Source organism: Cricetulus griseus, chromosome 2 (assembly GCF_003668045.3).
Source record: "Cricetulus griseus strain 17A/GY chromosome 2, alternate assembly CriGri-PICRH-1.0, whole genome shotgun sequence".
Classification (NCBI taxonomy): domain Eukaryota; kingdom Metazoa; phylum Chordata; class Mammalia; order Rodentia; family Cricetidae; genus Cricetulus; species Cricetulus griseus.
The window spans coordinates 235,000,247-235,142,620 of NC_048595.1; the positions used below are offsets into that span (position 1 = coordinate 235,000,247).

The window sequence follows — 142,374 nt, forward strand, 5'->3', positions numbered from 1 at the left end:
AGGCATACTGACACATTCTTGTAATCCCAGAGCTGGGAAGGCAGAGACAAGCAGATCTCTGGGGCTTGTTGGCCAGCTAGTACAGCCAACTTGTTTTCTCCCTCATACACTCACACAGGTGCGTGCACACACAAACACACACTTAGCTTTGTTTGCCTGGGTATCCTTAGCAGGAAAGGATACCTTAGCAGGAAATAATACCTTAGCAGGAAAGTCTTTACATCCTTAAATGGTTGAAGCCTAAGCTTAGACCAAAGTTAGCCTCAGAGACTCCTCTTTGGAGTGCTGCAGCTTGGTGTGACAGGTCCTCTGACACCTGCCTACCCCAGGCTCAATCACTCCTGGTATGATTATTTTCAGAGTCATTCACTCCATGATACTGAGCGAGTTCTGGCCCTTGGCACCATAACACGTTGTGTTGGGTACTGTTTATATCCATGTTTGGAGTGACAAATGTGGATCAACTTCCTTGACTATCACTTGGTGTGAGAAACACTTCTACAGTGACAAACTGAAATGTCTATGGAAGTCTCCATGTGTCCTCTGGTCTGGAGACCACTTGGGTTATCTACCTAGCAGGAACTCATTAGTTCAAGGGGAATACTTGCCTTTGGTTCTCCTCCAGCTCTGACATTGCTTGTTATGGGATATTTGGTTGCACTGTGATTCTCCCAGAATGTCAATAAAGTTAAACATTGAATCAAGGGGCAGAGTCCATGACTGGCTGATCAGAATTTACCATAGAGATTTTGGAGGGCCCAGATAGAGAGGCACAGGAAGAGATAGAGAGGTGCTTTGAAAGGTTTGCAGACTTTTCGATCTGGGAAAGCAGAGAAAGGGTCAGATAGTCGTTCTTCCACTGCTTTCTTGATCTATCAGATTTGTGCATCAATATCTGACTCCCACGTTTTTTATTAATAACAAAACTGTGTAGGTAAAGGCTTCAGCTGCTCACTTGCGTCATTCCTCCCATCCCTCATTGCTTTAGTAGTTCTCACAGCCCAGGTGTCATTCCAGCCTTACAGAGAGGCTGGCACCTGTGCCTGGTCCCTCATGTCCAGGGCACCCCCTCCCCAGGATACTTCCTGAGCTCTGGAGTCTATGTTGGGTAGAGTGTCAGTCTGTGGCGTGTGGGGGAGGGGGAGCCCACGCTCACCCATCTATGCTACAGAGTTCACCCTAGTTGCAGCCTCCGCTCCCCTGACCTCCCTCCTCCCACTGTAGTGTCATGCACACATCTGTGCACACACAGAGGCTTGCACCCAGACACATGGAAGCAAAACCTGTTAGCCACCTAACCCATGCCCCTCCCCCACCTCGGCAAGCCCATTGTCATCCAGCCCCTCCTGAAGGCAATTTGGGTTTGTATGAGGTTGATTTGTTCTAATCCTTTGCTATTTGATAGAGCTCTCAATAAAATCATTTGATGATTTTAGAGGAAAAGTAGATATTTAATTACTGTTTTCATTGTTTTCAGTGATTGTAGATGCATTAGGGGTTTCTATTTCTTTGTTCCTGTATGAAGTGCACTGTGACCCTGCTGCCCAGGCTGGTCTCGAACGCCTGGGCTTGATGGATCCTCCACCTCAGCTACTGTGCCCCGCCACACCCAGGTTTCTGTTTCTGCAGTCTATTTTAGTACTGTGTGTTTTTGTTTTGAGATACTTCTTTCTTTCCTTTTATCCCTCTAGGAGCATAGAGCCATCATTGTATTTCTTCGTGGTGTGTTGGTCCCTGCTGGACCTGTGGCCATGTCTCTTTTTTAGGCCCAGCTTCTCATTTCTCTTCTTCATTAACCCTCCAGTTTTGACTTTTTCCATCTGGATAAGAACTAGAGCTTAACTTTGCTTTCTTACTTTTTCTTTGGCTTTATAATGAATTTTTTAAACATATTTTGTGATTAGTTTTCTCCTCAGTGTTGTTAAGCTTAAAACCTTTGTCATACACATTGCTTTTCTCTTGAAGTTTTATCGTTGTTGTTGGTACTTGTGGTGGTAGTGTGGTGTATGAGAGAGATGTGTTTCTATATGTATGTGTGTATATGGTACATGGTAAGTGTGTGTGTGGTGGTTTGAATGAGAATGACCCCATAGGCTCATATATTTGAATGCTTGGTCTCCAGTTAGTGGAACTGTTGGGGAAAGATTAGGAGATGTGGCCTTGTTGGAGGAAGTATGGCACTGGGAGTGGGTCTTGAAGTTTTAAAACCAATTGCCAGGCCCAATGTTTCTCTTTCTTTCTGCTGGCTGGCTGCAGATTAAGTTGTAAAGCTCTCTGCTACTGCTTCAGGACCATGCCTGTCTGCTTCCCATCACAATGATCATGGTATAACCCTGGTATAACATCTGATTAAATGCTTTCTTTTGTAAGTATTGCCTTGGTCATGGTGTTTCTTCACAGCAATAGAACAGAAACTAAAACATTTTATATATATATATATATATATATATATATATATATATATATGTGTGTGTGTGTGTGTGTGTGTGTGTGTGTGTGTGTGTGTGTGTGTTATACATACTCATCAGTATATGATTGTGTGTGTGTGTGTATGTGTCTGTGTGTGTGTGTGTGTGTGTGGTTGTGACAGAGCATCTTTCTCAATCGATCTCTATTTTTTGAGACAAAGTCTTTTTTTTCCAACTTTTTTATTTGAATTAGGAACAGGATTGTTTTACATGACAATCCCATTTCCCTTCTCCCACCTGTCCTCCCCTACCCACCCACCCCCACACTTAAACCTTATCTGTCACATATCTTCTCTGCTCCCCCTGGATGGTGAGGCCTTCCATAGGGTGTCATCAGAGTCTTATGTTTCCTTTGCGGTAGGGCCTAGGCCCACCCCCGTGTGTCTTGGCTCAGGGAGTATTCCTCTATATGGACTGAGCTCCCAAAGTCCACACCTATGCTAGGGATAAATACTGGACTTCTACAGGAGTTCCTATAGATTTCTGAGGTTTCCTCGCAGAAACCCATGTTCCTTGGGTCTGGATCAGTCCCATGCTGGTATTCCAGCTATCTGCATCTGGGTTCCAGTTCAGATCGGTGATTAGTTATGGGTGAGACAAAGTCTTTCATGAATCTGAAGCTCATTGATTTGACTAGACTGGATGACCAGTGAATTCAAGGGATCTGCCAGTCACCTGGTTCTTTTTGTTTGTTCTAGGGGCTCTAACGTTCGCTTCCCATGCTTTGCACCAGGCACCTTACTGAATAAACCATCTCCTCAGTGCCCACTCTGAATTTAATGTCAGAAGCCAAGAGAGACAGTACTTAGAAGGAATTCCAGCAGACTCTTGGCAAGGCAAAGTTCAGTACACTGAGGCATAGATGGAGCCAGTTCTACTCCCAACATCATGGAGCATAGGTCTTAGGACCAAGACACACACTAGACCAACAGTCTGTTTTAGGCATTGGCCTAGAAGGCTGAGAAGCAGCCCAAGGGCTTTGTGGTGTGTGTGTGTGTTTATGTGTGTCTGTGTGTGTCTGTGTGTGTTTATGTGTGTCTGTGTGTGGGGGGGGGTGTGTTTATGTGTGTCTGTGTGTGTCTATGTGTGTCTATGTGTGTCTGTGTGTGTCTGTGTGTGTCTGTGTGTGTCTGTGTGTGTTTATGTGTGTCTGTGTGTGTGTGTGTGTGTCTGTGTCTGTGTCTGTGTGTCTGTGTGTGTTTGTGTGTGTCTGTGTGTGTTTATGTGTGTCTGTGTGTGTCTGTGTGTGTTTATGTGTGTCTGTGTGTGTTTATGTGTGTCTGTGTGTGTTTATGTGTGTCTGTGTGTGTACGTGTTAGTTTGAAAGAAAATGGCCCCCAAAGGGAGGGGCACTAATGAGAGGTGTGGCTTTGTTGGGGTAGGCGTGGCCTTGCTGGAGGAAGTGTGTTACCATGGAGGTGGGCTTTGAGGTCTCATATATGCTCAAGCCACATCTCAGACCACTTCCTGTTGCCTGTAAGTCAAGATGTAAGAACTCTCAGCTCCTTGTCTAGTACCACATCTGCCTGCATGATGCCTTGTTTCCCACCATGGTGATAATGGACTAAACCTCTGAACTGTAAGTGAGCCACCCCAATTAAATGTTTTCCTTTATAAGAGTTGCTATGGTCGTGGAGTCTCTTTCACAGCAATAGAAACCCTAATAAGACAGTGTGTGTGTGAGTGTGTGTGTGTGTGTGTGAGTGTGTGTGTGTGTGTGAATGTGTGTGTGTGAGAGTGTGTGTGTGAGTGTGTGTGAATGTGTGTGTGTGTGAGTGTGTGTGTGTGAATGTGTGTGTATGTGTGAGTGTGTGTGTGTGTGAATGTGTGTGTGTATGTGTGAGTGTGTGTGTGAATGTGTGTGTGTGTGAGTGTGTGTGTGAGTGTGAGTGTGTGTGTGTGTGTGAATGTGTGTGTGTGAATGTGTGTGTGTGAATGTGTGTGTGTGAATGTGTGTGTATGTGTGTGTGTGAATGAGTGTGTGTATGTGTGAGTGTGTGTGTGTGTGAATGTGTGTGTGTGAGTGTGTGTGTGAATTTGTGTGTGTGTGAATGTGTGAATGTGTGTGTGTGAATGTGTGTGAATGTGTGAGTGTGTGTGTGTGAATGTGTGTGTGTGAATGTGTGTGTGTATGTGTGAGTGTGTGTGTGTGTGAATGTGTGTGTATGTGTGAGTGTGTGTGTGAGTGTGTGTGTGTATATGTGTGTGTGAATGTGTGTGTGAGTGTGTGAGTGTGTGTGTGTGTGAATGTGTGTGTGAGTGTGTGAGTGTGTGTGAATGTGTGTGTGTGTGTGAATGTGTGTGTGTGTGAATGTGTGTGTGTGAATGTACACATACTGTCGGATAGGAAAAGGTGTGCTTCCAGAGTGCTCTCAACAGTGTCTTTAATCTTCACAATTGCCTTAAGATATGAGCGAGCTTGTCACTATGACAAAATATCTGACAGATATAGATTAAGAGAGGAAAACATTTTGCTCATGATTTCACAGGTTTCAGTCCCTCACGATGAAAGAGAGCTGCTCACATCATGGTGGCCAGGAAACAAAAACTACAGGAAAGAACCAGAGTGAGAGATAGCTCCCAAGTGCAGTCTCCCAGTGCCATGCTTCTTCCAGCCCAGTCCCACCTTCCAGCAATGCCATCTTCTTATAGATCCATCAGGAGTTAGTCCACTAATTAGTTCAGCACCTTCATGATCTAACTGTCTCTAGAAAAGCCTTTTAGACACACACAGATGTACTTCTTAAGCCAACCAGTGACAGTCAAAACCAACCACCACCCTTTGTAAAACAGGTATGATTGTACAAGTGGTCCCCAAGAGACAGTCAAAACCAGTCACCATGCCTTGTAAGACAGGTACAATTATACAAGTGGCCCCCAAGTGATGATGGTTTGACTTTTGACATTTCAAATCTGCAGTGGCATGAATGCCACAAGCTCTCAGTGGAGATTGCATTGAATATTAACTGTTTAGTCACCCTTACAACTATAGTTCTTCGTTTTCAGTACAGTATCACTAAATTAGCTGGAGTACTCAGGTTTTACACTAAAGTAGCCTTTGTTTTGGATGACTAAGCTCTGCTAGAGCTGGTTCCAGGTCTCCGAGCACTCTAAGGTGGGTGGGGCTAAACTGTCTGTGGTGCTTGGTGCCCTACATGCACTTTCAGCTGTCAGTCTGCAATGAGCCCATCTGTAGCCCTGTGAGTACAGGAGCACCCACACCACCTTTATCCTGCTCTCTGGACGTGGCAAGGAGAAGTCATTATTAGAAGGTCATGAGGCAAATAAGCTGAGATGACCAGACTTTACTCACCTTTAACTAGATTTTGAAATGTCCCAAGACGCCTTGGGTTGCAGCTAGCATTGTGGGGACTCAAAGTCACCATGGTCTACATAAGTAATGTTTAATTACCACCCATGAGCTATGTTCGCTCCCAATGGCCTCCTTTCAGGAAAGCTCTCTCTGTTTTCCTAAGTGCCATCCCAAGGGAGAAGATAATGTCAGCATTGATGCTTCTGATAATGTGCCATTAATCTCCAGCAGTGGGAAGAGAGATACTCAGCTCCACCCAGAACATTCTGTATCCAACTGGACCTTTGCTTTATGTCTGTGTAACAAACCCACCTAAAGAGCCCAAGGCTGTCACAATGTATCCATGGCAGATTTAGACCCCAACAAACAAAGGAAGAGCTACCCATAACAGGCCCACACCCAGGGATCAGACTACACTGCTGGGGAGAAGTTTAGGTCCAATCTTTTGTCCTTGAGAGAGCCAGGGACCTACCTACTCCTTTTAGGGTTTGATGTCCTTGACTGTCCCTGGTACCTGCTTGTTTTTGCCATATAAGTGATGGTATCATTCCTCACACAATTGCTGATATCCATGGATTGCAGCATATCACATCTGGTGTTCTCAAGTCAAGGGTGACACTAAAGAAAGCCAGAGCTGGACTCTTAACATGTTGACAGGGAAATTAAAATGAGCAGAGGCCCATGGCTGTCCAGCCAGAGACAGAGAGAGCTGCCAGGGTTCATTATCTCAGTTTAGGATCTTCTCTGCTTCCAACAGTGCAGGGACTCCATGTTTTCCCTGTAGGATTCATATTGTTTTTTTCTGACCCGATTTCCCTCTCTGGACACCATCAAGAGCCGCAGCAGGGCTGGATATGCCAAGCCAGCTTCCATCCTACTGACACCTCTTTTGGTTCCTGCTCCTAAATGCTACTATGCCCACCATGGCCATCATACCCAACTCCAGATCTAACCAAGCATCCTGAGACAGTGTTGTGGAGATACCTCTAATGATGAATTTCCCATCTACCTCAGGGAAGTCACCAGTCACAGCAGCCTTCTTCACACGGTCACCAAGTAGCTTTGAATTTCACGGGTAGAATTCCAACTCCACACATCAGCTTGAGCTCTGGAACTTACAACTTTATTTTTTATTTTTTATTAACCTAGAACTAGAGAGAGAAATCACATGACCTCCTTTATTGGATAGATTTTCTTGCAGATGTTCTTTTTGCCACTGCTGAGGCTGCAAATGTCACCTCTAGCTCTTTACTTCATTCTGTGAGTGGAGAGCAATCTGCCTTTTATAACCTAACCATGGCCCTGTGGAATTTGGCTTGTGGATCTGTCTCACCATGGTGCCTTCCGGGTACTGCTTGGTTTTGCTACAGTGTAGGGCACCGAGTGTTTTTTTTATCCATCAGGAGGCTTCTTGGCCTTGAGTGGACAGTGGATGGAGTTGCCTATTTTTTCTATAGAGCTGTCAGGCTCCCACCCTGATCACAGAACCTGTGGCTTTCCACTGTGCTCCATAGGAAGGGTGGGAAGAACGTCAGAGCTTTCAACTTTGCAATCTTAATTCAAAAACACTTATAACATTGTATAATTACAGTTCATGTTTCCAGATGTGTATTCTATGGGAAGAAAACTCAGCCAGTAGAAGTTTCTCAGCAATTGTCCAGAGATGCTCATCACTACTCATCCTTCCCTAGGAACCCTCGGACTTGCCTGTGGTGACAGAAGGAGCCAGGCCATCCAGCCCCAGCAGAAGAAGACATGGGGGTGGGAGCATGGGGACAGGAAGGCAGGCAGTGGCAGGACCTCTCTCTAAATGTGATGTCCCCATGGAACAGACAGGCATCTCCTCTCTTTCTCAGGTAGACCTTGGACTAGTACTAACTTTGGCAGTAGGAGACAATGAACTGCACTCTGCAGGGCCTTGCAAACCCAAGCCCCACAGGATTTGGCAGAAGAGCTCAGCAATACCTCTGAGGTTGCTCTTTAATTCCAGGAGTCTGAATTCCAGAAATGCTTCTGCTTTTGGCTCAGCAGAGAGGGTGAGACACTGATGCACATTTGCCAGAGGAGTGTGGCCAGGGCATTAGGAAGATGGGTGTGATACTTTCAGGGAGCCCTATCTGCAACCTAGGACAAATTACATCTGCAAGGACATGGCAGGTGGGCAGGACTACATACAAACCAGGGTTCTAGGTTCAGATGATGCCCTCTGGACAATCGGGACAGCTGCCATTCATCTCCTGATCCATATCTTCCTGTTCACTGATCCACTTTGTCTGCAAACTGACTCCCTGCTTCATGTCTCCACAGCAGATGGCTATTGAGTCTATCAGGACCACCCAAGCCCTAATACTTCCAGGGTCCTCAATGCTGTGGTCCACTGCCCTACTCTGGGAAGCCTCCCAGCTATGCTCTACCTCTCTGGAACACCATCCTTGCCATGTAAGACAAGCCGGTATAAGATCTTTGACATCTCATGGCTGGCACAGGGAGGTAAAAATGAATATGTCCTGGGCCAGGGACTTGGTGTTGGTCTTGAGTGCCCCAACGACTGAGCTCTTGGAGGTTGCAGCACACTCAGCACAGACTGTTGGAAGTCTTCCTCCCTTCTCCCCACACAGTCACACTAAAGTGACTTCTCACGTTCAGAAGGAGCTTCCCAATTCCTCACTGGCACATAGAACTTACTGGCAAGTGTGGGCACATTATTTATTTACTTATTTTGCTGTGACAAACTTAAGAGGGAACAATTTAGTCTGGCTCACAGTTTGAGGGCACAGCATGTTGTGTCAGGGAAGGAGTAGTAGCAGGAGTATGAATTCTGGTGACATGATGTCTTAGTTTGGGTTTCTATTGTTGTGAAGAGACACCATGACCACTGCCCTCTTATACTGGAATAAGTAGGGAACTCTTATATTGGAATAATGTTTAAGTAGGGCTTCTTACACTTTCAGAGGTTTAGTCCATTCATTGTCATCATGGACAGGACTGGATTTCACCTGAACCTATTTGCTCCGAATTTTTTCAAACTGAGATAAAGTCATTTAATCATTTTGAAGTATATGGTTTGGTGGATTTATAAAACACATTAACAATGTTATAGAATCATTACCACTGTCTTGTTTCAGCCGGAACCCCTTGTTTCAGGCCATTGTCATCATGCCAGCAGGAACCCCTCACCTACTAAATGCTTGTGCTCCATTCCCCTGCTGCACTGTTAATTCAGGTCTCAGTGAATGAACTAACCCATGTCATATCAGTGGGTTCACTCTGTCTGACCTCTTACATGTGGCATAGCATGTTCCAGTTTTGTCCATGTGGTAGTAGTACTACTTCATGGCTTTTGTCTCAGTAATATTTCAGTGCACAGAGGTGCCAGCTTCTGTTTCTGCACTCAGCAGTTGATGGAATTTGGGATATATTCATTCTACTTTGAAGGCTTCTATAAGCATGTTTGTATACCTTTTTGTTTGGATGCATGTTTTCTTTCCTCTCGGGTACTTATGTAGGAGGTGATCGCTGAGTCATGAGGAGAGGTGATTGTCTAATCTTGGGGACACTGCCAACTGTTTGCTATGGGCTGTGCTGTGTAGCTTTCCCACCACGTATGACATTCTAGTGTTTCTACATCTTCTCTAACATTTGTTTTTACCATCTGTTTGGTGTGTAAGTGTGTGTGTGTGTTTGAGCATGTGCACATATGTACACATATGTGTGGAGGCCAGAGGTCAACGTCAGGTGTCATTCTTTAAGAGCTGTCCACCTTGTTTTTTGAGATAAGGTCTCTTGCTGGGACCTGAGGCTCACCAGTTCATCTAGACTGGTTCCAGTGAACCCCAAAGACCAGCCTGTCTCTGCCTTCCCAGATCTGGGGTTAAAAGCAATCATCACCCTCTGGCTTCTTCCAGGAATGCTGGGGACTAAACTCAGACTCTCCGTTGTATGTGCAAATGCACCTGCACAGTACTGGATTTCACCCAGATCTCCTTGCTTGGAATGAGTTCCAGTTGAAATAAAAATCACATAGAATTATACTTAACATTTTAATTGTTTTAAAGTATGCAGGTCAGCTTTTTTTAAAAATACATTAACAGTGCCTTGCAATGATCACAGTATAGCTTTTACACTGAGCTATTTCCACAGCTCCCTTTGTTTGGCTATAACTAAACCAAGTGGCATCTCTCTGTGTGAGGTGTGCCCTCACTCCACCTGCTGGCCTCAAGGTGGGACACTGACAGTTTCCCCTAGTGAAGATCCCTTGGATGAATAACAAGTAGCCTCTCTCACTGCTTTCAAAATACTCTTGTATCCTGTCTTTAGACAGTTAATGTGAGCTATGCCACTATGGATCTCTGAATTTATCTGGCTTGGAGTTTCTTGAGACACAGAATAATGGCTTTCATCAAATATGGGGATAATTTTATAGTTTGAGAAATTCATAAACATAAATGCTTTGATCAAGTCCATCATCTCCCAACCCCTCCCCTCCAATTCCTCCTCTATCCCAACCCCACCCCAGTCCCTACCAAGTTTCATGTGTTCTTTTTTTTCTTAAACCCAGCATGTCCACTTAGTTCTGCCTGTATGCACTTGGGTGTAGGCCATCTACTGGATCATGGGTGGTCTCTTAGGGGGCTCATCCTATAAGATAGCTAGCTGACTCTCAGATTTAGGGATTTTTAAAGGCATTTTTTCAAGCGTTGTCTTCACCTTTTCCCCCTTTCCTCTCCCTTTGGGATGCGTCTTACCCAAGGCAGTTGGCTTCTTCCTGCCCACAGCTCTGCTTCCCATTCTTGTTTCCCCTCTGAGCCTTAAGGCTCTCACGGGACTTGTTTTCTTCCTGTGATGCAATTGGACTTTCCTTTGGGTCACCAACTCACAAATAACAACACCAAGACTTATTATGAATTATGAAAGCTTGGTCTTAGCTTAGGCTTGTCCCACTAGTTCTTACAACTTAAATTAACCCATATTTTTATTAATCTATACCCTACCACATGGCTTTTACCTCTCTCATGTTTCATGTGTCCAACTTGTTCTGCATCTAGATGGCACCTTGCACACCTTGATTCATCTCCGACTTCCTCTCTCTGCCCGGAAGTCCTGCCTATACCTCCTGCCTAGCTATTGGCCATCCCTCTCTTTATTAAACCAATCACAGCAATACCAGTGTACAAATGTCCCACAACACTGTGACACTACCTGAGGCCTGCTCACTTCTACAGCTTCTGATCTTAGTATACTTTTCAGCTCCAGTATTCTCCTGCTTCCTTTTTTATAATTTCTGTCTCCTTATTGGTACTGCTTATGGAGTCATTCTCATGATTCCTTTAGGGCATGACCTCCTTTAACTTTTTTGTTTGCTGATTTTTGTTTTTGAAGCAGGGTCTCACACTGCAGACCAAGAGGACCTGAAACTTACTTTGTAGCCCAGGCTAACCTCAAACTCATTACTCAAACTCAGTTTCCCAAGTGCTAGGATTACAGGCATGCATCATTACCGTAGGCTATCTCTTGAACATATTTAATTTAGTTTATTTAATCATATCTGGTGAATCTGCTGTACAGGTTTCCTTAGGGACAGTTCATTTTAGTTGCTCTCTGCCTTCGTGGTGGTCATTCTTCTTTATTCTTCATAGTCTGTAATTGATGCTGTTGAAGACTGGGCATTTTGAATAGTGTAAGCAGCAGATCTGGAAACCAGATCCCTACTCACTGATTTGTCATAGTCAGTGGTGTTTGTTTGCACAGCCCATAGTTTAAAGCATCGATTTTTGTAAATTCTGTATGCCTTGCCTTGTCAGACCTGGCCATAATGTCTCTGTTCCATTAGATTCACAGAGGAAAAGCAAACCCAGTCTTGGCAGCACTCAGCCAGGTGGCCTGTACCGTGCTTCTGCTCACCTGCTTTCATGCTTAAAGGTCAGCACCAAAAAGCACTGGATGCTTCTTTGAGATGCACTGAGTTAACATGCAGCCCTGGCATATGTATGGCATCTTCCAATTCCTTATTCCCCAAGCACCTCATGTCCGGCCTGTCCTCAGAAGCTCTTGCTTGTTCCAATTGCAATCCATTGCCTTAGGCAATAACAGCTAAACCATCCTCCCATGGATGGCTTTGACAGACAGTCTTAAGCTGGCTGTATTGGCACCAGGAAGGTTTCTGGTGTGGGAGATAATGGCAAAGCCTTGGGTCAGTCTTCCTGGAGCTTGGAGGGTGACCCCTGGTGAGGTGTGTTCTTCCACTGCCAGCACTGGTGTCAGTAATACAGGCTGTGTTTTTCAAAGGCACCACTGAGCTGGGAGCATGGAGTGGACAAAGTGAGTTCTCTGAACTAGGTGCAGGACATCGACAAGATGAATCCCCAAGCTGAGACAGGAGAGTGGCTGTGGGGGAGTCCCCCAAGCTGAGATCAGAGGGTGGCTGTGGGGTGAGTTCCTTAAGCTCAGGGGTTGCTGTAAGGGAAGTTCCTTGAACTGGAATAGGGCAGACACAGGGTTAGTCCAGTTGCTGCAAAAGCTCATTAAAATTCAGTTGCTTTCTCTTAAGGTCCTCATGGTCACTGACAGTTTTTAGTCACAAAGTTTTACCTGTTTTTTATTACCTTAAGGATGGATTTTGGAGTGCTTTGTTGTGCAATGTATTTGTCACATAGGATACTATGGTTGGTGCTAGGAAAATTCTTTCCTAGTATATGGACTGATGATTATCATTTGTCTGTCTGTCACTTTGAGAACATGGGGAGAAATGTCCCCCAACAGACACTCATGGTGTCCCCAATGGCTGGTTGCTCCAACCTGAACCAACTGGGACTTGCCGGCTCCATACTCTTGCTGCTGTTACCTCAGCTCTACATGCCTCTGCTGGACCTCTGTCCCTCTATTCCAGGGAGCAAAGAAGTGCTGTAAACAGTAAATTGGAGGGGGTGGGGAGTCCTCTGGGAAAAAGAGCAGAATCCTCTGTGCAGTCCAAATTTTGGATGTTAATAATGTTATCCCACCCCTTATATAGAATCCTCCAGGAAAAGTGAGCCCAGTGGAGGAAAAAAAAAGTGTATGCCAAACAGTTGGCATAGAAACCTAGAAGGCTCACAGACCATCTGAAGAATTTCTGTGGGTACCAAACAGTTCCTCTGACTTAGAAATCAAGGCTGGCTGAAAAATCAAGCGCTGTGGGTTTCTGCCTTTCTTGATTGATTGGTGTTTCTAAACCCCAGCTGTGCAGCAAAATTACCTGGAAGCTTTGTTCCAAGCAGAGTGGACCACTGCCATCATGGAGATGTCAAAGATGCATGAAGCATAGCAAGGCCTGTTGTGATGCAAACCGCTGTGAGACGTAGGCAGTTTCCTCTGCGACCACCAGTGTCTGCGAATATGCAGGCAGGACCTCTAAGAAAAACTGCCCTGGTTTTTCATATACAATTATCATAGCTTTACATTTTCTTTTCCTTCCTACATTGTGCTCAGTGTTTCTCATTTGGCTTTAAATGTCTTTTTTATAATTGGTTCCTTTAAATCCGGTCCAGAGCAGTGTACACACCGTGCATTTTCTGGAATTTCATAAGTCTGTTTCTAATTTATGGCAAACCCCACCCCACCTCTATTTTCTTCCTTTGTTAAAGGGTGGGGTAGATGCTCACTTTTTAAACACTGACCAGCCCAGGGCTGACCAGACATGGGTTTGTAAAAAGCCTTATTATGCTACATAACAAGAACTGTTCACGTCTAAGGTTTCTTAAACCATTTCCACCCATGACTCCTCCTTGCCTGAGAAATTTTTATATGTCCCTGCTCTCTAGGAGATGAAGTAAGGTAAAATGTCCCCTGGAAAGTTTGGGAGAATCCCATGTCTGGACAAGGTGGAGCCTGCAAGTGTGCCAGAGTTGGACCTGGGGACTGGACGCTCCTGGTCCCCGGAAGCCTGGACACTTGACTAGGCAGGCCTTCTCAGCCCTCAGACTTAACATTCGGATTCCTCTTGCAGGCCCAGTCTCCTGATCGCAGCTGGCATATGGGGCCATGGCCCGGCTCCCGGGGCACCCGGAGGTCCCCGGCCCAGAGCTTGGCAGCACAGGCCGGGGAGGCAGAGGCGGTCGAGCGGCCCGGGCGCGACATGTCATTATCAACGTCGGGGGCTGCAGGGTGCGGCTGGCCTGGGCCGCGCTGGCCCGCTGTCCCCTGGCTCGCCTCGAGCGCTTGCGAGCCTGCCGCGGCCACGACGAGCTGCTGCGTGTGTGTGACGACTACGATGTAAGCCGCGACGAGTTCTTCTTCGACCGCAGCCCGTGCGCTTTCCGCGCCATCGTGGCGCTGCTGCGTGCTGGCAAGCTGCGGCTGCTGAGGGGCCCGTGCGCCCTGGCCTTCCGCGACGAGCTAGCCTACTGGGGCATCGACGAGGCGCGGCTGGAACGCTGCTGCCTTCGTCGCCTGCGCCGCGAGGAAGAGGCCGCCGAGGCGTGCTCAGGGCCACCCAGCTGCGGACCACAGGGGAGCCCAGCGCATGCCCTGGGGACAGGGCGGCTAGAGCGGGGCCGACGGCGCCTGCGCGATGTGGTGGAGAACCCGCATTCCGGGCTGGCAGGCAAGCTCTTCGCCTATATCTCGGTGGCCTTCGTGGCTGTCACAGCCGTCGGCCTGTGTCTGAGCACTATGCCTGACATCAGAGCAGAAGAGGAACGGGTAAGTGTGGGCTTTGGGGCAAGGGCAGGACAGAGGGGAGGCCAGGATCGTGGAGGTGTGGACCCAGGTGGCATGTAGCCATTCATGCCGAGTGCATGCCGATTGCTTGTCATGGTTGTCCACTATAGCCCCTGCCCTGGCTACAGACTGCACAGCCCTTTCCCTCCCATGCCATGGAGTGGCCAGGAGGGAGGGTCCAATGAGCTGATGCATGGGGCTCCAAACTACATTAAGTTTCAAGACAAGGACCCACAGCCTTTATCTTGGGGCCCCTCTCTGTATCCCTAATAACTCAGCAGGCAGTACCTACAAAGTCTGGACAAGGTAGAGCTAAAAAATACCCAGTATCTTAAGTGTCTAGAACAGCCATTCTCAACATGCCTGCTGGTCCCAGAGTTAAATATGCACCTGTTGACACGGTTCTAGCACCCACAAAAGGGCTGTGTAACATGGCTTTGCACTGTTGGCCCGGAGAAGCAGCACTTGCTGCAGGTACTGGAAGGATCATGTGTTTACATATAGTCTTTCTGTTAGAATCACACCTTCTACTTTTCTACAAGCTTTCAGCTCTTCAAATCTGTTTATAAACTGCTATTCTCATGGGATACAGTTCTTTCTCATAATTCTTGTGTTGTGTTCATAACCCCCCACTAAGTGGAGACCTTTCCCTATGGGATTGTGTGCCTCTGCTGCACCTGGGATGCAGCCTTCCATCTGTAACTCCCATTCCAGGGGATTGGACACCTTCTTCTGGCCTCTGAAGACAGTGCATGCATGTGTTACACACACATATGGTGCAAGCAAAACACCCATAAATAAAAATAAAGGGAAACATTTATAGGTAGCTTAAACAATCAGAGAATCTCCTCTCCCAAGTAACCACTAATCTTACATAACTTTGGGAAGGAATTTAGTGAGTCCTGTAAATTTCAGGAGCTTCTTGAGCCTTGTAAGTAAACTACTTCCTGAATCCCACTAGCCTGCCTCCCCACTCTAGAAGAGAATATTTCAATTAGGAGGAAATAGCTACACAACATCAGAGTCCCTAGAGATCCCCAGGACAGTGGTGCTAAAAGAACCTATAACAAACACAGGCCCTGACCATGACTGGCCCTGATTACTATGGAATCATTTGGAAGTAGATGCTGTCTGCGAACTATATCCACAAGGCAAAAGGTAACAGTGGAAGAAATGTGCTCTTTTCTGATTTTGAAGGTGCTCTTATTGGTAGGAAATGCACGGGGGTCAGGCTTTGGGCCAGGAAGGTACGTTGTGTGTCTGTTCTGAGTGATTCACATGTGTGGAGAGACAGTGCACAGACAATTTTATTCCAGCAGCGAGCTCCAAAGTTCCTTCTATGCGGTGGTGGCTGCTGTGTTGCCTGGAGACAGAGCTAAGCACTTGTCTGGGCCCTGGCTCGCAGCAGGGACGGTCTGTGCTTGCCAGCCTGCCTGAGAACAGCGTGTGGCTGTTGAAGGCCCATGGGGTGCATGGTGCTTTGCAAAATCCAGCATTTCCTTTTTTGTTGCGCTGTGTGACTGTGCCAGCCAGTGTTTCCTTTCGGTCACATGATTAAATTAAGGCTAGTGTAATGTGAGCTATGGATTTCATGCCTGGGATCTCAGCTTCGAATTCACAGCAGCCTGGAAAGCTGGTGACAAAGTTTCTGCTGCTCAGACACCCTCCAGCAAACACAAAGCTCTGCCACCTTCTGGCAGAGCGAGGGCTTAGCTGTCTCTGGGCCAGTTAGTCAGGGTTCCCAGAGACAGAAATGAAAGATGTGCACACAGGGTTTCTCTGTAAGGACTCAATGTATACAGCCTCTGGCTGAACTGTCCTAGATCTGCAGCTTCTGTGAGAGACCCAGAGGGCCTAGGTACAGGCTCAGAGCAGAGGAGGCCAAGACCCCGGCCCCACAGTCATGCAGGACTCTCTGTCACCCAGGACAGAGGCTGGGCAAGGCCAGTTACAGGGGAGGAACATCTGTGTTGCACCATTTTATCTAGACACCCTGGCAAGCACATCTGGAGTTATGTCTGACCAACACCCGGCACCCCAGAGTCCACCCAGTGCACCCAAAGTTCCCCATCACCTGAGCTCTGGCCTTTGGCCCAAGTCCACCCTGGTGTGTGTAGCTGGAGGTCCTCCATTCACAGGTACCCCACGAGAGCCCTGGCAGATGACAAACTGCACTTCCAGCACTGATTCGGACATACTGGGCATTTGTTGTTCTTAACTCTGGATCATGTCTGGGGAAAGCTCTGACTGGTTTCACCAAGAGATTTTAATGCTGGAATATTCTCACCTTTCTACTGTTTCTCTTTCCTTCCTTCTTCCTTCCTTCCTTCCTTCCTTCCTTCCTTTCTTTCTTTCTTTTTTTTTGGTTTTTTGAGACAGGGTTTCTCTGTGGCTTTGGAGGCTATGCTGGAACTAGCTCTTGTAGACCAGGCTGGTCTCGAATTCACAGAGATCCACCTGCCTCTGCCTCCCAAGTGCTAGGATTAAAGGTGTGCGCCACCACCGCCCATCCCAGCTCTGACTGGTTTCAAGGGATATGAAGTCTGAGGCTTGAGGGGGTTCATCTCCAGGGAATGACCAGAGGAATTTCAGTGTTGGGCTTCCTATCCACATTGGTATGGAAATGGCCCTTTTACATGTGACACGGAGCCCTACTCTGTAATCTCAACGTCAAGGCTCCTTCCATTGCCCAGCAGCACGGCCAGCAGCATGTTTTTTTTTTTTTTCTACATTCCCCAAAATGCTCTAAGACCGTCCTTTCCTGCACAACAAGGGCAAAAGAATGTAAGACAGATGGCTTTGAGTGGGGCTTGAGTCAAGGGGCTGGATCTCTTGTGTGGGGCAGCAAGAAATCTGCCATGCACTATGCTTAGGGAGCCAGGTGGGAATTGTCTTAGCCAGGTAGTTATGAACCCAGGAAAGAAAAGCCTCAGTTGCTCTTTGCTGAGACAAAAGACATAACCACTGCAGGAGTCTTTACCATTGCTGACAATGACAATGACTGCCCTGTACCTCTGCATGGACATGTCACCAGGTCCTTTCACATTTAGAACCACAGGATAGAAGGTAGAGATTTGGCCTTACCTAAGACCCAAGCACTGCAGAAACACTGTGTGGTCAGGTCGGTTAGCTCTAGACTCCATGTCCCCTGTCCAGCCAGTAGTGTGTCTTTATTGGTTTATCTGCCTCTTTGCAAATCTACCTGTCAGCAAACCAGCAGGGGCATTACAAAGTGAGTCAGTGAAGTGTTGAGCTGCAGCCAGCGATCTGAGCAGGTCTGTATGCATTTCTCTTCTATAAAAACAATGTGGATTGTTCTTCAGAGTGCTGGGACTGTGGAGCAAGCATGATGTGTGGCTTTGTGCCCTGTTCGGTGCAGCCTCCTTCCCTCCTTCTTATGACCAACCCTACTGCTCAGATTTGGTGTGGGAGCTCATGGCCAAGATTGCTGCCCATTTCCATGTTGGGTCCTGTGGGTGCTTCTAGAGGTGTGAGAACAGCGGGGCCTGGTTAGTTTGCTGGACACTGGCTAAAGATAAAGTAAGGGCATTTGTTTTTCTCAGCTTCCTGCACAAATTTAGCAGAGAAAAAAATCTAGATTTATGTTTTGGATGTTTGCCTTAGTTTGAAAAATATATGTTAAAGATGTATCTAAATGCCTAGGGGAGAAGCTACAAGATTCCTTCAGTATCTACCCAAGGTCTTTCGTCTCTCCCATTATAAGAGTCAAAAGTGGATACTGGTTAAATCTTTACACTAAATGCCTAATCTTTTTTTATTATTAATTTCAAGTGTGTGTGTGTGTGTGTGTGAGAGAGAGAGAGAGAGAGAGAGAGAGAGAGAGAGAGAGAGAGAGACAGACAGACAGACAGGCAGACAGACAGACAGACAGACAGACAGACAGACAGACAGACAGAGACAGGGAGAGGGAGGTGGGGGCAGAGACTGCATGAGGAAGCCAGAGGTGTCTGATCCCCCGGAGCTGGAGTTTCAGATAGTTACAAGCTGCATGATGTGGATGCTAGGAACTGAACTGGGCTCTTCTAGAAGAGCATCAGGTGCTCTTAGCCACCCAGCCCCTAAATGCCTCTTCTGACTGTCGTGGGACCATTAAACATGTATTTCTCCTCTAGGACTCACATTCTCTGCAGGTTCTTCAGAGATAAGTCAGTGATTCATGGTAATTAGGGGACTTGCCATCCTTTTGCCCACAAGAATACAAACAAACATCAAAGGGCCATGGTAGCACTGTAAGCGGGGCTTTGTTTGGTACAGGTGGACCCCAGCCCTGTGAAGTGGGCAACACCACCCACCCCCAGACTCTAGAAGGTTCTGATAACAAACAAGGGCTGTGGTCTGCAGATACAGCAAAGTTGGGTGAGAGTGGCAGGCCAGAAAACCTCTGCCTCCACTGGTGATGTGCTCAGCACACGAAGGCCATTGGTTCTGCCCCCACACCCCCTTTTTTGCTAACCATCTCTGTATACAGGGTTATTCTGCTGCACTGTCCTCCACATCGGCCAGTGAGCACAGCTGAGATGCTAAGAACTCACCGGAACTGAGAAGAAATGGAAGATTTTCCTGAGTGTGTGTGATTCCATTGCCTCCCAGCAGTTCCCTAAATAGGATTGAATTATTTTGACAGACAAGCTGTATTTTTAAGGGAACTTAGTTCACCCAAGCATGAATTCATCAGGCACCACCCAGTTAGGAGAACATAGTTGAAAAGTTGGAATTGAGATGATTTTTTTTTTAACTCTAGCAAAACCTGAAATATTGAAGGGTAGCATAAAGGAGAAGTTGTCAAAGTTCACCAAGTTAGTCATGGTTGGCTTACGTGGTTCAACCAAAACTGTTTGCCATGAGGCATCATGGAAGCTCTGTTGTGGTTTGGAGTGGAACTCTATAGCAAAGAGCCAGGTGAACCTGTGTCCTCTGGGTTCCCTGTCTGCTAGGGGAAGCCTGCACTTCCACAGCAAACAGTTCTGAAAGTATTTAACCTGGGAGTCAGAGTTGTCTCTCTTGAATATGGACTTGGGCATCTTGAAAAATAACCCTGCCACCTCCGTGGGAGCATTTGTTACGAGCTCAGAAGAAGCAGTCGAACCTCAGGTCCTGATACTTAAACTCTCTGTCCACTAGTCAGGGGTCTCCATGCCTCCTCCCTGTAGCCTGATGAACATGGGGACTCTCAGAGTATTTGTTGTTGTTGTTACTATTGTTGTTGTTGTTATGGACGATTGCAGAATGCAGAGCCATTCCCAGAACAGAAGAAGATTTAACTGAGAGGGCCGACTAGGCCGATGGGCTTCTCTTAGCCACTTCCTCCTCATACCTTCCCTTTCCTGCCAGAATGGAGGCCCACCCCCAGCCCCACAGCCAGCTGGTCTCCAGCAGCACCGTGGCCAGAGCCCCTCCCTACCCCACCCCTGCATCTATCTGCACAGCATGGGGATGCGATGTTAAATGCTCCCTTGTGGCTGCTCTTCCCCAGCTCTTTGCTGTTGTGACTGACTCTGGGGTGATCCTTCTTGTCCACAGATAACACTGAGGCATTTCATCGCATGGAGTGTCACTACTTGTGACTGGGCCTTGTGTTGGCTCCACAGGCTGCTCCTCAGAGGTTGGATCAATGATCTTGGGTCCACTCATCTGTATGTCCATTCAGGTTGCTGGGCCATACCAGCGAAGGACCTTTCTCCAGATTCACCCCACCCTGTCTCAAACAATATCTCACAACCATTTAAGTTTTCTAAATCGCCAGGTGGTAGACGGGCTTTTGCATACATAGTGGCTAATTTCTCCTCTGAAAATTGCCATCTCTTCTTTGCCAACGGCCCTTAGGTAGTTGTCATGGTTGTTGCTTCTTGATCCCATGCATACCCTGCAGTGCTTTCCCATTGGTCACGTGTGTCTCCGCCTGGGCCTCTGCTTGCTATGGCCACAGTTTCCCCATCTTGCTTCTCCTCCTACTTAGACCCCTATCTCAGCATGACACTCAACAGGCAGTGTCCTCCTCCTCCTGGGCACCTCCTTGACAATCCCAGACTGACTCAGTTCAGTGAACAACCAAGAAAGAGCTTTGTCTGTGCCTTTTAAAACCAGGTGAGGGTCAGCTTGGCCCTGGGTGCCTTCCAATTTACAACCCTGCCTAAGATGCTCCGGATCTTGCTAGCCTTGGATCCACAGTGAGCCTGACCATCAGTGGATATCTGTTGAATCTTCACTTGGTAATGTAGAGAGAGTCTGAGAGAGAGTGGTGTGTGCTTCTGCCTCCCATCAGAGGCTGAAAGAGGCACTCTGCCCATAACTGCTGGTCAGCAGGCTGAACAAGGACAACCAGAGCAAGGTCGTTACGCCTCAGATGTGCACTTCCTAACAGTTAGCATTGTTTCTAATAGTCCTAACAGACTGCCATAAATAGGTTCTTTATTTTAACATGGTATGGTAAAAATATGGATGGTTAAATAAATGTAAATGCTACTTTTTACTCTTGAGACTTTGGTTCTATGTGTACATGATCCAGCACAAGCATTGACCATACATTGGCAAAGTTACTGCCTCTGAGTCCATCAGTTTGGAGCAGGTCCTTCTGCTCTTGGGACACACCCTGAGCAGGAAGTTTGGGTTTTTTTTAAGATTTATTTATTTAATGTTCTCTGTCTGCAAGTATGTCTTCATGCCAGAAGGTATTAGATCCCACTATACATGGTTGTGAGCCACCATGTGGTTGCTGGGATTTGAACTCTGGAAGAGCAGACAGTGCTCTTAACCTCTGAGCCATCTCTCCAGCCCAGTGTTTTATCAGTTCCTTTCTGCTTTCTGCTTCCTGGGTCTGTGATTGCATTCCAATGACAATGGTCAGGGGCTTTTTCCTCACAGGCTGTGGCCACCTTTTATGTGGATTTTGCTGCAACTCCAAGTAAAATAGCTGAAAATGTATTCAAAACAAGTGAAATTTGTCAAGGTGTTTAAAAATAAACAGAAAAAAATCAGTCACTTCTCTGCACACCAAAGTGGTAAAAAAAAAAAAAAAAATGGTAAACCAGTATTAGAATAAAAACATGAAGTGCCTTGCAATAGACTTATCAAAAAAGGCTCTGTGTTCAAAAGAGAAGCCAACATGAGACCAGGTGAGGCATAGAAAGGGAGTGAGTGTAGCATCTTGTGTGCTTAGATGGTTGAAGTGGCTCCCCAAGTTAATACATAGACACGATGCTGTCTGTCACAAGTGTTCCAGGCACTTTCAGAGCCTCCTTAAGGACTTAGAGAAATGTGTATTTCCAACTAGTTGTGAGTTGCAAAGAATAAGGAAATGAGATGAGTAGGAAGCCGGTCATGTTGGTGTCTAACAGCTTCCTAGACTCTGAGTGTGGGAGCGATGGTTACATGCTTACTAGTGGCTGTGGTTAATATTCAGCTGAAGTCAGCGCTGTCCCCATATCATCTATTTGGTCTCATTTCCCAGGTAGCTAGCCAGAAAAAAAAAGTGCCCCAACCTATGCAGAACACAATCTTCTCCACAGTTTTGTTGGGGACACACATATCTAACACCAGCATTGACACAGGAAGGAAGACAGGGATCCTTGGGGACATCATCATTAATATTGCACAGTTCCTATATTTACCAGATATAGGAACATAGTATAAACAAAATTAAACAGTCACATACTTAGTAACAGCTCTTAGAAATACTATATGCAAAATTAAATATGTTCTTAGTAAGACATACATTGGAAAGTGCAATAAGTAAAATTAAACAGACATATATACTTAGCAGCAACAGCATACTTGCCCTGGCAATTTGGAGATGATCACACACAGAAATAGAACAAATCTGTGTGGCAACTTAGTGTGCATGGTGAAGCCTTCTGGCATCTGTGCGTGGTTGTCTGAATAGATGCTGCCTGAAAGGTGTTGTGGTTGTTTTTGGTGTTGGTTGGTTGGTTGGTTGGTTGGTTTCAAGACAGGGTTTCTCTGTGTAACAGCTCTGGCTGTCCTGGAACTCACTCTGTAGACCAGGCTGGCCTCCACCTGCCTCTGCTTCCTGAGTACTGGGATCAAAGGCACACGCCACCACCAGCAGCCTGAAAGATATTTAATAAATTCCAAGTATGTTGGACACCATGGAAAAAAAAATCCATGTAATTAGAAAAAAAAGTAAGTTAATATACTGTGTCTCATGGATGTGGGGAAAACCATTTTAGCCTCCACAAGAAAGTCAGACACCATAAAGGCAATAAAACTACAGTGTACTTGACAATAGGTTAATAATCTTCATATAGAAGCAGCTCAAATACATTAATAAGAACAAATGGCACCTCAGGGAGGTAAATCGGCTCTGAAGGTTAGCAACGTTCTCTATAGTAAAAAGAATAGTATATCCCATTCAATGATGTATAGTGTTTTCTTTCTGTGTGGGCGGAGACTCCAATTCTTGTCCACACCAGTGTGTGAGGTCTTTAGAGATGGGCCTTTCACAAACAGTGAATGAAGCCAAAGAGGAGGCTGTCCCAGGTGAGCCTACCCAGAGGAGGAAAGAGTGAGTCTCCAGTAGGAAGACCACTTCTGGGGCTAGGGAATCTATCTAGTTCAGTGTTAGTGTCTGCCTAGCATGGGTGAAGCCCTGGATTCAGTACAAAAAAAAAAGAAAAAAAAAAAAAAAGAACAAAACAGAAAGCCCATTTCTGGGAACTCTGCCTAAGAAGCCATGGGCTTTCATTGCTTAGCATGTTCCCTGGTGCATTGTTTGTAGTAGGTAAAAATTTAATGAGAGAGAACGTAGTTTCTAGTAATAATGGCAGTTGGGTTAATTCAAACCAACCCACCTGCCTCAAAGCCCTTGGAGGGTTGAGCCAGGCACAGAGCAGCAAGCCCACCCTCGCCCTCAGCTGCAGCTGTGGGATGCAGCCTTCAGGAAACAGCGAAAATTAGCAGCTCAATGAAGAACAGTGGCTGCGCGCCTTTCGTCCCTTTGTTGAACCAAATGGTCATCTAACCCACACTCTCCTGTTTGTCTGCATCCCACTGATTCCCTCTGTCCATCTAGCTAGAACCTCAAAGCTGGGTGAGGGCACGGTTGACACTCCCAAGGACACAGCAGAGCCCCCAACTGCAGGAAACACACAGGCAGCCTGTGCCAGTCACGATGTTGGCAGCCCCCAACCCCATGAGCTTGCCTACTGTGAATCTCTCGCTCCCACAAAAAAACAGCCACATTTGGGGCCAGAGCCCTTGAAGGATGTGTTTATGCAGCATAACACAAACTGGTTAATACAGTGTTATCAGGAGATTGGCAAGTCTGTCTCATTCAGCACAGACTATCCAAAATAAGCACCTCATTATTTCTGCTTAAATGACTGTCGTGATGTTTTTAAACAAAAGCCCCTCCTGAGTAGATGTGATATTCATTTCTCTGCTACTTTTCTGCTTGCTTCGACAAATCTGACTACGAGAGCACTATTCCATAGATAATTAAGAAGAATAAACCTCAAATGAGTTCAAAGTCAAATTTGGAGTTAGTGAAATGAGCTGACAAAGTTTTGTTCTGGTTCTTCTGAAACAGAAGGTAAAATCAGCATGGTCATTAGCAAGAATGTGTTCCGCTGTGGTCTCAGCCATCACTGTGTCTGTCTGTGGAGGGCACCAAGTTAAGACTGTAACTACAGGAGGCTGGGTAACCCCTACAGCCTGTGCTACCTAGACCTCCCGCAGACAGATGGACTGGTGAAGAGCTGGAGTCAGTCCAGGTGATGCACAGGCTGTAGCAGAGGTACTCAGAGGAATTTAATCACCCACCAAGGAAGACACAACTTAAGATATATCTATCTTCCTATGCTTCTTCCTGTCTCCTGGTCTTCTGGCTGTGTTTAATTTACAGAGGCTAAAAATACACAGTAGTCACATAAGACAAAAGTAGGGACAAAAGTGAGCCTGTATGGAGTAGCATGTTAGTATAGCTCAGTGGCACACCTGCCCCACTGCCAATTGAAGTCTCATCACCATGGGAATTGAGCCCATCTTTTGTTTTCACCAGAAAGTGAACAAGACCAGTGCCAACATCAGCCCCACATCTACAGACCTTGCTTTCTGGAGTTTTTGGTTTTCCAGAGTGTGCCTGCCCTGTTCGCTAGTTGTGAACCAGCCTGGACTTCTTATTTCTTTCCTCTGCTACCAGGATGGGTAGGATATTGGTCACATTCCTTTCTGATTGCTGTGCTGGTCACGTAGTTTCTCAGATGTGGCATGTGTGGGCCACACACTTGGGTTTTGTTTATTAGTGTGAACATTGCAATTCAACAGCAGAGTCAAAAGCTGGGGCCTGGTGGCATCACCAGCATCCTGAGTGAGAGTTATTTTCTACTCAGCATTCCTCAAGCAAAATGAGTAACCTGTGTCAAGACAGAAGAAAGACATTCTAGATGTGCAAAATCTAAAAGAAATCTGTGCTACCGCTGTTCTTTAGACTGCCCGAGGGTATGCTTCAACAAAATGACCAGTGGGAGAGACATCTTGTGTAGGAAACAGGAATCTACAGCTGGAAAGAGAAGCTGGAGGTCCAGGCAGGTGATATCTCCTGAGGGGCAAAAGATAAGGCCAGTTCCAATGGCATATTCCTGTAACCCCGCTACTTAGGGCACTGCAACAGGGGGATAGAAAATTCAAGTCTAGCCTAAGTAACTTAATTGAGACCCTATCTCAAAAATAAAGGACTAAAGAAATATCTTAGTGACCAAGGCAAAGATTCAATCCCCAGTTACCATGGGGATGGTGGCAAGGGGAGGAGGAGGAAGGGGGAGAGGGGAGGGGGGAGAGAAGTGGAGAGGAGAGAGGGGAGAATAAAGCAGAGGGCCTGCTATCTGATGTGCTAGCACACTTAGAGAGGATTACCAAATCTTAGAGAAAACCAAGCAGCTTTAGAATAAATCCATAAAACCTCACATCTTAGAAGTAGAAAAAAAGTAGACCATTGCCCGGCTCCGCTGGTTCAGTCTTCTGGGTAATTTCCAATCTTTAACGGACAGGTCAACATGAAAGATGGAGTATTTGTCCCTCTCTTTTTGCCAGGCTATGATATACTAGATACTCTCTCTGAGGCATTGAAGCAAGAAAATGGAGAGCATGTGATTTGAGACCTGTTACGATAAATCTTTCCACCAAAAGCCGCCTGAGCCCCACCGCCACGTGTGTGTTTTACACCAGCTGCCTGCCCGAGTTAGGCCCAAATGAATACACAGAAACTTGTATTAGGGTCAATGCTGCTTGGCCAATAACTAGAATTCCTCATCTGTTAGCTCAGTCTTAACTATCATAAATCTATATATTTTATAAGACTTATCTTATCGGACGCCTTATTGGCGTCCCTCCTTGCCGGTGGATCACATTGTGCTGCTGGAGCAGGAACGGAGGGGAAAAGAGAGCCCTTCCTGTCTCTCCTTCACTTAAATATGAGTCTCCTTGCTATGTCACTTCCTGCCTGGATCACCACTTCTCTACTACATTTCCCAGAGTCCTCTTTGACTCCTAGTCCCGTCTACTTGCTGTCTCTTGGCCAAACAGTATTTTATTTAACAATCAATAAGATAAACATACACAGTACATTCCCCATCAGAGACCCCAAAAAATCATTGAGTTAGGACAACCACAGGACTCTCAATAGATAAAATCCAGCTGTACAAGCACAACCAGCAATGAACAAATGGAATCGGTTTCTTGAAGTACTATTCAGAGCTGCACTGACCATCAACAGACAGAAGGCTAGTATCTGAGGAGGTGTGTGTGGATCTTCTATGTGTCCTAAGTTACAAGTCAGCCAGATTAATGCACATACCTATAATTCTAACACTTGAAAGGCAATGGCAGGATGGTTAGAAGTACTAGGCCAACCTGGCATGGTGAGTTTCTGGATAGATAGGTAGATAGATAGATAGATAGATAGATAGATAGATAGATAGATAGATAGATGATAGATAGATGATAGATAGATAGATAGATAGATAGATAGATAGATAGATAGAGCACCCGTGATAAGAGACATCCATTACCAAAGTGAGCAGACCTGCATTGCTTACCATAAATTGGGAGACCACCCCAGTGAATGCTATGGGCTGTGAAATCTCATTCCAAACTTGTTCTTTTTGTAAATATTAGAAAGCTGATTCTAAAATATTTGTGGGACAATTGAGGACCCATTTTTAAGAACTCGCTGGAGGAATCGCATCTCCTAACTTAAAGATTTACTACAAAGCTGCAATTAGATTTTGTAGCACTGTGAGAGGTAAAACCTGCAGTCAACACAGAAAGCAGACACACATGGACATGATCAGTTGAATTTTTATTTTTTATTTTTATGTGTACAGGTGTTTTGCCTATGTGTGTGTCTGTGTATCGTGTGCATGCAGTGCCCAAGAAGGCCAGAGGAGGGCGTCAGATGCCCTGGGACTGGAGTTATGAATGGTTGTGAGCCAGCATATGGACACTAGGAATTGAACCTGGGTCCTCTAGAAGAGCACTGAGCCATATCTCCAGCCTCTTGCCTTATATTTTATTTTTTAAAAACTCAGCTCAAAATGGACCATCGATATAAACCTAAAATACAAAATGTGGAACTTCTACAGGAAAACCTAAGAGACGGTCTTTGCTTGTCTAGATTGGAGCCTTCAGATGTTATATCAAAAGCCTTTCTACAGAGGAAAAATTGGTAAATTGCATTTCATCAAAGTTAAACACTTTGCCTCTGAAAGACTGCTAAGGGAATGAAAAGGCATGGCTCAGACTAGGAGAAATATTTGCAAATCACAGATCTGACAAAAGACTTGCAATTAGACTATATAATGAGCTGTGTAAACTCAGCTGTAAGAAAACCCATTTTAAAAGGAACAAAAGATTTGAGCAGATACTAGAAAAGACACACAAATGATAACACAGGAGAAGATGCTGAACTCTGCTAGCGTCTAGAGTATACAGATTAAATGTATACACTCATACACTTTATAAGGGCAAAGAGAGGGAGAGAGAATGATAACATGTGTAGGTGGACTGTGATTTGAAAAAGCAATCAGGAACAAGTGCTCACAAGGCTACAGGGCACTGGAGTCCCAGACCCTCCATGGAGGGTGGCATGGCCATGGTAGTGTGCTCTGATCCTGACATGATCTGGTCCAATGATCTACTCTAGGGATTTATCCAAAAGAAAAGCAGATACTCACAGAGACTGACTCGTTGATGTTCATACCAGCTTTATTTCCAAAAGTCCCCCAGAACACAAGTGCATATCCACATCTGGACAGTGGGTATACACTGGCGCCATCATAGAATGGGATCAGCCAATAGCCAAAAGGAGCAAATGTTGAGAGAGTAACACAAGGGAGCCACAGCCTCCTTGAGCAGGAACGTGGACACCAAAGCCTTAGTCAGGATGCCATCCATGTGCCTTTCTGGAGCAGGCAGGGTCAGCAGCCCTGGGAGACTGGCCAGCCCTGTGGGATCTGTGTTGAGTGGGACCAATATGAATCTTACTCTGGAAGACTCATTGGTGTTCTGTCTCAGTTCACAGAACTGCACTCTCATATGTGGGTTCTCCTTGCGCAGAAGGCTTTGGACCCATTTCTATGTTCCCTAAGAGTCTAGTCCCCAAAATGGAATTTCCATGTCAAAGTGGACAGTGTTTGACATTTACCTGTGTAGAGTTGTCTTTGTATATGTTGCCCAGCATTCTAGACCTCGCCTGGATTACCCTGGATTCACACCTTAGCCTCAGGCCCAGCTGACCTGTGTGTAATAGAGAATGGATAGACTAGAGATGGATTGACTCAGGAATGTCAAATAGACAAGGGAATGTGTCTGTCCTGTGAAGCTACATCTCACATCCAGCCACCCAAGAGAAACCTAGTGTATGAACACGGCATTCCCAGCAGGTTTGGTTTTGTAAGTTGTTGGGGGGTTGGGAGGAGGTTGTTTCTGTTGTTTTTGGTAATTGTGGATAATTCCACATGTGAGATTAAATGAAATGCACCAAATCCAAATTCAGCTCAATGTTTCTTCTTTTTCCTTCTTCCTTTCTTTCTTTCTTTCTTTCTTTCTTTCTTTCTTTCTTTCTTTCTTTCTTTCTTTCATTTCTCTGTGTAACCTGGCTTCTTCATGCAGCAACCCATACCACTACCTCTGTCCTAGGCTCCCTGGAAAGGTGCTAGCCTCTGAAGGGGACAAGAGGGTTCCAGAGACAGAGAAGGTGCCTAGTGGCCACTGTTGGTCTAGAGAAAGTGAAATCTAGAATCTGGAATTTCCTTTATTGTTGCATTTGCTACCTGAAAGCTGGACACTGTTGCAGATCCTGGGTAGACTGGAGTATGGCAAGTCCTGATCACAGAGCTACCCATGCTCCTCCACCTGGACATTGTGCACATTTGCTGTTCCAGGAACTCTTGACTGTGGTGTGGGCTCCACCCAGCCCTCCAACCCTCAGGCCTTCATATCTTACACCGCACACGGACATTACAGCTTATAGAATAATCAGAACTTGAATGAGGAAAAGTACAAACAGACGTCAAATAGAGTTACACAGGGAAACTCTCTGAGCCAATCATGGATAAGTCCAGGCTTGCTTCTGACCTGGTTGGGCCAAGTAGGACAGATATGCCATGTCATGATGAATCAGGCTATGCCTTCTGGGCTGAAAGTTCCAGAAACTGCTCGCTTACACTAACCCAGGCTTGAAGATACCACCACCCTTGACTCAACGTGGTGTTTCTAGCCAGGGAGGTTTAGCAGGACTTCCTCCTGTCCAGGACAATAGTGATCTGTGGGTACTGAAGGGAAATGTTCTGGGCCCTGGTGCCCCCTGTTTTGTGGTTCTCAACCCACCAGGGGACACAGGGTTTGTTTTCTCCCTACAACAGCAGCAATGCCTCCAAAATGGCTTTAGGTAATGTCCTTGAGGTCAAACTGCCCAATTCAGATTCCATGTCTGTGACCTGAGCAAGCTACCCAAGGAACACAGGGAAGGGGACATTGAGACAAAGACGGACAGGAGACCTCTGTGAACATCCAGTGTCCTTACTGAACTGTGCATCAGAGTTCCCTTGAACAAGGCTGAAGCTAGAGTCTTTCTTGCCCTATATGTCTGGAAGCAGAGACTTTGACAACAACAAGCAGCCTTCCATGGATAAGACTGTGGGGCCAGGGCCAGGGTGCTTTCTTGGGCTTGAGTGCAGCCTCCACCCCTCTCATTAGCAGTAGTGTGAGCACAAGGATGGCATCTCAAGCCCCACAACAGGATGTAGGTCAATGCAGGTTAATCTGTAGGTCAAGGTGGGGTCCTGGCAGCCCATTAAAGCAGGGGTGGATGAGGATGAGGACTCAGGCACAAAGTACTCTTAGTTACAGATGGCATTTACATGTGGATAGCTAGGATTTGCAAAAGCGAACAGAGAGGTTTGACTGCCAGCTATCTGAATTCCTTTCAAACTTGTCATCTATCAGGTTCCCCATCATACACAGGATGTCCTGCACATCCCTGAGTGTTCCTCCCACCCACATCCCTCTGTGTACACCAAAAGTCATTTCGAAGCCAAGACCTGATGACCACTGAAGCCTCAGACCCCTTCTGAGTGGAGGTCTCACTAGAGACAGAAGGCTACAAGTCTTACCACTCTGTCCACTGCGCCTCGGACACAGGCTCCTGTCTCCATATGCTCACATGGACCTGGAGGTTCCTTGCAGGAGGTGAAACCAGGGCCTGAGTGGTACAAGCATCATTGTGGATACTTCTCCCATAGTGGAGGTGACCTGGTGACAGATTCTATTGCACAGAATCAAATACTCTGTGTTAGTGTCTCTGGGAGTCCCCTGGGTCAAGGTCGGAGAGGGTAGTGTGTGCTGTTTGCCTGGCCTGCAGCCTCCCTGAAACTCGGAGACAATCAGACGCAACAGGAAGTCAAGTCAAGCAAGATCTCGTTTATTGTTTAACAGCAAAGTCCTCTTAAAGTAAAAACCACAGGGCAGGAAAGTATTACCCATTAATTTTAAAGGTATTCCTATTATGTATCTAGTGTCCTTTCCCTTCTTGGGCACGGTCTGCTAGTGTGATGACCTCATCTAGTGTGAGTTTGGGCAGCCAATTATTTTTCTTAGTAAACACTTGAAGCCTCTCCGTAGCTTCCCCCCAGCGCCATCTTGTAATGGTACCAGTCATCAGCTTGGGCCACTCCCTCTTCTGGTGGGACATGATCTATGCTCCTCCACAACTCTGAGCCAGGATGGCCTGTGGGCTGGGTGTGGTGTAATAGAGTGGGGAATCATTAGGTAAGACATGGCAGCCTTGAAGTTGTGTGTGGCCAGGTAGGTCTGCCCCATTTCCCAGAAAGGTAACAGTCTTCTATGCTGTTTATTAAATGTAGCTCTAAGCCCCAGATTGTATCCCAACAGTGAGATGAAAATTGCAACCTCTGACTGTTGCTATTTGCTTGTTTTCTCTAGCCCAGCTAGCCACATACACTTGGGTTTGCTTAGAGATTGTTTCCAGTAAAAATATTTTATTGAGATACAATTCACATACCATATATTTAACACACTTGAAGTATCTTCCTATTCCATTGTTTTCAGAAGTAGTTCTATCAACACAAATGAAACCCCGTGTGCCCCAAACCATGGCTCCTCAACCCCAACCCTTGGCAGCCACTAATCCACTTTACCATACATTTTTTTATCTTGAACTTTGATACAAATTGAACCATCAAGTGTGTCTTTTGTGCCTGGCATCTCTCGCATCACATTTTCAGGGTCCACTTACACTGGTTAGCTGACGATTTGGAATACTCCATCATATGAAAGACCACATTCTGTTTATGCTCCATGCATAGACGTAGGCGGAAGTCTCTGTCCCACAAGCCACTCTCAAGTAACTGACACAGAGACTTAATATTAATTGTAAATTCTGGGCCAATAGCTCAGGGTTGTTTCTAGCTAACTCTTTCTTTCAAATTAACCAGTATTTATCATCTATACTTTGCCACATGGCTCATGCATGGCTTGTTACCTCATTTTCTACACATCCTGCTTTCTCTGCCTCTCCTGTTGTCTGTACAGCTTCACCCTTCTTCTTCCCATCATTCTCAGTTTGGCTCTCCTGCCTAACTTTATCCTATTCAGCTATTGGTTAGTCAGCTTCTTTATTAAGACAACCACAGTGACAAATCTTGGTAGTGTACAAAAGGGTTATTCCACAGCACATAAAATCACTTTGGGCTATTTTGCCTCCTGAGGTAAAATCCTGTACAAGGTCTATGGAGACCTGCTTTCTCCAGCAGAGACCCACGCACGGAACTGTGGGGTCTGATAGTAACTCCACTGATTTGAGGGGCTACCAGATGTTCTCTGAGTGACTGGACCACTCTGCGTTCCCATCGGCAGTGTCTGAGAGTTCCAGATCCTTCATATTCTCACTGGCACTTGTTACTGTTGGACTCTATCTTACTATGTGGACTGTTCTTCAGAACTAAGGCGTTGTGTATGTATGAGAGAGAGACAGAGACAAGACAGACAAAGACAGAGAGAAAGACAAAGACAGAAAAGGAAAGAGCTATTTGTATACCTTCTTTCGTGGTATTGTGAATGAGATTTAAAAATTTTCATTTTCAGATTATTTCTTGAAAGTTAGAGATGAAATTGACTTTTGTATATTTATCTCATATCCTTCAATGTCACTGAATTAATTTTTCAGCTCTAATGTGTTCATTTATTTTAGTGGATTTTTTGGCTTTTCTGTACTCAAGGTCATGTCACCTGTGAATATACAATTAATTCTTTCCAAACTGGATTTATTTGTGTCTGCTCTGCTTGAATCTTCAGAACTTTTTTGATAGGAGTAACAAGGGCAGACCTGATTGTCTGGTCTTACTGGGGGTTGGGAGATGAGACAGGGTTTCTCTGTATAGCCCTGGCTATCCTAGAACTCACTCTATAGACGTGGCTGACTTTGAACTCAGAGACCTGTCTGCCTCTGCCTCCCAAGTACTGCCTCTGCCTCCCAAGAACCACCCTGTTCTAATCTTACTTTTGTTTTCTGTTTGTTTTTCGAGACAAGGTTTCTCTGTGTAACAGTTCTGGCTGTGCTGGAACTCACTCTGTAGACCAGCCTGGCCTCGAACTCACTAAGATTCACCTGCCTCTGTTTCCCAAGTGCTAGGATTTGATCTTACTTTTTAAATATGCTATTATTATGAATTATATTAATCAAGTTCAGGTGCTGAGTCAATCTTGCTTCCCTAACAAATCTTTCTCCATCATGTTTTTTTAAAAATTACTACATGTATCTAGTTATTGAGGGGAGGGCATTGTGCCATGACCCATTGGTGAAGGTTAACTTGAAGAAATTGGTTCTCTCCTTCCACCATGTGGGTCTTAGGAATCAAAACAAAGTCCTCAGTCTCGGTGGCAAATGCATGTACCTGATGAGCCATCTCAGAGAGGCCCTCTCTCATGGCTTCTGAGTCTCCTATCTGCTGCTGGGTTCCGTTTGTTACCACTTTAAGCTTTTATTGTTTCCTTTTTGTTTCTGAGATGGTCTTATGTAGCCTACTCTGGCCTCAAGATCAATATATAGTTGAGGATGGCCTTGAATCTCTGATCCTCCTGCCTCCACCTCCCAAGTGTTGGGGTTAGAGAGGCACACCGTCATGATTGGCTTTGTTTATCTTTATGCCTCTGTAGTTTTCCTAAGATCAAGCTGTCCGGGTTTTGTGTCTAAGTCAACAGAAGATCTCTTGTCATAGACGATGAAGACTTGGTGTTAATACTTAGAACGCTGGAGAATTCCTTGTATGGTCGTCTGAACTTGGGATCTGCGTGGGCAGATTGCTGACTTAATCTCCCAGCCACTGCCTCTTTCTCCAGGCTTGCTCTAGGTCTATTCAGATGCCCATTTCTGTTTTGCCATTTGAGAATTTGCCTGTTGTATCTAAATTACCCACCTGGCAGGCACATTATTCAGTGTGACCTATATATATCCTTTTCCTCCTTGGTGGCAGTAGCAGTGTCCCCACCTGCATTTCCTGTTCCAGTTGTATGAAATGTTTCGAGAATCGGCTTCTCAGGTCTGCCTTCTGTTTAGATATTCCTGTTCTAATTTCTATTGCCTCGTTTGGTGCACTGATTCCTTTTTCTCTCCTTTGCCCGGCTGTCTAAACGTGGAATGATAGTTATTCATGCCAAAGCCTTTTTTGTAGGCATCTCACCAATCAAATTAGAAGTGCTCAGTGGTCAGTGGTTCCAGGTTTTGAATGTCTTTCCAGTTTCCGGAATCAACCTGCTCACTAGCCCATATATGGAAATGATGTTAAATAAATCTTTAAATAAAAGGGTGGATCGGGCCTTTTCAGCCAAATTTTTCTATTATCTCCCGGTGCAAGGTCTGTATCCGCCAACCGGATATTCCTCTTCTCCTTAGGGCGAATGCTCCACAAAGTGCCGCAACCTGTTCGTGCTGGAGACAGTGTGCGTGGCCTGGTTCTCCTTCGAGTTCCTGCTGCGCTCCCTGCAGGCCGAGAGCAAGTGCGCCTTCCTGCGGACTCCGCTTGCCATCATCGACATCCTAGCCATCCTACCCTTCTACGTGTCGCTGCTCGCGGGGCTGGCGGCAGGGCCCACGGGCAGCAAGATGCTGGAGCGCGCGGGGCTGGTGCTGCGGCTGCTGCGGGCGCTACGCGTGCTCTACGTGATGCGCCTGGCGCGCCACTCGCTGGGACTGCGCTCGCTTGGCCTCACCGTGCGCCGCTGCGCGCGCGAGTTCGGACTGCTGCTGCTCTTCCTCTGTGTGGCCATGGCGCTCTTCGCGCCACTCGTGCACCTGGCTGAGCGCGAGCTGGGCGCTCGCCGCGACTTCTCCAGCGTCCCCGCCAGCTACTGGTGGGCCGTCATCTCCATGACCACCGTGGGCTATGGAGACATGGTGCCGCGCAGCCTTCCGGGCCAGGTGGTGGCGCTGAGCAGCATCCTCAGCGGCATCCTACTCATGGCCTTCCCTGTCACCTCCATCTTCCACACCTTCTCCCGCTCCTACTCGGAGCTCAAGGAGCAGCAACAGCGTGCAGCCAGCCCTGAGCCGGTCCTGCGTGAGGACAGCACGCACGACGATAGCATGCATTCGGCTAGCGCCACCGAGGACAGCTCGCAGGTCCCCGAGAGGGCAGGCGCAGCAGGAAGCTCACCAGGTCGGATGGGACCCTAAGCCCAGTGCTCTGCTGAGAGGTTCCGGGGGATGAGGGGGTCAAAGTCTTGGAGGACACCAAGCACCCGCTGATCCAAAAGTCGCAAACTTGGTCTGGCATGTCGTTGCAGCCGGCCTGGCACCCCAACTAACCTCGAGCTTCGTGTAGCCTGGAGTTTATAGCAGCCTGGTCTTTCTCCCCCTTTTATTTTCCCTCCAGTTTTAAATTTTTTATGGCCAATTAAAAATAATCGAGTCCCAGAAATTCCAAGTCTGAAGCAAATGACCACCACCCTAGGCCAACTTTTGTTCTCCCCTGCTCTTAAACTAGGGCTGCCCCAGGAAACAAACGGTAGCATCAACCTTGTGACGCTTAGTGGGCAATACCCCGTGTAGAGGAGGACTTTACTGGGCACTCGACACTGCCAGTGTCCACCTGACAAGTGGTAAACAGGTTTGAGGGGATACTTAGCCCCCTAATTCTAAGTACTCTTTGCAAGCGGGAGAGGAGAAACCTCAGCGTTGATCTTTGTTCCTCCACACCAGCTCAAAAAGGTGATAAGGTTGCTCAAGGTTTGCATAGCGGCTTTTTAACCTTTCCTCGCCCTCCCAGATGGTCTGTGGTACAGTTGTCTGTTTCCAGGGGATGTTCTCTTCCATTGGGACCTTTCCCTCAGACATGGCTCAAATGAAGACAAAACCCTTGGCGAGAGGCCTCGTGAGGTAAGGTGGCAGTTCAGGGAGAAGATGGTGAAGCCACCTCCGGAAGGCTCCTTGCTGGGATGCTGATATGCCAAAGAAGCTGAGGCCACAGCAAGCCCAGCCCTATGTCCTTCTGGGAAGGTTTTTAGGTGGGGAATCCTCCTGGTCTCTAAAGGCAGAGAAGCCCAAAGCGGTGGTCTGCTAGCTCAGAAGGAATGTGTCCTCTCCACACCATTCTCAACAGAGCTGGTTGTCACCCCCTGCCATGTGGTAATAGGGTGGCTTTTGGTGCCCCGGTTGAGAGTGCTGTTAGTTACTGGCCATAATGACAAGGGGTTCCTTGCTCATTCTTCATGGCTTCCCTGGCTTCCAAGGGACAGAAATCTGAAGTTTACTCCTAGGATCTTCACGGAGGAAGTCAGTGCACCTGCCTAGCAGGAGTCCAAACTGTCCCTGGAAGGGGCCACTTCAAATGCCAGCTTGATACAGTAGGGTTCCCTCCGGCTAGACCTCTGTCTGCTGGTACCAAAATCCCTGTTGGGACCTAAGCAAGCCCAAAGCCATTGTTACAGGAAGGGCAGTTCACCTTGAAAGTCCCAGACCCATCTTCAGTGTGTGTTCAAGGTCTACCCATGTTGTTATACATGCCAGGGAGGCAGGTCTGAGTACACTAGGGTAACTTCCATCTCCAACCCCCTCTTGGAGGAAGCTCTGACTCTTCCAGATCCTGTACTTTCCCCATTCCTTTAAAGGTATCTTTAAAAACTCTGTTGGTTTTGGTCTTGGTGGATGTGGGCACAGTAGCAACAAGTGGGCTCTGTTCTGTTCTGTGGCTGCAACTGGGGGCTCAGCGAGCCCCGTGCCAGACTCCAGGTTTCAGCCAGGATTAGCCAGGCCTATCCTGAGCCACTGTTTTCTAAATATGAAAACAGTGCACCCTTTTTGTCTCAGGAGATTGTACAAAGATCCCAGAGAAGGTGGGATGCTCTAAAGAGACATGGAAGAACATTCTCTTGGCTGGGTCACTGGTCTCCATCCCTTGCTTGGTCCTGGAGGAGTGCTGCTGGCAAGACCAAGTTACCTGTTTGCTTCACAGGACCCTCTCTCATACCTAGTGCCTGGATAGGTGAAGCCCATTTGGATGCACGTCTGCCACTCCATGCCACCCCTACCGTTAGAGCCATACCATGGACATCCAAGCCCATTCGAGTCCTGGATTCAGTTCTCTACCTGACACCCTGAAATAACCCCCTGCCCTGGGAGTGAGGACAATTTAAGGTCAGGTTAACTGTATTGTCAGAGCAGTGTGTACAGTCAACAAGGATGCTAGCAGAGTCAAAGGTTGGAGTGCTCTGTTCCTGCTGTGTGCATTTGCCAACCCCCCCCCCAAATCATAGGAAACTAACCCCCTTTCTAGTTCTAGGAGCCCCAGGCTCAGCGTGGACCACACAGAACATAAATGATTTCCAACTAAGAGGAACTCAGCTTACTGCTGTGTGGAGGGGCTAGCAACTTTTTATTTGATTGCAGTAGATTCTTGCAAATCCTGTGGTACAAGGGTCCCAAATGGGCCTGTACTGAGCTCACACAGGGGCCTTACTGAAAGCTACTGGCGGTAGGCAGTGATTATGGCCTGAAGAATAGGATCTCCCTTCTGATGGAGAAGGTCTATGACTATCTTAGGGTGTGTGTGTGTGTGTGTGTGTGTGTGTGTGTGTGTGTGTGTGTGTGTGTACTGACACCTGCCAGGCTACTGAGGCACAGCCTCGGCATTGCAAGCAGTGACCCTGCAGTCTACCAACACTCTGCCAGGCTAGAGAACAGAAAGGTGCCTCACTCAAGAGCTTCTGTTTCCTCACAGTTAAAAAGAGTTGGTTGGTCCCCCAAACCTTCTACTTCAACAGCTTGGAAAAGCATAATCCCAGTGTATCTCTGGCTTCATCGCAGAAGCCTACATCCTCAAATGCCAGACAGATACCCTCATCCACCCAGACCTGGACCAAGGTCCCTAAGAGCCACATGAGCCTTTCAGCCTGATGCAAGCCTGTACCAGTCTCCACTTCCCAAACTAGTATCAGTCACCCTTCTCCAAAAATTTGTACCACCCTCACCAGCCTCTACCCTACATCTCACCGCACTCCTGCCCTGTGTACCTGCTATGATTCTATCCTACCTACTGGACCCACAAGCTGTTGATTGACTTAAAACCACCACATGGAGTATGCTCATTCAGCAACTAGGCCTGCAACCAATGGCATTTAGTTTGGAGGTAATTACCACTACAGACATCTTCATTTTTAAAAAATAAACATCTTACAAGCATCTTACAGGCCAGAGAGTAAGCAAAAATCTCACTCACACTCTTAGAATATCTGAGGGAAGCTTGAGGGTGGCACAGTGTGGACTCTTTAGCCATCTGATGAGCCACCATAACTGCCAGAGCTATTGTGCTGACTGTGGATGGCATCACTGTGTGCACAAGAAGACCTTCTGCCCAGCAGAAGGGAAGAAACTTATGTAGAAGCATCTAGAACATTCTGGACCCAGGAACCAGCCAGGTTCTGCACAAGGCTGCCAAGCATACATGATCTCATGATGAGCAGAGAGAGGGGCAAAATAGAGTGACAAGTGTCAGGCCAGCACCTTCCATCTCCAGCAGGTGCAGCAGACACACCCGTGGTACCCACAGGGGAGTGGGACAGAGCAGGAGGGCAGACAAGCCATCAGAAGCCATGACTACACACTGTCTAGAGCGCCACAGGGTCTTCTAGGAGACAAAAGGCTCACTGAGGGAAACTGGCTGAGGAAGGGACTCAGCGTGTTGCTGGGCCTGCCCTCTTGCTTAGTTTTATGGACCTATTTCACGGTCGGGCCAGTGTTTTTCTGAAGGAGGTAAGGAAAGACACCTGCCTTTTCTGCCACCTTGAAAACACCACAAAGCCAGCTCAGCCTCCACTGTTCCAGGGCCCCCCACCTGAAGGCTATGGGGACAAGCACTCCACTTCATCTCTCTGCCCACACTTGGCCTGTTCATCTGTGGAGTGCGCAGGGCCAGCCTCCCTAATGCAGAAGCACAGGCTGGGGCTCAGCACCCATGACTGATTGGTCACATGTCCTTGTCTTCCCTTGATGCCTGTCAGAGAGCCTTGGCACTGACAGGGTGCACTGCATGAGGTACTGGCTTCTGGGGGTGATGAGCAAAGGCATAGGCCTGCCCCAGAATAGCCAGGTCCACCATGACCTGCAGTAGACCACAGACTGAGAACTGGAGAGGTGCACCATTGAGCAAGAAGTAGACTGTCTTGAAGGTGTCACCACTTGTCCACATGAGTACCATCTTGAGGCTGTAAAGATACAAAGGGACAGTCAGTGTTGACCCAATGATAGTAACATATATTCAGAAGGACATATATACATGTCAGCAGTGTGACACAAAGGATTAGGGGGCACATTAAGAAATGAGGACCACAGAAGGGGGTGGAATACCCTGACTCAAGCCTGTCCAACCTACCACACCTGGCACCCTTCCCTGGTCCCAGAGAGAGGACGGTCTACCTCACACCAGGACCTGGGAGTTCTGACACCCATGGGTCATACCATGGCTCAGACCATGGCTCTGGCCAGGCCTTGAGAATGGCTTAATCACAGGGAGGCCAGGACCTCAGGGTTCATCAACCTGGCCCAGGAGGTTCCCACACTGGGTGCTACAGATGTGGGGTGGGTGGAGAAGGCAGAGGCAGGACACAAAAGCATAAAGTAGCTGCCCTGGGGCCTTCTCTCAAGAGAGATTTCCATTAGAGAAACAGAAATGGCCACTGCCTGTTGCCCCACACATCCCTTGTCTTCACATGACATTGGAGACCACAGACTGACATAACTGTTTTGCGGCATAATAAATGCAAACAAGCCCAGCTTTCCTGGCAGCTGAACCTACAGCACTAACTTTAACTGCATGCATCCCAAGTGTGCAGGCTGCACCTGGTGCCCCCAGGAAGACAGTAGATTGCTGCTGACAGCTGCAAATCCCCTAACACACTATGCAGAGGAAACACCCCACACGCTAAAGACACATCCGCTTTCTCTGGCCACCTCTCTGCAGTATGCCAGCTTCCTTCCTCCTGGAGACACCATCTTACTCCTTCCTGAAATGGCTGTCTCTTTATGCCAACCCCAGTGCTGCAGCTCAGATGCCCAAGAACAAAAGGGGCAGCACACCCAGGTGTGGTGACACTCGGATGGTGGGGGCAGATGGTTTAGGAGTTCAAGATAAGCCTCAACTACAAGACTTTGTCTCAAAGCAAACCAACACACACTACTGGAAAACCAATTATGAGAAGACACCACACACATACACAATCCAGATAAAAGACCCATGATGGGTATACTAATGTGGAGCCATATGGAGGGTACTAGTGGCTGGTGTTTCACATGTGGCTGGACAAGTCTGGGGCTACAGGTGACTGAAGTCAGTATGTATGACATGACATATCTAGGGCCAGGAATGCCAGATTTCACCTCTCAGCAAGTGGCAATGTCCCTCATAATCCTACAACACCAAATGAACAGGAAACGATGCCTATAGGATCTTCTGTGAGAGTCAAGCCCAGAAATAAGGCTTTTAGTTCTCATTTTAAAATCAGGTAAAGTCAGGGCCTAGAGCAATGGCTCAGCAGTTAAGAACATTGGCTGCTCTTCTAGGTTCAATTCCCAGCACCCACATGGCAGCTTACAACTGCCAGTAACTCCAGTTCTAGGGGATCCAACGCCCTCATATAGACATACATGGTAGCAAAACATCAATCAATGTTCATAAAATAAAAATAAATTATTTTTAAAAATCAGGTAAAGCCAAACCAGTAGGCTCAGAACACCCAGGGTAATAGATGGAGGTGGTAGGAATGAACTCTGGGTCTTGTTGGATCACCCGTGCATGCAACAACGCCCTCACACCTGAGCTCCAGTCCCCAATAGAGGAGCAGAGCATGAGAAGGGTTGGGATCATTCCCCTGCTTAGGTGGGCCACATCTGATTCACCACCTCTCAAACAGAGCCCAGGATCCCCCTACGACAGACAGACAGACAGACAGGCAGGCAGGCAGGCAGGCAGGCAGGCAGGCATGTCAAACTTCCAGAGGCCTCAGGGACAAGTCACACCTGTCCGGGACCCCAGGAAATGCCTGGACAGTCATGTCTTTATACTTATCCCAAGCAGAAAGCAGGTGCTGGACTCTCAGGGACCAGCCTTTAAGTCAGTGACCCAAAGCCCTGGTCAGACATGCCATGGCCTAGACAGAAACCAGAACCAGCTGTGACCCATGTGGGTATTCTATAAACCAACATAGATTAGGAAGACCCTGCAGCAAAGGTGACTAACTTGCCCTCAGAGTCACAGGTGCCTGGTGAGCATGTGCTGGGACAAAACATGCAGAGGTGACCTGTGTGTGTGATTCAGTTAGACACACAGAGAAGGTGTTTAAATAATTCACCCAATGTCACATACTAAGTGGGTATGGGATCCCTTGGGCTCAACTCCACAGTCTGGCAGAGACAGAGCCGCAGCACAGGATTTACAGCTATAGGCCTTAGCCTCAGACCACCTGTCCCTGCCCAGGCCACCTGCCCAGTGCCCTCACTGTTAAGATCCCATTGGCCCCAAGTGCATAGTTGTGTCTGTAACAGCAAGTGGAGACATGAGGTAATCCCTGGAGCATGGCACTGCCCAGTGCCAAGGATATTCTTAGGCTCTTGGATTCTTCCTTTGGATGGTCTCTATCCTCCAGGAAAGATAGCTTGTTGGTGACGTCAACGCCATTCTGTTCCCGGGACAGGAACATGCTGATGTTTTGACACAGTCTGAATGGCTCAGAGAGGTAGCAGGGGGAAAGGAGACCACGGTCTACACATCAGAAGCTACAGGGCCTCTGGACACAGGGAAAACTCACGGGTCAGTTTCCTGGAACTGTTAATGCTTCATTTGCTCTGAGGCAATGAACACTAGGCTTTTCTCCACACTGGGGTTTCCCCAATCCTTTACTTCAGTGGCACCTGCATGTGCAAACAGTGAACCCTGCCCCTGAAATCCCAGCACTCAGGAGGCTAAGGCAGGAGGATCAAGTGTTGAACATGGCAAGCATGATGATGTATGCCTTTAATCCCAGTACTTAGGAGGAGAGGCAAGAGGACCTCTGCGAGTTCAAGGCCAGCCTGGTCCACATAGCAAGTTCTAGGCTACATAGAGAGACCCTGTCTCAAAGGGGGTAAGGGGAAGGAAGAAAAATGGAGCCCAAGGGCAGCATGGGGAAGTGAGGGGTAGAGACACATTGCATCCCAAGAAGTCTGTCACTCATCCTTGGATGGAGGAAACAGCTGGCCTAGGGTCTAGCCAAAAGATACCCAGAGTGCAAGGTATCTGCTCTCCTAGGTAGGGAGCGAGCCTTGCAGCAAAGCCAGTGTGGGTGTGGAGCAGACTGTCACCCCTGAAGCCTAGATTTTCTACTTCAAGATTATACTGAAGATCAGGAAGTAGAGAGAGGGAGATCAAGATCACATGGAGGCCTAGGCACAGCTGCGGCTCCCTCTTTGCTCCCTCTCTGCCCAGAGCTGACTGCTCTCTCTTCAATGGGCCTCTTGGCCTGACCCTCCTGTCCTCCCACACTGTTTTAATCTAGGCTCCCATTACCTCATTCTTGGCTCCAGCATTTTTCTTCCAAACCAGGCTGCCAGATCACTGCTCTTAAAATACCTCCTCACCTCATCTTTGCCCTGGGCAGCCGACAGGGTGCCTCTCTTTGGCACCCAGGACAGTAAAACCAACTGTTGCACCTGCTCATCTTGCCTTCCCTCGTCAGCCCACTGACACGCTGACCGCAGCCCAGGACCAAGTCACCACCACCGCCACCTATAAAAGCTTCCCCAGGACTGACATCAAGCCAAGCCATGTCCCCTTGGAGGTGATTTGTAACCCTGGGTTAGGCAGTTCTCTTAAATGGAACACCAAAAACAATAAAAGACAAAGCAGATATACTCCGTGTCACCAAAGCTGACAGGGTGTTAAGTCTCCTAGACTTTCCTTGCAGTCCTAACATAGCTGGGGATGACCCTGAATTCATAATTCTCCTGCCTCCACATGCTGGGTTTACAGGAGTGTACCCCATACCTAGTTTGTGTGGTACTGAAGATCAAACCTCCAGAGCATGCCAGGCAAGCACTCTACCAACAGAGCCATTCCTATCCCCTAGGGTTGAAACATAGGCATTGCAACAGACAACATTGAAAAAGTAAGCAGACAAGCCAGAGTAGGATATAAAGGAAATATTTATAAATCATATATTTGATATGATTCTAATACCCAGAATAGAACGTTTTAGTTCTTAAAATTCAGTATAAAACACTACAAATACACATTCTAAAATGGGTAGGGATTCCAAAGAGACACTTCTTCAAGGGCATAGCCAGGTCTACATGAGATGTTCATCGTCATTTAATTGTCAGTGAAAGCCAAGCACTTCATTCACACCCAGAAGGATGTTAGGAATTAAGAACAAACAAGAAGAGCTATGGGGCTCAGCCACCTCACCACACACACAGCAGGTGGAATGTGGAAATGTGCCTCTCTGGAAAACAGGCTGGTAGTTTCATAGAGGTCACATACCACAACAATCATGTGACCTAGTCATTCTATGTCTACATGCTTTTTGGTTTTTCGAGACAGGGTTTCTCTGTGTGTCTGTGTAGCTTTGGAGCCTATCCTGGCACTTGCTTGGAGACCAGGCTGGCCTCGAACTCACAGAGATCCGCCTGCCCTCTGCCTCCCGAGTGCTGGGATTAAAGGCGTGCGCCACCAATGCTCAGCCCTACATGCTTTCTTGGTAAATGAAAACATAGTACGTTGTGTTTTGAAGTTGTGCATGAAGCCAGGAGAGCATGAGTCACAGCATCCACCAACTGAAAACATAGACATCTGGTATACCCACATAATCAAATCATGGACAGGAATGAAGCTCAGACCAGACACAGATGGCCACACGCTGTATGATTCCACAGGTATGTGATGACCAAAGCAGTCCAATCAGGAAAGACAGAACTCAGGTAAAAGGTGTGGAGGAGTCTGGCTCAGGTGGGCATGGCTACTAAAGAGTTCAAGTTGCTCAGCCTTTACCATGAGGAAACTGCTCCAAAACTAGAACAGGGTGCTGGCTACAGCCTGTGCCTGCACTAACATGCACCACTAGGTACTCTGCAAGCAGGTGACTTGTGGTATATGAATGGTATGTTCCAGTGGGTGGTACCTGCCCTTTCTGCCGTGGGCACTGTGAGCAGTACTTCTCACAGAGCTATCAGAATGAACAAACAACACAGGCTGATTATAGAGGTCTGGCAGTGACAAAAACATGTCCCAGAAGAAGCATGCTGGGTTTCCCAGAAGGCTATAAATGCAAGGGGCCTGCTCAGCGGACCAAGGCTAGATCTGTAGGATCATTGGTGAAGCAAAGCCCAGCTTTTGGGAGCATGTCACTATGGCAAGAGCCCAGAGTCCTAACTGGATCCTGCAGAATGACCTGGCCGGTTGCTCAGCCTCCTTGACTTTTAACTGTCCATGTTTTCATCCTGTCCTCACATGGCCTCCACCCTCCCTCATGTGGGCCCTGCCTCTAAGCACCTTCCCTGCTAGACTCTTCGGGCTCTGCAATGCCTCTGTCTCCCCATCCTGTACTCCCAGTGCCTTCCCCAGCTACTCCTTCCTGTTCCATGCTGTTGAAGGTTGCCTAATGCTTGGCTCGCTCTTATCTTTTACACCCACCCCTGTTCTCCAGTAATTACTTGTTAGGGAACAGTCTTCAAATCTAGTAAAAACCTGGAGGAAGAAGAATGCAAATACCCCCCCCATCCGCCTTGCGGAGTTCACTGAATTAATTAGTAAAGTCATTCCAAACATATCATCATTCATCCCTGGCTCAAGAACCACAGCCAATCAATGTTTTTCAAGAGGAAAATTATTCAAAAATATCTCCATCAGTAGCTCCAAGGTAGGAAATCTGCGTATGTGCCTGTTGGATTGTGTATGCATGCTCATCTGTACACATGTGTAAAGTAAGACTTCACAGAAAATCTGCTCTGAAGGAGCCCCTGCTCCCTGACTCCCAGCCCCAGGGACCCATATGTAGAGGAGAGTTGGGTGGAGGTCCCAAGGTAGATCCCTCCCCATTATGGTGCAAGGGTGTGAGCAGGTCCTTAGAGTAAAGTAATAAAACCTACATGGTCATGTTACCACCTGTCAGCAGCCTCTACTTTCATTGTGTTTAAGTGATTATGTGTGTGCACGTGTTTTAAACACAACACTTTCAACTCCATCACAAGAAGCACCCACACTCTAAATGTATTTGAAACTGCACTTTCCACAGCTTCAAGAGTCACAATCCCCAGATTTGGGGTAGTCCAGCACTCCATCTGGAAAAAGTGAGGAGACGGTGGGGCCTGAGACACCCGCAACTAGGATTCCTGGTGGGCAATCCTAATAATAGCATCCGCCCCTTCAGTAATGGAAGCTTGGCTGGCAAGTGCCTCTGTGCACATGAAGGCACCTAGCACCCTGCCCCAAGAAGACATGCTAGCGGGAAGCCCTATATCTCCTTGGCCCTAAGATACCTTCTCTAAAACATCTCTGCTGTCAGATGAAAATGGGTCACCAACACTCAAGTTTTGGAACAGCAACAGCAAAGAGTTAACGGCCTCCAGAAGTTACCCCAAGGCTTTTCCTCCGTGCCCAGTATTGACACAGACTCAGAACTGTAGCTCTACCTGTATATCCACCAGCCCCAAGCCAGAGCTTCGGGATCTTCATGGCTCCAACCCCACCAGACATTAAAACAAACAAACAAACAAAAAAAAAAATCAAGGCCTAATTCAGGGGTCTATCCACCTTCATTTAGGAAACTGGACTCACTGTGGTCACAACTGTCAACCTACCTCTGCCCTGCACATCTGTGTATCTTGTTAGAGCCTAAATGGCACTAACTCCCCTCACCCTGCCCTGCCCTACACTCTATACCTGAACCCACACCTCACGTGTGCCTTCACTCTACACATGTATGCATAAGCCTCAAACTTGCAATCCTGCATCCAATAAAAAGAACTGCTGAGAGCTATTGAAACACAGTTTCCGGCGTGACCCCAAACCTCTGCACTATCCACTGTCAGCCTGCTCTTTCCAGGATTTAGTTTTCTCAACAAAACAGGATGCTGTGATTCCAATGACATTAAAGGGCCACCACAATACACAAGGGCACAGAGAACCCTCAGAGAAAGGGGGACTCTAAGTGTCTTCCACAAGCTGTGGGATGACTTTAGTGAGAAGTGGCCAGGGTCTCAGGGAGAAGTAGGAGGGAGTCACAGACGTGGGCGGGGTCTCTGAGAAGTTAGCAGGGTCTCTGTGTGAAGGCAGGCAAATGGCTTCCTCAAGGATGGTGTCCAATTAAACCCATGGCCGTGTTCTTCCCCGCTCCCCACCAACTGACCTGTGCTCAGTGAATGCTATTTCCTTCGAGACTTCCCAGCAGTCTCTGGGGACTGTCCTATGCTATACAGATGTTTCCACACAGTTCTTAGCATGACCCTCACAACGGCTCTATACCCCTTCTCTAGACTGTGGCAAGTCCCAGTGTGAAAAAGTCATAGTTAAGGCACCTTTGGTAAGGCCACCTGCACTGCCACATCCAGTTGGCTGGGTACCATGCTCCTCAATCCCTGGTCCCAGGAATGAGCTGCAGCTTCTGATGGACCATGATCTCCACAGAGGGTTTCTGCTTCCCTCCCCGGCCCCATCTAAAAATATCTTCTCAGACAAGAGTCAAGGCCCAGTCTTCTTAAGCAGCATGATTCAGTCATACTGTCAGTGCCCAATAGCCCCAGTGAGTGCCGTGGGAACCTCCTCAGGAACACCCTTACCTCATGCCCTCCGTGGAGCGGTGACGGTAGTTTCGATACAGCTGTGGCACACCCAGCATGGCCTCAGTCAGCACAGCCAGGAAACCCAGCGTCTCCACAAACAGAGCTGAGTCAATGGACAGGTAGGTGACATAGCCTGCCACACCTGTGAAGGCCAGGACACACTGCACATAGTCTGCAAAGCTGCTCCAATGCCAGAAATGGTGAGTATCAAAGTCTGGGGACAGAGAGAGAGAGGGGGGTGACTCAGTTGGGAGTGCAAATTGGAGCTTATGGGGAGAGAAATAACAAGGCATGGGCAGGTGAAGTCAGTATGGGTAGTGGAACCATGTGACGTGTCAAGGTCATAGTGAGGAGAAATGAATGGGTTAGAACAATCCAAGGTTAGTGTGGAGAAAAATACAAAGGGGTCAAGGCCAATGGGAGGAGACCTGAGTGGGTCAAGGTCAATCAGTGCAGGAGATGTGGATAGCTCAAATTCCACGTGTGAGAAGAGACGTGAGCAAGCAGTCAGGGTGGAGGGGAGCAGGCTGAGGTCAGTATGGAGAGATGAGAGCATTCTGATAAAAGCAATTCCAGAGACTTTTGGTACCAATACTGAGCCAACAGAAAGGATGCCAAGTCCTTTAACTTCATCCCGATAGTTCTAGGAAGGAGCCCAGGATATTGTACCACAGCCTCTGGAATCTGACTCCTGGGTTAGAACTACAGCTCTGCCCTCTGTAACTCTGATTGAATTAACCATTAACTATAACTCTGGCTAACGCTGGTTAACGTACCCACCTCCTGGGACTGGTCTAAGGGTTAATGCATCAGTCTATGAGCCTTATGGTGTTTTCAGCCCACAGTAGGGATTCAGTCAACACACAGTACTATTACTTCATATTTGGTTGCCACAACAATATCCTGTCTTGTTTCATGATAGACTCTGTGGAATATCCACAAGCAATCACACAAATGGACTAAATGACACTCCAGGGGACCTGGAGACTGTGGCAGCTGCAGAGAAGCTTCAGATGAGAAGGGGAAACCTGGCATAAGACAGGATGTGGCATGGCTATGTCTGACCTGGTTCTCAGATCAAATGCAAGACAGAAACATCCAGCAGGTGTAAGTGGGCAGGGCCCAGAGATGCCAGGGCGTGAGTTCTGCTAAGTGTGGCTGTTTCAATGGAGTGGTGGGATGTTTTTCTCTTCTATTTTTGTCATTGCTTTGCTTTTGGTGCTGGGGAAGCATTCCAGGCAAGTGCTCTACCACTGAGCTAAACCCCAGCACACTGAATACATTCTGTCATAAGGAAAACGGCTAGCGAGTTACTGACTAGTTATCCCTCTTTGTAAATGGAAACTGGACTGACCTTAACATGCAGGCCACAGCAAAGCTGCAGAGACCCAGAGGTTTTCAGAGGTCCAGCCCACCCTGCATCAGCATTTCTGCCTTCTGCATCCAAACTGTGCATGTGAGTTAGCAGGTCACCATCTCCCTGTGCTACACATTAAATTCTGTGTGTGTGTGTGTGTGTGTGTGTGTGTGTGTGTGTGTGTGTGGTATGTGTGGTATGTGTGTATGGTGTGTATGGGGGGGGGCTAGCTAACTTCCTCCCAGTTACTCACTCAGCACATGAGAAAGGCCATTTCTAACACTACCCCAGAAGTTCCGTTTTAGTTCTGGGGGTGGACTAGGCCAAAAAGGAGTAATCTGGAGAACCCCCAGAGAGCACACACTGACCAGGTTACCTGCACTAAAGGGCATTTTATGTGGGTTACGCACTGTCTAGCTTGGAGGTAATGTTGTCCCATACCCACCCCACTTACCAGACTCAGAGACACAAGGGAACCACCCTGTCCAAGGTTACAAGTCTCACTGAAGCCTGAACCCAGGAGAAACTACACAATAAAGACCCGCCTTTCTGGGTTTGGGGGTCTCAGAGGTCCCCCTCCTGAGCCTCAGCAACAGACATGTGGCCCTGACAGCCTAGATGTGTTATGAACACATCAATAAAAATGTGACTTGGGGCCTACGATAGGGCTAAAGCTGTGCACAGAGAACTGGGAATGTCACCATGTGTCATCCACAGCAAGGCTCTCAAGTGTTGGTGGCTCATGGACTATATGGCTTTAGTTTCTCTGCATTCTAGAGCCTTCCACAGCTCCAATGCATCCTGATGGTCTAAGAGGCAACAAGCACTGGACCCTCAGATGAGAAGCCCAATCATGAAAGGAGCCTGCCCTGGGGCAGCAGGTGTAAGCAGAACTGTCCTGAACTACACAGGGAGTACCCAGGCTGCACTGCCACCCTGGGCAGTGTCCCAACACTTTCAGGGAGAGCGAAACCAACCCTCAGAGGTAAAGAGATTCCCAAAAGATCACCAGAGAGAAGCATCGGCCCAATGCAACATCATCCCATGTGGCATGCGGTGACCAGAGACCTGGAGGCCAGGGGTAGTCCTGTTGAAGGTAGCAAGGGTCAGATGAGGGACAAGGGATGGCTCCTGGGACAACTGGTTACTGAGAGGCTGTGAGAAAACTTGAGGATGACAGGCAAGACACAGTACCCCAAGGAAGACAGACAGTAAAGAGGCTTTAATAATGTAAAACAAGCATTGCTGAAAGCTCTGATGTCACTCCTAATGTCATTCAGAATCTATGATGTGCAACAGGATGGACAACCCAATTTAAAAAAAAAAAATGGGCAAAAGTAATGGACAGAATGTAGCCAAGAAGCACATGGAAGAAAACTCAGCATCCTCATGTCATTAGGACAAGTCCAGTCATCCTGGACCCAATGAGCAGACCCTGAGTTCAGAGTTGTCCTAACACTGCTATGACGGAGAGACACTCGGGGTTTACCACAGTGTTGAGCACAGAAGGAAACCAAGACCAGGAAAGGGCACTTTTATTGTTGTCATTGAGGTTGTTGTATACCCTCAATAGCCTATCTCTAGGGCAGTGGTGGATACCACCTTGAGATGCCACCAAAGACAGCACAGTTAGTTACACAAGGCAGTTTCAACACCCGTGGTTTACAACCCGTGGTCCTACGGTAGCCCACGAGCACCCTCGTGTGGCTTGTCTGTGCCAGTTCAGGCAATGCCTTCCTGCTCCCGCAGGAGCAAAGTGAGAACAAGTCACATCCTCCAGATAGCAGCAGAGTCCGACTCTGGCAGACAAGGCCTGGGTTCTCTCATCCCCCGCCTAAAGTCCAAGCCAATGACAATCAGCCACTGAAAAGGCTGAGTGAACCCCAGACCCAGGGGGGAGAGCAAGGTACAGGGCTCTACTGTGTACGAGTTCTCAGAAATGACAGTTCCGCTCCTAGCCAGCAGAGGTCAGGGGCCTTCCACAACCAGCTGTGGCAGTAACCTCTGAGAAGCTGTGGGGGGTGGGGGTGGGGAGGGGCTGATGGCACAGACACAAAGTAGGACCCAGGAGAGTGAGCTGTTAGAGGTGGTGAGCTGGGTAAGGACAGGCCACCCTGACGACAGCATGGCACCATATGTAGAACCTCAAAGCTCGACCTGGCAAGGGACTGTGGCATGTTTCTCTCCAGTCCCCTGAAGTACTCAGCCCCACCACGGCAGAACCCACAGCCTCCAGGCTCAGAAAGGTTTCTTGTGGCTGCCATGCTGTCCCATATCATCTGTGGCACAAGTCTGGAACCGTGGACTGGAGAGAGAAGGAGCTCAGCTGGCCACCCAGAGCCTACACCTTAGTCTGTGAATTCGGGAGAGCCCAGATGAATTCCCATCAGCTGCAACTAACACCGGCCACTCTTTCCTTGAGCTTCACTGAACAAGGCCACCTAATGAGACCACAAGGTGATTCTCACCCAAAACTGGGCATCCCCATGGCCTTGCAGTCATCACAGCCCCCTGGGTCAACACTCCAGAACAGCTCCCACCATCCTGGGGGACAGCAGCATCAAGGGAGACATCTTTAAACCAATCAGAAGAAACAGGAAATGCAGTACTCTGTCCCCAGCTGGACAATTAAAGATTGACCAGGGCTCTGTACAGGAGACCAAGAACCAGGCTCAGCAGCACAAGGGCAGAGGCACCTGCCAAGCTCTTTCCCCATGAATCACACAAACATGCTTGTTTTCAAACCTGAAGGCCCTTCCTTCCTAGACAGTTATGGCTCCTTCTTCTGCCAGGGTCCCACCAGCATGCTAACCCCACATACCAACCAGGAATGGAGAGTATACACCTGATGACTCCAAAAGCTTAGCACAATGAATAGGCCTGTCCAACAATGTCTGTGCTGACTGTACATTGAAAGAATGTTTTATAAAATAAACATAAAGGGTAACTTCACCCATTTCTTTTCCCTTGTCTGGGGGACGGAGCCTTGGAGCAGGTGGTCTCAGATCCTGGGCCTCCTGAGCCTGGGGCTCTGGGTCTGCCCTGCTGCTTTTCCATCTTCTTGGATGGGCTACTGAAAACTCTGCACTTGGCTGTGTGGCTCATGCACTGGCTACATTGTTTCCTCAGCAGAGCAGACTGCTCTTCACTACTGCCTAGAAGCACCATCTGCGTAGATCACCTGAGATTGAGACAGTTATCCTCATCAGACAGCCTGCCCAGAGGGTTCCAGGCCAGCCCTCCAACCCCCAGCCTGGCCAGACCCTCAGTCAGAAGACCATCTGAGCCAGGGCTTCCCAGGTCAGGGCCAGAGAGAGGAAGACCAAACAGGCAGAAACTAGAGCCTAGAACAGGGTTACCAAAGTCTAGAGCTCTGCTCCTGGGGGTAAGACAACAGAGTATGTAGCAACTGATTTGGGCTCTTGTCTGGAGGCAACTGTGGCCTGTTGACATTGACATTCTAAGCAGTTGTGGGGAAACAACCTTGTATTTGGAAAATGCACTTAACCTCAAATGGCTCAGGAGAAAATAATAACTGTAGTCCAAACTAAACTTGGTGACATCCAAATAAATTAATTAAAATAAAAACAAAAGACTCTAAGCCTAGCCAGCCTGGTTCAGATTCATGCATAGCCTTCCTTCCTCCCACTCGTGCCCACAGGAACACCCGCTGAGAGGCAGAGGCCCTAGTCTCAGGGCCAAGCCTGTATGAGATTCCAGGGCATGGACCCCCAGGTGGAGAGATGATGAGAGCCACACAGCCCCAGCCCTCCACAGGCCAGTGCCCTCTTTCACTCTACCTGAGTCCAGGTCAGATACATGAAACAGTTTTTAAGATTAACAACAACTCCTGCAGCAGCTGAAATGGCCCTCCTGGCCTTCCATATCAGATTGCTGGTCTGGACTCATCCCAGCACTTCCCTCACCCACAACAGAAAAGGGACAGGCAAGGATGGCTGAGACCCAGAACCAGTATTCTAGGAATGGGGCGCTAGCTCACCAAGGAAGCTGGGCAGCAGTGCTGGTTGTGTGCCATGTCCAGTCCCCTGCTCCTGGCTTCCAGAAAGGGTCCCCTGGCTGACTGGGAGCACCCACTGCTTGGCCAGAATAAAACAAGCAGCTTTGTATTAACAGAGGCTGGCATCCCAATCCACTGTCAAGTTGCCTGAATATGGCTAGTAATGGTAACACATCACTATGTTAGTGACTCCCGGGAAGGCCAGGAAAACTGGAGTCAGTGATGCTCAGTGTGTGCAGGCTGTTGGTGCTGTTGACTCTGCCTCTCCCTTTAGGAGTCCTTTCTGAATCTCTCCTTACCAACACACCAACAGAGGTTTGGAACACTCGACTCCAAGTTTTTCCCTCAATGGCACTGACAGGTAACACTGAAGCCTGTCTGTGGTCAAGTTGGTATGAAACATTGTTCCTTAGCAGGGTTCCCTTCGACACAGAGATGAGCCAGGAAAGAGGACTCAGGGACCCACACCTATTCTGTCACCATACTGCAGTTGACGATAGCAACCTCTGCTACCAACAGTTCCATATGAGCTTATTACAGTACAGTTCACAAACAGCCAAAAGGCGCAGCAAGGCTCTGGCCCAGGGGCCACAAGAATAAACAGTTCTACCACCCAAAATGGTGCCTTCACTTTCAAGAAGTTTTAAGGTTCCTGCTTTACAGCAGTCTTGTAAACAACACTGTGCTCAGTGCCAACAGTGAGCTACCATGGAACACTCCATCCCAAGTTTAGTCCTTGATGGCACTGATTGAAAACAACACTAGAACAGTTAGGTACACACACTTGTAGAAAACCATACCAGAAAACCCCTGAGCTGGTAGAGACAGAGGGTCTGAGCATGCAGTAGTGGTCCAGCTACAGTCAGCATCCTCTCCTGTTTAGCTCCTCTGCTCCAGGCTCATGCCCAGCCAGCCAGCACACACAGGGCAGGAGCTCCACACTAGGGACACTATCACACGCAGGGTGGGGACTCCCTACAGGAGGAAAAGGCTGAGAGGACCAGCAGTCACCCAGAGCCTGTCCTCAGAGGAAGCTGTTGCCCGGAGAGATTCACTACTGTTCTTGCCACCAGCTCTGGAGCAGCATCTGAGGTTCTGTCCTGGGGATGTGTGTGGAAGCAGAGAGTTCAAGGCCCTCGCTAAGGGACAGATGCTCAGAACAGAGCACAAGCTTGAGCTCAAGAGTGCTATCAAAAGAATGAAGAACTAGGTCCTGAGGGATGAAGAGGAAGTTGAGCCAGGAATGGTGGAATACCCGTGATTTTTACACTTGGGAACTAACATGGGAAGATGGTGAATACCAGGCTGGCCTGGGTTACATAGGGCACCTAACCAGAACCTGTCTTGGAGGAGAATGGAAGCAATGAGGCAGAGGCCGCAACTAGTGGCTCCATGGTCAGGGAAAGAAGCAGGCTGCTGCAGTTAAGAGCTCTCCTGAAAGCAGAGCAGTTTCCAGACTGGCCTTAATGGCCCCAGTGCCCACTGTGATGTAGCATCACCCAGCATATTAGCACATCAACAGAGCAGAGCAATGCAGGTAGTGAAGGCCAAGTGTGGCACTGAGAGGGCAGAGTATTCAGGGGCTCAAAGCTGACCAGGGAGAAGTGCAGCAATCAATATCACCAAGCCTACGGGAGGCTGGACTCAAACTGCCCCATCAAATCAAACCAGCAAGTAAGACATCCTCCCGACATATGAGATGAGTGCCTATGGCTGTCACAATATTAACTTTAAATGACCAGTGTGCAAACAAGCAGGTAAATGTAGTCCCTACATGGAAGGTAAAAAAAAAAAAAAAGAAAAAGAAAAAAAAAAACATTATTTGTGAAGAGATATTAGACCAAGCAGGGGAAAAAACAAACAAACAAACAAACAACTAAAGGAAACAAAGAATAAAGAACTAACAGAGGTACCGGCTATCCTAAAGGGAGAGCAATCACTGAGAAGCAGGAGAGTCTGGAGCCAGGCTGTATGTGAAATAGAACTCATTTTCTGAGCTCAGTAAGCGACATGAGCTAACTTCAAGACATTTCCATGGACATTGTGCTGCCGGAAGAAGGAAACTAAGAGTGCCTCTGAGAAACACAGACAAAACCAAGTGCAGCAGCACAGGCACACAGGGCATTCTGAGGAGAAGGAAAGAGAAAAGGGAACATGAAAAGGCCTCCAAACAGACCGCCAACCCGAGAAGCCCCATGACCTCCAAGTACAAAACACAGATCCCGATTACCTCAACAACTATGGCTGAATGTCAGAGATAAAGACATAATCTTGAAAGCAGCAGGAGAAAAATGATGTCACTTACAGGGGACCCCCAGTAAGATGAGCCACTCAGTGACTTCTCACCAGACACAATGCAGTTCAGAAGGCAGAAGGATGGCATTCAAAGTGCTGAAAAGAAAAACAACCATCAGCCAGGAGTCAGCGCTTAAGAAAGCTCTTAGGGAGAAAACAACCCCAGGTAAACAAGAACTGCAAAAACTGTTGCTTTCCACATGGAAATCAAGTGAGGTCAGAAGTTGTGTGAATGCATAGGATGAAAATGGAATGTGTACATAAAGGAAATTATGTAGGTTGCTCCAAAAAGATGCCAGTGAGTGGTTCCCATGTGTGATTCTAGCACTGTGGGGGGGGGGGGAGCATGAGGAAGTCCTGGACTTCATTGGAAAATCTGTTTCAAGGAAAAAGCACTCCCTCCACACACAAAAAGAAAATAAACAAAACTACAAGAATACAAGTACACACATACACACCTTTCTTGTCTTAACTGGCTTATAAAGGAACTGCAGAAAACCAATATGTTATAGTACTACCTGGGGTGTTTTAACATGCCTTCCATGACATAGTCTCCAAGACAGCACAGTAGCAGGGCAATGCCTGCGGTGGTAACTCAAACCCACAGAGACAAGAGAGGGTAGCCAAAACTTGCAAAGAAGCTTGACACAGTAGCTAACTTCTCCTTTCTCTCCTCATCTTCTTTGAAAGGAGTAAAATCTAAACAGAGTAACAATTAGAAGATACATAGTTACATTTGTAACACTCATAAACAAAATACAAATATAGTCCTCACACCAGCAAGAGAGAGAGTGGAATTACCCAGGACTTTCTATATCTCACCAAAATGAAGTCAGTACAAATTAAAAGGGCTCTGGTAAGTGAAAGTCTGTATTGTAAGCCTCAGAGAAACTAAATAAATAAATAAATAAATAAAAATTAAAAGTTATCAACATATAGTTAAAAATCACTAAAGGAATTAAAACTCCACACTATTAAAATAGTTAATAAAACAAACTGTCTTAAAGTTAAAAGAACAGGGACACACAAGAGACAAAAAGAATGACAGACAGATTAAAACATTAATCCAGGGGCTGGAGAGATGGCTCAGCAGTTAACTACACTGGCTCCTCTTCCAGAGGTCCTGGGTTCAATTCCCAGCACCTATATGGCAGCTAACAATTTTGTCTGTAACTCCAAGACCCGATACTATTACAAAGACATACATGCAGGCAAAACACCAATGCAAAAAAAAAAAAAAAAAAAAAAAAAAAAAAAAAAACATTAATCCAATATTAATCAGATAATAGGATAGAAATGGTTTTGATTTTTAGCTTTACATTTATCTATTTGTGTGACTGCAATGGTGTGCATGTGAAGGTCAGAGGTCAGTATGTGAGAGTTATTTTTCTTCCTTTCAACCACGTGGGTCCGAGGATACATCTCAGGTCTCCAGGCTGAAGAGCAACTACCTAATACCAACTTAACTATCTCACTAGCCCTGTGTTTTCTTATTTTGTTTTGAAACAAGATCTTACTAAGTATCCCAAGATGGCCTTGAACTTGCCATCTGCCTGTTGTTCAAAGTGTTAACCACAGGTGATCCACAGAAGCTATGTTAATATTAGAATAAGCTTTAAGCTAGAACTGTGGGGTGGGTCATCGACCCAGCTCCTTGGTCAAACCTTCAAGGCCTGCTTAGACTGTAGTCAGTTCAGCAGAGGCAATTTAGTGAACCCAGTCTCAAAAGAAAAAGCAAAAAGAAGACTGGGGAGGTAACTGGGTGGTGGTGCCTCCCCTGCATGAGGCCCTGAGCAAGAAGAGAAGCAACAACAACAGCAAAAAAAGTCATAGAAGACATTTTATAATGGCAAAAAAGGTCAACTCAACAGAATGACACAACTACATATGAACCTAACAACTGTTCTCAACCAGGAAAGCAACAACTGTCAGAAACGAAAGGGGAGAAAGATAATTAACAAATATTGGGACATTTCAATGCCAACTTTCAAAAAGAATACAGTTGGGCAGATTAAATAATGAGGAAAGAGAAGGCCACAGGATTACTGTAAACAGTGACCCAACAGGTACCCACCTCCCCTCAACGGGGAACACCAACAAGGACCCACAGAGAGAACACCGCAGGAAGGGCCCAGAACGAGCTCCACTCAGAATATCTGAATGTGTTCTCGACAGCTACAGCAGAGGATCCCGGAAACCAGCAAAGAAATGTGTGACCCATAAGCATGAAGGTTGCAGTGCATTCTTAAATAGAAAATGCATTGAAGAAAAGGAGGAAACACTAAGACAGAAAAAAATACAATACAACAGACCAAAACACACAGAAGGCCAGTTCTCCATTGCACAGTGACTTTACAGCTGTAAACACAGATGTTTCAAAATACAATCAATAACCCTCCACATTAAAAAACCAGAAGACAGTGCTAACTGTGGCAAAAGCAGTTGGAAAACAAAACAAACAACCAAAGTGGGGGAGGAGTTAAAGTGGAATTAAGTAAACTAGATAAAGAAAAACCAATAAAACCAAAAATTGGTTCTTTGAAAAGATCAATAAAATCAACACACCTGTAAGTAGAATAACAAAAACAACGGATGGAGATGGGATGAAAATCAGAGTCTGGAAGAAGACAAGGGTTAGTACCAAGTGCACAGGAAGTAAAAAAAGATTACAAAAGAACAAGAAAAACGATGCGCCCTTGCCAGGCAGTGGTGGCGCACACCTTTAGTCCCAGCACTCGGGAGGCAGAGGCAAGAGGATCTCTGTGAGTGAGTTTGAGGCCAGCCTGGTCTACAGAGGGAGTTCAGGATAGCCAGAACTACACAAAGAAACTCTGTATCAAAAGGGAGGGAGGGAGGGAGAGAGAGAGGGAGGGAGGGAGGGAGAGAGAGAGAAGAGAAAAATGATATGCCCACAGCTGTTGAGACAAATCTGAAATGAAGGCACAGTACAGATGAACCAAGATGGGTGAAGAAAGCAACAGACAATCTAGATAGGCTTAGAACAATAGGTGGAGCTGACACTGTTAAGTCCAGGTCCAGCCTTATCAGGTAACCGTACCAAAATTCTAAGGAGAAACTGGCCCAACCCTTCACAAAAACTCAGGAACTTACTTCATTAGCCTACTGACCTATATTTAGGATATACTAAAACCAAAGCCATGGCAATGAAAAAGGACTCCAGACCAAAACTTTTCATGAGTATGGACATAAAAAAAAAATCTTCAACATAATATTAACAATGCCATCCAGCAGTTGAGAGGTAACCAGACTCCATAATCAAATGGAATTTAGTTCAACACACAGAAGTCAATCACCACAAAATACCATAAAAACAGAATAAAAGGCAAAACTCATGCAACCATCTCCACAGACATGGCACAGTGCCTGCCTAGCCAGTGCCATCCATGACAGCAAAACAAGCCCCTTCAGCTCACAATAGCAAGGGGCTCCCTTCAGCCATTAAAGGCAACTGTGAAAAGACAGAGAGTGGCAATGAGGAGAGATAGAAGTCCTCAATGGAACCAAGAGTGGAACACACAAATCTCTCGTCTCCATCCAGTGAGGGTGATGAGGAAAGACTGGAAAGGAAGCAAACTGCTATCCCTTCTTGCAGGTGACATGACCTTTTAGGTGGGCAATCTCAAGAAGTCCAGGCACTGATCCATGGATGACAGGTTACTGAGGCTGCAGCACCAATCACCAGGTAGAAGCCAGTGTTATTGCTATAGAGTAGCAGTGAAGGATTCAAGAGGGAATGGGAATAACAAGTCCGTTTGGGTATCATCATAACTTGGAACAAGTTTAAAGTTTGTAATCTTGAATTTTCTGCATCCATTCTTCCTTCCTTTGGGTCCACCCCTCCCTTGAAATCGGCAGGTTGTAAATATTCCAGGCTGAGAGAAGCAGGGCTGTGGGTTAAGTGTATCATGCCGTGAACAGGCCATTCTTGGTGAAGCAGCTTGTGAGGTCACAGTAAGTGCTGACAGAGGGACAGGCTGCAGGGGGGAAATGGAGGAGTGTCTCAGTAGTACATACCCAGGTAGGGCCGCCTGGGGGGGGCTTTGAGTTCTTCATCCTTACTGTCTGTGGCTACATTTAAAAAGAGAGAGAAACAAAACAAAGAAAAGAGACAAAAAACACTGTTTTTAACACTGGCAAGTGAGTATTTCCTGGCACTGTTGCATTTCTTAAAAAAGACAAACAACAACGAAACAACAAAGACACCAGAGCAGAAGATTTTTGTTTCCATTGTTCAAAAATCTACTTTCTGAGCTGATCTCCAGTCTCTTCAGACAGTGCACAGGAGGACGAGGGGAAATCTCTCCCCCAAACCTAAGCCAGCAAGTTCTCACTGTTTCCACAGTCAAGGGACATTAACTACTGTGATGTAACAGGCCCCTAGAAGCTCAGGCAGCCTGGGATTGAGAACAGTTAATCCGGGGCTGAAATGCTCTTACAGACTGTGTGGTACAACTATTTTAGAGCACACACAGCAATCGGTCCACTGCCAAAGGGCAGCCAGTTTCACTGTGAATGTGACAAACACGGTGCAGAGACATCATGACAAAGACAGCCTGCCTGGACAGATATCTCACCTGGAATAGTCAGAACATCAGGAAGGATCAGCAGTTATGCTTTAACCTCCCTGCTGGCACACACCAGGTTAATAGCCCAAAGCCCTCCATGCCAGGGCACCTCGGGGCAGCTGGCAGACTCTCACTTTCTGGGGTATAAACTGCTCAAACAGAGGTGAGGTCACAGGCTGTGTCCCTGGCAGCACACCGTGGATGTAAACAACTCAAAGCTAACAGTAGATGACCTCTTCCCTATGAAGAGGAGTGGGGGAACCTGTCACCAAATCTGTGGTTTGCAGACCACAGGCACCAGACAAAGTGTAGCCTCCTGGCACCCAGCTATAATTCAAACCAATTTTATTGGTACCTCTTTTAAAGATCAAGACCCACAAATATAGAACGAGAGAAAGAACATGCTGGAACATTCAGACACAAAGTGTGGGCAGAGCAAAGGCACAGTGGTAGTGGCCCAGGATGGAGAAGTGCAGGACATATAATGCCCCTAGGCACCTATTTTCACAGCCAAACAAGCTTAGAGTTGAAAACTGCTTGTTTACAGGGCAGACAGGACAAAGTCCCAAGCTGAGAAGAACATGAGGCAGCCATCAAGCATCTCTACAGATTTGTTCCATTCTCCACAGGCACTGGGGATCTGGAGCCCCAGAAATGGCTGGATGTTCATCAGGAAATGTAGCTCATGTCTTACCCTTGAGTGACTCTGTGTGTGTGTGTGTGTGTGTGTGTGTGTGTGTGTGTGTGTGTGTGTGTGTGTGTCCTTTCCAATCCTCAGATGCTATGTGACTTCCAAGGCCAGATTGTAAGAAAGACACAGCTCAGATCCTTCTTTCCCTACTTCAGTTTTAGGGTAACCTGAAGATAAGGCCCAAGACTCGTGTGGGAGGTCTTCAGCAAGTGTTCAGCTGACATGTATACCCCACTTCTCAAGACTCAGGAAGGCAGGTCTGCATAGCAGGACCACTGTGTGCAGGACAGGCCGTGGGCAATGGCTGCAGGTGGGATGGATGAGAGGGCAGCTCAGGCGACAAAGCCAAGGCAAGCCAGCTTAGAGCTGGTGTGGGATGCATGCACAGAAGTTCCTGCTGTGACTTGCAGCAGCAGTAGCAGCAGGGGAAGCCCTCTCACGAAATACTCCATAAAATGTGCCCAGGAAGGTTGACAGCTCAATGGCTCTTGTACACCCACAGAAGGGCAATCACCATGACCACCAATTAGGAACATTTTCATCACATGGAAGAATGCTTTACCCATAGGTAGACACTACCCATCTACCCTAGAAAGTCCCAACCTGGAGTTCTAAACACTAGGAATTGAGACAGAGAAATTCAACCACCTGACTTGGAGGCACTATTTAGTCAAATAACTACTAAAATAAATTTAAAATGAAAAATACAGTATAAAACAAAATTTAAATTAAAAAAAAAACAGAAGTTAGAAACAAATCACGCTGGGCATTGGTGGCACACGCCTTTAATCCCAGCACTCGGGAGGCAGAGGCGGGCAGATCTCTGTGAGTTTGAGGCCAGCCTGGTCTCCAGAGCGAGTGCCAGGATAGGCTCCAAAGCTACACAGAGAAACCCTGTCTTGAAAAACAAAGAAAAGAAAAGAAAAGAAAAGAAAAGAAAAGAAAAGAAAAAAATCATAATGGACACACATCCTGCTGGTGGAGTGTCTGGTTAAAGACACTGCTCACAGGGACGCTGAGGTTCATCTCAGCCACAACGTGGCCTAAGATCACTCAGCCCTGAGTGTATAACCCTCCAATCCACCCACTGTCCCAGCAACCACATTGCTGGCATCATTATTCTTGCTTATGAAAGCAGTATGGGCTATGACCCACATCCCATAATACTTTGGGTTCCTAAGAAACACAGTTGGGACACAGGTGGTAGAAGAGCTCAGTCATGTCTAAAGTGCAGCTGGTCTTGCCGCAAGGGCTCAGCAGAAGAGTCTGTGCAGTAATGGGGGGGGGGTCCCAAAAGACACCTCCCACCTCTGCTGTAGCCCAGAGAAGGGATGGTGCAGAGAAGAAGCAAGGTTCCAAAGACCTAGTGCTTCCACCAAGCACCCCCACTGGCCAGAACAAGTGGGCATCAGAAAGTATAACAAAAGCAGCCAAGTAGAACACAACATGACATACGTCAGCGTGATGTACAGCATCACAGCAGCTTCCAGGAAGTCAGTGGTGAAAACTGAGGGAGACCTCCACTTCCGCCACAAATCAATCCTGGCAGCTCAGTGAGTGGGCAGGGAGCCTCTGACCAGAAGTGCTCTAGCCGACAGAGGAACAAACACTATGCAGCCCTCAAGGATAAAGGATCCCCTCAGGTGACAATCCCGACAACAGTGTGTCCTTAAAACCCACAAAGACACCCTGAGGCCAAGAAACCTCTAGGTCCAGCAAAGTAGACACGAAGTCCTGTAAATATGAATTGGACTCTAAAAATGCTAAAGATGTAAATAACAATAATTCTCTGGCCAGGTATGGTGCACATACCTTTAGCTCCAGCACTCGGGAGACAGAGGCAGAAGGATCTCTGTGAGTTTGAGACCAGCTTTGTCTATATGGTGAGTTCTAAGAGTTCAAGGACCCCATCTCAAAAAAGAGAAATAACAACAGCAAAAATAATTCTTGATGGGCGGTGGTGGCACACGCCTTTAATCCTAGCACTTGGGAGGCAGAGGCAGGTGGATCTCTGTGAGTTCAAGGCCAGTCTTATCTACAGAGGGAGTGCCAGGACAGGCTCCAAAGCTACAGAGAAACCCTGTCTGGAAAACAATAATAGTAATTGTAATCAGGCAAGCACCACTGTCCCTGCAGTGGTTGAAAGGTCTGAAGCCCAAGTGACCCTCAGGTTCTTGAGGTGGGTCCTGCTCTAGTCCTTGAAATTAGAAGCTACAAAGGAGACCCAGAATAATCTTCTTCCTCATGGTCCCCCATGTTAATCACATCTGCAGAGGCCCTTCCTAAATTAGGTGACATCCCTGGGGCCAATATTATGCCCATAATGAGCTCCTGATACAAACTCCTATATCTCAGTCCTAACCCTAAAACCTGCAGTTCACTATTTTAACTCAAATAGTGGTAGCCTAGTTACCAAAATATTGCCTTAGAAATTTTACATAGAACAACACACAAGAGAACAATTGGGACTCCACTGCCCACACACTTTCTGGTCTAGACTGTCCTGTGGTATGACACTCCCAACCCCAGTATGCTCTAAAGCTCCCTGAACTCACCGTCAGTCACCTGGGGTGAAGGGACAAGTACAGTGTGGCTCTGAATAAATAAAAGCCGTGCTCTAAGCACTGCCTATGGTGCAAACCTTCTATAGCTATCATCTGACGTGGGTCACTGTCAGAGCCAATACACATGGCAATCCAAGCCACAAACCTGTCCTTGTATTTGCAGGCCAGAACAGTGCAAACAGGGCAAGCCTCTGGCATCCCGGAAATAACTCTCTCCTCGGGCTTCTTTCAGCATTCCCGCATGCAAGCATGGCAAGGGACCCACCACCCTGCAGCCATGACAACATCTGTTTCAAGTGGATGCTGAGGTTCAGAGGGGCTCAGATTTTGCTATATGGAAACTTGGAGCATAGAGAAGTAGGGCAGGCAGGTCACGCTTCTAAGAAGCAAGCCATGGTACCACATAGAGCCGTGAAGCCTTAGCTCCTACACGATATCCTGTTTTCTCTCTAGGTAGGATTCTCAATATTATCAGCACCAGCTCTGGTGTCGTCCTAACAAAATCACACCAGGAGGATGGTGAATAGATACCCAGGGACATTAGAGATGATATCAATGGGAAGAACAGATGAGAACAAGCCAAAAGATTGGTGTGAGCTATCATCCTTATAGGCTTCTCCCCGAAACCAGATGTGTCTGCTTTCTGCGAAGACAGGGTTGTCATCACCCGTTTTACTAAAACCGGGTAGAAACAGAAGGAGCCTGATAAAGGGGAAAAATAATCATCAGAAATAAAAAATATAGACACCACCTCCACAGCAGGCCCTACACTAAACACTAAGCCAAATACTTCTAACAGAAAGATTAACATACTCAGACAAATTCTAAGAGAGAGCTGTACTAGTTCACTAGCAGAAAGATAAAGGAAAGCTTTTGCTGGGTATGGTGGTTGCATACCTATCTATATTCCTAGCACTGAGGAGGCTGAGGCAGGAGGATTGAGAGTTTAAGGCCAGCCTGAGTTATGGAAAGAGAATTAGTCCCAAAGAAAGGAAAAAGACAAAGGAGGAGAGAGGGGAGGGGAATCAGAATTAGGAGGAGGAGGAATTGAATTCTCCTGCACTCAGGATGTCTAGCAGTCTCCACTGACTATGGAGTGCCTATCAGAAAGCTTTTATGAAGGAAAGGCCGAACACAGCAAGTATTTTGTGTTTTCCAAGCTGCCCAAGGTCAAGGAGTGTCTTGTGCTTAGCACGTGATGGTTCTCGCCCAGTCTTCAGACCACAGAAGACACAGACCCTGGGTGGGTGGCCGTGCCGTGTGGAACATGGCTACCAGGCATACTGATGGGGTTCAATTCACCTGGAAGCTGCACACAGACATGACCCTGGCTTCTTCAGTTCTTTGGTGACAACGGGCAGTCAGGACGTGAACAAAGTGCCAGGAAGAGGAGTTAGAACCTCACCCAGATTCCAGGAGAGAAATTCTTATCTAATTGTTTCAAACTGTGAAATGTTCAGTTCTTTTATAATATGGAAAATACTACTATGGATTACAGATAATCTCCATTTAGTGAAATGAAATCTGCCTTGATAATGCCGAAGTGGTTTTTTGGCTTCCCAAGAGCTAAGTTGTGTCTGTTGACTAAGCAAGACTTTCCGGGAGACATCACACGCCCACCTGAGAAGGAGCGGCGCTTAACGTTCAGCTCGTTGGCCACGCGGACCTCAGTGCAGAGCTTCAGCATCAGCAGCATGGTCAGGATCATCACTATGCTCTGCCACAGGAGCGGGGACTCGAAGTGCCTTCCGAACCTAGGGAGGGAAACAGAGAGCCTGCAGCAGGAAGGAAGCAGACACCAGTCCCCGACAGCAGAGCCTGAGCTGCAGGCTGGGAAGTGTGGAGAGGGACTTGTACACATCACTTGCTGCCTGCTCTTCCAGGGTCCCCGTGGAACTGGGCTAGGATGGGGAAGGGTCAAGGGACCCAGGTCAGACTCAGCAAGGGACCTGGAACTAACTCCATGCCCAAATGAGGCTTTCCCAAAGCCTCATTTCCCCTCCATAGACTCTGTGATCCAGTCACAGACTCCCACCCAGGGCCACATATTGGTATGAGAGGTCCCTACATACCTACCTTCCTGTCAAAATGTAACCCTAACCAAGCAAGACACTATTTCCAGACCACAGCAGCTGTGCTTCTTGCCTGGAGAAGAAATATCTGTGAAGGCATGGAGCCTAGCGCCAATTTTCCATATGCATCCCTCCACTAAGAAGAGAAGGCAGCCAAGGCTATCCCACCAAAGATCCTTCCTCCACCCCAGTCCTCTTAGCCCAGGGCCATCTTCCCTCCCTAGTTACCCCTCCCCCAGCTATTCTAGTGGCTTCCACTAGTGTTGAATAGTTTATTGACTGGGCCATTCGCTCTGGAGGTCAGAAGTGCAATTCAGCAACCAACAAGGTCTGTGGATCACACCCTTGGCAGAGCAGAATTCCATCAGGCTGTGACATAGAGACAAGCCCACACAGCTTCCCTTCCAAAGGCAGGCCCCAACTCAGCCTTAACCCTACCGCTGTAAAGCACAAAAATGCAGGCTAGAATTGTCCTGAGTTTGGCTTGAAAGTTGTTTCTAAGACCTTAATTGGTGGTTAGCACATGAAATTCAGGAGACTCTACAGAAGCCCCACAGCTCCTGGAAATTATGAGACTCCGCAACAGTGTCAGCCTTTCTCTTCCCCTTGGTCCCTTACTCCACTCTATCTCCTGGGACAGGAGTGACCTCCAGGCCTGATGAGGGCAGCCAGTAAACCTTGTTAATGCAGTACCCAAGCCCATATACTGGAGGTACATGGGGAAACAGTCTTGCTGATTCATAGCCAACACCAAGCCTGCTTAGGTACACATCCTATCACATCATCCATGTGGCTACTACTATGCCAGGAACCTGCTAAAAATCAATCCACAAATGAAAACCAAAGCATATTTCATATGCTGGTTGTATGGTACACTCCCATAGGGCCACACTTGGGAGACTAAAGCCAGAGAATTATAAGGTTGTGGCTAGCTTGGACAACATAGCAAGTTCCAAGCCAAGTCTGACAGTAGTAAATAATTTACAAAATAAAAGCATTTCACAAAACTCTGCATGCAGTGACAGCAATTTGTAAAAGACCAGCTGGAGACAGGGAGAAGCGTTGCCTGTATCTCAAAGACTGTGTTCCCAGGCCTGCGTGTTCCACGGGGAAATGCTGCCCCATCATGCACAATACACAAACCCTTTAATTGACCCAAAAGCTACCTTCAGTTCCTGAAAGTTGTGCCTACAAACAATTCCCAGTCAGAGAGAATTCTAACGGGCTTGAGGGCCTTCAGAGAGCTCTGGACATTCCCTAAGTAGCTTCCCATGGGATGTGCTGTGGCCTAAGTAAGCAGAACCAGCAGAAGATGTTACACAAGGGAGGACATGCTATAGCGAGGCTCCCTTCAGCAACGGGGCGTGTCTGTTCCCTTTGGGGTGGCAAGCCAAGACCGTATCTTCGAAGTCCAGGACAAGTCTGCTATGCAGGTTTCAAGGCCCAAATGCCCCCTGGGAGTTCAGAAGCTCCACGGAGTGCCTGAAGAAACTGCCTGAGCTTAGGAAAGCTTAGGGAGCTGACGGGAAGACAAAGAAAAGAGACAACCTAGGCACAGTGTGGATACGGAGCTAGCACAGGCAGAAGAACTCCGTTCTAGGATATGTCCCAGGGTCCTGTGGTTACCACACTGCCCCCAGATCTGTGCATATATGACCCACCATCTCGGAGCCTTCCTATTTTTACTTGAAAAGTGTAAATCATAACCTTAGAGTTATTGGGAGGCAGGCCAAGCCCTTAGTCACTTCTAGGAACTGTTCTTCCTCACTGGCTATCTTCCTCACTGGCAATTTGCTCACAAAGAGGGTTATGTGGGGAGGTTACATGGGAAGGTGTCACTTCAGGGCCATGCAAGGATGAAGGCAATTTCCCAAACAAATTGAGAGCTGCTACTAGAAAGACTACAGAGGACAAGGTCAAGGTTTAAGCTTCCATGTGCCACATCAAAGTCAATCCTAATAAGCTTGATTGCCACAGGAAAGGGGGGGACCACTTAACAGAGTGCCAGCAAGCAGAGCTGAGGATTTGGCTGGCTGGCTTTATGGGAAGACAGCAGCAACAGGACACACACAAATTTTCAAAAAGCCTAACTCTGAATGGCATAAGCAACAAATAGGAAACATTTAACATCATCAAGTTTACAGATATAGGAAGGTGTCATTTCTCACCAAAATAATGTCAACCGCCTCCTACTGAGTATATCTAAGAGTGTTGTCCCTCTCCTGGCTAAGACTGTGGGTTAATAGAACTCATTTGTGGGCAGGTGGTGATTGTCATCACACCGCTATGGATGGTGAGTCCGACGACTCTCATAGGAACGAAAGCTGGGGAGACGTGTGCTAAAAAGAGTGGGGTGCACAAGGCTGCCCAAGTCCAGCAACTGGTTCTTTGGACAACTTCCCCAAGCCTCAAAGTAACAGAAATACTCCTCTGGAGGAGGTTAGATATCTCTATAGCCACTCCCTACATATCAAAGGAAACTTATCACCATAGTAGCAGAATGTTACCACCTCTCAGATACAGGGTTTCATGCTCACAGCCAAGACCTGCTGCCAGCAGTGGTAGAGTCAGAGCACGGCCATCCTCAGATCTGCCAGGACTGGAGAACTTTGCTCAAATAGAACGTGGGCACCAGTCTTGCCCTTCTCCACTTCTACTACCTATCTTGGCCTGCAAACATTAGATAAAGGGATCACTTGGCTCCAGCCTGTAACATCAAGAATGCAAAATTCCATAACCCACATTTTATTGAGAACAGACTGCTAAAGGTGACTTCTCTAACATGATAAGGATTCTAAGAAATAAAGGTTTGAGAGTTCCCCAAGCTGGGCGGTGGTGGTGCATGCCTTAATCCCAGCACTCGGGAGGCAGAGGCAGGTGGATCTCTGTGAGTTCAAGATCAGCCAGGTCTACAAGAGCTAGTTCTAGGACAGCCTCCAAAGCCACAGAGAAACCCTGGCTTGAAAAACCAAGAAAAAGAAAAAAAAAAGAGAGAGTTCCCTATAACGAGAACGAAGACGATCCGTAGTCCGTAAGGTCAAGATATCTTTATTTAGATAAACACCAGCCAAACTCAAGCCAGATGGTGCCAGGAGCAGCAAGGCAGGGAGGCCAGAGAGAAGGGGGCTCCCATGTGCTTGCAGCCCCTTAAGAGCCCATCCCGAATCATCCTGACCTCACCTTGACAGGCGTGGTCGGGCACACCTGTAGCCAGCCTCTAACAGGCGTGGCTTACTGTCCCCTGTAGTTCCCCAAGTTTCAGAATCCCTAGGTTTGCACAGTTGGATGAGTTCCTTTTTCTAAAGGACTGTCCAACCTAAAAAAAAAAAAAAACAAAACAAAAAACACAAACAAAAATAGTGTCCCAAACCTCCAGTGAGTCCGGAGATCTGTGTCCCAGCTAGTGTAAAACAGCTGGTGGTGCTACCTCTTTCATAGTTTGGAGGGCTCTCATCTCATCTGGAGTCTGCCACACTCAGGACCTGCTCTCCACCTTAGGGGGCAGGAGAGAACTGTATAAACAGGGAAGGGGTGTGTGTTCCAGTGGCTGCTCCCACTGAAGCACAGACACTACAGCCTTTGGCGCTGTGAAGCTGAGAAGATGCTGAACTGAGAAACCTTGAGAGGGATGCCAAGACTCGGGCTACAGAAGGCTCTGTGAAGAAGCCCATAAGAACCCCTACATCACCTTGGAGCATCAGTGTCCACAGATGGGCATCAGTATCCCAGACACTGTCCAGACTTCTGACTTTCTTAAGTCAGGATCGAGAAAGGTACTTCCCAGATGGAAACATTTAGGAGGGCCAAGACGCTCAGCCTCTCCCTTCTTCACAGTCTTCTAGAATGCCCTGGGTGGGCTTCCTGGATATGGATATGGATTCTACTAAAAAGACCATTTGGCCTCCACAAAAGGCAACCAGGCCCCCATGATGAAAAGTATTCAAAGTCTTCCCAGAGGGCCCAGCACAAAAGCAAGGGGAGCAGTCCCAATGTCCCTCTTCACTAGGGTACACAAGGAAAATGGCCTTACTTCTGATTGCTCCAAACCAGGTCAGTAGTCAAAACTCAGGCAGTACTTGGAGAAATTCATTCCTGAAGCCAAAACATGAATATCCTGTCCCTACATAAGCTAAACAGTGAGGCTGGGATACACTGGGCAGCCTGCATGACATCAAGGCTCCATCCTATGCACACAGAGCACCCAACAGTGTGAGCATGGCTGTACCAAAGGGTCTGCTTCCATTCAACCTTAGATGTAATTAAGCTTTTTCACTGCACCCAGCCACAGTGACAGCCCAGCTGGGGACCTCCACCTTCCTCCCAGGGGAAAACAAGAGGAAGGAATCTTCGAAATGCAATTTCCCAGCTTTTTAAAAACAAAAGTGAGAATTCAATGACCCATTCCTCAGAAGTCAACTGGCCCAAGACAAACAGCAAGGTGACATCCTCCAAGGCTGCTACAGTGACCAACTTATACCAATTCAAAGTCAGCTCACTAGCTGACCTCCTCATAGACCCAGGCAAGAACCCACTCCTGGGACACAGGGTGCCAGTGCTGGGACAGAATGCAAAAGTGCAGCATGAACTCTCTACTCATAAACTCAGGGTGGACACCTTTGACAAAGCTCACTAAACTGTACAAAGTGGGTGTGTTTTTATTTAATGTAGTTTTACTGCGTTTGTTTCTGCATGTGTGGAGGACAGAGTTAATTCCTTCCACCACACGGAAGAGACTGAACTCATGGTTGGTAGCAAGCTCCTTCACTCAGAACCATCTTGCTGACATAGTATGACTGATTTTAATTGATTGTAATATGAGTTAGTAAAAACTGAGGCCATTTTGAACAGTAAACAAAAAAGTCAACCAAGCCAGGCGGTGGTGGTACTCGCCTTTAATACCAGCATTTGGGAGGCAGAGGCAGGAGGATCTCTGAGTTCCAGACTAGCTTGGTCTACAAGAGCTAGTTCCAGGGCAGCCTCCAAAGCCACAGAGAAACCCTGTCTTGAAAAACCAAAATAAATAAATATATTTTTAAAAAAGTCAACTGAAAAGAACTCTGCCACCAACTTCCTGGGTCCCTCCTCCCTAGATTCCTTCTTCCTGGATCCCTCCTCCCTGGCTCCCTTCTCCCTGGATTCCTTCTCCCTGGATTCCTTCTCAGTGGATCCCTCCTCCCTGGATCCCTCCTCCCTGGCTTCTGCAGGTCCTTCATGGGGGCTACAAAGCCTTCCTATGTGCACAGAAGACTTGGAATTGGCCAAAAGAAAAACTACAAACATTTAGCATGTAGTGAGGAAACTTTTGGGGGGAGGGGAGCTGAGACAGGGTTTCTCTGTGTAGCTTTGTAGACCAGGCTGGCCTTGAACTCGGAGATCTGCCTGCTTCTCCCTCCCAAGTGCTGGGATTAAAGGCCTGTGCCGCCCACCACCACACCGCCCACTAGGGAGACCTTTTCTTATTTCTTCTAAAAATTCATCCTCTCAAGTATATAAGAGATAGCCATTGGTGGCACACACCTTTAATCTCAGAAATCAGGAGGCAGAGGCAAGAGGACCTCTGAGTTTGAACGCAAATAAGTCTACAAAGTGAACTCAGTGACAAAGTGAAACCCCGTTTCAAAACAACAACAAAATCGTCAAGTGTGTATGGTTTCAACAATTGTTAAAATTAATTTCAACTTCCTGGGCAGAATGAAAATGAAAAGGAGAGGAAGCTGACCCAAGAATGGCTAAGCATTATGTGGAAGTCTGATTTCCTACTTTAGATGATACAAGCCACATAGAAAATCAAGGGGAAGCTGTGGGGGTGTGGACCCACGCCTTTGATGCCAGTACTCAGGAGGCAAAGGCAGTTGGAGCTCTGCGAGTTTGAGGTCAGCCTGGTCTACAGAGCAAGTTTTAGAGCAGCCAGGAAACCCTGTGTCTGAAAAAAACAAACAGCAACAAAAACAAAGTCAGGGAGAAAGGATTGCAGAAGGCTCTCCCCGGATAGCAGAAGGCAAGTCCTGGGAAGCTTTCTGTTACTAAGTCACTGTATTGTTTCTCACTCTGGCACCACACACTAGAACAGAAAGGCAGGGATCCAGGAACTATGCCCAGAGAATGGCCCCAGGGTCTATCAGACAAAGGTAAGCATGGATTAAATGAAAGAGAAGATCTGGAGATTATATTTGACTCTCTGCTCCAGCCCTGCCAATCTTCCTGGAAATGACGCGTCCTGGTAAATTCAGTAATGATTCAGGCTACTCAACCACCATGGAAGAATAAGCGCCAGTTCTTCCAAAGGTCCTTCGGGGAAGAAGTCAGCGCCACTCGCTGCCTCAAGAACAAAGCCATCTCTCCAGCAGCGCTTCGAGGTAGGAAAGTCCTGAACTTACCAGAAGAGTATCCGTAAAATATTGGCCACTAGTAACACCAGGCACACATGGGTGGAGAAACCGTCGGCGTTCTGAGTCCTCCGGATGTCCCTGTACTGGGGGATGTACGGCACCACCCCTCCGAAGACCATAGCCCCGGCGGCCACCCAGGAAACCAGCTGGTGCAGCGGGACCAGAAGCCAACCCAAGCCTTCCACTTCCATCGCCAGCACCGAGGTCGCTATGCCAGCCAGACGTCCACCTAATCCAAGCACCTCTGCGCTCCACAGGCTGTCACCTCCACATGGCCGCCACTACCCTGCGCAGTCAGTTACCATTCCGACCTGGAAGGGAGAACAAGGGTAAAGCACTGACACGGGCTGGACCAAGACGCACCTGTTGGGGACCTGGAGTCTACCCGTGGCCTGAGAACCTTGCGCTCCACACCACAGCCTTGGAAGCCCAGGCTCCCAGGGGCGCGCCGCGGGGGTTCCCGGCACAGACAGGACCGGTCCTGCGCCCTGGAAGACTGGGGAGCTGGAGATGCGCGCCTGGCCCTCTGCCCGCCTCCCAGAGACTAGGAGTGCACGCCACCGAGTTAGGAGAAGGAAGGGGTGCACCGCCCCAGAGCGAAAGCCGCGGGGGTGACACCGCCCCAAAACGGGTTCAACTAGTGGGGGAGGGGTGGACGCGTGGCCCAGCGAGAAGCATAGCAACCTGGACCCTAAGTCCTCAGGTTCCCCAGGCAGGCTCCGCCCGACAGCGAATAGCAACCAAAGTAAAGCAAACCCACGACCCTTACCAGCCACACCGCGCCAGTCGGTCCTTCTGTCCCTCAGTCCCAGCCAGAGGAAGCCCCGCCTCTTGACGTCACAATGGACACCACGCCCACTCCAGGATCCCGCGGCTATCCCACTGGGTCCTAAAGCGCGCACTGCGGAGTGGGACCGAAGTGGCAGTGGGCACTCAGCTCTGTTCTGCTGTGTGTCCCAGATTAGGAAAAATCTACAGGGAGGCGTTTTCAGGCCAAGTGACCACGTGTACTTGTCTCCAGCTACCGCCGCGCGCTGGGCACAATGTAGATGTAATGCCGAGCCACTAACAGCTGAGGATGAGATACTGAGTGTTGAAAAAAGAACTGTCACAGTGGCCAGTTCTAGGCCTAGGGCGCCATCCTCCCCTAAATTCCAGAGTTTTTTGAAAGCCTCTGAGCAAGTCTACGAGGGGATGGCAACCCTTGCCCAGATCGGGGCTTGAGGCTACCCACTGACTAACCCAGGTGACTGCAGGGCTGGAGTCAGCACGCTACAGTTGCTGAGCCTCCTCATTCATATGTGAGGTCAGTCGTGCTCTGGGTGCTCATTTACAGGAAAAGAACATCGGAATTCCCAAATACGTCTCTGACATCAAACGGACCTGGTAGTCTGGACAAGCTGAACCAGAAGAACCCGTTGCCCTGCCTGTCAGTAGGGACCTATGCAATGAGGCGCCAGATGAGAAAGTGACAGCAAACATTAGAAAACTTATATCCAAGTCTGCCTGGAGTCCTTCTTCTGCATAAGAGGGACAGCATGAGCAGGGCAGTCTCCGCCCCGCCCCCAGAACACAACTCACCCCCACCCATCTCACCAGGTCTGGCCCTGTTTTCCAGGTGGTTCGTTTTGTGGGAAATCATTATAAGACTCACCTAAGATCAATTCCAAAGAAGCCTGATTGTCCAGGGGCCAAGAAAACACGGGGAAGCGCTTTCCCCACAGACCGCCCGACCGCACCCCCGCACCCCCCCTGCCCCCAGCCACTTCCTGAATCAACACACTTAATGCTCAGCACCAGGAAGGAACAGGAGTGAGATGAATAAGCAAGCAAAAGGAAGCCACGGCAGAGCTCAGTGAGGGCGAAGTAGGTGTTCCCATTTATTTAGCACATTCCTGACCCCAAGGCTCTGAGATTCTGTTGCTTCTCCTTGACTTTCTTGATGCATTGAAGGGGTCACATATGGTCACCTTGCTTGTCCTGAACATTCCAGGGCCTGTGGACACACAAATGGGGGCTTACTGCTCAGCATGTGCCAGAGGTACCTCCAGGAGTCCAGATAAGTGCACACAGTCTTGCATTTTGGTCCAGTACTGCACACCATGGTGAGGCAAACTCCATCTGTAGATCTAGCTGCAGCTGCTTTTTAACACCTTACTGGGGTTCTGAGCCCTTGGTCTAGAGTATCAGTGCAAGGACGGACATTCAGGTTTGTTTGTTTGTTTGTTTGTTTGTTTGTTTTTCGAGACAAGGTTTCTCTGTGGCTTTGGAGGCTGTCCTGGAACTAGCTCTTGTAGACCAGGCTGGTCTCGAACTCACAGAGATCCACCTACCTGCCTCTGCCTCCAGAGTGCTGGGATTAAAGGCATGCGCCACCAACGCCTGGCCGGACATTCAGTTCTTCCCAGGTGCCCCACTAGCATCTGAATCCCCCTATTCCCAAGGAAGGAAGCCAACAGAGCTGTACAAGGCTGAAGAATGGCCTCCAGAGATGGTTTGCCCTCATTCTGACAGTAGTGCAAGCTAACCTATGTGGGGCGAGGGTGATCGTGTTTTTGCAGATGTGATTTAGTTAAGCATTTTTGTTTCTGTTTTGTTTTGGTTTTTGTTTTGTTTTTAGAGTCAGCGTTTCTCTGGAGGCTGTCCTGGAACTCACTCTGTAGACCAGGGTTGCCTCGAACTCACAGAGATCTGCCGGCCTCTGCCTCCTGAGTGCTGGGCTTAAAGGTGTGTGTGCCACCAACACCCAACCCCCAGTTAGTTAAGCATCTTGAACTGGGCCCACTTAAGGTTGGGAACTCTCCTTGGGGCCTTTTAGTACAATATCATGTATTTTCACTGGAGAGGACAGACTTAAGGATGCACAGAAGAGAAAACCAAAGAAGATGGAGCCGAGAGTGCTCTCAAAATGCAGTCCTGAAATCAGAACTGAGCCCAAGGTAGTCTGTGAGCCAGGATTTCAAAAGCATACAATATGAAGACATTTCAACCGTTTTAGAATAAATAAAAAGAAACAAAAATATACTTAAGTCTACACACTCAAATAGTTACTCCCAAAAGAGTTCTTTTACAAAATTTTAGTGATAAGTTTCATCAATAATACAGAAAGAGTAGCAGGAGAGGGCAGAGGAGAGGAGGAAATATGGGAAGGGATAACTGTCACTACAGGCCTTTTGAAAAGCCATATGGGAACCTGCTAGAATATAGAAGCTTCTAAAAGATATACATCTATAAAAGTTTAGAGTTACCCTATATTGGGGGTTCAAGATCCCAACTAGACGTTATATGCCACCAAATAAAACTCATAACTACCAGGAATTTGCTTTTCTGAGTTGTTGGCCAATGTGGTCCCATAGGACCTCCCCACCCCACAAACATTAAAAGCTATTGCCAAAACTATTATTTATGACCCAGAACTTGATAGTAAGATACCACAATCTTATGTCACAGAACATGAAGAAATCTAGCTGGTGGAAGCTCCAGCCCTACTAGCTAGCACTCACAGTGCTATGAAATCTTGCAAGCTACAGTAAGGACCTGCAATTCCAGACATGCACACAGGTGCAGCAGTGGCATGAATATCAGAGTATGCAGACTTCGTCAGTATCTGAAAGGGAGGCTGACCTCTTGGAATCAGTACAGGACATACCCAGACACCAAATTCTCCGCACAAAGAAGGGCAAGGGGAGTGCAGTGGGGTGGGGCGTTGAAAGCCAGCAGGAGCAGCAAGGACAAGCAGCAACCTAGAAAGGCCAGGCAGCAAGAGGGTGTGAAAGACCCCGGAGGCTCAGGCCCCCAGGATCTCGGTCCAGGACCTCGACAACCCCAATCACCAGACAGAGTCAAAAGCTTGATGCAAACAGCACGAGGTTTTATTGCAGTTGTTTTAACAAGATAACCCCATGTTAGCTCGGGCCTTTCATCCATCCACCATGGCTGATGGCTGGGAAAGATGCCGAGACGCCATGGCATAAAGATCTTATAGGGCAGTGTAAGGGGAGTGTCTAGGAGTATGCACAGGCTCAGGATTGGTGTGCCTCCAGGCCTGGAGAACTTGCCCTGTGTTGATTGGTCAACTGGTTGCTATGGCCCATAGGCCATCCCAGGGCGGTTGCTATGCTCTGCACGTCATTGCTGTGCACTTGTCCATAAAGCACACCCAGAGCCATAAAGCATAGCACTACCAGCTAACTTCCAATTGGTTCCTTGCCACAAGGCAGGCATCTGACCTCCTAGTGACCAAGGCAAGGTCAGGCAAGCACGTGGTAGGCTGTTATAGCTGCTGAAATGGGGAGCTGGTCCCTTCATTCCCCCATTTTCTTTTGTGGAGATTCCAGTCATGGAATTGCTGTCTCTCCAGTGTCCTTATCAGGAAGTGAGAGATAATTGGCACCCCCTATGTAAAGGAGTTTTGAGGGGGAATGTGCTTCTGTGTATGTTCATCTTATTGATTGTTCAATAAAGTACTGTTTGCCAATGTGGCAGCACGTTAGGTGGGAGGATTCTGGGAAATGTAGTAAAGAAGTGGTGATCCAGGCAGGAAGTGACATAGCAGGAAGACTCATATTTAAGGAAGGACAAGCAGGAAGTAGTCCTCTTCCCCCTCTTCTCTTCCTCCAGATTCACGATATGATCCACCAGCAAGAGAGGACGCCAATGGAAGGTGTCTGATAAGTCTTATAAAATACATAGATTTTATGATAATTAAGACTGAGCTAACAGATGAGCATCCTCGTCATTGGCCAAGCAGCATTTGTACCTAATATAAGTCTCTGTGCATTAATTGGGCCCTAACTCGGCGGGCAGAACTCAGGTGGCTGGTGGAGACCATCCACGTGGCTGTAGGGTTCGGGCAGCTTTTGGCGGAAAGATTTATTGTAACAGAGTTTATTTTGACTTAGCATTTCAACCAGGGAAAATGGGCAACGTATTCTTTCCCATTCTACTTCCTGCTGACTTTGAGACGAAGTTAGGGACCCAAGAAGGCTGAAATGCTAGTCAAAAGCAAAAAGGGAATTCAGGCAATGGGGAATCCATCAGGAGCTTCTGGTTGGCAGACTCTGTTGCAGAGACAGCGGCTGTCCATATCAGCTGGACTGGTTCACATCCACAGCACATCCAGGGCTCGCAGTCTACTTAGGAACAGCCTGTAGTCAGCAACTGATACTCAGATGTGTCTGCCAGAAGCAGAAACCTGTTTAAGACATGTTTAAACTGGGAATAGAAGTTTTTGAAACCCACAGTGCAGAAAAAGCAGATATCTAGATATCTGTTCAAACAGCAGGAACATATTTATAACTTGGAGTCTTAGCAAAAACTACAGATTTAGGCTAGAAGCATGTACATTTGTCTTCTGTCCAGGAGCCAGGTATGGATTGGACAGAGGTGCCTTTGGCCTGATGAAAAGCCCTTTAAGTTTGTACTTAGATGACAACTAAAATAAACCTAAAAACCTTGAGCTTATGACTGAACAGTAGGTAGTCACTATTTTATCAGCTACCAGCTGACTATAGTCTATAGTGGATCTGACTGCCTGATGCTATTAAGCTGACAACCATTACTACTTTCAGAGATCTGAGAAGGGTAAATTTTATACAGTTTCTGAATCTATTAAAAAGTGACAGAAGCCAGTTAGAAGCCAGTCCATATACAGTTAGCCATACCCAAGTCTCTCCATTAGCATTGGAGGCAGAAGTATCAAAGAACAGTGATCTTCACCAGGCCTATAAGGTGAGAGGTTTTTTCTCTCTCTGTGGAAGAGGGACATGGAAAAGACTGACCTTGTTTTGTCTAGGCAAAGGGGTGCAATCAATTTTCCAGTGTCCAGCAGCTTTGTCCACTGTCTTGGCAAGGTCCTGGCAGGCAGTAGGTGTCACATTTGAGCATCTCGCTCACTGGTCAGTGTCATCATCCAGGTGCAGGAACTGGGGTGCCTCATAATCTTTAGAGACTTTGGGTCACTGTCAGGATCTGGCAGTCTGTTTGATATTACAAACTTTTAAAATAACATTTTAAATGCCATATTCTGCAGGTCTCTGAAGCATTAGAGTTCTGTCTGTCTGTCTTAGTTACTTGCCTTAAGCACATAGATGGCTAGGTAAGGCCTTATTTCTGTAATTTTTAGTCTGACTGTAACAGGTTTTAACTTAGTAAAATGGTTGAAACTTAGCACAGTTGAATTTAAAACTGCATAGAATTACCTTATATTCCTTAAACAGTAGCTACATGTATACATTTTAGCTGCTTGCTTAAACTTAACTTCTGAAAACATAAACTGTAACATCTTATAATACATTAACAGCTTTTATAAAACAAGAACTTTACATTGTTAGGCTTTGCTTAAAAATAATTCTAAAATAAAAACATTTTAAAAACATAAACATTCAAAAAACTTCTCTCATTTCTCTGGTTTTAAAAAGAAATTTAAAATCCCTTAATGTCTTTCTGTAACATATAGAAGCATTAACATTTTAAATCTTAATTGAAAACTTGCTTATAAGATGGTACCTCCTAATTTCCATGTGGTCACCTTTAGTCAAGATGGTGGTTCAAGTATCTTTTCAACTTCAGCAAAATAGCTACCAGCCAGCCACGTGACCAGCTTGACATGCGGCTGGCTGCAAAACGGCAGTGACCTGCACCATTTGTTTTAGCTGTATGCTTGTAACTTAGGTTATGCCAGGAAACAGATAGAACATTTTAAAACAAGCATACATAAATTACTTGAGAAATAAACAGAACTTTTTAAACAGAATTAACTTAATATGGTTAAAATTTTAGCTTATATTACCAATTTTTACTATTTGTAAGTATGAGAAACCATAACAAACAGTTTACATTTTTTTTCTGACCTTTAACAACATGTCCTCTGACCTTCTATGACTTTTGACCCTCTATAACTTCCTATATACCTTCAGTTCATTCCTCTGATTCCCTTAGACATTCTTAGACAAATTTCTTTCTCTTTCCCTCTTTATTACTTTAGTCTCCTACATTTTCTCTCATTTCTTGGTCGACATAGAAACTCTTTTTTTGGGGGGGGGGTTGGAGACAGGGTTTCTCTGTAGCTTTGGAGCCTATCCTGGCACTCGCTCTGGAGACCAGGCTGGCCTCAAAATCACAGAGATCCGCCTGCCTCTGCCTCCTGAGTGCTGGGATTAAAGGCATGTGCCACCAACGCCAAGCTCAACATAAAAACTCTTACCAAAGTCCTTATAGTTTTTAATAGCTTTAAGGCCGTTTCTTTAGAACATCCAGATCAGGCCAGATGGTTCACCTGCCCCAGCTCCAAGTGCTCAGCTGGGGGGTGGGGTGCTGCTGGCAATCCCAGACCCTCTGCCAATGTGGGGGTGGGGAAGAGACCCCCACGGTTTCCCTGCTCCAGCATTCTGCACACCACGTGTATGTGAAGGGACCAGCTTCCCTTTTGGCAGCCATAACGGCCGAACACGTGCTTCTATGACCTTGTCCTAGACACTAGAAAGTCAGATGCCTGCCTCATGACAAGGAACCAATCAGAAGTTAGCTGGTGGCGCTATGCTTTATGACCCTGGGTGTGCTTTACGGACAAGCACACAGCAACGACGTAGAGAGCATAGCAACCACCCTGGGAGGGCCTATGGGCCATAACAACCAGTTGACCAATCAACACAGGGCAAGCCCTCCAAGCCTGGAGGCACACCAATCGTAAGCCTGTGCGTAAGCCTGTGCGTACCCCTAGGCACTCCCCTTACGCTGCCCTATAAGATCTCTTGGGAGGCCCTAGGAGCCGTCTTTTGCGAGCCATCCGCCATGGCAGGTGGGTGAAAGACCCAAGCTAACATGGGGTTAGCTCGTTAAATTACAATAAAGCCTCATGCAGTTTGCAGCAAGCTCTCGAATCCACCTGGTGATTGGGGTGACCGTGAATGTGGCCCAGGACCCCGGATACTTGAGTTTTCCGGGGTTCTAACATATGGAGCACGGAGAAGGCCGGGCAAATGGTGGCCAAGCAAGCTATGTGCTCAGGGAAGGGAAACTCCTGCCGCATGCAGGACCCACCGCAGGATGGCAGTTGGGGCAGAGAGGGCCCCACTTTGCATGCCTCACAGACAGGCAGCTGAGGATGGAGAGATCGACTCACCTGCACCGGCCAGGCTCAGCTGTGAGGGCCGCAGCAGTGGTTGGAGTTCAGAACAGCAGCCTCACCATGTGCTCGGTGACAGGGGACCCCTCCGAGGCACACTCTAACCCATGGCACATGGCAGAGGAACTCCTGTCCCGCATGCCATGTGCTCAGGGCAGCAAGAAAAGACCCCTGACCCAAGCATGCCACATGCATGGGCAGTAAGGACAGAGAGAGACGCTTACACAATTAACAAAAACAGTAGACATGAAAACACAAAACTGACACAGCATCGAAAAGCAGGCGGGTAGGGTGTGGATTGCAACAGATCAGATAACAAACCCGCTTAACTAGCCAATCACACAGCCTGTTCCAATCCTCCAGACTTCACAGAAGCCATACAGAAACAAAGACAGAAGAAAGAAAGTTACCTAGTGTGGCACCACGTGACTCAGCGAAAGGGGGCGTCGTAACTTTATCTGACTGAATATGGTCCTTAACGTCTGTCCAGTGGTCAAAAGTCAAAAGTCAGACTGAGGGGGGTAGTTACAGTCGGTCCCATCGTCAAAGTCACAAAAAAGACCCAAGACACAGAGACAAAAACTAACAGATGTCTGTCTCCACCTAGACAGACAAAACCACTCCAGAAATACAGACAGCCGGGAGGGTGTGTAACTCCCCAATCCAGGAGAACCACCGTACCCTCACCAGCACCCAGACAGAAACCTCGGTTCCCCCAGACCTCTGGGACGTCTCCCAGGTCAGCAGTCGGTGATCTCCTAGTCGTCTGCTGATCACACTCTCTGTCTCCTCCAGGAGAGGTTTGCTAATAGAAGCACAGACCTCTGGATAAGAGTATCCAAGCAGGGGCTGGAGAGATGGCTCAGAGGTTAAGAGCACTGACTGTTCTTCCAGAGGACCTGAGTTCAATTCAATTCCCAACAGCCACATGGTGGCTCACAACCATCTGTAATGTGGTGCCCTCTTCTGGCCTGCAGGCATACATACAGACAGAACACTGAATATATAACAAATAAGTAAATTTTTTTTAAAGAAGTAATCCCTTATTTATGGAGCAGCCTCTCCCTCTCTGCCTCCTCACACTGTAGCATTCTCAGTCAGTAACTGGTGTTTCTTATAATGGAGTCATTTAATAGGTGACCTTTCTTCCTTTGATGTTTTTGAAGTTCATTTGTTATATATACCAGAATTACACTCCTTTGGTTGTTGGATTGTATTTATATGTGCACATACTTGATCTGATCTGTTTGCCCATCAGGCTGTTTCCTCTTTGACTGTTGTGATGAATGAGTACTGCTATAAAAGGTATGCATGATTCTGTGTGGGTGTGTGTGCTGCTGTTTCTTACACACACCTAGGAATGGAATGTGGTTATGTGTAAACTGTTTACCTGTGTTTTCCAATGGGGCTGCAATGATCTGCATTTTTCCTGGCATCCCCATGGGTGTGAAGCAGGGGCTCCTTGTGCATGCTGGTGACTAATGGCGTTGGGTGCTTTTGCCTGTAAAGCTGTGTTCTGTTTAAATCTTAAATTTTTATTTACTTTTATGTGTAGGATTGTTGTTGTTGGTAAGCGCACCATGTACCTGCAATACCTGTGGAGGCCAGGAGAGGGCAGTAGATCACCGAGAACTGGAGTTACAAATAGTTGAGCAGCCAACTGGGGTTCTGGGAACCAAATCCTAGTCCTCCAGGAAAGCAAGTGCCCTTAACCAGTGAACCATCTGCAGCTGCACTGAACTGCTCCATCTATTTACACACATGCAGCACATTGGCATCTATGTGCTGTCTCTGTACTGGGCTCTAGAAGTATTGAGGTGGCCTAAAAAAACACTATCTGATCATCCTTTCAACCTTCAGTCCTAGGAGTAAACACGTAAAGAAAATAGGAAATTACCCACAAGGTGACCACAACTCAGAGCTAAAGAGAAAAGGGGTCCTGAGATTTTGTTTCCAGACCCACAGTGAAATCTGACTTGAGCATCCGTGAAGACGCTCAACCCTGGAGCTGACATCTTTAGATCTTCAGAAATGACAGATTTGCAGTAACAGATTCAGTTTTCAGTGTGGTATGCCATCGGCCGCTGGCAGCTGCCAGGGCCCCGGTAAGAGGCAGCACATCATATGAAAGTTTGTACCTAGACAAAAGCTAGGGTGTGGGATCGGAAGAGCAAGAGGGGAGGGCCACTTGCTGTTTGATGGGCACTGTGAGTCCAGAAGCTCTGGAGATGGGCAGTAGGGTGGGTGTGCTTAATGCATTGCCTGTACGTTCAGAAGGGACTGAATTGGCGGTCACTATCCTGTCGCATTAATTTACCATGAAATGTACAATGAAAAGTACCGACAGAGGCCGGCGTTGGTGGCACACACCTTTAATGTCAGCACTCGGGAGGCAAAGGCAGGGGGATCTCTGTGAGTTCAAGGCCAGCCTGGTCTACAGAGCGTGTGTAGAGAAACCCTGTCTCGAAAAGCCAACAAATAAATATACAAACAAATAAATAAATAAATACCCACAGCGTTCCTCCCAGGTCACCTCTAAGGATGAAAGCACGCAGCAAAGCCGGATTGGCCGGCTGCTGGTCCGGTCCGCACCTGCATCTGCTCTCTCTCAGGGTTTGCCAGTGCTCAGCCCGAGGCGCGACACACGCTGGGTCCAACCCAAGACCCGGGACCCCAGACTGCTTGCTACACCAGTGCGGATGGACGTCCGAGCGCCGGAAGTCCCTTGCGGGGACGTGCTGCAGAACGCGGTGAGTGACGCATGCCGTAGTGCTCCGTGGACCGAGGTCGCCCGCTTTAGGGTACTGGAAGGGATTAAGACCACAGTCCTAGGAGTGCTGTGCTACAGAAGTCGTGAGCCAAAGGGGTAGATGACGGACACTGGGCGGCTGGGGATGAAACTTGTCCCTACAGAGCCCATCTCCTTGTCCCATACTTTGCTCAGCCTCTCCCCTCCCCCACTTCAGTCCTGTCCTATGTCCCTAGCCAGGTGTCCATCTGAGTTCCTTTCCCTTCCTCCAGGTCCCGCCTGCAAGTCCCAGATTCCGCCCACCCCTCCTTTGCCTCCTAAAGGCTCCGCCTCAAGCCCAAGCCCCGCCCCATTCCTTCTCCTGGTGTCTTCTCTGGTCCCTGCCAATCTGTCTCCATGGCAGGTCCTTATGTGTGACTTATTTAAAAGAAGAACCAGCTAGAGTCCACTTCATCTACATTCTTCTGAAAGGCCACCTGCCACAGGGAACCTCTATAGAAGAGGGCAGGGTCCAGGTTCCAGGATGGGCACCAAGGGTGTTGGGACAAGGATCACACACAAGGGAGACTCACACAGGATGTGTGGACTATAAGGCTTCAAACAAACCAAAAGCCTGACATTCACCACAGTGGCATTTCTGTAGGCATTGTTCCATACACTGTTAAATGGCCAAAGTGCAAACAAAGGACACACTGGCCTTTGAGTCACCCTAGACTGACTGTTTCCTGTGCTAACATCTACAATGAGATGACTTAAATCTCCACTCTCATGCTTTAGATTGTGTCCATCATAGTGGTCGTGCTGGCACAGGTCTATAATCCCAGTGTTGGAGAGGTGAGGCAGGAGGATCTGAGTTCCAGGTCAGCCTGACTGTGCCTCAAAAAAACCACAAACAAGTGCTCTGTGCTGTGGGGGTAACTTACATTCCCAACACCGTGAGTCAGAAGATCACTGAAGCTAGGCAGTGGTGGCGCACGCCCTTATCCCAGCATTTGGGAGGCAGAGGCAGGTGGATCTCTGTGAGTTAGAGGCCAGCCTGATCTACAAACTGAGTTCCACAGAGAAACTGTCTCAAAAAAAAAAAAAAAAAAAAAAAATTAAAAAAAGAAAGAAAAAGGCGGGGGGAGGAGCTCACTGAAGTTGGAGGCCAGCTGGGTCCAAGCATGGAATTCCATCCCAGCTAGGATTATATGGGGAGGCCATGTCTGAAACAACAGCAACAACAAAACATCAGTGGGCATGCATGTCTAGGTACTCTGATATTTACAATGCCCTACACTAATTATAAATGCCTTTTCATTTTCAGGCAGAAAATCTACTTCAGGAGCTTGAAGAACACTTCCGAGCTCTGACTACAACATTAAACCTCAGAGATATCCTTTCCTGGTGGTACTAAACACTATAAAGCTGTTGGGCTGTCTCGCTGCAGCGGGGTAGCGTCTTGTTCTCCAATAATAGTGCATGATTGCTTACACATGATTCCCGGTGTTTACATCTGTGCTTCTGTGTGGCATCTGGGTGTACTAAATATCATCCGCTCATGGCAGGCTTTGCTTCCTGGTTGATTGGCAATGCAGGGCATGAATGGCCAGGAGCAAATGCTCAGCTCCGATTGAGGGGTTGCCCTGCAAGCCTGACTGAGCCAGTCTGGTCTGCAGCACAGGCTCTGCAGTATAGGCTCTGCAACACAGGGTGTGTTGATGGTCTCCAGCAAGGAAGAACATTCCTGGGACAAACCTTCAATTTGACTGGAACAAGCAAGTCAGTGTTGAATGAAATTAGTTAGAATTGAATGGTCAGTCCCAACTCCACATGTCAGTGAACTCTACATATTTAGAATGGCCAGCTGGGACTGGGCGAGTGTCTAAGGCACTTGCTTAAACTGGTTCTGTGATGGTTTTATTTGTGAGTTCACTAGAATATAGTTATTTTATAAAATTTTAAAATAAAATAGAGTGTTTACAGTTTGTGTAAACTGTGTAAATCCAGGTTAACATCTGCCTAAGACTTGCCCAATCTAAGGAAGGAGTTGTTTTTCAAGTGTGATTAAATTCACTTAAAAAATCATATTATTTGGGCTGGAGAGATGGCTCAGCAGTTAGAGCATGTGCTGCTCTTGCAGAGGCCCTGGGTTTGGTTCCCAGCACCCACACAGTGGCTCACAACTATCTGTAACTCAGTTTCAGGGGATCTTACACCTCTTGCTGGTCTCGTCAGGCACTGGGCATGTCTGTGGTGAACATAAATACATACATACAGGCAAAGCACTTATACACATAAAATAAATAAATCTTAAATAACAAATTGAATGAGTCAACTGTAAGAGCTTGCTGCCACGCTCTAGTTCTGTCTATTCGATCCACCCTGAAAAGAGAGAACTGCTTCAGAAAGTTGTCCCTGACCTTCAAACCTGTGTCATTGTACACACAGACACACACACTCACTCATACCCACGTATGCCATTCTCCTTAACATTGTACTAGAGGAAATGGGAAATCGCATCAAGGACTTACAGAAAAACGTTGATGACCTAATGGTTCAAGCTGGAATAGAGAATCCGATCAAAGAACAAATGGTAAGGCCATGATTTAGACATAGCCTTTTGTGCATCTTGACTTCTTTCACCACTATGTGAATTACTGTCCCTGTGTTACATGTAAAATCTTCAGTACTAACGAGAGGCACTTCCATGTGCTTTTTTGCAACTAAAACATGCTCCTCATTCCTTAGAAGGTACATATTCCAAGTGAAAATTCTCATTTAAAAATCAGATCTTATTAAAGTATTTTTCATCCTTACTCCTTAAATCAGTTTTTAGCCACAACACAAATTATAATGAATAAAAAGTTGAGATTATAGCTAGCTACTCCTGTCTGAGATGACATATTTGTTTGATCATTTAAAGAAAACAGATGCAGCCAGGCATGGTAGTGCATGCCTTTAATTCTAGCTCTCAGGAAGCAGAGGCAGGCTGATCTCTGTGAGTTCAAGACCAGCCTAGTCTACAGAGCTAGTTCCAGGACAGCCAGAGTTACACAAAGAAATGCTATTTCAAAAAACAAAAACAACAGCAACAAAAGAAGACAGATAAACACTGAGTCTTAACATATCCCATGAGCACCTTGGAGGATAACACAGCCTCTGCCATGGAAGCGTTCTCTTTCTAAGGAATTTCATTTTTTTGGGGGGGGGGTTCGAGACAGGGTTTCTCTGTGTAGCTTTGGAGCCTATCCTGGCACTCTCTCTGGAGACCAGGCTGGCCTCGAACTCACAGAGATCTGCCTGCCTCTGCCTCCCTGGGAGTGCTGGGATTAAAGGCGTGCGTCACCAACACCCGGCAGGAATTTCATTCTTGAGGAGCAAATAAATGCTGTTTCAAGTCTTGGACCCATGTGACATACCTGGAGATATATGATTTTATCAACTACTTAGGCATATTATGACATGGTGTTCTAAGTATATACATGCTTTCAATGAGTGTTTTCTTAAAGATTTATTTACTTATTATGTATACAGTGTTCTGCCTGCATACACCTGCTTGCCAGAAAAGGGCACCAGATCTCATTACAGGTGGTTGTGAGCCACCATGTGGTTGCTGGGAATTGAACTCAGGACCTCTGGAAGAGCAGCCAGTGCTCTTAACCAATGAGCCATCTCTCCAGCCCCTCAATGAGTGTTTTTTATATTAGTATAAAAATGGGCTTCATTGTGGCATTTTCATTTACTTCTTTACTTCTAGCATGTGTGTATGCGTTTTTTTGTGTACATGCATGTATGTGAATACACCCACACCCACCCACACACACACACACACACACACACACACACACGTGCACCATGACAAGTGTATGGAGATCAGAGGACAGACAAGTTGTAGAAGCTCCTCCTCTTCTACTAGGCTACTAGGAATCTAACCATGTCATCAGTCTTGGTGGCAGGTGATTTTACCCCAAGCGGTATCTCTGGCCCCATTATGGCATTGTTATACACATATGACATTCTACTTTTCTTCTCTTCTCACTCACCTCTTCTCCACCCCTCCCCTTCAACTGCTACACACACACACACACGCACGCACGCACGCTCGCTCGCACGCACGCACGCACACACTGAACAATTTAGATACCTTTGTTTGCTTCTGTCTCACAATCAATTTACGGTAAATTACCCCTACTTATCCAGCTAAATCAGAGCTGGGTCACCACCTATCAATGACACATGAATATCCCAATCAGTGGCTTCAAAACACTGGAGAAACAGACATGAAGAACCTAAGATCCCATCCTCCAAACTCGAAATGGCAAAATAAAAATAAAATTTCTGACTGGATGCAAGACATACTGCTTCACCTACAAAAGTGCTACCAGACATACCCCATTCGCCCAGGTGCTTCTGGGCACTGTGGGTTCCAAACCCTGCACACTCCCACCATCAAATTCCCATCTTTGAGACCAGGGCATAGAGTGGCAGCAGGAACAGCCAGGCCTGGTCTCCCAGGTACACTGGCTGGTGCTACTCTGGAAGTCACCCTGCAGGGTGGACTCCCTAAGCTCTGGCTTCTTTATCCAATGGATTAAAAAACAACAACTAGATGTCGGCCCAGATGACAAATTGAGTGTTGACATAATTGTCAAAATTCTGCTTCCTTGATGCACACAGTCACTAGAGGCAACATGGCAAGAGGCCAGCTATTTAAAAGCCTTTAAAATTTTTCATATTAAAGGCCTAAGTAATCAGAATACTTGCACCAACTTGTTCTTGCTCTTGGCTGGGGGTTTCACACCACATGGGGCTTCAGAAATTCTGCAAACCCTACACTGTTCTCCCATTGGGGAGACAGCTCCAGACCCTTGCTAAAAACTCTTACAGTTGATGGGGTGGGATTTTATCTGTGCTTCTAAATTGTACAATCTTCCCCGGCATGCAGTAAATGCAGAATTTTGCATAGAAAGTCCCTGTTCCCTATACAATAGAGGACAGTGAGTTGTGGGTGGTTGGTCATGGTGACAGGCTCCACACTGCTGCTCCAATGCCTGCAAAGTGTGTGCGCTGTTCCTTCCATCCAAGTTCTGGATCCACCCTGACTCTTAGCTGAAGAAAAGGAATATCTATCATTTAAGTATTTCTTTCTACTGAATTTTGCCTACATATAAATGTTTAGCAATTACTTGTAACTACAGAATTTTATTGAAGACCACTCTTGAACTTATTTAACTGAGCATTAGTTAATCAGAATATAAACCATGTAAATAAACTAATCTCTCTGAAAACTCTCTTTCAGACCTGAAGATGTTTTTAAAAAGTCATGTAAAATTGCTAAAATGGGGCTGGAGAGATGGCTCAGAGGTTAAGAGCACCGACTGCTCTTCCAGAGGTCCTGAGTTCAATTCCCAGCAACCACATGGTGGCTCACAACCATCTGTTATGAGATCTGGTGCCCTCTTCTGGTGTGCAGATATACATGGAAGCAGAATGTTGTATATATAATAAATAAATAAAATTTAAAAATTGCTAAAATGAAATCTATACTGTTTGAATAATCTATGCAATATGAATTTTGATGTTCAGTTTTTAGTTTTGTTTTTTGGAGACTTGAAATCAAACCCAAGGCCCAAAATGTAGTAGGTAAGTGGCTACCAATGAGCTATATGCTAACCCATTAAAAAGCAAAATTTATTTTTAACAAAAAACAGCAACAAGCCAGGCATTGGTGGCACACGCCTTTATTCCCAGCACTCGGGAGGCAGAGGCAGGTGGATCTCTGTGAGTTCGAGGCCAGCCTGGTCTCCAGAGCAAGTGCTAGGATAGGCTCCAAAGCTACACAGAGAAACCCTGTTTGGAAAAAAAAAAAAACAGCAAGAAAAGCAATGAAATAATAACATAATTCAGAAGGTAACCATTTACCAGAGATGAGACTTGTAAATAATGACAAAAGATTTTTCAATACATATTTGTAAATCATGGAAGTAAATTATACACTGTATTAGTTCACATATTTTCCAAATTAAAATTGTACATTGGTTTTTTTTAAAAAACTCATCTGAGGTAGCTGCTTTTAGCTATTTTTTTTTCCCGAGACAGGGTTTCTCTGTGTAGCTTTGGAGCCTATCCTGGCACTCGCTCTGGAGACCAGGCTGGCCTTGAACTCACAGAGATCTGCCTGCCTCTGCCTCCCGGGTGTTGGGATTAAAGCACCGCCCGGCTCTTTTTAATTTTTATTGTTATTTTTTCTTACACTATGTTTTATTCTCTTCTGTCCTTCCCCTCACTCCTCTCCCACTCACCCAATTTCTTGTTCTTTCTTGTAGCTGCTTTTATTATTTTTACTTTCTTCTTAATCAATATGATGCTTTTTAAATTTTTTTTGAGTTATGTTTTATTCTGTTTGCTTGCATGTCTGCCTGTGCACCACATGTGTGCAGGGTTTGGGAGAGAATGCTGGGTCCCATGGAACTTGAGTTAAAGATAGTTTCTGGCTGTTGTGAAGGTGCTGGGAATCTAACCCAGGTCCTCAAGAAGAGCAATTAGTGCTCTTTAAAAAAAAATCTATTTATTATGTATACAGTGTTCTACCTCCATGTATACCTGCAGGCCAGAAGAGGGGGCATGAGATCTCACCACAGATGGTTGTGAGCCACCATGTAGTTGCTGGGAATTGAACTCAGGACCCCTGGAAGAACAGTCAGTGCTCTTAACCTCCGAGCCTTCTCTGCAGCCCTCAGTTAGTGCTCTTAAGCCACTCTACAGCCCCATTATGTGTCTGCTTTTGACTTATAACTATTCTAGCTCCCTCCTGCTAGTCACTCAATTTAACATAACCAGCCTAAGGAAGCTCAGCACCAACTATTCTACAAAATGAAGACCCCAGAGCCCAGCCAAATCAACACACAGGAACTAGCAAAGCCGGCTTCTCGGCCTCAGAACCCTGTTCCATAGCAGCCAGACTATGTCCTTCATCCTTCACCTTAGGGGCAGATGCTTTTCTTCCAGAGAGACCTTCCCTATGCCTTGAGGAGAATCTCACCCCACCAAGAAATCACTGAAGGTTAGAACAAGGTCAAGATAATTTGGTAGGCTATTGAGCTTTCAAATAGTTACTCAAATCACTGTAAAATAGTTATTGGCCTCTCACTTATAAAACAATGTTCCTACATAACATAAACCTAAAATAACCCCGATTGGCCACTGATGACACTTGTCCTATGGAGTTTAATATGTTCAATAATAATAGCTATTATTCCCTTTACCTCTCATAACATTGTCCCACAGTGGCTGCCTAATATTCCAGTACATGGCAATAGGCAACTAAAGGTTTACTAGCTCTTGGACATTGAGGTCATTGTTCCTTTTCATGATATTAATAATGCCATTGTGAGAAATTACCCACAAAACCCTTGCACATTTCTGCAAGTTCGACTAAATCCACAGCATTCAGCCAAACACAGCTAAGAAAGGAAGGAGCAGCCAATGTTCCCATTGATGGTAGACATCTTTTGATCCTAAAAGGTGTGCCTTTCTTTGGAACCTTCAAGTTTGATGGTCTTGGTGGTTTGAAATCTTGGTAGTGCTGTTTGACTATGCTGAATTTCAAAGCATCTTAGCCATAATTGTAATTTTAGCAGTCTTAGTGGATATTTGAAGTCAGATCTGCTACCTTATCGTTAGAATCGTGAAAGCGAGGTGGTTGTACATGCCAGCAATCCCTTCGCTAGGGAAGCTGAGGCAGGAAGACCGTGAATGAAGCCACCCTTGGCTCTATAGCCAATACCTGCAAAATAACAAAACCCCCGTAGATCGAGATTATTTACTTAGTGTTCAAGAAATGAGTTCTCCTTTGCCTTCTATGAGCCTCTGCATGTTCATCCACCTTATTTCCCCCTGCCTTTGGCTTTAATTTAAAATAAATGGCTTGTGGGGGATTAAAGCAGAGGCAGGCAGATCTCTGTCAGTCTGAGCAGCCAGGTCTACTTAGTGATTCTAGGCCAGCCAGGGCTGCAGGGTTAGACCCTGTTCCAAAAACAACCACAAAACTATAATTTTTATGTTTTTAATCACTTGAATTTTTAATCTACAGGTGGGATCACACCTCCATTCTTTAATTTTTGGCTGCTCTGTGTGCTGTGCTGTACCTGTCATGCCTTCTCTGTGGTTCCAGAGGAGTCAGGAGCTGCCCATCCTTAGGGTTGCCAAATGGACCAGTGTGAACACAGTGTGTTCATGTGTTAGGTCATGTCGTGCATGTTCCAAGACTGCACAGGCAGTCTACACCCTTCTACACCTTGCTATTTACTGTACTGGGCTCAGCAGGGAATCTGTACCTGGGACTCTGGACCAACAACTCAGTGCTATGCAAGTCACTGAACTGTTTAGTTTCTCTTCTCTGTGCCTGGTACATTTCTCAATAGTGCTGCAATGAGCCTGCCTCTTCCCTTGTGTACACTGGTGAAGCTGTGTATCTCTGCAAACTTGATTCTTTCCTCCTTCTGGGCCCCCTGGGTTTACTTTGAGGCTTACTCTTCTTGAGTAATTCCTGGACATTGCCTAAAGGGCATCCTGGGATGTTTGGAGGTCTCCAGATGCTGAGAGACCCATCAGCTGGTTTCTGCCGGATCCAAGCAGGAATGCAAGATCAAGTCAACTATTCTGCAGTCTGGAGCACCAGGAAGATGGTCACCGAGTGAGAGCCAACTGAACATAACTGCTGTGATGGTCTGGATCATCCCCACAGCTGGTATGTTTGGACACTGACCCCAGCGCAGCTGCATTTGGAGAGAAAGCCTCTCAGGAAATAATTAAGGGAAATGAGGTCACTAGGGCAGCACCCTGATCCAGTAGGTCTGATAGCCTCATAAGAGACAAGTTTGCTCTTTCTCTGCGTGCACACTAAGGACAGACCATGAGGACACAGTGAGAAGGCTGTCTTCTGCAAGCCAGTGTCCTGCAGCCGAACTGTCTCTGAACCTTGGCCTTGTACGAAATCCACTTCCTTTTTTTTAAGCCAGACTGTTGATTCTGTAGGACTGTCCAAGTAGACCAATAACAAGAGGTATATAACGAACAAGGAATGTGGAATACAAACTGTTTGCTCACCTTTTCCTCATACATCTGAAAAGCTATTATCAATAAAGCGTAATCTAACTTCCTACAATTCACCCTAATTCAGTAAACAACCTTAAGTGCATTGTGCAGACAACATAATTCTAGAGCATGTTCATAATCTCAAAGAAATCCCGCAGCAGTTTGCTATGTACCCACTTCCTACCACACCTCCTATGCAACCACTTACCCGCTTTCTGTCTGAACAGACTTGCCTATCTGCATATTGGACACCTGGGCTTCCACATTTGGGCAGCTGTGGATCAAAGTTTCTGTGTGGACATTTGTCCTTTTTGGGGGGCGGGGTGCATGTAGGAGTATACCTAGGAGTGACATGACTATAATATAATGTCATACTGAACTGAGGCCATTCCTGCCTGTTTTCCAAAGTGGCTACATACTATTATAGTCCCTCCCGCAGTTTATGAAGACTACAATCTCTCCCCATATTCACCAACACTTGATATTGCCTGTTCTTATGAGTCAAGCATCCCAGTGCAGGAGAAATGGAATCAAACCGTGGCTGATTCCATCTCCTTCCTGTACAGTGATGTTGAGTATTTTTATATGTTTTCTGGTCATTTTCCCTTCTAGAAAAGACTGTCAGAAATATACACAATGTCTGTTATATGCTAGGTGTTTGAAGTCACATTTTTTTAACTAGCTCTTTATAATACTAAGATGTAGTTTTACTTATTTTTAACTTTTTTGAGAGTATGGTATTTTAGCTCAGACTAGCCTTGAACTCCAGTTCCTCCTGCCTCCATCTCGAGTGCTGTGACCACACACATGTGCCACAGTGCCCAACTTTATACCATTATTTCTTTATAATTTATTTTTAGTTAGAAACTATTTTTCCATCCACTTTCTACTTTGCTTAAGTGCCTGGAGAAGAGTATTTAATTGTGGTAATGTAGTTTCTAGAAGTAAATTCTCTTGTTTCTCTAGATTCTTGATTGCCCTGCCCCAAGGACCTCAGTAATGGCCAACTGGGAAAGCTATTTATTGATCACCTAATATTTTTAGCAATGTGCTAATACAGTGGTTCTCAAACCTGTGTGTTTTGATCCCTTTGGAGATTGAACTACCCCTTCCCAGGGGTGGCCTAAGGCAACCAGAAAACACAGATATTTATGATTCATAACAGTAGCAAAATTACAGTTATGAAGTAACAACAAAAATAATTTCATGTTTGGGGTCAGTACAACATGAATTGTGTTAAAGGATCACAGCGCGTTAGAAAGGTTGAGAACCATGGCACTAATCCCTAGCAGTGGTCATCTGTGGGCTAAAAAAAGGAACTCCCTACCCTCTTTATGGGCCCCCACCTTTCTTAACTGTAACCACCCCAGCTTGCAAGCACTGTGAGCTTTCTCAGAGGTCCCTCTCTGCAGGATTCCCCCCACCCAAAGAAAAGGACTGCACAGTTTTATGTTGCTTGTTTTTGTTTTTTTTTTTTTTTTTGCTGACCTTTCAGTGATCACTTGGTAGTTGTTTGACTCCATTCAGTGGCTGAACAGTGGGAGGTAAAGTGCAGTCCTCGGTGGTTCAGGCACAGGGACACCTGAATGCCTTTGGACCAGTCTGCTGCCTCTGGCTGAACAGCAGTGAACTCAGGCACTGACACAGTCCACTCATCCTGAAATTCCTCCTTGGTCACAGCCATCTCAGGAGCAGCTTGCTCTTCGTTCTCCATCTCCTCGGGATCTCAGTTGACATCAGGCATGTCCTCCCATTGGTGCTCATGGGTGTAAGCGACCATGGTAGACCATTGAGTGAGCTCCTTTGCTGCATGGAATGGCAAAGTCTACACAGTGTACAGGAACATGTTGTTATAGAGACATGGTAGGCAGGATGACATGAAATGCCTCTGCGAAGGGAGGGGCTAGTGGGCAGCCCTGGTATCAGTCACCACCAGAACTGGTTTCTGGAAGGTTCCAGGTGTGAAAGGACAGGCCACATTGATGACACCTGCAGGGATTTTAAAGGTGACATGGCTCTAGCTCAGCAGCAGCTTTCCTCAGGTTCTCACATGTATGATGTACACACACCGTCACTTTCCCTTTTGTAGATGTGCTCTTCTGTGTGGAAAGCAAAGTATACTACCTGATTTCCTGCCACAAATAATTTGAGGATATTCTCCTCCACCTGCAGGAAATCAAGGGCTCCAGACAGAGTTTCCCTTTATGTCAGGAATCAAGAACACTTCCACATGGACCCATCCCTAGGCAATGAGGAAAGCGACTTCTTTTTTCTTGACAGGGTCTTACTACATAAACCACATGAGCAAACTGGCTTCACAACCAGAGATGTGCCTGCTTCTGCCTCCCAAGTATGTGCCACCATGCTCAGCTACACTACTTTTTTAAATGGGTAAATTGCAGATCTGCACATGAATTTTACTTTTTGCAGTGCTAGGAACTGTGCATACCACCTCTCCCACTGAGCTGCATCCCAAATCCATGTTTCAATCCATTTGACAAGTGAATTTATTTGTAACTGTAGGTTAGAAATTTGCATCACTCCTGAGTTTTGACAATAATGGACCCACTTACTAACAACAGAAGGCACGGTCCATCTGCCAGGTGCCCGGTGAGCAGCCACCAACCACTATGTTCCATGGAGACAGATGAGAAGAGGTACAGAGAGGCCTGCCCGAGTCCATGAGGAGCTTCTTGATAAGGTCAGCACCTTGTATGCTGACCTTTCACTTCTGAGGATGTCTTCAGAGAGGTGACAGGGAAGAGCCAGGTCCCTCCAAATCACCAGGAAAGAGAGGAAACTGACCTAGATAAGGGGCCTTCCACAGGGTGGTCTGAGTACCCCCACCTCAATAGAAGCATGATACAGACACAGTCTGAGCAAGAGTGGGAAACTACTTGAGGGAAGGCTGCAAACAATCAGTGTGTGTGTGTGTGTGTGTGTGTGTGTGTGTGTGTGTGTGTTGAGATGAGACTAGCTTTGGACTTGGCAACTTTGTGTCCCAAGCTAGACTGTAGGAGTGCATTCGGGCTCACTGTGCTATTTTATACGCCAAGTAAGATTAAGACTAGATCCTGTAATGCGCTATGTCACCCCAAAATTCATCTTATTGATATTTTAAACCCAGTATCTCAGATCATGACTTTATTTGGAGTGGTCAAAATAAAGTTGTACAGAAGTGGGGTGGGCCCCTTAGGCAATGTGTACTGGTGTTCTTATAACTAGGGGGTATTAAAACAAAAACACTATGAGAAAACTTGTAAAGAAAATGGCAAAGATAAAGTACCCTCAACCCAAGGATCAGCAAAGAATTCCAGTAACCTCCAGAGCCAAGGGCTAGGACAGAGGCCCACAATCCCAAATGGAACCCCAGAACACTGTTACCTCAGGTTCGAACCTCGAAGCCAAAACATCTTTGTCAAATCTACCCATCTGTGGCAGTTTATTCTAACAGCTCTAGCAACTTGAGGATGCAGAACTTGACAGCCTAATGGGACAAACACCTAGATTTCACTTCAAGAGTAAAGACATTTACAATCAGTAAAACACACAGCAGATTCTACTGTTCTTCACCATGTTTATTTCCTTCAGCGAGTTATGGCCCTGTTATTCTCATCTCAAGGATCCTCTTGCCCTAAGGCCATGTTCCACTGCAGGCCCTTCCCAAAGGCTACGAAGAGCTGAGGGTTTCTACACAGAAGAGGCTCCCAGTGTCCTTTGCACAGTCTGTGAGAGCAGTGCTTAGTATCTGTACTTTGTAGAGTAGTCCTTGGGAGACACCACTAGACCCCGGCCCTTTCGGGCACCACGGTACACAGTCTCTATGATGTCAACCATTTCTTGCTTGTCTTCCATGGCCCAATTGATCTTGTTGTTGTTGCCAGTGCCCAAATCAATCATGATATGTTTGTTTCTGAAAGAGAAAAGAGCAGCAATGCTCACAAGAGAATTCCACAAGCAAGCCCATTCTTCCTGCTGTTCTAAGCTACTATAATGTAGTCAAAGAGACCACAGTCCAAAATCAAATAAAAACAAACACTAAATACTATTCCCTAGAAATGTAATGCAGCAATCATACACTTTTCCTGTGCGCACACACACACACACACACACACACACACACACACACACACTTTTAAATTTAGATTTTTTTTTTTCTGCTTTTTCAAGGTTTTCTCAGTGGCTTTGGAGGCTGTCCTGGAACTAGCTCTTTGTAGACCACGCTGGTCTCGAACTCACAGAGATCTGCCTACCTCTGCCTCCCAAGTGCTGGGATTAAAGGCATGCGCCACCAACGCCCGGCTTGATTTTTTTTTAAAGGCAGAGTTTCTCTACATAGCTCTTACTGTCCTGGAACTCACAATACAGACCAGGCTGGCCTCAAACTCAGAGATTTGCCTGCCTCTGCCTCCCAAGTGCTGGATTGAAGGCATGCACCTGTGTCTTACAATTGTACATTCCTAAGACTATAAAGGCCTACAAAAGACAGTTGTAGTGGGCGTTGGTGCTACACGCCTTTAATCCCAGCACTCGGGAGGCAGAGGCAGGCAGATCTTTGTGTGTTCAAGGCCAGCCTGGTCTCCAGAGTGAGTGCCAGGATAGGCTCCAAAGCTACACAGAGAAACCCAGTCTCGAAACACCCCCCCCCAAAAAAAAGACAGTTGTATCACTTAGAAAGACAAGTAGTTTTCCATAGTTGGCACTAATTTTCCTGAAAAAGCAATGAGTAACTTTTTCATGTTTTGCTTACAGGAACTTGGTACAGATTTACCAAAAGTCTTGTAACTGTGAGTTGAGAATGGTGACTTGCATGACCTTGCCTGCCGTGACTGGGAAGCAAATTAATCCTTTAGTCAGTTGTCTTTCAGAGGAGAGGTCCCCCCCACTCCCTCAGGAACCTGTATTTGCACTTTCTGAATAAAGATGTTAACTCCTGTTGTACCTCCATGAATTTTTCAAGTTTGCGAAGGTCTAGTTTTATTCACATCTACAGGATCACATTTGGCTTCAACTATATAGTCCATGATCATGCCCCACTGGTTCTGAGAGCAATGAAGAGGTTGGTCTGACATAATTTCTGTATGTCAAGCGTTTGCTCTTAGGATGGCATTCCATGTCCTCAGTTAGCCCAGGGATGGGGTGGACACCACATTGCCTACAGCCCACACCCACAGCAGACCTGCTGGACAAGCACACTGAACATGACTTGTCTTTTACACACCTAGCAGGTGTGTGATTTAGACAGCCTTCTTCATCACGTGTCTCTTTGTCTCTACAGAGAGAGGAGTGTAGCTTCTCCTACTCTCTGTCCCCGACCTAAGAGTAAAACCTGCTCTTGACACTTGTTATAGAATTTTGGGTTGCAGAGGGAAGAGGAAGTTTGTCTTCTTTTCTGAGTATACCATCTGCCCTAAAGACTCAACTATGCTAACTATGTCCTGCTTTGCTTATAGGAAGAATGGTAATCTCAAGGAGTAATGGGTAAAATCCTATGGTACTTCCCTGTGACACTGTGACTACAGGTGCTCTTCTGCCTGTGACTCCTGAATGTGACACTACACAGGACACTCCAGGCAGGAATCAAGCTCCTCTGAAGTTGGCTTTAAAAAGGGATTGTCCTGCATTATATGGGTGAGTATAACCCTCCTTCTAAGTGGCAGAGTTGGAAGTCAGGACTGTATAAACAGGACTCACTGTGACAGACAATGGATGCTGCCTTATTATGGGCGAGGAGCCTTTAAGAGCAGAGTGGCTCCCACCAACAGCAGCAAGATGCCTTAGACACCGGAAGAGACTACAGACAATTCCACAGCCTACACGTCCTGCCTGTGAGGCCCTGGCAGGGAATCAGTTGGTCCTGCTCATCTCCAGAACTGTAAGTTCATACATGAGAGCCAGTTTACACTGCTGAATCTCTGTGTAAGATGAAACAAACACACAAACTGCTTATCAATTTGGACACTACTTTTGACTATATACCAACTGCTTTAGTAATTACAGGAGAAACTTTTGCTGAGCAGTGCCAATGTCAAATGGAGATCTCTTTCCAAATCTCCAGCAGAGTTTGAGATGATGAAACAATGTTGACTTGTATAAGCAAAGTAGTTAAGTTCAGGTTTTCTTGAATTTTATCAAAAGACACCAAATAACATGGGGAAGGGCCCAGGACCAGCACAGGAAGATTTGGTGGACTTTGCAGAGCCCCCGTTGAGGGCCCTACCCTGCCTGGGGAGTGGTGGGTGGATGGGGTGGGGGTAGGCTGGGGGTGGGGGAGGAGGGATGGGGGTGAGGGGAGGGAGAGGGAGAAGGGACTTACATGTGAAACAAGCTTGTTCCCTAACTAGAACTAATAAATAAATTTAAAAAAAACGACACCAAATAGTAATAATATTTAACAAGTGGAGCTACATTTTAAAAGGTTTATTCAACAGTAGATTTTAAAATGCCAGTAAGAATGTCTCCCATTTGGGCTGGAGAGATGGCTCAGAGGTTAAGAGCACAGGCTGCTCTTCCAGAGGTCCTGAGCTCAATTCCCAGCAACCACATGGTGGCTCACAACCATCCATTATGAGATCTGGTGCCTTCTTCTGGTGTGCAGATATACATGGAAGCAGAATGTTACATTCATAATAAATAAAATCTTTAAAAAAAAAAAAAAAGAATGTCTTCCATTTAATTACACTTCACACCAGTTTCTGCACAGTATTTCAAACGTGTAATTTGTTACTGAGTCAATGTTAAACCTGGAATTGCTACTTTGAAATCATTTAAAAGATTCACATTGAGTGCCTTGTGGTAAAACTTGCATAACTGACTTCCTTCTAAACAAAAGAATCTGTCTGATCACACTTCCATTAAGTAACAGCTCTAGGAAACATACCTGAAGAAAAACATGACAGTACATGGGTCGTACAGCTCATACATCTTGTTGAAGTCGGGTACTTCTGTAATATCCACAAGATAAATAACTGCAAAATTTTTAACCTAGAAAGAGATTTAAAAACTAAAATATCAAATTGGCTTTCATTTCATAATCATTTCATTTCAAATCAAAGTGAAAACAAGATTGTGTAACTGGGCATTTTTTCAAACCAATTATTAAATATTTGTCCCATAGAGCTGACAGAGGAAAACCCCAGGATGCTACCAGGGTTCTGTAGTGCTAATTACAGCTCACTCTGATATTTCCAAGTCACTTGGAAACTAAACTTGTTTCAGGCATCAAGTTAATAGTCCTGCAGAAAATGTCCACAGCCCTCTCACTCACCTACCAAAAAGCCACATGCATTTTTGTAATTTGTACTTTGACAAATAGTCATTACATGAATTAAGCATGCTCTAAACATGTTTATAAAACTCGACTATCCATTCTTCCCAACTGCTTCTGCTTCAACACTTGTAAACAGTTACTGTCCCACGAATGAAATATTCTACAATTTCAAAGAACTTTCTAGTTTAAATTCATCAGTTCAGAAAAATTTTTTTAAAAAAATGAGAAGACAATTATCTTAAATCTCACAACTGCTGTTAATGTTTTTTGCTAAGTTCTGCCCCACCTTTTCCTAAGTATATTCTAAAACTATACCATTTTAATAAAGTGTGATCATATTGTATCTATGTCCTGTTTCAATTATAGGCATTCTCATGTAAATTTCCAAAGACATTTTTTGCTTAAGACATGCTGACCTCCACCTGACACACGTCGAAGGATGACCTTAACCTTCTGGTCCTCCTGCCTGAATGCTGCGTGTCAAGATTACAAGCTGGCACCACACCTGGTTTTTTGGTAACACTGGAATTGGAACCTGGGGCTTTATGCATGTTAGGTGAGAATTCTAACTGAGCCATATATTTAGCCTTCACCAAAGACCAGTTTTTTAGCTGCCTGGTAATCCATCAAATGGCTACACCATATTTAGCACTCTTTGGTTATTTTCTTCCTGAGATTCTACGAGTACCAATAAGACCATCATGCACATTGCCTTTACATCTTTATGTACACATTTCATCATTTCCTAAGGACACAGAGGGTGATTTGCTCCTTAAAAATGCTCTGTGCACTATATAAAGGCACAACTCAGACACGTCATAGTTGAACTGTGCCCAGGAGTCTTAATTCCCAACTCTAAAACTGAGAAGTGACTCCAGGAAGAGGGTCACTGCAGATGGTTAGTCAGGGTCAAGATGAGGAGTGGGTCAGAGACTGCTCTCTATTAATAGGGACAAGGTTACATGACGGCCACAGGAAAACACAGGGACTAGAGACATATATACAAGCTGAAGACACCAGTGACAGCTTGCCATTACCAGGAGTGGTACCAACCAACAAACCAACCTACTTCAAAACCATTTTCCATTCTTCCTTTAAAAACCTTTAAATTTATTATGGGTCTGTGTGTGGGGATGGGGGTGTGCCACCGCACGCATGAGAAGGTCAGAGGACAACTTTAGGAGCCAGGCTTTTTACCTGAGGGTTGAGCTTAGGTCATCAGGCTTATGGGGCAATAAATGCTTTTACCTGCTTGCTAGTAGGCCATCTTGCTACACACACCCATTCTTGGACCTAATGTCTTTTTATTATCACAAGAACCTTAAAAGGCTGCCCTCAGAGAGTAAGTCACTACCTGGCACAAGGTCATCTGATTCCATCATCTTTCCTAAGTTGCTTTAACATCCCTGAAGTGTCAATACTGCTGAGTTGGTCTTCACTTTCCTCAGCTGAAGACTAGAGATTGTTCAACAGGTAAGAGCTCTTGCCATCAAGGCCAACAACCTGAGTATGCTGCAACGCATATGATGTGGCATGTACTCACACAAAACAGGATCTTCCATATCTTGTATGTTTTGGGTTTGTCTGAGACAGGATCTTACTATGTAGCCCAGGATGACCTCAAATTTGCTATGTAGTCCAAGGGGACCTTGAGGCGTGATCCTTCCGCTTCAGCCTCTGCAGTGCAGGGATTACAGGTTTACACCGACCTCTCCTGACTAAGACATTTCAGGGCTTTTTCCTTTGTGGCACTGGGGATTGAACCCAGGGCCTCAGGCCTCCTAGGCAAGCATGTTGCCACTCAAATAGTTCTGGCATTTTGTGTTTTTTATTTTGAAAGTCTCACTAAATTTTCCTAACTGTCCTTGAACTCAGAAGCCCAGGCAGGCTCTGAACTTGTGACCCTCCTGTTCCAAGTTCTTAGACGGCAGGCACTCACCATTATGCCTACTTCCTTTATTTCTTAATACGACTAACACTCTTACAACCTACCAGATGGGCATATAATCTAGTGATTGGAGTGTTTGCTACATGTGCAAGGTCCTAGGTTCAATGCCCAGTGTGCTCTTCCACCTAGCCACCTGTAAAAAACAAAACTCTAGGAATGTAGGTCAGTGGTGGGGCACTTGCCTAGCACATGCAAAGCCCTGGACTGGATTGACAGAACCACAAAAACAACAAACCCCACCTGAAATGCAGTTTAGAAAATTTATGCGGAGTACCATGGCGTCTGGGATCTGCTTCCAATGATACAGCACAGACAAGCTGGAGAATACCACACTGAGAGTGGGACAGGCACTCTAGTGTTGGTAGTATTTTGAAAACTGGTAAGGAAATTCAATCTACCACAACAAAGTGACAGTTTACACTTAACAAGTACACCACCTGTCTATAGCTTTAGTGGAGATCTTTTGTTTCTTGAGACAGGGTTTCTCTGTATTGTTCTGGAGTTTGGAGGCTGTCCTGGAACTTGCTCTGTAGACCAGGCTGGCCTCAAACTCAGAGATCCACCTGCCTCTGCCTCCCGAGTGCCGAGTGCTGGGATTAAGGGCATGTGCCACCAACACCCGGCCTTAGTGGAGATCTTAAACATGGTACATGGTGCATGCTCCACTGCCAACACATCCTGGTACAAAAGGACTATGCGCCATGTACATGTCATGTCACAGTGCATGGAGATACGTGCAGATACCATCTGCACATTCTGGTGCACAAGGGATGCTGCTCTTCTATTAGCCACTCCAGAAACACTGTGCCCTCACACGCCATGCACACACCTTAGCTGGGTCTCACTCTGAATGCCTATCTGCTTTCCCTTCATATTCATGTTGAAACCATTAGCCAATCACCAGGACCCAACTTTCAGAGTAAACACACTCTATTCTGGTTTTAAAAATAAAATAGCTCACTACAAAAACAGGCCACAGAATCAAGAGATTAGACATGGAGACTGTATTCCATTTTCTCTTCTACTGGCTCAGGATCAAACCCTACAGTTAAAATATGGGGACACGTAGTGACTGGGGAGAGCACCTGACTAAACACCAACCTGTCTGAAGACACAAATGTTTCTCCTGTGTCTTCAAGCTCAGTCTGGCCCACCATCATTTGATGAAGACTTCATGTCAAACACACATACTGTAAGGACTTACAAAAACATTTCACGGCAGATTGGCTCAAAAATGTCCACGAACCTACTACATTGAAGAAACTTGTCACTCATGAATTCTAACCCTTTCTACAGTCTTGGAGACCTTGTTGGTGTTTCACGTATAGAGATTAAGGCTCAAAGAGATCATGTGGCACCAAGCCCCATGGAAAATAGCAGAGCTGAAACTGGACCCAGGTCTGTCCAACACCTCTGGATAACATTTCCTGAGCCTAGTCATGAAAATTGTTCCACTTAAAAAGGCAGAGGCAGAACTGCAGAGGGTGGGAGTCATTCAGGTAGAGAGAACTCTGCCTATAAAGACAAACACACAGCCTGGTGGGAGGCAGAGGCAGGCGATCTCTGGGAGCTCAAGGCCAGCCTGGTATACAGAGAGAGTTCCAGGACAACCCTGTCTTGAAAAAACAAAGGGGAAGTGTGTGTGGGGGGGGCAAAGACACAAGAAAGCAGCCAAATCCTTTATCTAACTCCTGTCAGAAAAAAAAGGAGACACCCTTCTTGAAGGGCCAATCTGCAAAGGCCTGTACAGTGGCTGGGCTCAAGATGTATCCAAGTCCAATTGGTACAAAATGAGTCTGAGAAAGCTCAGCACCAGGACAATGGCTTGACGGAGGTGCTTGGAATGAACCTGAGGCTGGGCTGGGGAAGACCACCTCACAGCCACATTTGCTTCCAGCAGGGCCCAAGCACAGGTGCTGCTGATGCCGGGGCTTCAGTGTTAGCATAGAAGCCTTTTACAGAGCCAGTGCTTAGTGTGTGTGAGGCCTGCACAGGAATCTCCAACACCAAACCCAACCAATAAGGAGGTACCTGTGTTGACTGACCCTTGGGCTGTCACAGATGGGGCAAAACAGGGAAAAACTGCACAAAAGTTCTGAGCTGAGGTAGTCCCTGGGAAATAAGACAGGAAAGGATGGAGAGGTGGATAGGGAAGGAAAGTGTCTCTTCAGCCTTAACTCCCACCAACATGGATCTGCTGTGCTTCTTCCTGGTCCTAAACAGCCCTGGGATTCGGGGGTTAAGTCACAAGCCACAGGACTTCCTGTGTAGTCCCATCTTACCCAGAACTCACTCTCTATATCAGACTGGCTTGGGACCCAAGGAGATCTGCCTACAGAGTGCTGGGATCAAAGGGGTATGTCACCACACTCTTACTCTGCCAGTGGCCTGTTGACCTTACGTGTCACAAAGCAGAAATACTCTACATCTCATATGCATTACAACAAAATTAAAATAAAATTGCCAATGAGAAAACTGCCTTCTAAAGGATTTAACTGCAAATCCAATGAAAGGTCAGAATACCTTAGCCGTCTAGACTCTCCAGTGCCCCAAATAAAAAAAGAAACTGGTAAGAGGAACCATGTCCTCTCAAAAATGAAAACCTCACCTGTTTTATAAACAAGCACATAAATATTCTACTTCATCCATCTCACATGGCTTTCCACACTGGATGCTGGTTCATAGCGAAACTTAAAACTTTTCATTTATTTTATATCCTGATTGCAGTTTCCCCGCCTTCATCTCCTCCTCCCCTCTATGCCCCCATCCATTCTTCCTCAGTCTGCTTCAGAAAGGAGCAGGCCTCCCATGGGCATCAACAAAGCATGACCAAGCTCCTCCCTTGCATCAAGCTGGGCAAGGCAACCAACCCAGCATGGGTAATAGGTTCCCAAAAGCCAGCTCAAACCCCAGGGACAGGCCCTGATCCCACTATTAAGAGCCCCACAAACAGACCAAGCTACACAATTGCCATACACAAGTAGAGGGCCTAGGTTGGTCCCATGCATGTTCCCTAGCTGTCGGTTCAGAGCCCATGAGCTCCCACAAACTCAGGTCAGCTGTCTCTGTGGGTTCCCCCATCATGACCTTGAACCCTCTGGCTGGTACAATCCTTTCTCCCTCCTACAGAACTCTAGGAGCTATAACCCGAATTAAGAGTGGAACTTTTTTTGTTTTGTTTTGTTTTTTTTCGAGACAGGGTTTCTCTGTATAGCTTTGGAGCCTATCCTGGCACTTGCTCTGGAGACCACACTGGCCTCGAACTCACAGAGATCCACCTGCCTCTCGAGTGCTGGGATTAAAGGCATGCGCCACCAACGCCCAGCTAAGAGTGAAACTTTTTAAAAGGCCTTATTTCCTATTCTTCACTGGATAAGGAAAGAAAGTCATCCAGAAGTAAAGACAGTGACATCACAGCCTTTTACCTTCCTTTGCATCACGACTTTGAGATCAACCTATAACCCGGAAGGGTGGAATCTGTTACCTCCTCTGAGGTGGCCTTGGGACCAAATACACAGTACTAGGTAAGATTAACCAATGAATTTTCACAACCAATGTGTATTCCTTTTTGGTATCTTTATTTCTTCAGATTAGAGATTACAATTTCATTTCTGCTTGTCACTTCCTTAAGATCTACAAATTCTTGGGTATAGAAGTCCAAGTCACCTTCTCCCACTGGGAAAGGGAACATTCTTCTTCAAAAGGAGGGAGGCAGGGCAGTTTCCAGAGAAAGCAAGAGTAGGTAACTTCCACCAGACAGAGGCAGAGGGCATAAGGACTAACTTGATGGTCCTGCCTACTCAAGAATGCAAACACAAATAAATGGCAAACGCTAAAAGCTGGGGAGCTTTCAAGTTGTTCCTGCTTCCTGTTTGGCATCCTAGACAAAACCCTACAGGATACACACAATCAGTGCAGGACAACTGCAAACAACACAATGGCAGCATGAAGAAGCCAAGGAAGGTGCTGCCATGGCAGTCCTCAAGACTCCTTGGTTCCCGCACAGCAGGTTCTGTGTCCAGGAGTGCCTCATGATCAAATTAGGCTATGTGGAAGGTTGCTGCTAAGCATTGAAAATGAAAAGCCATTTGGGTCACTGTGAAATGACCCCAGAGTAGGTACTGCAGAGCACAGCCAGGGTTACCAGGAAAAATGTGGCTAGAAATACAAGAAGTTATAATGCTCAAGCAGGCTCTAAGAGGTGGAATCCAAGTCCTGCAGGCTGTCTTGGACATCAGTGATGTCTTTGCTGTCACTGCCACTATCATCTCCGGCCAGGTTCTCCTGCTGACAGGCCTCTTCAGAACCAGGAGTGTTGCCCTGATTCTCCTTGGAACCCAGAACCACATATCTGCCTTTCTTCAGCACCAGCTGCCGTCTGAGCTCATCTGCCATCTGTGAGAGGTCTCGCTTCATAGCATATGCATCCTCTCCATCTGCATAGTACTTGGGCTCCACCTCACTAACCTGGAAGTTCAGGGTGTTGGAATAAAGGTGCAAGGCTGCGCGGTTGCTCTTTCTGACATGCAGGGATACATACTTGGCGCTGAAGTTCTCGATCATGGCTCGTGAGGCCTGGTCCATCAGCTTCTGGGCCAGGCCGAGACGCCGGTGGGAGCGTTTCACAGCCAGTGAAGTGATGTGTCCGTGAGGGACATCATCAGGATCCTCCTCCATTTTGGCCAGGACATAACCCACAATCTTCCCGTCCTCATCCTCAGCAATATAGGAGAGCTGGGGCCAGGAGAGGCCGTGATAGAAATAGTACTTCATCTGGTAGTTCTCCGGCAGGCAGAGCAGGTTGCAGTGCTGCATGTTCATCAGGTCATCTGGCCGAGCACGGCGGATGTTCATTTTGGCAGCAGACAGGCCTATCAGGCTCCAGAGAACAAGAGAGGATGCCACGGAGCACAAGCGACACCAACACCGTTTGCCTCGAGGAATTGACACAAAGGCGTATTTCAAAACTTAAGAAACACAGCACTGTCATAAATGTATCTTTGAAGAATATGGATTTAACAGGTATCCTGGTCATGTGACCTTAGTGCAACTACATAATCTTAATTTTGTACTCATGCTTGCAGAGGCTCTCATCCATCAATACTTGGGGAGCAGGGTTTGGCAAAGGCTGAAACCCTTCTAGTGAGGATGGGGTCTCTGCCTATGAGGGTATATGTTCATGTGACAATTAGCTGAGAAGGTACCAACATAGCATTCAACCTCCCCGGTCCCCTGCTAACTCCTAAACCTTCCTGGATTCTATCTGCAATAGCAGTGTATGCAAAGCATCTCAAAATGGGCTGCTTGGACGCTGGCTCTTGCTTCCATGTGGGCTAGAATAAAAAGTCAGCAGTACTGTTTATCCTGCTACTGTCCACCCATTTATCAATTTGTAGTTAGCTAAAATTTTCACCTGTGTCTTATATAAAACTGAGATTAAAGTAGATGTTCACTACTTTTTTCTCCAATAACCATTTTGAAAATCTAAAACTAAATGGAAAAACCCTGCTTTGTATATGCCCATGTATTTAATCCCACAGTTGCAGAGTTTTAAAAAGCACGGGCAACATTTATACCTGCTTCCTGAAGAGCATGACTCACAAACTCCACAGTAACATCCAGGTATACACTGTGCTTGTGTCTGAGGCCCTCACCTAGCTGAGTGCTGACCTCCAAAGATCAACTAACTCAATCCTTCCTGTCATGTGTTATTCTGTAGACGCTCTATAAACATCATTTGCCTTGTACAGCTTTCTAAAATTGTGTATATACATCTGCATTCATAATTTGCGTGCATGTGGTAGACATGCCATGGCATGTGTGTGGAGATCAGAGAACAACTTGTGGAATTGGTTCTTGACTTTGATGTGGGTTCCTGTGTGGCAATGCCTCCATCTGTTGAGCCACCTCACCAGCCACAGTATCTGTTTCTTTCATAATACACCATCACATGTCAATATGTCTCTAAAGATACTTTCAATGCCATTTGTATGGGCTTTTTGACATACAAACTGTCTATTTCTGTGTGTCTCAGTATAAATGAATACAGATCTCTAGAGCATTTCTGTGGTTAAGTGTACTCCTGCCCTATGAGAAAGGAGATCACAAGTATATGAAATAGTCTCTCTTCAAAGTCACATGAAATTAGCTCTACAGAGAACTCAGTAAGCTCCAGACCTTCAGGACACCTGCTTCCTACCCACCTTTCTCCCTTCGCTATTTAATTCAAAACTAGCCCAGCGTCAGGTGGAGGTGGGCACAAGAAGAAGAAGTACACTGGCTAACGAAACACAATCTAGGGAAAATAGGACACCCAAGTCCAGCCTGAACACAGAACTTTTACTCACTTTAAAACAGCTGGGATATCCAAACAGGACTCATACAAGATGAGAAAGATCTCCCACTATCTTCCATTTCTGTGGAGGGAGATTTTTACATAGTTATACTGTTCTTTACACTAAAATCTTTTTTCAAAAATTTCTGTTCCTCAAGAGTTCCCAGAATTAAGAATTTATATTTTGCCATAATACTAAGAAAGCAAAACATTAAGTCTTTTTATTTCAAATTACATTTTTAATGGCGATACTAAAACACAGTATTAAAGGTTCATTATACACAGAGAAACCCTGTCTTGAAAATCCAAAAGCAAAAACAAACAAGCAAGCAAAGGGTTTATTACAGACAGGGAAGAGATTGCTCAGTGCTTAAAGAGCTTGCAGGGCCCAAGTTCAGACCCCCAGAAACCCACATTACAGGTAGGCATAGTGGCCTACCTGTAATTCTAGTCGTGGAAGATGAAGACAGGGATCCCAGGAGCAAGCTGGCTAGCAAGACTAGCCTTATTGGCAAGCTCTAGTTTTAATGAAAGACCTGCCTCAATGGGTAAATACGGTGGAAGAAGAGGGCCTGATGATTATTGCTAACACACACTTTGGGCCACCATCTGCAGGTGTGTGTGAAAAGTAATGGTCGCTGGGGGACAGCCCTCCTGCCTAGCACACCAGCACCACAGTTTTTAAAAGGGAAAAGATGCAGTGAGGAGGTGGCCGAGTGAAGACGATGGACTGCTAAAGGGGAAAAGAGCACACCTTTAATCCCAGCACTCGGGAGGCAGAGGCAGGTGGATCTCTGTGGGTTCAAGGCCAGCCTGGTCTACAGAGTGAGTTCCAGGACAGCCAGAGCTGTTAAGACTAAGAAACCCTGTCTTGAAAAACAAAACAAAAAGAATGTAATCAAACTTTTGAACAAAAGCAATTTAGAAGACTAAAGAAAATATCTTAAAACAAGACTAATGAGCCCAATACCAAATACAATATGTATCAGGTAGAACTGATAGCTGTCACCTGCACCTGACACAGTACAATGAGGAAAGAGAACATGTCTGGCAAAAAAGTTCTACTCAACTGGGAAAAGCCAAAGGCATCATGTCCAGCCATCCTGACAGGAAACCCCACCAGAGGTTGCTCATGCCACCTTGAGGTTAGGACAGTTAGCTGTCCCTAACACAGACTCAACGACAGAGTGGCCTTACTTTTAGTGATGGTTCAGCATTTGTGTAATGGACCCAACCACCTCATTCTTGACTCTAGTCTCTGACTGGCAAGACAGCGGCACAGGAGAGAAATTCTGCCCTCTCACCCCCCCCAAGCCACACCCACAGATCTTCCCTGGAGTCCGAGAGGAACAGGGCAAGAATGGTACTGTTGCCCTCAGCTTAATTTCCACCAAGGGTTCCTGAATTTCCTGGAACCCTCTCTAACAAGGCTTCACTTCAAAAGCAGTCCCAAGACACCAGTGACAACTGAATGTCGGAACTGTCCTCTAACGTTCTCTCCTAAATCTGAAAGCAGAAACAAACCAACCAACAGTCCTCGGGAAGCCAAACAATGCTCCCTGTCCTACATATCCCCCCCCCACACACATACGCACTCCTATTTCTTACTCCAAAGAATTTCTTTGTGTTTCTTTGTATTTGTGGCCCAGTGGTAGAGCACTTGCCCCAGGGCCTGGCTTCACTTGCAGCACAAGTAAATGAAGTAATAATACTACTGGGGTGCCACTTGGAAGGTAAGAATCACTTTTAGCCAGTTTACATTAGCAAATTCGTCAGTTCTATTAGGGTTTATTCTTCTTTAAAACAAACTCTCAGGCTAGGCAGAATGGCAAATGCCTTTAATCCTAGCCCTAGGAGAGGGAGGAAGAGGCAGGCAGATGTCTGTGAGGGGTACAGACATCTAGGCCTGGTCTACACAAGTTCCAGAGCTACTAAGGAAGGCCCTGTCTCAAGAAAACAAAATATTCAAATTACTTATGGAATGGTATCATTAAATATTTTATCCTTTACTGTCTTTGCCATTAGCCCTATTGTTACAATTACAAAAGCCTGAGTAAGTTATCCTAAAATTGTCTCAAGGAATTCACAAAGAGTAAACCTCCTAAGAAAAGTGCTTGGAGATTCATGCCTATAGTTCTAGGACTTGCGATGAGGTGGGGATAATGAAACTTCAAGGTCAGCCTGGGTACACAATAAATCCGTTTCCCCCTCTCTCCCCAAAAGGGAAAAAAAAAAAAGTTAAAGAGTTTACCACGATATTAACCTAGAAGTTCTGCTCTTACCAAGAAAAGGCCAATCCTGTTAAACTACTTAGTAAGCTCCAACACTCCCAAGGCGGCTTGCAAACTCACCCTGCTGACTGGCCTGGATCTCAGATCAGTCTGCCTCAGCTTCCAGAGTGCTGGGAGTAAATGGGTGTGCTGCCGCACACGGCCCGAGTGAACTCTTTTAAAACCACAATCAGGGTCCACAGTAGGCACACCTGTAATCCCGACACCGTAAGGGGCAGAGTCTGCACGGTAATGACTTCAAGGTGCGTCTCGGTTATCTAGACCTATCTCCGAACAATTCCCTTCCCCGATCATTATTACAAAAAACCCATCATCACAATGAGTCACCCACTTTGGGAGGAAGAGCATCAATCTCTTCAGAGTTTACGAAACTACCTCTGGCACAGCCGTCCCCACACGTGTTCACGAGCCCCGTCTCTCCCTCTCCCTTCTCGTGAGTCCACGGGTGTGCAGGGAAGGCGGGGCTCAAGCGTGAACCTCGCTGCGGGGCCCAGCCGAGCGAAACCTGCGCGGGCCGCGTTACCTTCTCGGCGATGCTGTACAGAACCTCGTCCATCTTCATGCAAGTGGGGTCCCAGTCGTGCCCGAAACGAATGACGACCACGCGGTCCTCCTCCGAGAGGATGGCCTGGTCTACCTGCCAGCCATTGTGCAGATGCGGAAGCATGTACGACATCCTGAGCCGGCCCGCGCGGCCACGTGCCGCGAGCTGCCTGCGGGAGCCAAGGGCTGTGAGGTCGCGACCCCGCCCGGTCCCGAGGCCCCGGCCCGCTCCCCAGACTCCGCCCAGGGCCTCTGGGCGGACCCCGCGGGCCACCGCCGCCCTCGAACCTCCCCCTGCGGCCCAGGGCCCGAGGCCTACGCGGGGCCCGGCTCGCCCCGGGACCCCACCCCTGTACCTCCATCGCCACGGGGGCCTCACCCAGCAGCCCCCGGCCCGCGGGACCACACCGGCCAACCTCTAACCTCGTGAGAGCCCACGCGGCCCACCGCCTGCTCCTCCGCGCAGCACCAGCGCCCACCGCGCCCGCCCGCCCGGAACCTCCCGGCGTACGCGCTGACGTTTCGCTACCAGTGCTGCGCAGGCGCACGCTTGACGCGCGCGCGAGTGCGCGCGTGCGCAGCGAGGACGCAGCGAAGTTCCCGGTTTCCACCCGCTGCGGACCCGCCTCGCCAGCAAGCTCTCCAAAGCGTGACTGAAGCCCAAATGTCCCCATCTCATGGCGCACCTAGTATGGGGGGTGGTTTGCCTCTACTTTTTGTTCGGCTTTTCGAGACAGGGTTTCTCTGTGGCCTTGGAGGCTGTCCTGGAACGCTGGAGACCAGGCTGGTCTCGAACTCACAGAGATCCGCCTGCCTCTGCCTCTCTCGAGTGCTGGGATTAAAGGTGTGCGACACCACCGCCCGGCCAAGAGTCTTTTATTATTATCGAGTTAACTGAATTAACTTCGGCCCAACACAGCGGAAGGAAATGTATTGGGGGAGCAAGGGCGTGTCTAGGGGGGGTCTGCAACGGCTTCCGGGCTTGGGCAGCCTGTCCTGTGTTGATTGGCCAACTGGTTGCTATGGCCTGTAGGCCCTCCTAGGGCTGTTGCTATGCTCTGCCCATCAGCTAACTTCTGATTGGTTTCTTGCCTGGTGGGTGTCTGACCTAGGGCAGCTCCTGCAAGGCCAGAAGGCCAGAAACCAAGCCTGTGTGCCGAGTCAGGGGCCTTTGTCTCGCCAGATGGAGTGTCTGATCCCTTCAATACCTGTAGGCAAAACATTCATACACATAAAAAAACAAATCCTTAAAAAAGTTCAAGTTCATTCTTGTGCTACTATGTTTGAGGCCAGTCAGAAATAAGTAAGATCCTATTTCAAAAATACATGTTTTTTTTAAACACCAAAACTTTTGTTGATGATATATATATATATATATATATATATATATATATATATACATACATACATATATATATATATATATATTATTCTAAATATCACCCAGGTCAGAGAACTGTGGAACTGAAACTACAATCAAATTTTAGGGGAAAAGTCACTCTTAAAAGGCAATTGTTTCCCATCTCCTTATATCTTCACCCTCTGGCCATCACTAGTCTATGTTCTGCTTGTAGACTGACCTATTCTAGACGTTTCAAATAAATGGAATTGCATGTGATCATGTCTAGCAGCCTTCCCAAGTCCAGATAGCTTCATGTTCTGAAGTCCAACATATTGTGGCTAACATTGGTATTTCCTCTTACTGCCTTTCGATATTCAATTAAATGAATATATCATAATATACTATTTCTCTCATAGTTCATTAGCATTTGGGTTGTTTTTCACTTTTGCTGTAAATAAATTCTTCCCTCACATAATATATCCTGATTGGAAGATCCAGTGTGTGCATCAAGTGGCCAACAGGAGACAAAGTATTTTTGTCTGCCTGTGGCATATCAGCTGATCCCCCCTTCCCCCCTCCCCGTGGCTCAGGTCCCCAGGCTGTCAGCCCAGGACTGTGGTGACCCCAATCACTAGGTGGAGGCGAAAGCTTGATGCAAACAGCAAGAGGTTTTATTGTTTAACGAGCTAACCCCATGTTAGCTTGGGCCTTTCATCCATCCACCATGGTGGATGGCTGGGGAAAAACTCTGAGAAGCCACGGACGGAGATCTTATAGGGCAAAAGGGGAGTGTCTAGGGGTACGCAATGGCTCAGGATTGGTGTGCCTCCAGGCTTGGAGGACTTGCCCTGTATTGATTGGCTAACTGGTTGTTATGGCCCATAGGCCCTCCCAGGGTGGTTGCTATGCTCTGTGAGTCATTGCTGTGCACTTGTCCGTAAAGCACACCCAGAGCCGTAAAGCATAGCACCACCAGCTAACTTCTGATTGGTTCCTTGCCACGAGGCAGGCATCTGACCTCCTAGTGACCAAGGCAAGGTCAGGCAAGGTCAGGCAAGCACGTGTTCGGCTGTTATGGCTCCCGAAATGGGGAGCCGGTCCCTTCAGTTTGATGGGGCCCACCCCAACTGTGATCCTCCATGCTGCTCATCTGTCTGGACACTAGCCTTGCACCTTGCCTCCATGCTTCTGTGTCTTGCCTTCCACAGTCCAGTGTCTCTGCGGCTCGGCTCTAATCTTCAGCTTAGATGTTCATACCTGAGACCCTGCAGCTCAGCAGATCTCCAGCTGGGTTTCTTACATTTTCTAATCACTTCAGTCCCCAGTAAAACCTCTTTGAACTATGAGCCCTCTTTAAAACTTTTGTAGCCTCTGTTAACCACCCCCCCACACACACTTTTGTAGCCTCTGTTAACCTACACACACACACACACACACACACACACACACACACACACACACACACACACGTACATACTTTACATACCTTACATGCAAGGTGTAATGTGTGATCTAAGAGTTAATATCAGTAAAAATGGAATAAAAGAACTTGTGTTTAAGGGAAAAATTCATGGACCCTGGAGAATGGGAAGGGGCAGGATCTCCTGAGCTAATTGAGAGCATGAGGGTAGGGGAGAGGGAGCTAGCAGAATGAAAGAAGGAGAAGAGGAGGGGAGAGGAGGAAATGGATGAGCAGAAAGGTTGAGCTGGGGGAAGAATAGAGGAGAGCAGGATGAGAGATATATCAGAGGGAGCCATTATAGGTCCAAGGAGAGATGTGGCACTAGGGAGATTTCCAGAGATCTACAAGGATGACACCAACTGACAATCTAAGCAATGGTAGAGAGGCTGCCCTAAATGCCCTTCCCCTATAATGAGACTGATGACTACTTTATATGCCATCCTAGAGCCCTCATCCAGTGGCTGATGGAAGCAGAGGCAGACACCCACAGCTAAACACTGAACTGAATTCTGGAGCCCAGTTGCAGAGAGGGAGGAATGAAGAACAAAGGGGTTGAGACCAGGCTGGTGAATCCCACAGAAACAGCTGGCCTGAACAAGGGGGAGCACGTGGACCCCAGACTGCATTCTGGGAGGCCATCACAGGACTGATCCAGACCCCTGAAAGTGGATGTCAACAAGGAGACCTCTACACCCTATGGGGCCTCTGGTAGTGGATCAGTATTTATCCCTGGTGTAAGAAGGGACTTTGAGAGCCCATCCCATGTGAAGGGATGCTCTCTCGGCTTGGACATATGGGAGAGGGCCTAGGCCCAGCCCAGGATGATGTTGTGGATTTTGGGGAGCCCCCATGGAGGGTTGGGCCCTCCATGGGAGCAGAGGGGGGAGAGAGTGGGGAGTTGGTGGAGAGTTGGGGGAGGGGAGGGAGAGGGAGAAGGGATTGACATGTGAAGCAAACTTGTTCCTAATTTGAACTAAAAAATAATAACTTGTGCTTGCCAACAAGCAACAGAAGGTCAAGAGTACTTGGTAAGTGAACAAAAGCAGCATAGTTATGGCTCTATTTCTATTCAATACATTCCAGCATTGTGGGAAGACACAAACTGGTCCATGTTTCTGGCATAGTATTCTACAATAGCTTCTTTGCAGATGACTGAGTTTTGTTATCGGTGTTGTTGTCACCTGTATCATTTTCATCATCACCATCCAATACTTCCCCCTAGAGTCTCTGCCACCCAGCTCTGTGTTGCTGTACTAGGGACCTGCTAAATCGATGAGATTAGCCTTGAGGAACTTAAAACTTTAATTCATTGCATAGACTAATAAGTATTGTTTTACTTTTACGGTGAAAATTGGCCATTTTTTTTTTGTTTTTTTTGTTTGTTTGTTTTTCGAGACAGGATTTCTCTGTGGCTTTGGAGGCTGTCCTGGAACTAACTCTTGTAGATGAGGCTGGTCTCGAACTCACAGAGATCGGCCTGCCTCTGCCTCCTGAGTGCTGGGATTAAAGGCGTGCGCCACCAATGCCTGGGAAAAATGGCAAGTTTCAATACATTTTGCTATAAAGAAGTTCACAATAAACCTCCTCCAAACATGATGTTCTTATTTATTTTTTATTTTGAATTAAAGACATTTAAAAATTAGCAGACACAAGACAATTCCCTGACTTGTATTATTTCTTAAAAGGAGATGAAATTCCAGTGTAAAGTTGTTGTTCTCAGTCAGGCATGGTGGTGCACACCTACAACACTAGACCTTGAGATGCTGAGGGTTAGGGTCTTAGGTCAGCCTGGGTTACAGAGCTCTCCCTTGAAGTGACTATCCTGTACTACCCTGATCACTGAGCAGGGGACGCTAATTAAACATTACTAAAGGTCCCTACTATCCTGAGCTCCCCTTCTCTCTATGAGCTGACAGCTCTAGTCTAAGCCCTTAGGTCTTGCCATGCTCGGGCCCTACTGCTGTGTCCAGTGCAGTGTGTGTTTGACTGGCCCCCTGTGCAGCTACAGTTGGTCCCTCCACACAGCATGAAACTTGGATTTAAAAACTTCTCATACTTTCCTCCTGCTTCCCTGGCTTGTGTCAGTTTGATTCTCTAGCCCAGATGGGAGACAGAAGTGGACTTAGTGTTTCCTAACATCACATGCATAGATTATCCTAAAAGTTACCACTGGGACTAAATGCTTGTATCAGGAATCCAGCAGCAGCTCTCGGGGGGCTGAAGTCCAGGTGTGAGATAGGGCTGCCATTGTTTCCTGTCCCTCATGACCGTTGCAGGTCTCTAGGTGCAGCACCGGTGTCTGCACCAGGAAGCTTGTGAGCCTTCAGAAGGCTTACCCCAGAAATGAGACAGAGACACAGAAGGACACAGTGAAGAGGGAGGTAGCACATAAGTAACTTACTGTAAAGCAACTGCCTGCATCTGTTTGCTTTTGAGACAGGATCTCACTATATTGCCTGGGTTGACCACAAATGCTGGGCTCAAGCTGTAACCAGAGTCATAGGCTCTGGGACCTCCAACACATTAGTTCTAGTCATCTTCCCTAAAGAAAGCAAATGAAAACAGTGACGAAAAGGGAGGGTAAGATTTTAATCAACATAGCTATGTTGGGAAGGTGGAAATTAAATATGTCAGCTCATCCTTGTAATATTGATAGGAGATAGAGATTTTTTGTCTTTTTTTTTTTCCGACATAGTAAGTAGCCCAGGCTGGCCTTGAGCTCCTGATCCACAGGCTTCTACTTCTAAAAGTACTAGGATTGTAAGTGTGTACACCAGGCAGAGTGAGCTTAAAGATATAGGGCAAGGCCGGGCATTGGTGGCACATGCCTTTAGTCCCAGAACTTGGGAGGCAGAGGTAGGCGGATCTCTGTGAGTTCAAGGCCAGCCTGGTCTACAGAGTGAGTTCCAGGACAGGCTCCAAAACAATACAGAGAAGCCCTGTCTTGAAAAAGAAAACAAAACAAAAATAAAAACAAACAAAAAAGATATAGGGCAAGAATATGGGCAATGTCAAGAGCTGTGGAGAACGAAGCGGTCTTGATTAAACTGCAGTCTGGTTATTCATTTTCTTACTGTTTATTCTAGAAGGTGGACTAAAGAAATGCTCGATGATAGAGAGACAGGTAAGTTCCTATGAGGTAACTGCTCCTGTTTGGCGAGGTTAGTCCATGAGGTTCCTATGTTGCTAGAATGCAGGATGACCTCAGCGTAAGGACAGTAAGTTGAGTCCTTCAGGTGACTTTGGGATGACTGAAATAGGACATTGCAAATATCGACAGCAAAATGCCTCAGTGACCCTTATTTTTGTAGTCTTGAAGCAGGACAGCAGGTTGAGTATCACCAACTTTTAGATAGGTACTCTTTGAGTGGCTAATGTGCCTGCTTCCAGAGTTAGGCAGGAGCCTGGTCCACAGTTTTAAGACAAAAGAAATGGGAAATGTAGGCAAGGATGTCAAGCTCTCATCCTGCTTTTTGTTACCTTGTGGGCCCAAGAGGGATGTTACTGCTTTTTAGCAAAAGTAGTACTTGCCTACATGCCCGTTATAAAGCAAACCCTCTTCCCCCGCTTTCCCAAGAGGACCACAGCTGTGTGTCACCATGTTCTCTGGACATTTTTATCCCTTTGAGCAAGTTTGATCACGTTACCTTTTGATCTACCATATTTATACTAGATGGTGAGTTTAGACCAAACAATTTAGTGTAGAATTTAGATAACTCCAGTTATTTTTCACTGATAAAATATCTTAAAACTGATTCCCAATACAGTTGATCACCAATATTCATATATTTATATGGTATATTTATATTTATATGCCATTATGCCCACAGTACAATTCAGTTTCATCACAGAGTAAATTATTAAGAATTACAAAGGATGGCCAGACGGTGGTGGCACCCGCCTTTAGTCCCAGCACTCCAGAGGCAGAGGCAGGAGGATCTCTGTGAGTTCGAGACCAGCCTGGTCTACAAGAGCTAGTTCCAGGACAGCCTCCAAAGTTAGGCCCATTTCTCTTCCATCTCCTACCCAAAGTGCCTGAATGTAAAGCCTTAATTCTCTGCCTGTAAAAGTTTTCACTTTTACAATATCTTAGAACTAATACACCAACCCAGAGACAGCATTAAATTGATGACCAGCATAGACTGTCTCCACAGGCATTGCATGTTTGAATCAACTGTCTCCTCAAACATGTTCCTTCCTTAGTGGTGAAAACGTGCAAAAGACCCTATCTAGCTTCCGAAGCCCTCTTTACAGTGTACAGTGTACAGTGTTGTCACCACAGCCTTGCTTTAAAACAAACTGGGAGAGGCCGAGAAGGCTAAACTGTTAAAGACCACTGGCTGCTCTCCCAGAGGGGTGCAGCCTTCCACCAGGCAGCTCTCAACTCTCTTAACTCCGGCTCCAGGGGCCCTCTTCTGGCTCCCGACCGCACCTGCATTCTGCAATACACTCCTTCCCCAACACCTGCATTCATATAATTAAATAACAAAATAAACACTGGGTTAAAAAATAAAAAAAATCCTAGGTGGTTTGGGCCGGAGCCACACGACCCGCTGCTGGCGCCCCGCCCACCACGAAGTCATAACTCCGCGCCGTGGCCCCGCCCACCGCCGATTAGCCCCGCCCACACATGCGTGTGGTTTTCCCGTCCCGCGTCGCCGGTCGCAGGTTTGGTCGCCCCAGGCTCACGCGTCCGTCAGTCCCGCAGCCTCTGGTGCTTGCGGGCCGCGCGCTGCGAGGGATGTGGGCCGGGGCCGCGGGGCTGAGGGGCTCCTGCGCCCGGCTGCAGGCCCTTCGGGGCGGCCATGGGGCCGCTTTTTTTCCCGGCCGCGCGCAGGCCCTGCACACCTCTGTTGCTTCCCACGGGAGCAAGAACTTACTCAAGAAATTTGCCTCGAAAACCAGGTATGCACCGGCCAGGGTCCGCTGCGGGCCCGGTCACCTGGTGCACGGTTGGACGGAGGCGGTTTCTTGAGGGGACAGACGTCCACGAGGGGACATCTGGGTTGGGACCGTGGGGACAGATGTCTGTGGGGAGCGGGGAAATGCTATATTCGTGTTAGAAGATGATTATCGGCAGATCGCCCGCAGTTTGACCTTTCACAAGTTCCGCCTTCCCACTACACATTCTTTTTATACGGTGTCAAGTCTCCTGCAACTTTACACTGCATAAAATTTGTCGTAATTAGATATTTTTAGTAATAAATATATGATACGATACTTTGATTTCGCTGGGCAGTGGCGTCGCACGCCTTTTAATGCTAGGACCAGGGAGGCAGAGGCAGGGGGATCTCTGAATTCATGGCCACCCTTGGTCTACAGCATGGGTTCCAGGATAGCCAGGTCTAAGCAGAGAAGCTCTGTCTCTAAAAACAAAACAAAACAAGAAAAAAAAAATACTTCGATTTCCACAGCCTCTTAGAGTCTACTAAGTGTGGTTAGCCAGTTTATATTTGGGGGCGGGGGTTGTTTTAACAAATGATGTTACAGTTGGTTTTAGGCTTACTGAAGAAGTGCATAGTTCTGAGACTGACCTCAGATTCTCTAACAGAACTTAATGTGGTATCCTTAATGTCCGTTCCTATTCAGACACAATAGCTAGGCTGACATGTTTAGTCTTTCCCTGTTTGATGGACAGCTGTAACAGTTTTGGGAAATCCTGGTTGGAAGTTTCACACCACTGGGATTTGATGTTTTCTTCGTGACTATATGTCAGTTGTGGAGTTGGGGGAAAAGTAGCAGAGGAAAAACTCCATTTTATCAAGGGCATATCTATTCATTGTGCTTACCACTGCCCTGGGTGTTGGTGTCCCTTTTTATCATTTTTTGGAAGTTGCTGTATGTAGCTCCTGACTTAAGGGGTGATGAGTTATGATGATGGATTATTTGGAATTCTTTGTGGAAGATGTGCCCCTTCATTTGTTAATTCATTTGTCAGTATGGACTAGTGGTTATCAACTGTTAGTTTATTTTGCTCCAAGTGTTCCATCTTTGGACATCAACCCCTTTGTTCCCTTGGCATATCCCATATGTTTGCTTGGTGTCACTTCAAGATGTCTTGAGTTATTCTTGCATATGCCCCCCCCTCCCAGCCCCACCTCCAAGAATCAGCCATTCTTATGAGGAGCCCAGGTTACCGTGCTGGAAAATGTGGTCTGGGAGCAGGGTGTGCTCATACTTTTACTGGTACATCTGGCCTTTGGTCCCTCTACTTGTAGGCATTTTGTGCTTATCTGGAGATTTGCCCTCTTGCCCTACCATCCTGGAACTCCCTCCTGTCCCAACAGTGAGCAGTGAGGCCTCCCTCGATTCCCTGACTGTTCAGTGGAATGCTTCAGAACCGTCAACCTTTATCTTCATGAGTGATCAATGAGGCATAGTGCTTTCATGAAATTTGGAGATAAAACCTCAAGGCCCTTCCATCTTCTCACTGTAGATAGGCAAGAGTCAAAATTACAGGGTTGTGTTAAAACTGTTTTCTGACCTATCCACACAGCCACATTGTTTTCCATTAAACTTCAGTGGTCTTTAGGTTATCATACACTGTCGATGTCCCATGGAAGCACGCTACACTTGAAGTGTCATAGCCTTTTGACCTAGTAGTACATGCAATTCTTTGCTTAACTTTCATAACTATACCATATAAATTTTTAAAAAGGAGACCCCCTTTTAAAGACTTATGTATATGAAGTTTGTTGTTGTTGTTTCTGTGTGTGTGTGTGTGTGTGTGTGTGTGTGTGTGTGTGCGCGGCGCGCGCGCGCGCCGCGCGCGCGCGCGCATTAGTGCTTGCACACGTGTATATGGTTTTTCAAGACAAGGTATTTTCATGTAGCCCTGGCTGTCCTGGAACTCACTCTGTAGACCATGCTGGCCTCAAACTCACAGAGATCCACCTGCCTCTCTCTAGTGCTGAGTTTAAAGGTGTGTGCCACCACTCACATACATATCTATGTATATGAGTTTTAAAGATTTGGTCACACCTTTAATCCCACACTTAGTGGCAGAGGCAGGTGATCTCTGTGAGTTAGAGGCCAGAAAACCAACTAACCAAACAAAAATCATTTATTATATGTGTTTGTCAGCACATAAGTTATGTGTATCATGTGCATGCCTGGTATCTGTGGAGGTCTGAAGAGGGTGTCTGATTTCGTGGGAACAGTGATTGTGAGATGCCATGTGGGTACTGGGACCTGAACCCAGGTTCTCCGAAAGAGTAACTAATGCTCTTAACTGCTGAGCCATTTCTCCAACACCCACCATCTAAATTTTGTTTTCTTGCTATAGAAAGAAATTCTGGTATGAAGGTCCGTCCCTCGGGTCTCATTTGACTCACAAGCCATCCAAGTTTGAGTTCCTCATGAAAAGTACCTTAAAGAAGACCAGGAAGGAAGACACTGTACGCCTCAGAGTCCTGAATGGCCTTCTCTACAAAGCATTGACAGAATTGCTGTGTACTCCTGCAGTGAGCCAGGAGGTCTATGACCTGAATGTGGAGCTCTCCAAGGTGAGTCCAGGTCAGGGTTGGGGACAGTAGGGCCCGGGCTTAGATTTATCTGCACCTGTCGTCATACCTGAGGTCTTGGTTTGGGGCTGAGAGGCGGTGCTGAGTCTGACTTAAGTCATGGGACAAGGTGAAGAGGCAGAGCCTTTTCTCTGCTTGGGTGAGGGCCCTGTGGCGACTTGGCAACAGCCAGCGTGATGAGACAAAGCACTAGAAGAAGTTTAGGCACGTAGTGAGGTGTACACTGTCTTGGTTTTCATAAAGATAATGAGGGGTCCTCCATCTTTCCTAGAAGGGGCTGAGTTGATGAAATAGGGGGCAATTGGTCATTTCCAATTCCCTACATCTGGAGAGATTACAATGTAGCAGTGCTGTGAGGTACATGGGAGTGAGCTTGGGTGTCTTGTTTTTTTTGTGTGGTTTTTTTTTTTTTTTTTTTTTTTTTTTTTTTGGTTTTTGGTTTTTGAAACAGGGTTTCTCTGTGGCTTTGGAGGCTGTCCTGGAACTAGCTCTTGTAGACCAGGCTGGTCTCGAACTCACAGAGATCCGTCTGCCTCCTGAGTGCTGGGACTAAAGACGTGCGCCACCACTGCCCGGCGAGCTTGGGTGCTGTGACCCTATTCCCTACCAAATAATCTTCTGGGTGTAAGAGACAAAAGAAGCTGTTGTTCTTCACTGCAGCTTACTGTGTGGACTGGGAAGACTGTAAACCTAAAGTAATTTGCAGTTGGGGTGCACCTCAGGTCTCTGTGACTTCAGACTTCTCCGCCTGCCGAGTGTACTGGAAGATAGGTGTCTCTGCAGACCAGAACAGGCACACGGAGGCTGTCCTGCAGAGGAGTGCTGCCTACATAAGGTGATGGATGGTGTTTGCTTTCTACAAGTCCTGCCTTCTGCTGGAACCTTAAGGCCTTGTCTGTCTGTAGGTAAACTTTTAAAAGTTCTCATTGAGGACTTTTGCTTTTAGGGAAAATCTTGGAAGTGTTACCTTAATTTTAGAGTATAGGTTACATTTTCTTATAAGACCTAATCAGATTTCTCAACAGTTTTGTAGGGCTCCCTAGCCCTAGGTCCTTTCAGGGCTCCATGAGGCAAGAACTATGTTGGCAATACTAGGACGTTCCGTCTGCCTCACTATGCTAAAGCTGGCTCCTCATTGTACTGCTGCCCAGGCTTACTGCCCATGTCTCCAAAGTGCCTCGTTGACCTAAAAGTAGCCTGGATGAAGAAGTGGAAAAGTAAAAATACACTATTTTAAAAATTGGACCTTGATGGCAAACACTGAGAGGTCTCTGATATCTGCTGAGGCAGAGCCTTCTAGGGTATTCTACACACACACACACACACACACAAAGCTCCTGCTGCCAGTACTTCTGTAAAAGGCCATTTTTTATGTTTGGCCAGTAGTTAATAGGTTTATTGCTTTAAATGACCTTTAAAATATGCCATTTTGAAGTTTCTCAGATTTAATTTCTAGTAAACATTAATAGAACAACATTAAAAAAAAGTTGTTGGTCTGGCAGTGGTGGCACACACCTTTAATCCCAGCACTCAGGAGGCAGAGGCAGGTGGATCTCTGTGAGTTTGAGGCCAGCCTAGTCTACAGAGGGAGTTCAGGACAGCCAGGGCTACATAGAGAAACCCTGTCTCGAAAAAGAAAAGAAAAGAAAGTTGTTGGCCATTCTCAATAACTTCTTAAGAAAAAGATAGTAAGGAATCCTGGATCCAGAATTTTGCAGGTTGATGAGCTGCTTGGACATAGTGAAGTTACTCAGTGTCTTAGTTAGGAGTTGCTGTGATGAAACACCATGACCAAAAGGCAAACCGGGGAGAAAAGGATTTATTTGGCTTACACTTCCACATTGATATTCATTATTGAGGGAAGTCAGGCCAGGAACTGAAGCAGGGCTGAAACCTGGAGGCAGGAACTGATGCAGAGACCATGGAGGGGTGCTGCTTACTAGCTTGCTCTCTATGGTTTGCTCAGCCTGCTGTCTTATAGAGCCCAAAACCAACAGCCTAAGGATGGCACCACCCACCATGGGCTGGGCCCTGCCCCACTGATCACTAATTGTGAAAATGTCTTACAGTTGGAGCTCATGGCGTCATTTCCTCAACTGAGGCTCCTTCCTCTCTGGTGACTCTAGCTTGTGTCAAGTTGACACAAAACCTGCCCATGCACTTAATTTATTCAAGTTAAGAAAAAAAAAAAAAAGGCAGAAATCCAGCTAGCACCACATCTCAGAGCTGGATGCCTCCCACATGTCTCCAGCATGTCTGTCTGTGTACGGTCTTGTGTTCTCTGCAAGGGTCAATGGGCATCCACTTCCACAGAGTATCTGCAGTTATCAGAGAAGGATTGAACCCATTGTCTCTGTTAAACCAGTGTGATTTTGGTTGGGGGCAATCAGAAAGTTAGCCGAGTTGAATGCCTCTTTGAGACTATTGCAATTGCTCGGAATTTGGTGTCAAAGTTTCCAGGGATTACAGGGTCTGAACCTCATTTGGCTGGTCTGTATCACATTACTGAGCTGTATGAAAATCTTTCAATCCTAGCATGCATGCTAGGCGTCAGGTTGGAGTCCTTTCATGGAGAATCTACCGAGTACAGGATGCTGTAAGTCCATAGTTAGCGGTGGCACTCCATCTAGACAGCTGTCCATTGGGAAGAGTGGAGAGGAGCTGTGGTAAGGGGCATCTTATACTCTTTAGTGATGAGGCAGTTTGAAGAGGCTTCTCCGAGGCTTTGATTCTCTGCCTCCTTTACCTCCCCTTCCCTCTCCTCCCCCTCTCTTTCCCTTCCCTCCCTTTCCCTTCCTGCCTCCATTTACAGCCTGGTCATTTGGTGAATTTGATGTAGTTTGTGTTTGCCTCCTCTCCACTATGTGTGCTCTCTCCTCAGGCACCTTCTCATGTCTCAGCAGACCCTGAGAAATGTTCCACCCATAGTGTTTATTCAAGACAAAAAAGACATACTTCTGGCTGAGGTGAGCTTTTTTAAATAATTAGCTTTTTTGTTTGTTTTTCTTTTTAAATCTCATGTACATCAGAATGAGCCTTTATTTATTTATTAGTTTTGTTTGTTTTGTTTTTCAAGACAGAGTTTCTCTCTCTTGAACTTGGCTGTCCTGGAACCAGCTCTGTAGACCATGCTGGTCTTGAATTCACAGAGATCCACCTGCCTCTGTCTCCCAAGAGGAGATTAAAGGCCCTGATGTTTATTAGATTTTTAAAAATGTTATGTGTATGGATGTTTTGCCTCTATGTATGACTGTATCACATGCCTATATTACCCTCTGAGGCCAGAAAAGGGCATTTAATTCCAGGAACTAGTATGTAGGTACTGGAATTGAACCCAGATCCTTTGGAAGAGTAACCAGTGTTCCCAACGACTGAGCCATTTCTCCAGACAGCCATATTTTTTCACTTTTGAATGTGTGGGTATCTTAGTTAGAGTTTCTATGGTTATGATAAAACATATGCTATGATATGATGATATGATAAAACACCATGACCAAAGGCAACTTGGGGAGGAAAGGGTTTATTTCAGCTCACAGTTCTGTATCACAGTCCATCACTGAGGGAATTGATGGCAGGAATCCAAACAGGACAGTAACCTGGAGACAGGGACCATGTAGCAGTGTTACTTACCACCTTGCTCCTCATGGCTTGCTCAGCCTGCTTCCTGATACACCAGAGGACCTCTACCCAAGGATGGTGCTAGCCACAATGGGTTAGGCACTCCCCACATCAATCTGATTAAGAAAATGCTCTACAGGCTTGTCCTCAGGCCAGAAAATGCATTTTCTTAGTTGGGGTTTCCTCTTACCAGATGACTCTAGCTTACGCCAAGTTGATAGAAAACTCGACAGCCAGTGGGTGTGGCGGTCAGAGGACAACCTTCTACCCCGTCTGTCCTAAGGATCCTACTCAGGTCACCAGGCTTGACTGCAAGTGTCTTTTCCTACTGAGCCACCTCCCCTGCCTAAATAGTTACTTTTTATACTTTACTTTTATGCTTTTTTTATTCTTAAGAAACTTCAGTGAGTAAAATTTTAAGTTTCAGTTAATTTACTTTTTAATTTTTTTTTTTTTTTAAGGCAGAGTCATTTTGTAGCCTCAGTTGGTTGGCCTAGAACTTGCTCTGTAGACCAGGCTGGCCTTAAACTTACAGAGATCTGCCTGCCTCTGCCTCTGCCTCCCGAGTGCTGCTGCTTTTTGTTCAGGCCTCTCCATGCCCACAGAGTGGGCCCCTGTGCCTGTGACTGTTCTGCCAGTCCTTCAACCTTCCCTTTCCCAAACACAAATTCTGTGGCAAAATGGAATCGTTTTCCAAAACTACTTTAGAAACCAGCAAATAATAGTTACACAATTCTTCCAGTGTTATTTTCCTCATAGACTTGCTTAATGTTACAAGTTCTAGAAGCCTCAGTTGTTGGGGAAGTCATGACAGGTTAGAATACCAGCGAGGGGTGTGAATCATGGACGTCTATCGTATCACTACATTGAGAAGTCTCTGCAGTGGCGTTAACTGAAGCCTGGGAGAGGTTGTGGTCCTGTTCCTTGGAAGCAGAGGGCAAGAGCTGTCCCTGACATCCCCATGCTTTCTTTTCAGGTAGACCGGTTACTAGCAGTGGCTGACTTTGGACCCCCAGATGAAAGGGATGGCTTGGCACTGGATTGTTTGAGGTGAGGCATGTAGACAACTTTCTGTTCCCTGTCACAGATGCTCAGGCTACAGCAGCCACCCTGTCTGTGCCTCCACTAGCCCACGTTGCCACCGTGGTACCTGCCCTGGGGTACAGCACATGTCTGCATAGCTCTGGGTGGCAACCCGTACGCTCCCGTGCCCAGGTGAGGAAAGCTGGGGATGCTCACATTGACCATGCCAGCCAGTGTGTCAGCCTTGAGAGAACCTAAAGCAGGATCACCGTTCTACAACCCCGTCATCCTCAGAATGTGAAGTTGAGAAGTATGAGGAGACGTGACAAGTTTCCTGTGTAGATGCTTTAGTCCACACTCCCTGGTTGGACTTTGTGTGATTTGGGCTCTTTGTGAAGGCTCTTCTCCCCCCCCCCCCCAGGAACCCTGAAGCTCTGTCATCACATGATGCCCAAGAACCAGCCACACACCCAAATCTGTGTGGGATTGACCATGAGGCCCTGAATAAGCAAATAATGGAGTATAAACGCAAGAAGGAGAAAGGGCTCCAGTGCATGAACCTGGCACAGCCATCAGGGCAGGAGCTGGTCCCTGACCTGACTCATTTGCTGAGAAGGAGAAAGAAGACATCATCCCGCCGGCACCAGGACACTTCCCCAAGAAGCTTCCTTTTGGGTGAGGAGGCTGAGGACGAGGAGGAAGAGGACAACACCACAGAGTATGGATGCCAGGCTCATGAGGCAGAAGAGGACTGGGAAGCAGAGGCCAGAGGTGATGGGGTACAGCAGGGGCCCTGTGGCAAAAGAGAACAGAGGTAGGGGTGAGGCCTCGTGCTGCCTGTCCCTGCCTGTGGTCAGACTGCAGAGTTCATGGTCTGCACTTCAGAGACAGTTGATGAAGGCAGAACTCTTGGTGGAGGCCGTCCTCAGGCTATTTATCATTCAGCTAGCTGTACAATTTCCTGTCCCAACTCACTGGTTTTTTTCCAAAACTCATGTGTAACTAAAAAATAAATGTCATCCCTGGGAGACATAAATATGGTACTTCTTACCTCCTCATAGTTGCTGCACAGGCCGCCGGGCCTCAGTGGCAGGAGAGTTAAGCACAGAATGCATAGGCTACATCTATAGACCTCCACAGCCAGTTATCAGTGCTTGGTCCCTGGAGGACTTCTCTTTTAATAAACTAGTTTATATGTATTCTTGGAGAATTTCATGCATATGTACAATATATTTTGATTATATCTACTTCTCTTGTCTCCCTTCTGACCATTCTAGGATTCCTGCCCCCTAAGTCTCACCAAATCTAATTAGTGCTGCCCATCTGTCTAGGGGTGTAGGACTGTCACTGGAGCACAGGCAGCCTACCAGGGGCTACACCTGTGCTGCCCCTAAATCTTAAATAAGATATATATGAAAACTGCCTCTTCTCCCCCCCCCCCAACCCCAGCAACCATCAGTCACCAATATCTCCTTGGCTAGCATGGGTGGGGCCATGTGAGACTCCTCCGTCCATGCTGGGATGGTGACTGGCTTGATCATCTTGTGCAGGCAGCCAGCTGCTGTGGGTTCATGAGGGCAGTGACCTGTCATGTCCATTACATGGTTTTGTTCCAGTCTTTCCTGACCTCTGGCTCTTACAGTCCTTTCACCCCTCTCATGAACGTTATTCCCTGAGATCTGATGAAGAAAGAGTGTGGTGTGGATACATTCCATTCAGGGCTACAGTTACTGGTGTACTTCTCTGCACTTGACCAGTTGTGAGTCTCTGTGAATACTGCTGTCCACTCTGATGAAGATAAGAGCTACACTAATCTGTGGGTATAAATACTTAGAAGACAGTTTGACTTGATACTACATACTATGTCTGTGTAAGCAATCTGATAGTGGCAGGTTCTTCTTCCGGAACCTATGACCTCCCAGCCACAGGTTCTTGATGGAGTTTAAGGTACCAGGCATGAGTTCCCTTCTGTAGAGTGGACTTTTTTTTTTTTTTTTTTTTTTTTTTAGTTTTTTGAGGCAGGGTTTCTCTGTGACTTTGGAGGCTGTCTTGGAACTAGCTCTTGTAGACCAGGCTAGTCTCGAACTCACAGAGATCTGCCTGCCTCTGTCTCCTGAGTGCTGGGACTAAAGGCATGTGCCACCAACACCCAGCTTCCCATGAATTTCTTAAAATGCATCTTTGTGCCAACTGACCTCATCTTTACCACACAGCCCCCTCCCCCCCCAGTCTGTGGCTCTTGGGCACAAGCTATGAACAGGTCTGTTGTGCTAAATTGTTTGTATGAGCTCCAAGGTGAAGGCTTATTTTGCTGTAAGAATACTAATTTCCAGTGAGCTGAAGCAAGATTGCAGGCCATGCCTAGGAGCGCTGTTGAATGGAACTCAAATTGCTCACTCTGCTTGCGCTCAGATGGCTATGAGTGCCATAATGACATCTGATCACTCCAATAGTAGCCAGTGACTGGATAGCCACTTAGCAGTCGTAGTCAGTAGTCAGCTGTCTTTCCAAGACAGGTTTTTATCTAGTCAGCATCTGTAAATGTCTCTTAGGTTGATGGCAAAACATTGGGCCCTTCTTAACTACAGATTCCATGCTTGAGAATTCAGCTACTCTGTCATGGCACCTTCAGCAATTCCAGAGTCCACACAGAGAAGAATCTGAGTCCTAACTCAATGTGTATGTACTCCCAGCTGGAATGGAGTAAGCTAGCATTCTGCATTCGTCTGCAGCTAACTATGAATAAGGGTCCTTTTCATGGACTTTTACCTTATTTATATTTGCATCTCTTGGTGGTAGTTGTCCTGTTTAAAACAGCTCCAGGCTGCTCATGGTAACTCAAGCCTATAATCTTAACATTCAGGAGGCAGAGACAGAGGCAGGAGAATTGAGTTTCCAGTCTGAGTTATACAGCAAGGCTCTGTCTCAAAAACAAAGCAAAAAGAACAAAACACAAAACCTCAGACTCAGGGGAGGAGTGAGATGGGGGAAATCCTACTGTATATATGTTTTCTTTTTGGTTGATGAATGAAACACTGTGTGACTAGTGGCAAATAGGGCAGCAAGACACCCAGGACTAGGAAGAGGAGAATTCTGGGAAAGATAGGAGACAGCCACAATGCTGCTGGAGAAGTAACACCATGCCGGGCATTACTGGGTAAGCCACAGCCTCGTGGCAAAACATAGCTTGACAGAAATGGGTTAATAATTAAGACAGAGCTAGCCAATAATGAAAGCCCTAGTAATTGGCCAATAGTTTAATAGTTAATATAGTGTCTATGTGTTCATTTGGGGCTGACATGGCTGTGGGACCAGGCTGGCGGGAAAGAATTATTGTTACAGGAGTATATCTGTTTGTCCCCACCCAGACCCATAATATCCTTGCTTAAGTTCTAGTTCTATATGTCCCATAGTATCCTTACCTAAATTCTAGTTATATATGGTAGTACAGTCTACATTCTTACATGTAGCCTCAAGAGTGTACCCTAAGAAGAACATGCACACATGTGAGTCCCTGGTGTGTCTTATGCATTCATGGTTTGTCACCTGTATACATGTGGGATTGTATGTGTCTAGAAGTATATGCATGAGTGCCTGCATGTACAAATACGCATAGACATGTCTATGAGTACTGCGTGTACAAGTACAGGATTGAATGCCTCATGTGTGCATGTGTATGAGTGTCCACGTGTGTACATGTGAATGCATGTGATGGTATGGATGCCTGTGTGCGATAATGTGTGTATGTTAGGCATATATATGCCTTTTATGTGCTTATGTAAATGCCAGTGTGTGAGGACCTGTGTGTACTGTATTTACATAGACTGTTAAGAGTTAGGGGTTTCACGGCCTAACGGTGCTGGGCTCCACAGGGCTTGCACATGTGCTATACTTTGCTGTTGCTGGAAACCTTGTTCTGGGATGTGGTTGTCTCAGGCAACCTTGGCTCCATGTGGGGAGAAAAAAGCTGGGTCTGAAGGAATGGAATCCCAAGCACAAAACAACAACCGTGGAGGCCTTTTGCCTCCTCATCTGCAAATCAGAGTAGTCTACTATGGGTTCTGTGGTCACAGCAGGCCTCCTTGGCTTGCAGCCCCTCCCTCTACTGGGACCTTGATCTCTAACTTGTGACAGGAATTCTGAGAGGGTTAGAGTCTGCAGGACTTGCCATCCCCAAAACACATCTGGTGAATATTTATAAATACATGTCCTAAACCATTCAGGAAGCTGAGTCAAGAGAATCAGCCTAGGCTGTAAAACCAGCCCTGAAAGACCCTGTTAAAAATTAGCCAACCAGGGGCTGGAGAGATGGTTCAGAGGTTAACACTGGCTGCTCTTCCAGAGGTCCTGAGTTCAATTCCCAGCAACCACATGGTGGCTTACTACCATCTATAATGAGACTTGGTGCCCTCTTCTGGTGAGCAAGCATACACGTGGAACACTGTTAAAATCCTTAAAAAAAAAATTAGCCAATCAGCTAGGCAGTGATGGTGCATGCCTTTAATTTCTACCTCAGCACTTCGGAGGCAGAGGCAGGTGAATATCTGAGTTCGAGGCCAGCCTGCTCTACAGATGAATTCCAGGACAACCAAGGCTACACAGAGAAACTCTATCTCAAACAAAAATCAGCCAATCAAAAGATTGCAGCCCCCCTCCCCCAGTGATATCAGGTCACAAGGCTTTTGTACTTGACTGTGCTGTTAACTCTGGGAAATATTAAAAGAGTAAAGAAGACAGTGGAGCACAAGTGCCTCGGCTGCCTGATTGTGTGGATTTCTGTCTAGGCAGAAAATTCAGGGCCAAAGACTTGTCTTTGTTAATTCCAGGCCCTAGTAGTATGCCAACGCAAAGCAAGAAATATGTTTGCTTCTAATTTTTTAATTTGGAATTAAATAAAGGATAGTAAAATCAAAGGCGAAGAACTGAAGAAAAATCACTGAAGAAGCAGAAATAACTGGATGGACTTGATATGTTAATTATAAGGTTGGAAGTGAGTGAAGGAAATTATTAATTTTTTTATTAAAATACTTTATTTTAACTTGTTTTATGTGCATTAGTGTAAGGATGTCAGATCCCCTGGAACTGGAGTTACAGGCAAGTGTGAGCTGCCATGTTGGTGCTGGGAATAGAACCCAGGTCAAAATTATTAATTTTTAAGTTTATTTTATTCATGTGTATGAATGTTTTGCCTGCATATATATCTGGGCACTACATATGTTCATTGCTTATGGAGGCAATGTATCCTTTGGAACTGGAGTTACAGACAGTTATTAGCTGCCCTGAAGGTTCTGGGAGTTGAACCATGGTCCTCTGCTAGAGCAACAAGTACTGTTAACCATAAAGCCTTTTCTCCAATACCTTGCTTTTATATTTTGAGGTAGGCTCTTACTATGTAGCCCTAGTTGGCCTAGAGCTCACTGTGTATAGCCACGTATCTTCAGATTTGAGAGATACACATCTCTGCTTCTTGAATTCTGGAATTAAAAGTGTGTGTCATCATGTCTGGCCAATTTATTTTTATTTTAGTTGCTAGGTTTTAAGCTGTACTTCTTTTAAAAAGCATTCTTTATTATTTTAGGAAAAAAATAATGATATATATATATATATATATATATATTTTTTTTTTTTTTTCTTTCTTTCTTTCGAGACATGGTTTCTCTGTATAGCTTTGGAGCATGCCCTGAAGCTAGCATTTAAGTTTTTGTGGGTGACTAATTTCAAAGGTTTGCTATCTCATTCCATTCTCACAGTTGCTTGGCTGTGCACTCTGTACAGACAAAAATGAGCATATATGTGTTTATGGTTCATACTAACCTTCTCTTCAGACAGTCTTGTCATAGAAAGAGCCACTCCCACATCTCAGGATGGAAGCTTGAGTTCTCAGGGAAAGATCATCTGAATTTTATTTAAAAATGTGTCATAAAAGTTTCCCTAACCAACTGTCAGATTCAGAGCTGAGGGTGTTGCTTGGTGAGAGAACACTTGCCTAATGTGCTCCAGCTCCTGAGTCCCATTACCAGTCCTGCAATAAATAAATAAAAAAACTAACAATAAAATTCACACTCAGGCTGGATGTCCTGAATCATAAGTTGCTGTGCATGTGAGTTTTCTTTTTTTTTTTAAGATCTATTTATTTATTTATTTATTTATTTATCATGTATGCAGTTCGTGCTAGAAGAGGACACCAGATCACATTACAGATGGTTGTGAGCCACCATGTGGTTGCTGGGAATTGAACTCAGAACCTCTGGAAGAACAGTCAGTGCTCTTAACCCCTGAGCCATATCTCCAGCCCCGCATGTGAGTTTTCATGCTCTACAGAAGGCAGAATGTTCTTCTGGAGGTCCTGAGTTCAAGTCCCAGCAACCACACTGTGGTTTACAACCATCTATAATGAGATCTGGTGTCTTCTTCTGGACTGCAGGCAAATGTACAAGCAGAACACTGTGTACATAATAAATAAATAAATAAATAAATAAATGTTAAAAAAAGAGGGCAAATACACATTATTTGTAGCTGTTTTTAAAAGTCACCATGGGCCGGGTGTTGGTGGCTAACGCCTTTAATCCCAGCACTCGGGAAGCAGAGGCAGGCAGATCTCTGTGAGTTCGAGGCCAGCCTGGTCTCCAGAGCAAGTACCAGGATAGGCTCCAAAGCTACACAGAGAAACCCTGTCTCAAAAAACCAAAAAAAAAAAAAAAAAAAAGAAAAAGAAAAAAAAAAAACCCAAAACAAAACAAAAGAAGTCACCATGGGAGCACCAAAGATGGCTCAGCAGTGTAGAGCACTTGCTGCCCATACAGCACACCTGGCGTAACTTCCCAGTACCCTGATCAGATGATGTGCAACTGCCTGTAACTCCAGACCCACAGCGTCCAACCCCTTCTGGTAGCCTCTGCAGGCACCTGCACACACATGGTGCACATACATACAGTCAGGCTCACAAACATTTTGAAAGTCATCATCAAAATAACCAAATTAAAAACAAACAAGCAAACTTAAAAGCCTAACTTCTACTGTTGTGCCCAGATTTCAGAACCCCAAAAGAACCCGCCAACAAGGAGATGACTCCCCGAAAGCAAGGACAAAGGTTTCTTTATTGACTAGAGGATACGAGCTGCAGCAAGGACCTCATTCGTTCGGGAACAAATGGAGTACCCACTTTCGACTGAGGGTTGTTTTTATAAGGGAAAATCGTAGGGCTGGAAGCCCCAAGATTACAAAACTTCCGAGGTTACACAGGACAGAACAAAGATTGTATGCTTCAGGCAAGGTACAATTAAGCAGGATGCTGCAGAGGAAATGAGTTTGTTAATTATCTCCTGGGCTGGGGACTTCTACAATTGATAACTATTTGATCTTCTTTGGACCAGAGGAATGTGGACACCATTCTAGGGTGTGATATCTGGTCTAAGGGCTTGAGTCCTGTGGACCTTTGACCTTGTCCGCTGAGCCGCTGTTTGGGAACTCAAGAGTTTTCTTTTTGGGCTTTAGAGTCTGGATTTTAGACTTTTATTTTATTTTGTTTATTTCCCCTTTCACTACCACATACTAACTTGGGTTCCCAAACTAAAATGAAAAGACAAATTCCTGTTTTTCACTTAGGATAGGAAAGGAGAAAGGGGTTAGTAGTTAATCTTCATGACAATTGGTAGATATGACATTGTTCCTTTACCAGTGTGTTAGACCCCCGAAAACTCAAGTATCCGGGGTCCCAGGCCACGTTCGAGGTCACTCCAATCACCAGGCGGATTCGAGAGCTTGCTGCAAACTGCATGAGGCTTTATTGTAATTTAACGAGCTAACCCCATGTTAGCTCGGGTCTTTCACCCACCCGCCATGGCGGACGGCTAGCAAAAGACGGCTCCTAGGGGCTCCCGAGAGATCTTATAGGACAGCGTAAGGGGAGTGTCTAGGGGTATGCACAGGCTCATGATTGGTGTGCCTCCAGGCTTGGAGGGCTTGCCCTGTGTTGATTGGTCAACTGGTTGTTATGGCCCATAGGCCATCCCAGGGTGGTTGCTATGCTTTGTGCGTCATTGCTGTGCGCTTGTCTGTAAAGCACACCCAGGGTCGTAAAGCATAGTGCCACCAGCTAACTTCTGATTGGTTCCTTGTCACAAGGCAGGCATCTGACTCTCTAGTGTCTAGGACAAGGTCATAGAAGCACGTGTTCGGCCGTTATGGCTGCCAAAAGGGAAGCTGGTCCCTTCAAGTGAAATGTAGCTCAGAAGGATAATGGTGGCTTCACACAGTCCAGGTGACTCTGTGGGTGTCCCATGGACATGAAAATTAACCGTTAACACAGCTGTGTGGCTTCCACAAACAATAAATGCACACTGGGGAGGAATGGGAGGGGTGGCCCAAAATCTAAAACCCCAAGTTTGTGTCACAGTTTCTTTACTGAATAGTTTCATGTCAACTTGACCCAAGCTAGAGTCATCTGAGAGGAGGGGGCCTAAGTTGACAAAATGACTCCATAAGACCTAGCTGTAGGCAAGCTTGTAGGACATTTTCTTAGTGATTGATGAGGGAGGGCCCAGTCCATTGTAGATAGTGCTATCCCTAGGCTGGTGGTCCTGAGTTCTATAAGAAAGCAGGCTGAGCCAGCCATGAGGAGCAAGCCAACAAGCAGAACCCTTTCCATGGCCTCTGTATCAGCTCCTGCCTCCAGGATCCTGCCCTGCTTGAGCTCCTGTTCTGGCTTCCTTCAAGGATGGATTACAATGCTGAAGTGTAAGCCAATAAATCCTTCCTCTCCAACTTGTTTTTTGGTCATGGTGTTTCATTGCAGCAATAGAAACCTTAAGTAAACAGTTTCCTAACTTCATCTTTTATTGTCTTCTTCCTCTCTAATTTATCTTCATTCCCTGTGTTTTGAGCAGGCTCGTAAGTTGTTAGTAAATGACTTTGGGATGTTGTCTCCCAAACACTATCCTCATTCCTGCCTTTCAAGGTGCCCCTTTCTTCTGCCATATACAATCTTCATGTCACAACAAGGCCTTTCAGACCTGTCTGTTGTGACTTGTCTCCAGTTCCCAAGTCCAGCTCCCTACGTTCTTTCTTGCTGCCTTCTGTAGGGTACCATCCCAAGCTCTGAGTTTTATTTTCATTGTTAGTTTGTTCGTGTGTCAGAAAATCATTTTGCTTCTCTACGAGGAGGATACAGTGGATTTTCATTTATAGTGGTTCTATTTCATACATGAATTCTTTAAAGAAGCTTTATTTCACATGTATTGTGGAATCATTAAGACTGAATCCATAGCCAGCCAGCAACATGTGTTCTCAAATGAAGCATCTTTCACACATGCCTCTTCTCTGTGAGTGTGTTTCAGGCACATGTGCTGAGGACACTAGATAGCAGTTCTGTCCTACACTTAAGACAACTCAAAATAGCAGAACTGACAGGAAGTAAGAACACAAGAGCACGTGACATGAAAGAGCACGCTAAGGACACTTGCTTCGAGGATGATCTGAGACAAGGAGGCCAACATGGGCCTGTTGGCCTCAGTAAAGTAGGCTGCAGCTGGCAGGGAATGTAGCTCCTCGTAGTCCTAGGAGGGCTTTCCAGCAGGACAGCAGTGGGTTTGGTGAATTCTGGGAACTGGAGGCATGCTGCTCTTTGCACTGCCCAGGCAATTGCAGGAAAATGAGCATTCGCTGCCTTGTTGGTAAAAAGTTTGTGTTAATAACATACAGGGTTTCTCTGTGTAGCTTTGGAGCCTATCCTAGCACTCGCTCTGGAGACCAGGCTGGTCTCCCGAGTGCTGGGTTTAAAGGCGTGCGCCACCAATGCCTGGTTTACTATCATATTTCTTAAGGCCAGACCTTTATCCTGATTTCTGTAGGCTCCTGGTCAAACAAACATGAACTGGCAGGATTAATAGAACTACAATAGTGTCTTGGGAGACATGAGCTCTTGGAGTGCTCTTAGAATAGGACTTACCACCTTGCTCTTCACCCAGAGGGTTCATGGTCCTTGATATACATCTGTTTTAGTTGAATTTTCATAAACCCTGGTGATTTCAGTGAAAAACAGTCCATTCTGTTTCTTATCCAAGCCATACTGTCTTGATTGCTAATGAACAATGAGTTGGTCTCTCTGCCTCTCTAGTCACTTATTGGAAAGTCAAGGTGCTGATTGGGAAGGAGTGGGGCCGGGACTAAGAATCAGAACAGGGATATCAGGGTGGATTCTGATGACTCTGAGAACTTGATATTCATAACTCTCAGGTGTTGGAATCTATCCAGTATTATTTTCTCTCCTGAGGTCATCAACCTCAGGAGTGTCAAAATGATGTGATGAAATTTTCATAACAGAAATTCAGTATACATGTATGTTTTATTTATTATTATTATTATTATTATTATTATTATTATTATTATTTTGTTTTTTGAGATAGGGTCTCACTATGTAGTCTTGGCTGGCCTGGAATTTGTTATAGGTACAACAGATTAGCCTCGAACTCACAAAGATCTGCTTGACTGTTTCCTGAGTGTTTGGCGAGCATACACCATGCCTGGCTTGTTTTTACTTTTACTTAGAAAAAACTATATTTATTTGTATTTGAAGCAGTCCTATAGTTGGCATTTTGGTATCTACCTAATATTAAGCAATGATAAGAGCATATTTACCACTTGGGTAAATTTAGACATGTGATTGCATAGTTGGGGCTGAGAAGATAGCTCAGTGATAGAGTACTTAGCTAGGATGCACAAGGCCTTAGGTTTCACTGAAAAAAAAAAGAAGCCTGAATTGGTTGTTATGAAAAAAATATTCAGGATGATTGCAAAATAAAAAGAAGAAAAAGCTTGACTTTGTTCCTTGTTAAATCTAATCTGCTTGTTTTTGCTGGTTTGTGTTTTAATAATGAAGGTTTGGCATAAACATATACAAATTTGAGTTTTCTCTTGTGGAAAAGAAAATATTTTATGGGCAATGGAAAAGTAATTTAGATTCCTTCCTTTGGTCACCACTAATTCCTGTAATGAAAATGGTCAGTATCCTTAGAGACAGTGAGCTGCAGGCTGCCTCCCCTAGGCCTTCGTGTAATGCTTTCCCTGTGGAGAAGTTGGTGAAGCAGTTGCATAATTTAAGGTCAATTACAACACTTATCGACAGTCTCTACTTGGGCTTGGTATTAAGAAACTACAGTCCTAAGGAAATGCTCATTTGTGTTGGGCACACTGCTGAATCCTCCATATGCAAAGCACACTAGAAAGGTTAGAACTGGAGACAGATCACAGCTCCAGAGGCCGAATTCACACACTTTTCTTTTTGTTGTAATATTTATTCATTGTGTATGCAGTGTTCTGCTTGCACACCAGCAGAGGGCACCAGATCTTCATTATAGATGTGAGTCACCATGTGGTTGCTGGGAATTGAACTCAGCACCTCTGGAAGAGCAGCCAGTGCTCTTAACCTCTGAGCCATCTCTCCGGTCTCTCCTCATACCTCTTTTTCTTATCAGCAGCCCATGGATGTGAGGACAGACTGTTGTTGATTGAAACACACCCTGAGGTGTCCAGCATGTGCAGTTAAGGAGAAGGCCCCATACAGCTATTTTAGGTATAATTGATTAATAGTGCTCAAGTTTTCTACTTCCTTATTTATCTTCTGTCCAGATGTCTTATCCATTGTTGAAAATAAGGCTTTGAAATCTCTAAACTGTTATTATAGAACTGTTTCTTCCCCATAAATCTTCGTATTCCCTGGAGTTCTACTCCAGGGATACAAGTGAATACAAGTGGATACAGGGATACAAGTGGATACAAGTGGATACACACTTGTATTTGCTGTATCATTGATTGGTAGAATTTTCTATAGATAGGTAATGTGATTTTTTTCTTGTGTGTCACATTATGAAAAATTACATTTTGCAAATTTTTATTTTTCACATTTTTTTATTAACTACACCTGTGATATGTTTTTATAGATTTCGGTGGTGTGGATGAGATATGGACCCCATAGGCTTGGTATTTGAACATGTGGCACTGTTGTTTGGTGAGGTTGTGGAGCCTGAAAGAGATGGAGCATTGCCGGAGGAAGCATGCCACTTGGGGCAGGCTTTGAAGGTTTATAACCTTGCCCCACTTCCAGTCTGTTCTGTCTGCTTTGTTCTTAAGGTTGAAGATGTGATCATTCAGCTCCTTGCTCTAGCCATCTGCTGCCAAGCCTCCCCCATCATTTTGGTCTTCCACTCTGGCACTATATACTAAATAAACTCTTCTATAAGTTGCTTTAGTCATGGTATTTTTATCACAGCACCAAAGCCTCACATATACATATAAGAAGTAAGAATCTAGGTTCAGTTTTGTTTTGATTCGATAGTCTACTTTTCTTGATTTTTAGGTTAAACAATCAAAATAATTGCACACATATTAAACCATCAAATGAATACGATTGTAGTTAATATTTGTTCATCACTATGCTTATCTCCTTGGACAATTCCAAAAAGAAAAGTTGTTGAGTCCCAGAATGTATGAAAAAAAGAAATAAAAAGGAAGGCCATGACTGCTCCTAGGTACAGTGGAGGAGTGAGTTTATTGTAGATCAAAGGGACAGCATAGCCAGAGGCAGGGACATCTGGGAGAGTCCAGCATAGACATGACCAGACTGAGCTGTGCCATGCAGGACAGAAGGGAACCAGGTGCAGCAGCCAGGAAGCCACAGGTCCAAAAGGGGCAGGTAACCAAATGTCTTTTTGAGTGAAGGGACCAGCTCCCCTTTCGGCAGCCATAACAGCTGAACACGTGCTTGCCATAAACCTGCCTTGGTCTCTTAGAGGTCAGATGCCTGTCTCGTGACAAGGAACCCATCAGAAGTTAGTCACTAGAAAGTCAGATGCCTGTCTTGTGACAAGGAGCCAATCAGAAGTTAGCTGGTGGCGCTATGCTTTACGACCCTGGGTGTGCTTTACGGACAAGCACACAGCAATGACACACAAAGTATAGCAACCACCCTGGGATGGCCTATGGGCCATAACTACCAGTTGACCAATCAACACAGGGCAAGCCCTCCAAGCCCGGAGGCATGCCAATCCTGAGCCTGTGCATACCCCTAGACACTCCCCTTATGCTGCCCTATAAAGATCTGTATGCAGCGGCTTCAAACTGTCTTTTGTAGCCATCCGCCATGGCTGGTGGGTGAAAGACCCGAGCTAACATGGGGTTAGCTCGTTAAATTACAATAAAGCCTTTTTGCAGCAAGCTCTCGAATCCGCCTGGTGATTGGGGTGTCCGCAGTCGTGGCCTGAGACCCCGGATACTTGAGTTTTCGGGGGTCTAACATTGAGTTTGGCTTATTTTGTTTAACATATGATCCCTGGTTCATTTTCTTACAAGTGTCATAATTTTGTTTGTTATAGCTGAATAAAAATTTACTGTGTGTATGAATCTGTCCGTTTGATTGGAGACATCTATGCAGACATATTTCCACTCATAAAGAATCATTTTTCAGTAAAAATTTCCTACCTGATAGGTGTTTTAAAAATAATTTTTAGTATTTTAAATATATCATTGCTTTCTGGCTTTCTTTTTTGTTTTTGTTTTAGGCTTTTTTGGGGGTGGGGGTTTCAAGACAGGGTTTCTCTAGGCAGCTTTGGAGGCTGTCCTGGCACTCACTTTGTAAACCAGGCTGGTCTTGAACTCACATAGATCCACCTGCCTCTGTCTCCCAAGTGCTGGCATTAAAGGCGTGCACTCTACCCACCACATTAGTTTTGTTTTATGTGGCCTTAGCAGGCCTGGGATTCACTATGTATGCCAGGTTGTTCTTGAACTTGGGTGATTCTCCTTCCTCTGCCTCCCAAGTAGTGCTTGGATACATGTGTGTGCCACATTCAGATTTCCTTTGGAGGTTGGGTCTCTAGCCAACCTCCATATAACCTTGAACTTCTGATGCTCCTGTGTCTACCTCCTGAGTGCTGGGGTTACAGGCATGCACCACCACAGCTGGTATATGTGATGCTGGGGATCAAAGCCATGTTTGCTAGGCAAGCACTCTACCAAGTGAGCTGCATCTCCAGCCCTCTCTCTCTCTCTCTCTCTCTCTCTCTCTCCTCTCCCTCCCTCCCTCCTCCCTCCCTCCCTCCTCCCTCCCTCTCTCCTCTCTCTCTCTCTCTCTCTCTCTCTCTCTCTCTCTCTCTCTCTGTGTGTGTGTGTGTGTGTGTGTGTGTGTGTGTGTGCGCGCGCGCGCGCGCGCGCGTGCGAGTGTGTGTGAGAAGAGGGTGCTGAATGTCAAAAGAAATAAAAAGGAAAGGTTATGACTGTTCCTGGGTGTGGTGGAGGAGAAAACTTACTGTAGATAAAAGGGAGAGCATAGGTAGAGGCAGGATCTCTGGAAGAGTTCAGAGTGGACATGACCAGACTGAGGTGGGCCATGTGCGGAGAGAACAAGGGGAAGGGGAACGGGAAGGGGGAGAGAGGGGATTGCGGTGCAGCAGCCGGGAAGCTAAAGGTATAAAATGGTGTAAACGGAATGTCTGGATTCTATAGGGATGAGCCTCTGGGGGAAGGGCAGCCCAACCCCAACCCCTGGGCTAGATATCATGGAGAGGGTGGGGGGGTGGTGGGATAGGCAAGCCATACTCTGTAACAGGTAGGGACTGAGGGATGCTGGGAGAACCTGGTGGCCAGCAACGCTTTGATATGTTAAATAGGCACATCAGCCATTTGTCCTGGGTATTAAACTTAATAGTGTCAGATTCCCCTGGAGCTGGAGTTTATTTGGTTATGAGCCACCTGTCATGGATACTTGGGTCCTCTGCAAAAGCATCAAGCATTCTTTGAAGGACTCTAACAGTCACAGCGAGCATGGCGCCAGCAGATTTTACCCTCCCCGCTACACCTTTAGATGGCCGTATTTAGACACACTCACTCACATTCCTGAAGCTACATCCGCATGCCTGACTCATTCCTGAGGCTGATCACCAAGATCTACTATCGAAACATCAAGGTCCAGCAATCAAAATCCCCATTTGACTACCCCGACTAACACATCCAATCAGAATTTGCCAACAGGTCCTAGCTCATTCTAATACAGACCTCCCCCTTTCTCCTCCTAAAATGAGCACTTGGAAAGCTATTTGCTGCTGTTTCTGCTCTATTCAGATTCAGCCACCTTGTCTCTTCACCTTGCTTAATAAAGGATCTCTTTGTGTTTGGAAGATGGTGTTTGGTGTGGTCTGTGTCAAACTGGGGTCCAGAGTGGGGCACCCCACAGTGCTCTGGTCCCTTCTCCCTCCATTTCCCCAGCTCCACTCTCTGATTTAAAAAAAAAAAAAAAGTTTTATTTGTAATGTGTGTCTCTGTGTGTGCATGTGCCAGAAGGGGCTGGAAGAGGGTTTTGGGTCCCCTGGAGCTGACCTTACAGGTAGGTGGTTATGAGGTGCCCTGTGTGCTGGGGCTTGAATTCTGGTTCTTCCAAAGAGGAGGACAAGATCCTAAACCCTGAGGCATCTCTCAAGTCCCTCTGATTTTTTTTTTAATTTAAAAAAATATTTTATTTATTATGTATACAATTTTCTGCCTGCACACCAGCAGAGGGCACCAGATCTCATTCAAGGTGGTTGTGAGCCACCATATGGTTGCCGGGAATTGAACTCAGGACCTCTGGAAGAACAGTCAGTGCTCTTAACCGCTGAGCCATCTCTCCAGCCCCCCTCTGATTTTTTAATCGCTAAAAATGATGAAGAAAATTGAAATCAGCCATCATGCCAAATACACTTGCTCCTTCTGTGACAAGACCAAGATGAAGAGACAAGCTGTTGGCATCTGGCACTGTGATTCCTCCGTGAAAACGGTGGCTGGTGGGATCTGGGCCTACAACATCTCTTCTGCTGTCACAGTGAAGTCTGCCATCAGAATCCTGAAGGAACTGAAAGACCAGAGGAAGCACCACTCTTTGAGCCTTGCCTAGCCTGCAATAAATGGGTTAATTTACATTAAAAAAGAAATATGTCCATCCATGCTCTCCTGAACTTTATATCTGATGGTAAAAAGTCTGTTGTTCTAATGTGTTGGCCTTTGTAGGTAAGCTGCCATTTCCCCCTTACAGCCTTTAATCTAATATCTATCTATCTATCTATCTATCTATCTATCTATCTATCTATCTATCTATCTACCTCATTTATGTAGTATATATTTATTATACTATATGTATATGCATATATATGTATATATATAGTATATATTGCTTTGCATTTTTGACATATTGAGTATAACATATTCTGGAGATTCTACTCTGGCCACTTCTTCTTTTTGTTTTTTTGAGGCAGGGTTTCTCTGTGCAGCTTTGGAGCCAGTCCTGGAACTAGCTCTTACAGACCAGGCTGGTGTCACACTCATAGAGATCCGCCTGCCTCTGCCTCCTGAGTGCTGGGATCAAAGGCATGCGCCACCACTGCCCGCTACTCTGGCCACTTTGGGATTCTAAATGCCCCTTGCATCTGGACGTTTAATTCTCCCTCTAGATTTAGGAATTTCCTGCTATAATTTCATTGAATAGGTTATCTGTGCCTTTACTTAATATTTTAGCTCCTTTTTCTGCTTTATAGATTGTTAGGTTTAGTTTCTTGATTTGATCCTTGAGTTCTTAATGCTGTAGAAATGTATTTTGTTGTTGTTGTCATGCCTAAATATAAATGTTTGTGGTGTAAATGAAAATGGCCCCCATAGGCTCATGGGAGTGGCATTATTAGGAGGGGTGGGCCTTGCTGGAGTAGGTGTGGGCTTGTTGGAGGAAGTGTGACACTAGGGGTGGGCTTTGCAAGTCAGGACCAGTGGCTCACACTTGCTCTGTCTTCCTGCTGTATGCCGGGTCAGCACCTTCTTCAGCACCATGTCTGTCTGCACACTGCTTATGCTTCTTGCCACGATGCCAACGGACTAAACCTCTGAAGTGTAAGCCAGCCCCGGTTAAATGCTTTTCTTTATAAGAATTGCTGTAGTTAGAGTGTCTCTTCACAGCACTAGAAACCCTAAGATAATATTTCTATTTAAATTTTAATCTTAGTTTTAAAACTACTTTTACATGTGTATGTTTTTCCCCCCTACATTTATGTTTGTGTACCACACATGTGCCTGGTACCTAAAAAGCCCAGAACGGGCTTCAGATCCCCCGGAACTGGACTTAACAGATGGTTCTGAGCCACTGTGTGTGCTGGAAATCTCCCGGAGGAACAAGCGCCCCTAACTGCCCTTTCTAGCCCCAGCTCGCCTTTGTTTTGCTTTTGCTTGATTGAGTTATTGGTGGACCTTTACTGTGGGCATCTTGTTTTGTTTTTCATTCCTAATATTTCTATTTGGGGAGTTTTTGGTTTTGTTTTCCCCTTCAGAATCTCAGTTTCCTTGTTGAATTTTTCATCCATGTTACCGATTTCCTTATCCATTTTGATGGCTCCTTTATGTGGCAGGCTTTGCTCTCTGAGTCTTGCACTTCATTTATCTGCTTGCTTGTATTCTCTGTGATATTGTTGGTCTATTTATTTATTTGTAAACTTTTAACATCTTCACCCTGGATTTACCCAGAAAGTGTTTTTTTAATTTAGTGGTTGGTTGAGTCACAATCTTTTTGAGAAGTCATGGTAACTTGCATTTTTCGTGCCTTTCTATGTTGTGATTTGTGTTTGCTGGCTTGGCTAACCCTTCCAATTCTAAATGGAGATCTTCTTAGTGAGAAGTCTATACTTGAAGATTCAATCCCAAGTACTGTTCAGAGCACAGGAAACTGCTATAGTAGTGACAACACCAACCAAACCATACAAGATACAGAAATACATTAAAAAGTAACAAATGTGCACTAATATATCATCAATGGCTACAAAGCAGGAAACGACAAAATAGTGTGTTATGAAGGGAAAATTGTTTAGGATTGTGGTGGTTTGGATGAAATGGACCTCATATTCTCAGGCATTTGACTCTTTGGTCCTTGGTGGTGGTGGTGGGGAGGCTTAGGAAGTGTGGCCTTGCTGGAGGAAGTATGTCACTGGGTATGGGATTCATGTCAACCCAATTTGTCCTCTGTGCTCCCTGCATGTGATTGCAAGCAGTGAGCTCTCAGCCTCTTGCTCCAGCCACCACCCTGCCTGCTCCCACGTCTCTCTCCTCACTATGATGTATTCTGCCATCTGGAAAGCCAAGTAAACTCTTCCTTCCATAGATTGCCTTGGTCATGGTGTCCTCTTAGACTTGTAGGAAATTAAAGTATAAGTGGATGTGTTAAAAGAAGGGGGTAGAAAGAGAGAAAAAGAGGTGAAGCAAAGTTAAAGGAAAAAAAGAAGAGGAACAGAGAAGAATGCTATGATGGGAAAAAGAAGAAGAAATTAGAAAAAGTAAAATGAGGGGCCTGGAGAGACGACTCAGAGGTTAAGAGCACTGGCTGTTCTCCCAGAGGTAAAATAAAATGGAAGAGCCATAGTTCCATAGTTAAAACCCTGTATATTGGTATAAGGGCAGAGGAATGGACCAGGGGAATAGAACTGGTCATCCATATACAAATCCCCATATTTACATACAATTGATTTTTACAAGAGTGTCACAGATTATTCAATAAGAAAAAGGAAAAATAATGCTTCAATGAATAATACAAAGACAACAGGATATCCAAATGCAAACTAATAAATTTGATTCCTACCTCATTCCATATAGAGAAATTGAAAATTGGCCAACTGCATGAACATAAGCTAAAATCAAACCAGTCTTAGAAAATATATTCATAAGTCTGTATGACCTTGGAATTGACATGAATTGTTACGTCTAATATTGAAGC

At 46.3% G+C, this 142,374-nt stretch overlaps 6 protein-coding genes across 16 annotated transcripts; 3 read left to right on the top strand and 3 right to left on the bottom strand.

Moving 5' to 3' along the window:
* Positions 1 to 13,797: 13,797 nt before the first annotated feature.
* Kcng2 (potassium voltage-gated channel modifier subfamily G member 2) lies at positions 13,798 to 34,699 on the top strand. Its single transcript, XM_035440313.1, has 2 exons — positions 13,798 to 14,457; positions 33,920 to 34,699. Exons 1-2 carry the CDS (start codon positions 13,798 to 13,800, stop codon positions 34,697 to 34,699), a joined length of 1,440 nt encoding a protein of 479 aa, XP_035296204.1.
* A 2,176-nt stretch (positions 34,700 to 36,875) lies between these two features.
* Slc66a2 (solute carrier family 66 member 2) lies at positions 36,876 to 72,038 on the bottom strand. 4 transcript variants are annotated; one of them, XM_027403671.2, is made up of 7 exons: positions 71,954 to 72,031; positions 71,069 to 71,371; positions 70,288 to 70,610; positions 63,459 to 63,592; positions 58,033 to 58,086; positions 46,325 to 46,541; positions 36,876 to 38,724 (listed from the first exon to the last, which is right to left on the bottom strand). In XM_027403671.2, exons 3-7 carry the CDS (start codon positions 70,488 to 70,490, stop codon positions 38,517 to 38,519), a joined length of 816 nt encoding a protein of 271 aa, XP_027259472.1. In that variant the 5' UTR covers positions 70,491 to 70,610; positions 71,069 to 71,371; positions 71,954 to 72,031; the 3' UTR covers positions 36,876 to 38,516. The 4 variants fall into 4 exon arrangements, with proteins under 4 accessions (XP_027259472.1, XP_035296205.1, XP_027259475.1 ...); XM_035440314.1 differs by having other exon boundaries at positions 71,069 to 71,200; positions 71,954 to 71,969; XM_027403674.2 differs by lacking the exon at positions 58,033 to 58,086 and having other exon boundaries at positions 71,954 to 72,029.
* A 9,085-nt stretch (positions 72,039 to 81,123) lies between these two features.
* Hsbp1l1 (heat shock factor binding protein 1 like 1) lies at positions 81,124 to 83,848 on the top strand. Its single transcript, XM_027403755.2, has 4 exons — positions 81,124 to 81,174; positions 82,480 to 82,546; positions 83,654 to 83,748; positions 83,843 to 83,848. Exons 1-4 carry the CDS (start codon positions 81,124 to 81,126, stop codon positions 83,846 to 83,848), a joined length of 219 nt encoding a protein of 72 aa, XP_027259556.1.
* A 9,960-nt stretch (positions 83,849 to 93,808) lies between these two features.
* Positions 93,809 to 109,472, bottom strand: Txnl4a (thioredoxin like 4A). Of its 8 annotated transcripts, none has more exons than XM_027403664.2 (4): positions 109,324 to 109,472; positions 108,618 to 108,807; positions 97,132 to 97,235; positions 93,809 to 94,164 (listed from the first exon to the last, which is right to left on the bottom strand). In XM_027403664.2, exons 2-4 carry the CDS (start codon positions 108,768 to 108,770, stop codon positions 93,993 to 93,995), a joined length of 429 nt encoding a protein of 142 aa, XP_027259465.1. In that variant the 5' UTR covers positions 108,771 to 108,807; positions 109,324 to 109,472; the 3' UTR covers positions 93,809 to 93,992. The 8 variants fall into 8 exon arrangements, with proteins under 8 accessions (XP_027259465.1, XP_027259458.1, XP_027259464.1 ...); XM_027403657.2 differs by lacking the exon at positions 109,324 to 109,472 and adding an exon at positions 109,061 to 109,193; XM_027403663.2 differs by lacking the exon at positions 109,324 to 109,472 and adding an exon at positions 109,017 to 109,118.
* LOC103158544 (N-alpha-acetyltransferase 11) lies at positions 103,041 to 104,353 on the bottom strand. Its single transcript, XM_027403666.2, has one exon. The coding sequence runs from the start codon at positions 104,321 to 104,323 to the stop codon at positions 103,664 to 103,666; it is 660 nt and encodes a 219-aa protein (XP_027259467.1). The 5' UTR covers positions 104,324 to 104,353; the 3' UTR covers positions 103,041 to 103,663.
* Positions 109,473 to 116,064: 6,592 nt separating the features above from the next.
* On the top strand, positions 116,065 to 124,804 carry Rbfa (ribosome binding factor A). Its single transcript, XM_027403656.2, has 6 exons — positions 116,065 to 116,346; positions 118,727 to 118,946; positions 119,687 to 119,799; positions 121,846 to 121,930; positions 123,559 to 123,632; positions 124,027 to 124,804. Exons 1-6 carry the CDS (start codon positions 116,072 to 116,074, stop codon positions 124,421 to 124,423), a joined length of 1,164 nt encoding a protein of 387 aa, XP_027259457.1. The 5' UTR covers positions 116,065 to 116,071; the 3' UTR covers positions 124,424 to 124,804.
* Positions 124,805 to 142,374: the final 17,570 nt, after the last annotated feature.

Coding starts and splice junctions, on each gene's coding strand:
- LOC103158544 (XM_027403666.2), bottom strand. CDS start 104,323: ATGAACATCCGCCGTGCTCGGCCAGATGACCTGATGAACATGCAGCAC.
- Rbfa (XM_027403656.2), top strand. CDS start 116,072: ATGCGTGTGGTTTTCCCGTCCCGCGTCGCCGGTCGCAGGTTTGGTCGC. Junction 116,347..118,726: donor AAATTTGCCTCGAAAACCAG/GTATGCACCGGC, acceptor TTCTTGCTATAG/AAAGAAATTCTGGTATGAAG. Junction 118,947..119,686: donor TGAATGTGGAGCTCTCCAAG/GTGAGTCCAGGT, acceptor GGTGCACCTCAG/GTCTCTGTGACTTCAGACTT.
- Slc66a2 (XM_027403671.2), bottom strand. CDS start 70,490: ATGGAAGTGGAAGGCTTGGGTTGGCTTCTGGTCCCGCTGCACCAGCTG. Junction 58,087..63,458: donor TAAGCGCCGCTCCTTCTCAG/GTGGGCGTGTGA, acceptor TTTTAAATGTAG/CCACAGACAGTAAGGATGAA. Junction 46,542..58,032: donor CCCCAGGCGGCCCTACCTGG/GTATGTACTACT, acceptor CTCTGTCCCCAG/ACTTTGATACTCACCATTTC.
- Txnl4a (XM_027403664.2), bottom strand. CDS start 108,770: ATGTCGTACATGCTTCCGCATCTGCACAATGGCTGGCAGGTAGACCAG. Junction 97,236..108,617: donor TGTACAGCATCGCCGAGAAG/GTAACGCGGCCC, acceptor ATCTCTTTCTAG/GTTAAAAATTTTGCAGTTAT. Junction 94,165..97,131: donor ACTGTCATGTTTTTCTTCAG/GTATGTTTCCTA, acceptor TTTCTCTTTCAG/AAACAAACATATCATGATTG.
- Hsbp1l1 (XM_027403755.2), top strand. CDS start 81,124: ATGGACGTCCGAGCGCCGGAAGTCCCTTGCGGGGACGTGCTGCAGAAC. Junction 81,175..82,479: donor GGGACGTGCTGCAGAACGCG/GTGAGTGACGCA, acceptor TTTCATTTTCAG/GCAGAAAATCTACTTCAGGA. Junction 82,547..83,653: donor TACAACATTAAACCTCAGAG/ATATCCTTTCCT, acceptor TTAACATTGTAC/TAGAGGAAATGGGAAATCGC.
- Kcng2 (XM_035440313.1), top strand. CDS start 13,798: ATGGCCCGGCTCCCGGGGCACCCGGAGGTCCCCGGCCCAGAGCTTGGC. Junction 14,458..33,919: donor TCAGAGCAGAAGAGGAACGG/GTAAGTGTGGGC, acceptor TCTTCTCCTTAG/GGCGAATGCTCCACAAAGTG.